The sequence below is a fragment of the Scyliorhinus canicula genome, chromosome 3, assembly GCF_902713615.1.
Source record: "Scyliorhinus canicula chromosome 3, sScyCan1.1, whole genome shotgun sequence".
Classification (NCBI taxonomy): domain Eukaryota; kingdom Metazoa; phylum Chordata; class Chondrichthyes; order Carcharhiniformes; family Scyliorhinidae; genus Scyliorhinus; species Scyliorhinus canicula.
In genome coordinates this window covers 16,993,129-17,137,307 of record NC_052148.1, presented here as the reverse complement: position 1 = coordinate 17,137,307, position 144,179 = coordinate 16,993,129, and positions in this window count along the sequence as shown.

The window sequence follows — 144,179 nt, the reverse complement described above, 5'->3', positions numbered from 1 at the left end:
CTAATTTTATAAAAATTTTTAAAAGACGACGACGGAACAAAGCTCCAGCAAATTTTCTCTTTGAAGAGGGAGAATCCAAGAACATCTCCAATATATTTTTTTCATAAAAAGAGAAGAGCGAAAGTCAAAGACTTCAAAGGTACCAATCTCCAGTTTTTTTTAAAAAGGGAGAAAAGGAGAGAATTCAAGGATGTAAATGGGAGCCACTAAACCTGCGACCACCTCCTACCTATTGCCAACTGGAAGTCGTCGAGGTAGTTTTAAAAGGATGTGAGGCAACCCGCCTCTCCCACCCTCCCAGGCAGTGCATTCCAGACCATCACCACCTTCTGGGTAAATACATTGTGCGTGGGCTTCCTCCAGGTGCTCCAGTTTCCTCCGAAAGTCCAAAGATGTGCAGGTTAGGTGGATTAGACATGTTAAATTGTCCCTTAGTGTCCAAGGATGTGCAGGTTCGAGGGGTTAGGGCAATTGGCTGGGGGAGTGAGCAGAGGTAGGGTGCTCTTTCGGAGTGTCGTTGCGGACCCGATGGGCCAAATGGCCTCCTTCTACACTGTAGGGCTTCTTTGGATTCCTGATTGTCAACCAGTCCCCTTCACCAATAGCTTTAAAACCATTAAAGAAAGCAAATAATTGATTCTTTAATGATTACCCTCCCAAGTGTGCTCAGGGTAGTGTCCTGTATTGAGTAATCAATTTGTGGAAAGCCCAGGACATGCCTGGAGAGTTGGCAACCCCCACCTTTCCACCCCTCTGAGCCTCGCTGCTGCGTTCTAGACATAACTGACTTAAACTGAGAGCCACTCCCTGCGGCTGCCAGGAGATTTGTTTTTTTGCCTGAAGATGCTTTTGTTGTGATGTCTAACATACGGGCGTCAGATTTACGAGCTATCTCATTAATCTAAGCTGCACTGATGAAGCTCTTTACCATGACATTCCAGACAGCAGATCACGGTTCATGTAAACAACTGAAAGAATCTTTGATGACTCAAAGAGGATCCAATGTCACTGACACATTACCTCATGGCCCCTGCACTCTGGGGCATCTGACAATTGCATCCAAATTCCGTTTAAGTGGGAGTTGGGCAACCGATAAATCATTTTGTGCGGATCTTCGGAGGGAGAAGAGGGAGCGTTCTTTTTAATAGTGTCACTGTTTTGCTGTGAATACCAGGAGGTGTGTCTAGGCCTAATCCCCTTTGTCACCTGCGACTTAAAATTGCAACCGGCCAGGTGGAGATGTGAGACAAAGAAAGAAAAACTTATATTTATAAAATCTATAATCTTTATTTGTGTCACTAGTAGGCTGACGTTAGCATTGCAATGAAGCTGCTGGCCTCGCTGTATGCCAAAGCACTTCATAGCCAATGAAATAACTATGGGATGCATTCACGTAGGAATTGCCTCTGCCAATTTGCGCACTCCAAGGTCCCACATATAGCAATGTAACTCTCATCAGATCATTGATGCACCATCAATTGGACTCGAGTCGTGAAGAAGTTCCAAATAACAGGCTTTAATGAACTAATTGTGTGCCCGGCAGTCGACTTACAGAGAAAGGCCGACTGCTGGCTGCTACGGGTTCTTATACCCCGCCTCGTAGGAGGGGCTACCGGTCCCTCGGCCAATCGGCGAGCAGTCACATGACTAGCCTCAGCCAATTGGCAGAGAGACACATGACCTGCCTGAGCCAATGGGCAGCGAGTCCTCTGCATCAATGGCAGCACTACTCTGAGGTACCGTAAACCTCCTAGTCATACCACCACAATAATCTCTTCTCGTGATGGTGATTTTGAGAAAAAAATGTTGACCAGGAAATTGTGGAGATGGGAATTTTTCTTCTTGCGAATAGTGGCCGTGGAATTTTTAAGTTCCACTGAAGAGGATGGCTGGGGGCTCAGTTTAATACCGTGCATAAAGCAGTATTAGAATGCCCCTCTGGATTATGGACTTAAATTACGCAGATTATAAGCGGGATTCTCTGACATCGGCGCGATCGCCCGATGCCGGCGTCAAATTCTGCGTGAACCACTCCGGCGTCGGGCCGTCCGGAAGTGCGGAATCCTCCACCCTGCAAGGGACTAGCACCGGTGTGACGGCAATCGCGATGGCGTGACCCGTCACAGACACGCGTGCCGTCACTGACACCGCGTGGCGTCGCTCCACAAAAGACGCCACCGCCAGAGACTCGGCAAAATTGGCAAAGCGGCGAGGTTCCAGGAGCGGGGACATCGAGGAGCTCCTGGACGCAGTGGAGCAGAGGAGGGGAGGCCCTGTATCCCGGATACGGCCGCAGGGTCGCATCACATTGATGGAACCAGCAATTCAGTGAACATGTGTAGTTGGATCTGAACAGAGGCTATAATACACTTACAACAGAGCCAGCCTATTCGTCGTTGAACTCCAGATGAAATGGCAGGCTGGCTCTAAGGCACTGATCTTTAAACACCGGCCCCAGGGGGAGGGGTCCTGGGCGGAGCCAAGGGAGGAGCCCAGTACAAACTCTCGCGTACTCCCAGAGCGACTCCCCCTGGTGGTCAGATAGTGCAACTGTACTTAAAATGGTGGACAGTGAACATATATACACGGAGTTATATTGGCAACTATATACAGCATTGATCTTACAACGGGTAGATAACGAACATATATACATGGAGTGATATTGGCAACTATATATAGTGTGAATCACATTCACCACATTCATCCCCTGTTAAAAAAATCAAGTCCGGCGGGGGTGATGGCTCAAAGAGACAGTCTGTCCGGTGGACGAATTGTCCATTTTGATTTGCGGAGCACTGGGGTTGCAGCCTCTTGCGGTGGCTGGGCGGGCGTCGAAGTCTGGGGTACGGTTACCGGGTCCGGGGCGAGTCTTGTCCGAGCCTCATACACCTCCTGGTCGAATGGAGACTGGGGGCGCGGGGGGCGGGCTGGTGCTGGCGCTCGGGACTGGTGGGGTGAGCTCGCAGAATCGGGGGCGCAAGGGGGTGGCCGAATAGGGAACGGGGAAAAGAGTTCCACGGTGGGGGTAGATGGGGGGCTGGATCCAGCGGGTGCCAGGTCCCGGAGGGATACTGTGTCCTGGCGACCGTCCGGGAACTCAAGAAATGCGTACTATGGGTTGGAATGAAGCAGGCGCACCTTTTCAACAATGGGGTCGGTCTTGTGCGCCCTGACGTGCTTCCTTAGGAGAACCGGGCCTGGCGTCCTCAGCCACGCCGGAAGTGAGACCCCTATGGTAGTGCCCCTGGAAAAAATGAAGAGCCGCTCGTGGGGGGTTTGGTTGGTAGCTGTACACAGGAGGGATCTAATTGCGTGGAGCGCGTCAGGGAGGACTTCCTGCCAGTGGGAAACTTGGAGCTTTCTGGACCTGAGGGTCAGTAGGACGGTCGTCCAGACCGTCGCGTTCTCCGTCTCCACCTGTCCATTCCCCCTGGGGTTGTAGCTGGTAGTCCTGCTCGAGGCAATGCCCTTGTCGAGCAGGTACTGACGTAGCTCGTCACTCATAAATGACGCACCCCGGTCGCTGTGCATGTAGCTGGGGAAACCGAACAGGGTGAAGACACTATGCAGGGCCCTAATGACTGTGTGGGAGGTCATATCGGGGCATGGGATGGCGAAGGGGAATCGGGAGAACTCATCAATAATGTTAAGGAAGTAAATGTTTTTCTTAGTGGAGGGGAGCGGCCCTTTGAAATCGATCGCAAGGCGTTCAAAGGGCCTAGAAGCCTTGACCAGGTGGGTCCTGTCTGGTCTATAGAAATGCGGTTTGCACTCCGCACAGATCGGGCAGTCCCTGGTGACCGCTTTTACCTCCTCGCTGGAGAAAGGCAGGTTTCGGGCTCTGACGTAGTGGGCGAGCCGGGTGACCCCTGGGTGGCAGAGGTCATCGTGGATGGCTTTTAGGCGGCTGATTTGCTCGCTGGCGCATGTCCGGCGGGATAGGGCATCTGAGGGCTCATTGAGCTTCCCCGGTCGATATTTGATATCGTAATTGTAGGTGGAGAGTTCAATCCTCCACCGAAGAATTTTGTCATTTTTAATTTTGCCCCTTTGCAAGTTGTCGAACATGAAGGCGACCGACCATTGGTCGGTAATGAGGGTGAACCTCCTACCTGCGAGGTAGTGCCTCCAGTGTCGGATAGCCTCCACGATGGCTTGTGCTTCCTTCTCGACTGAGGAGTGTCGGAGTTCTGAAGCGGATAGTGTACGGGAGAAAAATGCAATGGGCCGCCCAGCTTGGTTTAAAGTGGCTGCTAGTTCTACCTCTGAGGCGTCGCTCGCAACCTGAAAGGGAGTTGATTTATCTACCGCCCGCATGGCTGCTTTGGCGATGTCGTCCCTGATGCAGCTGAAGGCTTGGCGCGCCTCAGCAGACAGGGAAAATAGTGTAGACTTAAAGAGTGGGCGGGCTTTGTCCGCATATTGGGGGACCCACTGGGCGTAGTACGAAAAGAGCCCCAAGCACCGTTTGAGGGCCTTGGGGCCATGGGGGAGGGGGAGTTCTAAGAGGGGGCGCATGCGGTCCGGGTCTGGGCCCAGGACTCCGTTCTCCATGACGTAGCCGAGGATGGCCAGTCTGTTTGTGTAGAACACGCATTTCTTCTTGTCATATGTAAGGTTTAATTTTTGGGCTGTCTGGAGAAAACGGTGGAGGTTGGCGTCGTGGTCCTGCTGGTCATGGCCACAGATGGTAACATTATCCAGATACGGAAACGTGGCCCGCAGCCCGTACTGGTCTACCATTTGGTCCATTGCTCGTTGGAACACCGAAACCCCATTAGTGACGCTGAAGGGAACCCGGAGGAAATGGAAGAGGCGGCCATCGGCCTCGAACGCCGTGTAGTGGCGGTCCTCCAGGCGGATTGGGAGCTGGTGGTATGCAGACTTCAGATCCACCGTGGAAAATACCCGATATTGGGCAATCTGGTTTACCATGTCTGCGATTCTGGGGAGGGGATACGCGTCTAGGAGCGTAAAGCGATTGATGGTCTGGCTATAATCGACGACCATGCGGAATTTTCCCCCGGTCTCACCACCTGAGCTCTCCAGGGACTGTTACTGGCCTCTATGGTCCCCTCACTGAGCAGCCTTCGGACCTCTGTTCTGATAAATACCCTATCCTGCAGGCTGTACCGCCTGCTGCAGGTGGCTACCGATTTGCAATCCAGGGTAAGGTTGGCGAAGAGAGGAGGGGGGGCGATGCGCAGCGTGGCGAGGCTGCAGATAGTGAGTGGGGGCAGGGGCCCACCAAAGCTCGACATTACGCCACTGCTGTCTCCTACACCCTCCACCATCGCAGAGACTCTCACTTCGGTTGGTCACTTTAGCGATGAGGCTTCTGGTACACTCACTGGTGCGCATCACATAGCCGTCCCAGTACAGCAGATGGAAGAAGGAGTGGCTGAGGGGCCGGATGGGTGGAGTGTAGCCCGGCCCTAGCAACCAGCTGCCGCCCAGACGGATCCCGGGTTCCTGGAGTTACCACACACACCCATAGACCCGATGCAGTCACGGACCCAGGAATGTTCGAAGGGGGTGACGGCTGGCTTGCAGCACCTGCAGATGCAGTTGGAGGAGTGCGCCCGCGTCCAGGAGCTGGGAATGGTGCCAGTCATACGTGCCACCCAGGCCAAAACCGCACAGGTGGCGTCCGCGGTGGAGGCAATGGGTGCGATGGTGTCAGACATGTCGCAGTATGTAAGGCCTGGGGCTTTCCAAGCAGGCAGCGCCCATGGCCCTGGACATGGCTGCCCTCTCACAGTGAGTCTGGGGAACCACCTAGCCAAAAACTTAGACACTGAGTAAATTGGCACGGTTGCAGGGCACAGATTAGTCACAGGGGCTAGGGCACATGTATGAACTGTTTGTCATTGTCTGTCACATTCACACCTACAGGAACTGCCTTTGTGCTCTGTCCGATGTGTGCGGGGTGTGGTGTGAGGTGAGCGGCAGTGGGTGTGTGAGGGGTGATAGAATGTCGGCCCCAGGTGAGTGTGCCCCCCCCCCTCCAGGTCGCCCTCGCCATCCCCCCGGGCAGACGACGGGACCCTGCGCTGCAGTGTCACGGCCGCATGCAGGGATGGTCCGGGTGGAGGGTGGTACTGTGGCCATGGGTCAGACATTGTCCAGCGATGTAGAGACCATAGCTCATCGCAGAGCGGGTTGTCATCATCCTCCATGGCCTGAAATAGACACGCTTCCACCGGCGACCGTGTGAGCCCGGCCCATTGTGCCACAAGTGGATGTGCAATGGAGGGGCGGTATGCATGTGGGTAATGCGGTGGTGGACGGGGTGAGGGTGGTGGGTGGGGTGTGGGTGGTGGTTGGTGGGTGGGGTGAGGGTGGTGGGTGGTGGGTGGGGTGAGGGTGGTGGGCGGGGTGAGGGTGGTTGATGGTGGGCGGGGTGAAGGTGGTTGGTGGTGGATGGAATGAGAGTGGTGGGTGCGGTGTGGGTGGTGGGTGGTGGGTGGGGTGAGGGTGGTGGGTGGTGGGTGGGGTGAGGGTGGTGGGTGGGGTGAGGGTGGTGGGTGGTGGGCGGGGTGAGGGTGGCTGGTGGAGGGCGGGGTGAGGGTGGTTCATGGTGGGTGGGGTGAGGGTGGTGGGTGGTGGGTGGTGGGTGAGGTGAGGGTGGTGGGTGGTGGGCGGGGTGAGGGTGGTTCATGGTGGGTGGGGTGAGGGTGGTGGGTGGTGGGTGGGGTGAGGGTGGTTGGTGGTGGGCGGGGTGAGGGTGGTTGGTGTTGGGCGGGGTGAGAGTGGTTGGTGGGTGGGGTGAGGGTGGTTGGTGGGCAGGGTGAGGGTGGTTGGTGGTGGGTGGGGTGAGGGTGGTGGGTGGGGTGTGGGTGGTGGGGTGAGGGTGGTGGGTGGTGGGTGCGGTGAGGGTGGTTGGTGGTGGGTGCGGTGAGGGTGGTTGGTGGGTTGAGGGTGGTGGACGGGGTGAGGGTGGTGGGTGGTGGGTGGGGTGAGGGTGGTGGGAGGGTGGTGGGTGGGGTGAGGGTGATGGGTGGTGGGTGGGGTAAAGGTGGTTGGTGGTGGGTCGGATGAGGGTCGTTGATGGGCAGGGTGAGGGTGGTGGGTGGGGTGAGGGTGTTGGGTGGTGGGTGGGGTGAGGGTGGTGGGTGGGGTGAGGGTGGTTGATGGTGGGTGGGGTGAGGGTGGTTGATGGTGGGTGGGGTGAGGGTGGGTGGTGGGTGGGGTGAGGGTGGTGGGTGGTGGGGGGGTGAGGGTGGTGGGTGGGGTGAGGGTGGTGGGTGGTGGGTGCGGTGAGGGCGGTGGGTGCGGTGAGGGTGGTGGGTGGGGTGAGGGTGGTTGGTGGTGGGTGGGGTGAGGGTGGTTGGTGGTGGGTGGGGTAAGGGTGGTGGGTGGGTGGTGGGTGGTGGGTGGTGGGTGGGGTGAGGGTGGTGGGTGGGGTGAGGGTGGTGGGCTGCTGCCGTACTGTGCTGTCCGTGCCCATACTTGGCAATTTCCACCCCCCACCCCCAGTCTGTACTGTGCCATACTGTGCGGCTAACAACCCGTCCCGTGCCCGCTGGCCCAGCCGGTGACAGTGGGCAGCCTCCCGTCCCTGTCCAGCCCGTCTGTCCCGTACATTGCCCCCCATCCTCCTCATCTGGGGAGGCCTGCCCTTCATCTTGCTGCTCCTCCCCTCCCCCCTCCTCTGCCTCCAGCACATCGCCCCTCTGCTAGGCTATATTGTGCAGGAGGCAGCAGACCACAACGATGCGGTCGACCCTCTCCGAAGGGTACTGGAGGACCCCTCCAGAGCGGGCTAGGCACCTAAAGCGCATCTTTAGCAGCTCAAAGTACCTCTCGACCACACCAATAGTCGCTGCTGGGCATCATTGTAGTGGTCAGTCTGTAGCCTCCATATAGGCGTCATTAGCCACGACCACAACGGTTAATCCTTGTCGCCCAGCAACAGCCCCTCAGCCGGGTGGTTCTCTCTCGAACATGGCGGGGATGAACGATTGTGCCAATATGAACGAATCATGTACACTGCCCGGGTACAGGGCGCAGACGTGCAGGATCTTCATGCGGTGGTCACAGACCACCTGAATGTTCATGGAGTGGTACCCTTTGCTGTTCATGAACACGGCCCTGTTATCCGCTGGTAGCCACATGGCGGCGTGCACCCCTTTGATCACCCCCTGTACCATGGGCATCCTGGCCATGGCAGGAAAGCCCGCTTTCTGGGCATCCTGGTGGGGAAGGTCCACAGGGAACGGGATGTAGCGGTCCGCGAGTCGAACAGGGTGTCAGTCTCTGCATGGATGCACCGGTGCACCGATGCCTGGGAGATACCGGACAGGTCCCCACTCGGCGACTGGAACGACCTCTTGACGTACAGGTTCAGGGCCACCATCACCGTTATGGCTACCCGGAGAGTGTGTCGACCCCCCAGTGCCACACGGTGCTAGGTGTGCCATCAGGTGGCAGATATGGGCGACGGTTTCCCGGCTCATCCTGAGTCTCCTCCTGCATGCCCGGTTCGTGGGTCCTGGTACAACGGAGAGCGCCTCCGTCACCGTGGCAGCACCAGCTCCTCCTCCTTGTCCTGTCAGGCGGGCGGCTCACCAGCCTGGGCGGCTGCCACCTGCCCCTCTGCGGCACGCTCCTCTGCGGCAGGCTCTGCCACCTCCCTGGCACGCTCCTGCTCCAGCTCCCAAAGGGTAACATGTAGAAGGGCGACTCCCGCCACGGTGGCCAACATCACTGGGTGATGCCCAAACATAACGGTCTGCAGGGGATGGGGGTAGATGACATGTCATCATTGCCCATACCCCCCTCCACAGCCAGGTGCCAGAGGCTGCATGATCGCAACGGGGATGGTCGTGCCAGGGAGGGGTGGGGTTTGCCTGGCCAGGTGCCAGCTGTCAACAGTCGCGATCATGCAGCCTATGGCACCTGGCCAGGCAAACCCCACCCCTCCATGGCACCCCCATCCCTGACACCCCCATCCCCGGCACTCCCATCACCAGCACCGACCCCAATCACCGGCGCTCCCATCCCTGGCCTTGGGGAGCATCCTCCACCGGCACCCACAACCCCCCCCCCCCCCCCCCCCCCCCCCCAGCTACGGCCGTGCCGTCTCCTCTCCAGCGGCCACTCCACGCCGACCCCTACCTCCTCGCTCACCGCCGTCAGCCAGTCACGACTGGTTGACGGCTTTTTAGACCAACCGGAGATTTGCAGCAGCCCCAAGGACCATCGCGTTGCGCCAATTTTCCAATTTTCGTCATTCTGCGAGGCGCGTGGCGCGATTCCCGTTGGCGGACTTTTTTTCTGGCCGCAGAATACAGCAGCCAGCGCCAGAGCAGTGGGGCGGGATTCGCCCCCCCTCCCCCTGGGGATTCTCCGACCCGGCAGGGGGTTGGAGAATCCCGCCCTATGTGTTTACAGTTTTGAGTCACTGGATCTCCAAGTTACTTGACCAGACTACTCAGTGCATCTTCCCTTTGCATTTCCTATCTTGAGGATTTAAGCAATGGATTTGTGGAGCCGTGTATACCAACCTCACCCACCTACTTCACCCCAAGTACAGCAGGTTCCCAGAGTTGACTTTGGAGATGGTGGTTCTGGGATACTTATTGACAGCAGTGTCGTGATATGCATCACTGTAAATACACAAGGGGTTAATGCACATATACTAGACACTAGAGGGAGCACCAGAGACATCATGACACACAGACATTCAACCAATAGGTCAGTAAGATAGGACACGACCAATGAGCAGTCAAGACATACTCAGAGGTGACACTACCAGAAGGGGGCTACCCATAAATAAGGACACAGCACACATGATCTTCCTCTTTCCAGTGGAGACACTTAGTGAGTACAGATAGGATTGATTGAAACACATCACACCCACCACGTGGATTGTAGCAGACTGGTTCGTCAGTCTGAGTAGCTACAGCAGGATTAACAGGAGAGTCGAATCCAAGTAGGAGAATCGTTAACAGTTTAATAAATGTGTTAAAGCTATCTCCAAGTCTGAACCTTCCTTTGTCAGAGCGCACATCAAGAAAGCAGCTTATGCTATGTCAAGAACATAACAAAACAAGCAGGCCAGAAATAACTGTGCTGATGTCCTTTTGCAGCATGTGGTCTTTTACATCCACCTGCAGGTTTGGTTTAACATTGCATGGCGCTTCGCAGGAGTATTATCAAACTAAATTTGACACTGGGACACATAAAGAGCCATAAAGATAGAATTTAAGGAGCCCCTTAAGGCAGGTAAATGAGGTAGAGAAACGGAGAAATTTAGGGAGGAAAATGAAGAGGGTAGGGTTTTGCAAACTAAAGGCCATCGATGGGCGAAGCGATTAAAGTTAGGAATGTTCAAGAAGTCAGAATTGGTTGGGTACTGACTGTTCAGGAAATGGTAAGGGCAGCACGGTAGCACAGTGGTTAGCACAGTTGCTTCACAGCTCCAGCCGTCCCAGGTTCGATTCCCAGCTTGGGTCATTGTCTGTGCGGAGTCTGCACGTTCTCCCCGTGTCTGCGTGGGTTTCCTCCGGGTGCTCCGGTTTCCTTCCACAGTGTAAAGATGTGCAGATTAGGTGGATTGGCCATGCTAAACTACCCTTCATGTCCAAAAAAGGTTAGTTGGGGTTACGGGGATAGGGTGAAGGTGTGGGTGTAGGGACCAAATATGGACTTAGTTAGACTGCTCTTTCCAAGAGCTGGCGCAGACTCGATGGGTCAAATGGTCTCCTTCTGCACTGTAAATTCTATGATACTATGATAGGCTGGAGGAGATCACAGAGGCAGAGAGTGGTTTTATAAAATGCTGCTTGGCCCTTAGTTTGAACATTAGGGGCTGGTTTAGCACACTGGGCTAAATCGCTGGCTTTTAAAGCAGGCCAGAAGCACAGGTTCAATTCCCGTACCAGCCTGAATGTGGCCACCAGGGGCTTTTCACAGTAACTTCATTGAAGCCTACTCGTGACAATAAGCGATTTTCATTTCATTCTTCATTTCACATTGTGTTGAATTCTGGCATGTCACTACAGAAGGACAGCAAAGCCTCAGGGAGGTTGTAGAGGAGATTTCTTAAAATAGTACAACAGCAAATGTGAAAAGAACAAAGAGGAGATGAGAAACCCTTTTTTCTTATGCAGTGAGGTGTTTGACCTGGCGTACGCCACGTGAAACAGGTGGAAACAGATTTGGATAGTGGGTTGGATTCTCCGGTCCCCAGCCGGGTCCTTCTCGGGGGCGTGCGGTTCGGTGGCGGCTAGATTGTCTACTCCCGCCGCTTGCCAATGGGGTCTCCCGTTGAAGATACCCCACGTCGTGGGAAACCCGTGGGCAGAGGTGCGCTGCCAGAGGGAACAGAGGGCGCGATTCTCCCAGAGTGGGAGAAATCGTAAGGCTGGCGTCAATTCCGGGCGGGTTTGACGCCAGCCTCCCCCTCCCCGACCGGGAACCGATTCTGGTCCCCGGTCGGGGCTAGCATGCCGCCGCCGTAAACTCCGGCATCGCGGGCTTAACGAATTTCGTTAAGCCCGCTTGCCAGAGTTTGCGCCGGCTGACGCGTCATATGACGTCAGCCGCGCATGCGCGGATTGGAAGCCTCCAACCCGCGCATGCGCGGATGACGTCATCGCGCATTTGCGCGAAACCCGCGCATGCGCGGGCCGGGATGCCCCTCAGCCGCCCCGCGAAGTGATACAGCGGGGCGGCGGAAGGACAAAGAGTGCGCAGGCATCGGGCCCGCTGCCCGCGATCGGTGCCCACCGATCGCGGGCCCATGGCACCCTTGGCACGGCCGTGGTACTGCCGTGCCAATCGGTGCCATGGTTTTAAAAATCGGCACTTTACGGCCATTTTTACGAACGGCCAGACCAGGTGTGTTTGCCATTCGTAAAAACAGCCGTAAAGGGCTTGGAACTCGGCCCATCGGCCAGCTGAGAATCGCTGCTGGCCGTAAAAAAATGGCGGCAGCGATTCGTATCGGGAGTCGGGCGTGGGGGGGGGGGGAGAATAGCGGGAGGGCGTCAGACTAGCGTGGCCGTAAAATTTTACGAACCCCGCTATTCTCTGCACCGTCGTGAGTGCGGAGAATTGCGCCCAGAGAATCTCAATGGTCAGAGAATTCCAGCCAGTGCCTTTCACAAGTGGTTTGAATAAATACTTAAAGGGATAATGGCGGGAAAGCAGAAGGACATTGGGACTAATTGAATAGCTCTTTTCAAAAGGTGATATCAAAACAATGGACTCTAAGATCCTCCAATATTGCGGTCTATACTGTCGGGCCCCGTTAGCAGTGGCCCATTTGATGGCTATAAAGCTACGGAATACTCATGGAAGGATTTGTTTGCAGCATGCCAATGAATTTGCAACACTTGCTGTCTTGTTGTGCTCTTGTTGTACAATAAGCGGATTCCTTGATGTGCACTCTGACAAAGGAAGGTTCAGACGTGGAGATAACTTCAACACGTTTATTAAACTATTTACAATTCTCCTACTTGGGTTCGCCACTACTGTCAATCCTTCTATAGCTACTCAGACTGACTAACCAGTCTTCTACAATCCACGTGGTGGGTGTGATATTGAATCAACCCTGTGTCTGTACTCACTGAGTGTCTCCACTGGAAAGAGGATGATCATGTGTGCTGTGTCCTTTATATATGGGTTGGTGTAATTCCCACCTGTGGTAGTGTCACCTCTGTGTGTATCCTGAGTGCCCATTGGTCGTGTCCTATCTAACTGACCTGTTGGTTGAGTGTCTATGTAGCATGTCTCTGGTGCTCCCTCTAGTGTCTAGCTAGTCTACATGTATTTACATTAACCCCTTGTGTATTTACAGTGATGCATATCACCACATCCCCCATTTTCGTGTTACATATGTTCTGTACACTTAAAGAAAATTGAACAAAAACAGGTAGATAAGTGATGGTATGTACAAGTCATGAGATAAGTAATTAAACAATAAGTCCAACTCATATGTATGAGTCCAAAACCCATCAATTATCATGGTTGAATGTCTTTCTTGTTGGGTTGGTGAGTTGGTGATTTTGATGGTGGCATATCCTTGTGAACGCCATCAGTGTCCCTGTGCAGAAGGAACCAAGAAGTGGTCAAATCACTTTGTTGTCTGATTTGGAGTCTTTTCTTCTTCCGATGCTTGTGACAGCGATGTTGGATAGACAGGTTGCCTGTTTGTAGTGCAGCACACGTGAAGTGGGAAGATGCATCTTCCAGCCATGGTATGCCATTGTCCCCTTGTTCAAGAAGGGGAGTAGAGACAACCCTGGTAATTATAGACCTGTGAGCCTTACTTCGGTTGTGGGTAAAATGTTGGAAAAGGTTATAAGAGATAGGGTTTATAATCATCTTGAAAAGAACAAGTTGATTAGCGATAGTCAACACGGTTTTGTGAAGGGTAGGTCATGCCTCACAAACCTTATTGAGTTTTTTGAGAAGGTGACCAAACAGGTGGATCAGGGTAAAGTGGTTGATGTGGTGTATATGGATTTCAGTAAGGCGTTTGATAAGGTTCCCCACGGTAGGCTATTGCAGAAAATAAGGAAGTATGGGATTGAAGGTGATTTAGCGGTTTGGATCAGTAATTGGCTAGCTGAAAGAAGACAGAGGGTGGTGGTTGATGGCAAATGTTCATCCTGGAGTTCAGTTACTAGTGGTGTACCGCAAGGATCTGTTTTGGGGCCACTGCTGTTTGTCATTTTTATAAATGACCTGGAAGAGGGTGTAGAAGGATGGGTTAGTAAATTTGCAGATGACACGAAGGTCGGTGGAGTTGTGGATAGTGCTGAAGGATGTTATAGGATACAGAGGGACATAGATAAGCTGCAGAGCTGGGCTGAGAGGTGGCAGATGGAGTTTAATGCGGAAAAGTGTGAGGTGGTTCACTTTGGAAGGAGTAACAGGAATGCAGAGTACTGGGCTAATGGCAAGATTCTTGGTAGTGTAGATGAACAGAGATCTCGGCATCCAGGTACATAAATCCCTGAAAGTTGCCACCCAGGTTAATAGGGCTGTTAAGAAGGCATATGGTGTGCTAGCCTTTATCAGCAGGGGGATTGAGTTTCGGAGCCACAAGGTCATGCTGCAGCTGTACATAACTCTGGTGCGGCCGCACCTGGAGTACTGCGTGCAGTTCTGGTCACCACATTATAGGAAGGATGTGGAAGCTTTGGAAAGGGTTCAGAGGAGATTTACTAGGATGTTGCCTGGTATGGAGGGAAGGTCTTACGAGGAAAGGCTCAGGGACTTGAGGTTGTTTTCGTTAGAGAGGAGAAGGCTGAGAGGTGACTTAATAGAGACATATAAGATAGTCAGAGGGTTAGATAGGGTGGACAGTGAGAGTCTTTTTCCTCGGATGGTGATGACCAACACGAGGGGACATAGCTTTAAATTGAGGGGTGATAGATATAGGACAGATGTCAGAGGCAGTTTCTTTACTCAGAGAGTAGTAGGGGTGTGGAACGCCCTGCCTGCAACAGTAATAGACTCGCCAACTTTAAGGGCATTTAAGTGGTCACTGGATAGACATATGGATGAAAATGGAATAGTGTAGGTCAGATAGGCTTCAGATGGTTTCACAGGTCGGCGCAACATCGAGGTTCTATGTACTGAGCTGAGCAGTAACAGTGTCCCTCATGGGCAGAGTTGAACCATGTCGTACCAGTCGTAGTTCCAGTGGCTTTGTGTTTGTCATGCTTGTTGTCAACGCTGTTGCCTTTGGTACGCTTCTAGATGTTGCTGTTGTGTTGGTTGGTTGTGTTGTAGTGTTTGCTGCGCTCAAGGACCACACTGTGGATAAAATGAGTCGTTCAAACAGTTACTCGTGTCATCGTGCTTTGTAGCATCTGCTGTCACCTTGAGCGTGCCGTCACTGAGTTTGCGGCGCTCCCCGTCTGGAGTCATGTCCGGCTTACTTGAATCAGCTTTGGGGAGTTTGGTTGCTCCCCATCTGGAGTCTGGTCTGTTTCACCTGAGTCAGTGTTGGTTTGTCGATGCTCCCCATCTGGAGTCTAGTCTGTTTCACCTGAGTCAGTTTTGGTTTTGATGCTCTCTGTCCGGAGTCGGCTGAGATTTCTTGATGCGCCATGTCTGGAGTCAAAACATTCAGGAATGCATTTGCTTGTGGAGAGGCTCGTGCAAATGAGGTTTGAAGTAACGTGGTGTCACCGGAGTCACCAGTGGTCTCACTGTGATCGTTGAGTGTCTCTGTAGACACTGTAAGAAGTCTTACAACACCAGGTTAAAGTCCAACAGGTTTGTTTCAAACACGAGCTTTCGGAGCACGGCTCCTTCTTCAGGTAGCTGAGGTCTGTCACATTGCACATCTTGTATGGGAAGTGGGATGCTGTCGTCACTTGTCTCACATACAGTGGGTAGAGCCTCAGTAGCTTCTTGTTGTTCACTTGGGCTGGGTAGACTGTCAGAGTCTTCTTCTGGTGGCTCAAACAATGTGGGTGGACTGTCATAGTTGCTTTGTTGTTCACTGGAGCTGGGTAGACAGTCATCGTCTTTCTGTTGTTCACTTGAGCGTGGCAGACTTGCATCGTCTGCTGCTGGTTGCTCAGAGGAGGTTGCTAGACCCTCATGGTCTTGTTCATGCAAGGACTGCGCTTTGGAGTCTTGCGTTGCTTCTATCGTGGAGGCTCTCCACGAGCTGAATGTGGAGGCTTGTGTCACTCGAGTCACTTCTTGTTCATGAAAGCACTGCGGTGTGGAGTCTTGCGTTTCTCCTATCATGGAGTCTGTCCACGAGCTCGCGGTGGAGGCTTGTGACACTGGAGTCAGTTCTTGTGTGGAGACGTGCAGTTGTCTCGCTGTTGAGTCTTTCATCGCTTCCTGTGTAGAAGCTGGGACCCTTTGTGGTGCGTGGACCACTCTTGGTGTGGCAGCAGGCCGCTCTCTGTGGGCTTGTACCGCTCTCTGTCTCTTGATGTCAGGCCGCAGCATAATCCTGCACTCATGAGTCGGGATGTCATATATGCTGGGCTGAAGATCCTCAAATTCGAAGAACTCGTCTTTGGAGTCTTGAATGTACAACACATCTAGTTGTGGTTCGGATTTGGTACTGAGGTAGCCTCCCAAGGTGAAAGGTTCGTCTGAGTCGTAGTTTTCTAGGTCCAGATCATCACTATTTGTGACGCATTGTCTGGCATTGGGCTCGTGACGTCCAGAGAAGAAATCAAGGTCGGTGTCGTAATATTCAAGGACTGAATCATCTCTTTGGACGGTGCTATCTGCTTGTTGCAGGGTTCTGCGGAGGAGGTTACTTTCAGCTACTGGTTGAATTTCAGGCATTGTGCTGTCATTCCTGGTGAAAGAATCTTGTTTTACGGCTTTAAGAAATTTTTTTCCCGAGTTTTGGGACATTTCCCCTTTAAGTGGGCGTGGTCTGGTGCCTCTGACGTCACGAAGCGTGTGACTTCAGTCGTAGGAAGCGTTTGCACATGCGCATATCGCTGTTCCTGTACTGGGGGCCGTTTTCGCAATTGCGCATGCGCGGCTTCTCGCTTCAAACGAGCCTTCCCGTTCTGTGCGCTTCTCGCGCAACTGCACATGTGCAGTACCTTTACTAAGATGGTCGCCAAGCAAAATTGTCGTTCTCTGCTCCGGGATCTCGGCCTTGTGGTAAGTACTGGCGCCTCTCTTACTGTTTTCTGTTGGTTGACTGTTTTCCTCGCAGTATTTACTGAATCTCCTGTTGCGCCCTTTGGAGAACTTGAATTTTTAAAATATTTCTTCTGCTCTGGCACCGGCGATGGTGAGCAGAAGCTCTGTCTTTTCAGCATCGGCCACGTCTTTTCGGTCGGCTACCACCAGGAAGATCTCAAACCTTTGCCGGAGAGCCCGCCAGTTTTCGCGGAGATTGCCATGGCACTGGAGCCGCTGCGGAACCGGGATCTTGAACATCTTGCCTGGGTATTGTTGCTGGTTGTCACTGTTTGCTGAGTTGTAGCTATATGGATCGTTACTCACTGGTACAATGTCTTGTTCTGCTCTTGGCGTAGCATAAGCTGCTTCCTTGATGTTCACTCTGACAAAGGAAGGTTCAGACGTGGAGATAACTTCAACACGTTTATTAAACTATTTACAATTCTCCTACTCGGGTTCGCCACTACTGTCAATCCTTCTATAGCTACTCAGACTGACTAACCAGTCTCCTACAATCCACGTGGTGGGTGTGATATTGAATCAACCCTGTGTCTGTACTCACTGAGTGTCTTCACTGGAAAGAGGAAGATTATGTGTGCTGTGTCCTTTATATATGGGTTGGTGTAATTCCCCCCTGTGGTAGTGTCACCTCTGTGTGTATCGTGAGTGCCCATTGGTCGTGTCCTATCTAACTGACCTGTTGGTTGAGTGTCTGTGTGTCATGTCTCTGGTGCTCCCTCTAGTGTCTGGCTAGTCTACTTGTATTTACATTAACCCCTTGTGTATTTACAGTGATGCATATCACCACATTTGCATCTCATTCATTCTTTTTTTTAATACATTTCGATTACCCAATTATTTTTTCCAATTAAGGGGCAATTTAGCGTGGCTAATCCACCTACTCTGCACATTTTTGGGTTGTGGGGAGCGAAATCCACACAGACATGGGGAGAATGTGCAAACTCCACACGGACAGTGACCTAGAGCCGGGATCGAACCTGGGACCTCAGTGCCATGAGGCAGCTGTGCTAACCACTAAGCCACTGTGCTGCCTCGTCTCATTTATTCTTTCTTGCTGGGTCATTCAGGGGCGAGGATGCCGAGATGGTTGAGTGCAAAATATCTCAACGAAGGTGTTGATCCTGCGTGAGCAGGTATACTTTCCTGACTTCAACAACACCTTTGAAGTTGAGGGCTAAATTTGTTTTGGCTGCTAACTCTCGTTTGTCACTGTCAGTCCGCTGAGCAAGCTAGGCATAAAAAAACAACACTTCGCTTTTTTTAAAAAATAACATTAAGACACCAGGTTTCAAGTTTAATTTATGATGCGATTAATCAATCAAATGCAGACGCTGTGACCCCAGAGTGGAGTTAGGGAGAAAGAACTTGCAGTTCTTTTGAAAAAGCTGCGAGGAAAGATTTCTAGTTTTTTATTTCAAATCTTGTTTCACAATCTCAGACTTTCCAAAAGTACTTCACAGTTTATGAAGTTCTTTTGAGCTCCGACGATGTTCGGAAGTGCAGAAACCAATTTCTGCAGAGTAAGATCCCATGTGATGGTGGCCAGATGCATTTCAGGGCTAAATATTGACAAGGACGTGGAGGAGAACTCCCATATCATCTTGGATTAGTAGTGAGATCTCTTATGTATGTTTGAGAGGCTAGATACTTAACATTGCATCCAAAAGACTGTGCCTTCGACAGTTCAGCGCCCCCTCAGTACCGGAGATGGGCGGGTCAGATTAGATTAAGTGCTTGAAAGTGGTTGTTTGTTTTAGTTGGTCATACTTAATTTTTTAATAATCTTTATTGTCACAAGTAGGCTTACATTAACACGGCAATGAAGTTGCTGTGAAAAGTCCCCAGTCGCCACATTCCGGCGCCTGTTCGTGTACACAGGGAGAATTCACAATGTCCAAATTACCTAATAGCGCATCTTTTGGGACTTGTGGGAGGAAACCGGAGCGCCCGGAGGAAACCCACGCAGACACGGGGAGAACGTGCAGACTCCACACAGACAGTGTCCCAAGCTGGGAATCGAACCCGGTCCTGGAGTTGTGAAGCAACAGTGCTAACCACTGTGTGGCCGTGTAATGTAAACCTACTTGTGACAATAAAGATTATTATATCCCAATTCTGCACTGTTCACCTAAGTCCCCTTGAGCTCCTCATTATCCAGGATCTATTCCAAACATCATCAGGGCTCCAACTTTGGAACAAGTTCAACTGATTTGTTTGACCTTAACTAACACTGGAGGCAATCCAGAGAGTGCAGCCTGTCTAATGTGTTTACACTTGATTTTCATGACAGCCTAAAAGGCCTGGCTCCTTCGGTGCCCCGTTCACAAAGAAAGGGGCTGAAATGCGCCCATAGGGGAATCTATGACACAAATCACCCCAGACAATTATCATCAGACACCACCTTTGATCTGTTTGGTTAAGGAACTTCGCCTCCAGCCAAACAGTTTGAGCTCAGTTTAAGTTGGACAGTGGAATCTGTGCAAAATGCTGGAGAGCTGGTTTCTCCAGTGTTGAGTCAGACATGCGGCATTTTTTCATCCATCACAGTCCACTTGATCTTGTCAGCCAACCGAAAAATCCTATAATTAATCACGGGCAACCAATGTTGTGGCATGACATGGTCGTTAAATGTACTAGCCTCCTTGTCACAACATGTTTCATTCAATCAACTCTTTCCCAGAGAGGGGATTCTATTGACTGAATGCATAACACCAAACTAAAGCTTGGGTTATACTCACTCAGAACAGAATTGAGAGCCATTGACCGGTGATAGAGAAGAGCCTGTAGAAAGCATCCTGTCTGGCTGCGTCATGGCCTGGTAGGGCAACTGCCCAGCCCAAGACCGCAAGAAACTTCAGAGTCATGAACACAGCCCAGTCCATCACACGAACCTGCCTCCCATTCATTGACTCCATCTACACCTCCTGCTGCCTGGGGAAAGCGGGCAGCATAATGAAAGACCCCTCCCACCCGGCTTACTCACTCTTCCAACGTCTTCCATCGGGCAGGAGATACAGAAGTCTGAGAACACGCACGAACAGACTCAAAAACAGCTTCTTCCCCGCTGTTACCAGACTCCTAAACGACCCTCTTATGGACTGACCCCCCTGTATGCATCATCCGATGCCGGTGCTTATGTAGTTACATTGTGTACCTTGTGTTGCCCTATTATGTATTTTCTTTTATTTGCATGTACTTAATGATCTGTTAAGCTGCTAGCAGAAAAATACTTTTCACTGTACCTCGGTACAGGTGACAAACAAAATACAAATACAAATACAAATCTGACTTCATCTATAGATTGCTTCTGACTCTCTGAACTCACGCCAAGCTCCATTCTCCCAACTTCCCTGCGTTCACTGACCTACGTTTTCTCACAGTCCAGCAATATCATGAATTTAAAAATTTGCATAATTGTATTCAAATCCCTCCATGGCCTCACCCCTCCCTATCCCTGCAACCTCCTCCAGCCTTTCAACTGACCAAGATCTCCGGATTTCTCCAATTATGAACTTTGCGCGTGCCTGATTTTGATCATGGCTCAACCACTGCCGCCCATGTCTTCAGCTGCCTAGTTGTGAAGATCTGGAATTCCCTCCTTAAACACCTGCACCTTTCTCCCCTCTCTCACTGAAAGACTCTCACTAACAACGACCATTTTGACTAAGCTCAGTTATTCTATCCCAATATCAGGGGGAGGAAACAAGGACAAAAACAAAAGACAGAAAGGGGAATAAGAAAAGTGATAGACAGAGAAACGAGGGCCAGATTCAAACAGGGCCACAGTGAAAACAAGCTGAAATGCTTTGTGCCTTAACACGCGGAGCATTCGCAATAAAGCAGATGAACTCATCCATAAATAGACGTAAACTATTATGATATAATCGGGATTACGGAAACATGGCTGCAGGGTGACCAGGGAAGGGAACTGAACATCCAGGGGTATTCAGTATTTAGGAAGGGCAGACAAAAAGAAAAAGGTGGTGAAGAGGTAGTGCTGGTTCAAGAGGAAATTAATGCAATAGGATATTAGCTCTGACAATGTGGGATTTGTATGGGTGGAGCTGAGAAACACCAAGGGTCAAAGAACATTAGTGGGTGTAATATATATACCCCCAAACTGCAGTGGTGATGTTGGGAATGGCATTAAACAGGAAATTAGAGACGCACGGAATCATTGGTGGTTTAGGGCGAGAGCCCTTGGGGATGAGTGACCATAATATGATAGAATTTTTCATCAAGATGGAGAGTGAAGTAGTCGATTCTGAGGCTAGGATCCTGGATGAATAAAGGAAACTACGATGGTATGAGGCACAAGTTGGCTATGATAGATTGGGCAACATTACTTAAAGGGATGACAGTGGATAGGCAATGACAAACATTCAAGGAGCGCATGGGTGAACTGCAACAATTGTTCATTCCTGTCTGGCACAAAAGTTAAACAGGCAAGGTGGCCAATCCATGGCTTACAAGGGAAATTAGGGATAATATTCAATCCCAGGAAGAAGCGTACAAATTGGCTTTGAAAAATAACAGGTATAAGGATTGGGCCGTAGCTATTTTTCCCCTTGCCTCCCGCAGTAACCTGGGATAGACCCCATCCAGCCCCGAGGACTTGTCTACCTTAATGCAATTTAGGATACTCAACACTTCCACCTTTGACCTCAACATCCGTCATGTCCTTCTTCCTGGTGAATACCAATACAAAGTACTCATTAAGGGTTTCACCCACTTCCTGTGGTTCCACACATATTTTCCCTACATTGCCCTTGAGTGGACCTACTCTTTCTCTTGCTACCCTCTTGCTCCTAATATATGAATAAAAAGCCTTGGGGTGCTCCTTGACCATGTTTGCTAAAGACATTCCATGGCTCCTTTTAGCCCTCCTAATTCCACGTTTAAGTTCCTTCCTATGTCACTGTGCTCCTCGAGGGATTTGTCAGTTTTTAGATGCCAAGACCTATCGTATGCTTCATTTTTACTTTTGACTAAGCTTAAAATTTCCCTTGTCACCATTGTTCCCGAATCTTGCCATTTCTATCCTTAATTTTTGTGAGGACATGCCTGTCCTGCATTTTAAGCTACTGACCTTTAAAAGCCTCCCACATGTCAGACGTCGATCTGCCCTCACAATAGTGGCTCCCAATCCACATTCCCCAGTTCCTGTCTCATTTGGATGTAATAGGCCCTCGCCCAATTAAGCATCCTTACCCATGGGCCACTCTTGTCCTTATCTATGACTACCTGAAATCTTATGGAATTATGGTCGCTAAGCCCGAAATCCTCCCCCATGAAACATCAATCACTTGGCTTGGCTCATTCCTCAATGCCAAGTCTAGTGTGGCTCCCTCCCTGGTTGGATTGTCAACATGTTGTATCAAAAAGCCCTCCTGAGCACATCTAACAAATTGCTCTCCATCCGAGCCGCTGGCTATAAGGGATTTCCAGTCAATATGGGGGCATTAAAGTCATCCATCACAACTGCTTTTTTCACACCTTTCCATTATCTGACTACACAACTGCTCCTCTGTCCACTGCACACTCCAACATTGTGATTTCACCCTTCTTATTCCTGAGCTCCACCCATAATGCCTCACTACAAGATCCCTCCAATGTGTCCTCCCTCAACACAACTGTGATCTGCTCGCTAATCAGTAATGGACCTCCCCACCTCTTTTGTTTCCTCTTCTGTCCCATCTATAAACAACGATATCCCGGAATGTTGAGCTGCCAGTCCTGCCCCTCCTTTAACCATGTCTCCAGAATTGCAATTGCATCATCGTACAATGCAGTAATCCAGGCTCCCAGTCCATTTGTTTCACATGTTATATTTCTTGCAATGAAGCAAACATACTCCAGACCTGCAGTCCCGCTGAGCCCTGTGCAATTCTAGAATCCATATCATAGGAGGGATGTTATTGCAGTTAAAGGGTGCAAAGCAGATTTACCAGGATGTTCCCTGGGTTGGAGAGTTTTAGTTATGAAGAGATTGGATAGACTGGGGTTAATTTCCTTGGAGCATAGGAGACTTCGGGGGACATGACTCAGATGCATAACATTATGAGGGACATATATAGAGTAGACAAGAAGAAACGTTTCCCCTTGGTGGAAGGATCAATGACCAGGGAGCATAGATTTAAGGTAAGGGGCAGTATGTGTAGGGGGATGTGAAGGAAAACATTTTCACCCAGAGGGCATGTGGAACTCACTGCCTGAAAGGGCGGTGAAGGCAGGGACCCTCATAACATTTGAGAAGTGACGGTAGCACAAGTGGATAGCACTGTGGCTTCACAGCAACAGGGTCCCAGGTTCGATTCCCGCTGAGTCACTGTCTGTGAGTCACTGTCTGTGCGGAGTCTGCACATTCTCCCCGTGTGTGCGTGAGTTTCCTCCGGGTGCTCCGGTTTCCTCCCACAGTCCAAAGATGTGCAGGTTAGGTGGATTGGCCATGATAAATTGCCCTTAGTAACCAAAAAAGGTTAGGAGGGGTTATTGGGTTACAGGGATAGGGTAGAAGTGAGGGCTTATGTGGATCGGTGCAGACTCGATGGGCCGAATGGCCTCCCTCTGCACTGTATGTTATATGTCTATGTCTAAGTATGTCAATGTGCATTTGCGATGCCAAGGCACACAAGGCCAAGTGCTGGAAAATGGGATTTGACCGCCACAGATGCGATGGGCCGTAGACCTCTATGACTATGACTCTAGGAAACAAGAAATTGAATGCATAGCATAGATGCATTTAAAGAGATGCAGGATCATGGTGTAAAGGAGAAGGGATTAAGAACATAAGAACATAAGAACTAGGAGCAGGAGTAGGCCATCTGGCCCCTCGAGCCTGCTCTGCCATTCAATGAGATCATGGCTGATCTTTTGTGGACTCCGCTCCACTTTCCGGGTAAAGCCGTGAGAGGAACGATGGGATGAGCCTCGAGTGGAGCGCAAACACTGACATAGACAGGTTAGCCAGAAGGGCCTGCTTCGGTACAGTATACCATAAATTCATAGATGTTTGCAGCACAGAAGAAGGCCTATTGGCCTATTGTGTCCACGCCGGCCAACAAAGATCTGACGACACTACTCCCATTTTCCAGTGCTCAGCACTGGAGTTTACGGCAGCACAAGTGAATATCTAAATACTTCTTAAATGAGTTTCTGAATCAACCACCCTTTCACCAGTGAGTTCCAGGCTCCTACCGTGCTCTGGGTGAAAAGGTTTCTCTTCAACCCCCTGCATAGCCAACTACTTACCTTAAATTTATGCCCCCTGGTTATTGACCCGTCTACAAATAGAAAAAATGCTTTCCTATCCACCTTATACATGGTCCTCATAATCCTATACACATCCTACATAACTGTGTAAGGGCAAATTCCTATCTTATCAGCAAAACCAGGTTTTGCATTCTGTTGCTTGGCCGGAGGAATTATGCACAATAGAACGTCTAGTTCTTAACTAGTTAAGATGTTTTATTATGAAATAAATGCGTGGTTCAGATAACCATGAGAAATATATTACAAACTACTAATTATGATAAATTATCCTCGAGCTACTGCAAGTATGACTATCCACTAACACGACTATCTCCAGACTCCTCGAGGTAGAGTCACATGGTATATTTACACTGCCACCTGCTGGTTGGAGGTCGATTACATCACTATTTAGACGATTGCTTCTGCAATCCCTGTAGCATCACACCAGGGATGGGCAATGTGTGTTGAGGAAACACATTTTGTGAGTGGCACGGTCGTTAGCATTGCTTCCTCACAGCACCAGAAACCCGGGTGCAATTCTTTAAAAAACATTTAGTGAACCCAATTCATCTTTTCCAATTAAGGGGCAATTTAGCCTGGCCAATCCACCTGGTCTGCACATCTTTGGGTTGTGGGGGACAAAACCCATACGAACACGGGAGAATGTGCAAACGCCACACGGACAGTGACCCAGAGCCGGGATCGAACCTAGGACCTCGACGCCGTGAGGCTAACCCACTGCGCCACCGTGCTGCCCCCCGTGTTTGATTCTGACCTTGGGTGACTGCCTGTGTGGAGTTTGCACTCTCTCCCCACGTCTGCGTGGGTTTCCTCCAGTTTGCTCCCACAGTCCAAAGATGTGCAGGTTGTCTCAATTTGCCATGATAACTTGCCCTTTAGTGCCCAAAGGTGCGTAGGTTAGGTGGGGTCTCGGGAATTGTGCCAGGGAATGGGCCCATGTAGGGTGCTCTTTCAGAGGACTGATACCAATTTGATGGGCCGAATAGCCTTCTTCTGTACTGTGAGAATTCTACGGAGAAAGGAAAAAAAAGACTGGTATTTATAGAATGCTTTTCATGATCACCAGACATCTCCATACCAGCCTCCCCGGGCAGGCGCCGGAATGTGGCGACTAGGGGCTTTTCACAGTAACTTCATTGAAGCCTACTTGTGACAATAAAGTGATTTTCATTTTCATTTTCATCTCAGAGCACCTTTCAGCCAATGATGTACTTTTCAAGTGTAAGCACGCTTGTAATTTTGCAAACTCAGCAGCTATTTTATGCACAGCCAGCTCCCACAAACAGCAACGTGTTGTTGATTGAGGGATAACTATTGGCTGGGTCACTGGGGTTAACTTCAGAACGGCCTGGTACGTCCACCTGAGATGGCAAGGAGGGGCCTAGGTTCAATGTTTTACCTGAAATACAGCACCTTCGACAGTGTGGCGGTCCTTCAGTACGGCACTGGAGTGTCAGTCTTGATAACCTGCTCAAGTGCTGAAGGGGGACTTGAACTCAGAACCTTGGCCTCAGATGTGAGAGAGCTACCAACTGAGTCACGGCTGACACTGAATAGAAATATATTTTTTAAAGGGCCTCACATTCAATCCCAACTCTGAATCACCCTTGTTAAATGTATTAGCAAAGAGCTCCAAAATGTTCTATCTTCTCTTCTCCCTACTGATGCCCTTGAGGCTAATATTCATCTTCTTTGCCTCTTCCTGAGCTTTGTGCCTCTGGCTGCTTCAAGCATTAGGAATGCTAAACTTGAGTGCCATGTGAATTCTTAAAGAGGTCAAACCATTCAGGAGACGCATTTCTGTCGGAATATTCTTTGCTTCTCCAAACATTTCCGCTAAAGGCGAATAAATTGTCTGTGGGATTAAAGACCACAAGGGAATATTCTCTCGAAGGGAAATCTCTGCTGAGTTTGAATTCTTTGTTTTCCTTCTCATTCTTGAGAAGATGCATCGCACAGTGTTCCGAATGGTTAAATGTTCGGCTTGACCTGCGACTGTAGTACACGGAACAGCAAATCCCATTCCTGCTGTGTTAATCTCATCTGGGAGATTAAACAGACGGCGACAATTAGCCTCAATGCTTCTCCATTGGGTCGGGGGATGGTGGAGGAGTGTGTTGGGAGTAGAATGAATGAGAATTCCCACTCTTGGTTGTCATCCAGTTGTTGCCATTGAGAAGTGAGATAGTGTGGCTGTCAATTGTGTGACAACAGGAGTACATGTCAGACTACTCTAGGGTGTTGTTTTAGTCTGTTCTTGGGGTGTGACCATCCCGATACCAGCAAGACCAGCATTCATTGCCCTCGAACCTGTGGTGTAGGCACACTCACTCACTCCACGTTTTGTTGACCCAACTGAGTGGCTTGCTGGAGAGCAAGAGTCAACCACATTACTTTTGGTCTGGAGTCATATGTCGGCCAGATCAGGTAAAGATGGCAGATGTCCTTCTTTAAAGGACATGAGTGAACCCGATGAGTTTCGACGAGAATCCAGTAATTTCATGATCAATGTTAATAAGACTAGCATTATATTGCAGATTTATTAATTCAATTTAAATTCCCCCAACTGAGATGATGGAATTTGAACTCAAGTCTTTGGTGCCTTAGCCTGAGTCTCAAGGTTACTCGTCCAGTAATGGTACCACCAGGCCACCCCCTCAATGAACCATCCCCAATGAATTGTAGACACAACTACCCATTTGAAGGAAGATGCTGCTTTCAGAGGCTCAACCCTCACATTCCTGTCTCAGATGATCTTGTGGTAAAATTACCGCCTGGAGGCTTTGAGCCCATAATCTAGGCAGACGCACGCAGTGCAGTACTGATACTGATACTCAGTCAGAGGGGTGCTGGATTTTGCATAAACCATTACATTGATCCTATCCTGTCCAACAAATCTTTTTTGCACTTTTTAAAGAACAGGAAAGTTCTTCCCCAGTGTCCTGGCTGATAGTCAGGATCAATAAAGACAAATTAGCTGATCGTTATCTCTTGGCTGTTTTTGAAATCTTACATGCTAATTAGCTACTGTGTTCCCTTCATTACAATAGTGATAACACTTCAAAACATACTTAATTGGCTGCACTACGCTATGCTGCAATACAGTATATGATATATAAACAATCTGACCATCTTGTAGATTCCAGTCTGCAACTCACCCATGTGTGTCCATTCTTTTATATGTAAACTCCACAAACTCCTTGATTAGAATCAAGCCTGTAAACTCACACCAGGTATGTTCTATATATAAACGACCCAAACCTCTCGATTCAAATCCCGTCTGTAACTCACCCCGAAGTACCTATTATGTATAAAGCACACAAACCCCTCGATTAGATTCCAATATATATCTCACACCCAGGTTTACATTCAATCCCACCCCCTTGTACCCCAATGAGTTTCATGCATACAATTTATGCTGGGCATATGTTATTGCAAATCTAAAGCCTTTGTCCCTTCCTTTAAAGCCTCAACTGCTTTCCAACATGTAACTCACTCATGGCTATTGTCATAATATACACCAGTATATCATGGTGCAGACACACACACTGATGGACACACAGTAAGACCAATCAACACGCACAACACTGCAGCCAATCACGAGTTAGAGCACACTCACTATAAAGACAGAGGGCATCAGTTTTCCCGCTCATTCGGGATGCAGCCTCTCAGAAGGACAGAGCTCACAGCTTACAGCACAGATCTTCACCATGTGCTGAGTGCATAGACTGGCTAGGGTAGGCATAGGTCCTTAGCTTAATCTAACATCGTAACCCACAGTAAAAGTATGTTCAACAGTTTCTAGCTTAATAAAATAGTGTTGTACTATTTTAAGCGTTGGTAGCCTGTATGTGTTCCACGGATCCAGGGCACCCAACACATCAGCTATTTGTTACTTTATAAATATACCCTTCCCCTCCACTTCCAGTGCCTTGATTTGATTCCAGCGTGGGACTCACTATCTATTATTCTTGAACGAAAACACCTGCGGCAGGATTCTTTGATGCCAGCACAGGATTTGTGGACTTCCATGACAGCAAAACTGGTGCCGCACCTGGACTGATTCAGCTACTGTTAAGGAGATAGCACCAGCGACATGTGGAACACAATCGATTCCAATGAAAAACAGTGTGGCATTCGGCAGGTCGGTGATTGACACTCAGGAGGCTGACAAGCTGCAGCCGCAGATACACACTTCACTCCCCCCAAACTCTCTCCCAACTAACAAGATGGCAGCGAGGAAAGCAGCACCCTGTTTCACGGGTGCTTCATGGTGGCGGAGAGGCGGTTAACCCTGTACCCCGGCCCGAGAAGGAGGCTGCCAGCCGCCTCCATCCCCCCGTGCCCGGGCGCAGGTGGCAGAGGCCGTCAGCGCCACCACCAACACCGTCCGGCCCGGCCAGCAGTACCAGAAGAAACTGCATCACCTCATCAGGATGGCCAGGGTGAGTAGGCAACACTGTGCCCCTGACACAAGCCTGTGTCCCACACACCCGTAACCCGACACCCCTCCTACCCAGAGAGTGGCTGGTACCCCACCCTGCACCACATGCCGGCACCCATACCGGCCGCCTTCGCCAGGTGCCCTGGCCACTGAGGCCACCAGCTACTCACCCCCTGGGCTGCACGCATCGTTGGACTATCTAACACTGTCATTTTCTGTATCCCCATATCACAACCGACGCACCCCCCCCCCCCCCCCCCGCCCCCTGCAGGAGAAGGCCGCTCATAACCACCAGAAGCAGGAGAAAACTCGAGGGTGACCCCACTGGACCTGTAGCCCCTCACCGAGCAAAGGGTCCTGGACATGGTCGGTGGCACAGAGGAAAGGGAGGTCGCCGGGGAGGAGATCGGCCACGGGCAAGGAAGTAAGACCCTGCTGAGTTGCGGTTCCCCATGTCACGTGTACCAACCCGCCCCAACACCACCCTCACCCCCACCCCACACTCGCCCTCACCCTCACCCCCACACCACCCTCAGCATCACCCTCACCCACATACCATCCTCACCCCCACCACCCACACTGCACCCCCAGCCTGTAGTCTAATCATGTGTCTTGTCTTGCAGGACCTGTGGGAGATCATAGATCATAGAATTTACAGCGCAGGAGGTGGTCATTCGGCCCATCGAGTCTGCACCGGCTCTTGGAAAGAGCACCCTATCCAAGCCCACACATCCACCCTATCCCCATAACCCAGTAACCACACCCAACACTGAGGGCAATTTTGGACACTAAGGATAATTTAGCATAGCCAATCCACCTACCCTGCACATCTTTGGACTGTGGGAGGAAACCGCAGCACCTGGAGGAAACCCACGCACACACGGGGAGAACGTGCAGACTCCGCACAGACAGTGACCCAAGCCGGGAATCGAACCTGGGACCCTGGAGCTGTGAAGCAATTATGCTAACCACTGTGCTACCATGCTGCCCTATCCGGTGTCCCCCCGCCCCCAGCCAGTACCACAGCTGGAACCTCCCCACCCCCCCACCCACCATGAGCTGAGCAGTGACGAGAAAGCAGTCCACACGGCAGCCCAAGACTCAGCACATCCCGGAGCCCAAATCCAATGTTAACACGGATTGCCCGTCACAGCTGTCTCCAACACCCTCCACCATCCCAGAGACTCTCACCTCAGTTGGGCACTTTAGGGAAGAGGCTCCTGGGACACTATTAGGTGCGTATCACACAGCTGCTCCGGTGCATCTGGAGGTAGGAGAACCTGAGGGGGTGGATGTCACAGGGCAGCCGACCCCAGGGACTAGCTGCCACCCAGATGGGTCTCGGGCTTCTGGAACGGACAGTCCCATCGATTGTGGAGATGCATTTGCAGAGCCAGGGACTACATGAAGGGTTGTCGGTGAGCATCCAGCACCTGTGGAACAGGTGGAGGAGTCCAACTGCGTGTAGGAGCAGGAGGTGGTGCCATCCATAAATGCCACCCAGGCCAATACCGCATGGGTGGCATCCGCGGTGGAGGCATTGGAAGAGAGAGTTTTGGCTATGGAACAGCATGTCCAAGGCTTGGGATATTCTGTGCAGGCACTGGTCAAGGCCCAGGACAGGGTTGTAGCCTCACAGGCAGCCATGTGCCAGAGCCACCTGGAAATTACAGCGGTGCTTCTGAATGTGTCACAGCAGGCCATAGCTGGGAATGTCGGTGGCATTGTCCAGGCGCTGGCCAATGTAACATAGACACAGAGGGAGATGGCCCAGTCCCAGAGACACTGGCTGATATGACACTGGCCCAGAAGGTGGTGGCACAGTCAATGGGAGATGTGGTGCAGTCCCAGATGGAGATAGTTCACCCCCTGTGCTCCATGGCCACAAGCATGCAGACCTTGGTCAAGGCCAGAGCGGGCCTCCAGGACTGGCAGTACCAGGTGGCAGGGGGGCACTGCTCTTGCCAATGGTACACTCCGCGGTCCCTTCCCAGTGCCCTCGTAGGGGCTGCAGTGGGAGCTGCCCTTTATTGGGCCACGCGTTGCCCTGCCTGTGGGTGGCGGCCGGGTGGGGGGTTTGGCGGAGGGTGGGGTGCGATGAGGGCACCAATACAGCCGATGTCCCTCTGCCGAACCAAGGGCCAAAGTGGGTGGTCAGCAGGGTGGGGAGCAAGATGACTGCCTTGCAGGCCGCGGCAATGGCGGTCCATGCTTGGACACCGCCCCAGTCCTGTGGTATAGCCACCCCAGCTCCACGGTCCGTCCCCTGGTCACCTCTCCCCCCCATCCTTAGCAAAGCCCCCTCCATCCCAGCCAGCCCAGCCAGTGTCCAGCCCGGCACCCACGGTCGCGCCTCTCTGTGTCCGACCTCCTCTCTCTCCTTCATCAACGACGATGCCGGTTTCACAGTTTTTAAAAGCACAAGTGGACCGTGCCATCGGTAACTCAGCCCATCGGAGGCTGAGCATCGCAGAGGCCCCAGAGAAAACCGGGTCAGGCCCGCTAATGACAAGCAAACAGTGTTCACTGTACGTGCGTTCCTGACAGCATTGACGCCGCTGACGAGGTGACGGAGAATTGCAATTCGGTGTCAAATCGGCGGCCACCATGATTTTGGCAATGGAACTGATTCCCCGCCCAATCACATTTCCCGATCTCACCATCAGTCAACGTCCTGCCCCTCGTCTGTAATGTTTTGAAAGACAAAGATTCTGACTGAACAACCCCTTTGAAAACTGTTATCCTCAAGTCAGTTTGGATGTCTGTTGATTGAATGGATGATGGATGTTTGCAGTTATATAAAAGCCACCATCAATCTCACCATAGACTGCGTCTATAATAGAGGAACATAAAATAAGCTCTCTGGGGTAAACTGGAGCATATCCTTTATTTTTTATGGTCTGCTTCAAGGGATATTAGATTTCATGTCAGAATTACGCTGAAAACATAGATGTTGTATCACTTGAAATGGAAAGCTTGTGAACATTTCATCTTTTGTGAAGTGCCGTTGTCTGCAGGTGTGAGGTTTGAAATTAAATAAAAATGTTGAAACTGATCCCAATTTTGGGCTAACTCACCATCACCAGAACAGTTTGGGTCTGATGTGGGTTGTTCATTTTGACTTATACTTTATGGATCATTCTTGTCCCATAAATTTCCCCACGGAAAGTGAAAAGTGAAGAGCAAGAACACACGAGGCGGGGGGTCAGAGGGAAGTCGAAACAAATCAAGGAGCAACGGTCAGCTGAAAGGAATTTGGGCCTTTAAAAGGCTGTCGCTTGTCGGATGGCCGAAATACTGGAAGGAAAGTTGGAAGCGTTTGCAGGTTCTGGGATGAATTCTGGACAGCGTTGGGTGGGGGGGGGGGGGGGGGGGATCTGGAGAGAAGGGCACATCACCTTAAACTAAAGGTTTTAACAGATGTTGCAAGAGATTTGCAGTTAGCTGTGGGAGGATGGGATTGGATTGGGTTGGTTTGGAATTGTTTATTGTCACGTGTACCGAGGTACAGTGAAAAGTATTTTTCTGCGAGCAGCTCAACAGATCATTAAGTACATGGGAAGAAAAGGGAATAAAAGAAAATACATAATAGGGCAACACAAGATATACAATGTAAATCTGTTGGGGAGAGAGAGTCGCCATCTTGGAACCTCATCGATGGGTCGAGTCAATGAGAGGATCGTTCACTAATAGCCCATGGGGAATTCAGCACAAGCATCATCATTACGCAGAAAGAAATGAGTGTTAAAATGTGGGACTTGTTATCACAGGGAGTAGTTGAGGTGAATAGCATGGATGAATTGTTTGAGAATTGTTTGATTTGATTTGATTTATTATCGTCACATGTATTAGTGTACAGTGTTTCTTGCATGTTGTACAGACAGTGCATACCGTACATAGAGAAGGAAGGAGAGACTGCAGAATATAATGTTTTATGGAGAGACTACATAAGCACTTGAAAGAGAAAGGGATAGAAGCTTATACAAATCAGGTGAGACGCAGCTGGGTGTGGAGCAGTAACACCAGCAGGAGCGATCTGACTGAATAGTCTGTATCTGCAAGGTCGATTCTGTGTAATTCTATGTTAGAAAAATATAAATCGCATTGTCTTTTGCAACCTCAGGATGCCCCATGGCACCTTACAGCCAATTAAGTACCTTTGAAGTGTAGGGTGTGATTGAACGAAATGGGAACTATGTCCCACAGCGAGCACATTTAGCCACATGTGTCTCGGTGGTTCCAATGCTGAGAAACACCTCACTATCTAACCTGACTCCTGTTAGATACGGGGCCTCAGCGGCCCGATCACTGCCCTGCCAACAATGCCAGCCTGGCACACTGGCAGTACCCCTGTCAGCTGGCAGTGCAACCTGGGAAACTTGGCAGTGACAACCTAGTTGAGCAGAGAAATAAAAATGGAGGCTGTTAATGTCATTGGGCAGAATTCCAGAGTGCTGGGGTTGGGGGGGGGGGGGGGGGGGGGGGGGAAGAGAGAGAGAGAGAGAGAGAGTGGGGGGGAGGTGGAGGGGGTGAAAAAACTGCAAGTTCTGTCGCTAATGGGTGGCAATGGTGGAATGAGGGGGTACAAGGTGGAATATTTTGCACCTTTCATGATTGGATTGGATTGGGTTGGATTGGATTTGTTTATTGTCACGTGTACCGAGGTACAGTGAAAAGTATTTTTCTGCGAGCAGCTCAACAGATCATTCAGTACATGGAAAGAAAAGGGAATAAAAGAAAATATATAATGCGGCAACACAAGGTACACAATGTAACAACATAAGCACCGGTATCGGGTGAAGCAGACAGGGGTGTAGTGTTAATGAGGTCAGTCCATAAAAGGGTCATTTAGGAGTCTGGTGACAGCGGGGAAGAAGCTGTTTTTGAGTCTGTTCGTGCGTGTTCTCAGACTTCTGTATCTCCTGCCCGATGGAAGAAGTTGGAAGAGTGAGTAAGCCGGGTGGGAGGGATCTTTGATTACGCTGCCCACTTTCCCCAGGCAGCGGGAGGTGTAGATGGAGTCATTGGATGGGAGGCAGGTTCGTGTGATGGACTGGTTGATGTTCACGACACTCTGAAGTTCCTTGCGGTCCTGGGCCGAGCAGTTGCCATACCAGGCTGTGATGCAGCCAGATAGGATGCTTTCTATGGTGCATCTGTAAAAGTTGGTAAGGGTTAATGTGGACATGCCAAATTTCCTTAGTTTCCTGAGGAAGTATAGCCGCTGTTGTGCTTTCTTGGTGGTACTGTCAACGTGGGTGGAGCAGGACAGATTATTGGACATGTACACCCCTAGGAATTTGAAACTGCTAACCATCTCCACCTTGGCCCCGTTGTTGCTGACAGGGGTGTGTACAGTACTATGCTTCCTGAAGTCAATGACCAGTTCTTTAGTTTTGCTGGCATTGAGGGAGAGATTGTTGTCGTTACACCACTCCACTAGGTCCTCTATCTCCCTCCTGTATTCGGACTCGTCGTTATTCGAGATCCGGCCCACTATGATTGTACCGTCAGCGAACTTGTAGATGGAGTTGGAACCAAGTTTTGCCACGCAGTCGTGTGTATACAGGGAGTAGAGTAGGGGGCTAAGTATGCAGCCTTGCGGGGCCCCGGTATTGAGGACTATTGTGGAAGAGGTGTTGTTGTTCATTCTTACTGATTGTGGTCTGTTGGTCAGAAAATTGAGGATCCAGTTGCAGAGGGGAGCCAAATTGGAGCTTTGATATGAGCTTGGCTGTGATTATGGTGTTGAAGACGGAGCTGTAGTCAATAAATAGGAGTCTGATGTAGGAGTCCTTGTTTTTGAGATGCTCGAGGGCTGAGTGTAGGGCCAGGGAAATGGTGTCTGCTGTGGACCGGTTGCGACGGTATGCGAATTGCAGTGGGTCAAGGCGTTCTGGGAGTATGGAGGTGATGCGCTTCATGACCAACCTCTCGAAGTACTTCATTATGACTGAAGTCAGGGCCACCGGACGGTAGTCATTGAGGCACGTTGCCTGGTTCTTCTTTGGTACCGGTATGATGGTGGTCTTCTTGAAGCAGGTAGGGACCTCGGAGTCGAGTAGGGACAGGTTAAAGATGTCCGCGAACATATCTGCCAGCTAGTCGGCGCAGGCTCTGAGTGCACAACCAGGGATCCCGTCCGGGCCCGTCGCCTTCCGAGGGTTCACTTTCAGGAAGGCCGATCTGACTTCGGAAGCTGTGATGGTGGGTATGGGTGAATTATGGGCTGCTGGAGCACTCGACAGCGGATTGTTGGTTACCGGCTCGAACCGAGCATAGAATGCATTGAGTTCATTGGGCAGGAGTGCGCTGCTGCCAGAAATACTGCTCGGCAGCTTTGAAGCCCATTATGTTGTTCAGTTCTTGCCACAACCGTCGAAAGTCTGTCTGTGACTCTAGCTTGGTTTGATATTCTCTCTTGGCATCTCGGATGGCTTTGCGGAGGTCGTACCTGGATTTCTTGATGAGGTCAGGGTCGTCTGATTTGAACGCCTCAGATCTGTCCTTCAGTAGGGAGTCAATCTTGTGATTGAGCCATGGTTTCCGGTTGGGGAACGTATGTACTGCTTTCTTTGGCAGTCGTTCACACATTTGCTGATGAAGTCTGTGACGGTGGTGGCACACACTTTTAAGTTGGTCGCTGAGTTCTTAAATATGGACCAGTCCACTGTTTCTAAGCAGTCACGTAAGAGTTCTTGGGTGGGATTCTCCGACCCCCCCCCCCCCCCTACCGCCGGATTGGAGAATCGCGGGCTGCGGCGGGGGGGGGGGGGGGGGGAGGAGGAATTGCGTCGCGCCAGTCTCCCCCTGGCGATTCTGAGGCCCAAGATGGACCAAAGTCCCGCCCATTCTATGCCGGTCCCGCCGGCTTAAATTGGAGTTGGTCCCTTACCAACGGGACCTGGCAGCGCGGGTGGGCTCCGGGGTACTCAGGGGGCCGCGGGGCGATCTGGCCTCGGGGGATTGCCCCCATGGTGGCCTGGCCTGCGGTCGGGGCCCACCGATCCGCGGGCAGGCCTGTGCCATGGGGGCACTCTATTCCTACATGCCGGCCATGTCAGCCTCCGCGATGGGCGGCGCGAAGGTGAACCCTCCTGCGCATGCGCAGGGATGACGTCAGCAGGCGCTGACACTCCCACGCATGCACGGTCCCGCGCCGGCTGGCGGAGTTCCTTCGGCCACGGAAGGGGCAGCACCAAAGGCTCGCCACGCCGGCCGGCGGAGCGCAAACCACTCCTAGCCCCTGAAGGTGTGGAGGATTCCGCACCTTTGGGGTGGCCCAACGCTGGAGTGGTTCCCACCTTTCTACTGCGCCGTTTCTGCCCGCCTCACCAATTTCCGGAGAATCCCGTCCCTTCTGTTTCCTCGGACCAGCACTGCACGACCTTCATAGCTGGATTCTCCCGCTGTAGTTTCTGCTTGTATGCCGGGAGAAGGAGCACCGTCTTATGGGTCTGATTTCCCAAAGTGCAGTCAGGGAATGGAACGGTAGGCGCCCTTGATTTTTGAGTAGCAGTGGTCAAGAGTGTTGTCGCCTCTGGTGGGACAGGAGATGTGCTGGTGGAATTTTGGCAGTACACTCTTGAGGTTGGCTTTGTTGAAGTCTCCGGCCACGATGAACAAGGCCTCCGGGTTTTCTGTTTCGTAGTTGTTTATAACTGTACAGTTCGTCCAGTGCCTTCCTCACTTCTGCCTGGGGTGGGATGTAGGCCGCTGTGATAATGGCTGAAGTGAACTCACGTGGAAGGTAGTATGGGTGGCACTTTACTGTCAGGTATTCCAGGTCCAGGGAGCAGTAGGTCGCCAGGGTCACCACATCCAAGCACCAGGAAGAGTTGATGAGGAGGCAAACCCCTCCACCCTTCGCTTTGCCTGAAGATGCCGTGCGGTCCACCCGGTGATTAGAGAAGCCTTCAGGTTGTATGGCACCCTGGTGAGGCGGGGATGAGCCATATCTCTGTGAAACAGAGCACACAGCAGTCTCTTACTTGCCTCTGAGAGGTAAGTCTAGTGTTAAGTTCATCCTACTTGTTTTCGATCGCTTGGACGTTTGACAGGAGTATGCTGGGGAGTGGGGCCTTGAAACCGCGTTGCTTCAGTCTCACCTGCAGATTGCCGCTTTTCCCTCGCTTCCTCGGTATCGGCTGCGGCTGGATGATCCTGGGATCCGATGGGAGAAGTCTGACCTTGTGGAAGGTAGGTGGTTGCATCTGGCAGGGTCCAGGGTGCTGGCGGGGACCAGGGCGCTGGTTACGTTTCCGAGTTCGCGTCTGGCAGTGTCCTGGGTGCTGGTTGAGGTCGGGGGTTTGCTATGTTTGCGATCCGGATGGGTCCCCGCATTCTGCGAACACGGGATTACCTTGCAGCGTGTTCGGGTCCTCGCACGGAGTCTCCGCCATTTTGGGGGTCCTGGGTCGTGGGCAGGGGCTTCCTGAGGCAGGTTGCTGCGTCCCGTGGTCTGTTCCCTCCATGGGATCTCCTGGGGTCAGGTCTTAAAGTAGGCCCGGTTGGGCCTCTACCTGGACTTTTCTTTCTTCCATCTCCAGGTAGATCGGGTTGCTGGGCGGGCCTCTCCGGGTCGGATCACTGGGCGGGTCTCTCAGGGTCGCGTTGGGCCGGGTCTTGCTGTCGGGGGTCGGGCGATCCGGGGGCTGGCATCGGTAGTTAGGCCGGGTTGGGGCCTCCGAGTTCCGGGTCGGCTCCAAATCAAGGAAGGGTCTTTACTTCCGATTTGGACCCGATCCACTTCCAGGTCATAGAGGTCAGGTCGGGTCAAAAGGTCTCCACAGGCCTCGGAAGATGTTCAAGCCTGCAAGAAAAGATAAAAGAGAGAGATGAGTAATAATGTTAGTCTTAGAATTAAATTTTAAAGGATTAGAACGAGTATAAGTTAAGTAAAAAGTTTTTCTGTGAGTTGCCTCGCTCCGGCCGCCATCTTCTGGATATTGATGGCATGATGTCACGATACACTTCACATTCCATCAGGTATTTCGCAAGTGCAGTCATTGTTGTCAAGAAGGAAATCTTGGCGGCCAATTTGCACACACGAAGCTTGTACAGACAGGAAATATTTCTCTTCACCTCCATCTGAAATAGAAGATCTTTATTTTTAAGTTGCGTCCCCTACTTCCAGACTCTTCCACAAGGGAAGACATCTCCCAGAATCCATCTGTCAAGTCTCTTCAGATTCTTATATGTTTCAGTGAGATCACATCTCATTCTTCAAAACTCCAATGGATAAGGACCCAACGGAAGCAACGTAATAATGACCGGAGGATTTATTCCATGGCTGTTGACGGAGGGAGAAATATTGGCCAGGCCACGGGAGAGAACTCGCTCTCCTTCAAAAACACACCATGGAATTATTCACATCTATGAAACAGGTCCTCGGTTAAAGCCTAATAATAATAATCGCTCATTGTCACGAGTAGGCTTCAATGAAGTTACTGTGAAAAGCCCCTAATCGCCACATTCCGGCGCCTGTTCGGGGAGGCCTGTACGGGAATTAAACCCGCGCTGCTGGTATTGTTCTGCATTACAAGCCAGCTGTTTAGCCCATTGTGCTAAACCAGCCCCTGAAAGTCAGCAGCTTTGACAGTGCAACACTCCTTCAGCCTGCCCTGGGAGTGTCAGCCTCTGTTTTAAATGTGAACGAGGAGGGAGTGAAGCCATGGAGGAATCCGAAAATGAGAATTTTTAAGTTGATGTTTGGAGAGAGGGTCCAGAAACATGAAAAATCATGTGAAGAGACAGTTAGCTGTGTATGTGCATGTATATGGGAACCAAATATCCCTTTGCTGATATAGGTGTGTCTGCCTGAAGAACACCTGCCTTTTATTTACATTACTGCTGCCCCCCTCACCCCCCTCCCTCCCCTCCCCTCCCACCACCACACCCACCACACTGACTTAATAGTTCCCGCATAGCCGACTGATGTGAGTCTTTGGACTGTTCCCAGTTCTCCTAATGTGTCAATATGCAGAAACTAGGAGCGAAAGAGGTTGAGAGCCAGTCGATGATGGATTAAAGGTGAAGTTTTATGTCAAACAAGCAATTGTACTGTAACCTCCTCCATGCCAATGGTTAAGACTATTTTATTTGATGGATGCATTTCATTCAGTCACCTCATCCTTGGCATGAAGTACAGTTCTAAGAATAATATTAATCTTTATTAGTGCCAGAAGTAGGCTTACATTAACACCGCAATTAAGTTACTGGGAAAATCCCCTAGTCACCACACTCCGGCGCCTGTTCAGGTACACTGAGGGAGAATTCATGAACTCAGAACATCTCAATAGGCTTTCAGTGTGGTTTATTGGGGTGCTAATCCACGAAATATAGGAACAGGAGGAGGCCATTCAGCCCCTCCATCCTGTTCTACCAATCAATGGCCGATCATACCATGAATAGCCTAGCCCAGGTTTAAAAACCTAATTGATTCCAAAACATCATGACATTTTCAGAGTTACTGGCTTCCACTCCCAATGTTGGTAGGGGAGGTGGTGAGGGGAGCAAAGCCTAACATAACCCTTACCCATCCCTGGTTCCACTGCCACCCCTCCATTCCCCTGCCCACCTCCATACATGTACAAATGGTCTCCTGCTTTTTTTTAAATTTAGAGTACCCAATTCATTTTTTCCAATTAAGGGGCAATTTTAGTGTGGCCAATCCACCTTTGGGTTGTGGGGGTGAAACCCATTGAAATACTGGGAGAATGTGCAAACTCCACACGGACAGTGACCCAGAGCCAGGATCAAACCAGGGAGCTCGGCGCCGTGAGGCAGCAGTGCTAACCACTGTGCTGCCCTGACGGTCTCCTGCTTTAAGTTGCTCATGTCCCTCGTGAATCCCACCAGCTTTTAGGCAGGCCACTGAGACCTCTTCAAAAATCTTTTTTTTTTTAAATTTTAGATTACCCAATTATTTTTTCCAATTAAGGGGCAATTTAGCATGGCCAATCCACCTACTATGCACATTTTTGGGTTGTGGGGGCGAAACCCACGCAGACACGGGGAGAGTGTGCAAACTCCACACAGACAGTGACCCAGAGCCGGGATCGAACCTGGGACCTCAGCGCCGTGAGGCGGTTGTGCTAACCACTAGGCCACCGTGCTGCCCCTCTTCAAAAATCTAATTGCTTTCGGGCAATAGAGAAGCCTAGTTGGCAGTACGCCTTTCGTTTCCTCAAGACTCATCTCTTCCAATGGGCCCCAGGCTGCCTTCCCACCCTGCACCCTCCATGTTCACTGAAAACCCTGCTGCCTGCAACTTAACCCACACCATATTCCATTTGCCTTTCACCCACATGCTCATCGAGCTACTGTCCAGCAACACTGCGATTAAAACATTTCTCTCCCTGCTTTTCAAATCCCTGCATGGCCTGGCTACGTCTGCAAACTCAACCAGCCTTACAACCCAATATGAGATCTCTGCACCCCTCAAATTCTGGCCTCTTACACTTCCCCTATTTTCAATGTGGTACCTTTGACGGTCATGTCTTCAGCTGCTGAGATGTGAAGCTTTTTCATTTCCATACTCCACCCCCACACTATACCACTCCCCTACCTCTCCACCCCCACAAATATTTCTTTACACCATGAAAGCATAAGACATAGGTCCAATTTCCAGATTGCCTTGATCCATTACAGTTCGCCTACCGCTGCAACAGGTCCATAGCAGACGCCATCTCCTTGGCCCTGCACTCTACCCTGGAACACCTAGATAGCAAAGACACCTATGTCAGACTCCTATTTATCGACTACAGCTCAGCCTTCAACACCATCATTCCTACGAAACTCATCTCCAAACTCCGTGGCCTTGGATTCGGTTCCTCCTTCTGCGACTGGATCCTGAACTTCCTAACCCACAGCCCACAATCAGTAAAGATAGGCAACAACACCTCCTCCACGATCATCCTCAACACCGGTACCCCACAAGGCTGTGTCCTCAACCTCCTACTACTTATACACCTGTGACTGTGTGGCCAAATTCCCCTCCAACTCGATTTTCAAATTTGCTGATGACACCACCGTAGTGGGTCGGATTTCAAACAATGATGAGACAGAGTACAGGAATGAGATAGAGAATCTGGTGAACTGGTGCAATGACATACGAGGTAGGTCCATTCAAAAGTCTGATGGCAGTAGGGAAGAAGCTGTTCTTGAGTTGGTTGGTATGTGACCTCAAACTTTGGTATCTTTTTCCTGACGGAAGAAGGTGGAAGAGAGTATGTCCGGGGTGCATGGGGTCCTTAATTATGCTGGCTGCCTTTCCGAGGCAGTGGGAATTATAGACAGAGTCAATGGATGGGAGGCTGGTTTGTGTGATGGACTGGGCTACATTCACGACCTTTTGTAGTTTCCTGCGGTCTTGGGCAGAGCAGGAACCACACCAAGCTGTGATACAACCAGAAAGAATGCTTTCTATGGTGCATCTGTAGAAGTTGGTGAGGGTCGTAGCTGACATGCCAAATTTCCTTAGTCTTCTGAGAAAGTAGAGTCGTCGGTGGGCTTTCGTAACTATAGTGTTGGCATGGGGGGACGAGGACAGGCTGTTGGTGATCGGGGCACGTAAAACCTTGAAGCTCTCGACCCTTTCTACTTCATTCCCATTGATGTAGACAGGGGCATGTTCTCCACTACACTTCCTGAAGTCGATGACAATCTCCTTCGTTTTGTTGACATTGAGGGAGAGATTATTGTCATCGCACCAGTTCACCAGATTCTCTATCTCATTCCTGTACTCTGTCTCGTCATTGTTTGAAATTCGACCCACTACGGTGGTGTCATCAGCAAATTTGAAAATCGAGTTGGAGGGGAATTTGACCACACAGTCATAGGTATATAAGGTGTATAGTAGGGGGCTGAGGACACAGCCTTGTGGGGCACCGCTGTTGAGGTTGATCCCTACCCTTACTGATTGTGGCCTGTTGTTGCACGTTTTACTTGAGTGTATTACGCGTTTTATTGGAGTGTATTAACACGCCTCAGTTTAAAGGCCGTGTGCTTAACACTACTACAGCTCTGTGTATGTAATTCTGCTCAGAGTCGCCAGGTGCCGTATTTAGACACCTCACAAGTATATCAAGGTCAGGTTCAAAGTAATAAATCTGTACACCGATTAGTAAGTTCAAACGATTGATATTTATTATAACAAATATAATAAATACACATGCATACGCTAAAGAGACTAAGTTACTTCTAAACTAAACGACTAAAATACTCATCTAAACAGGAACAGGCAAGGTCAGGGAGCGAGGCCTTCATCCCGTTCTTGGTCTGCAACTCTCAGATATTAAAGGTCGTCAGGGTCTAGCATATCTGGATCACGTAGCGATCGTCGTGGTGAAACTTACAGTTCGATGGCTGGTGGCTCAACGGCTGGTGATGGAACTGGAGTCAGGATGCGATGTATCAGCAAAGCAATGAAAACAGCAGAGAGCCGGAGCCAAGACAACAGACCGGACCATGTGCGGGGTCTACTTTCATAGGTCCCCCCAAAGTCCGTGCCTCTTCGGGGCGGTCTCTACCTGCTGTATATCGATTGGGTCTTCTCCCAATCGATATTTTCCAAACCCCCCAATCTGAGGGTCGCTTCTCGATGGGTGGGGCGGTTTCTATGGTGCTTTGTGATGGATACTTATGGTGCCGTTTCGTCTGGGCGTCCACTCAAAGTATCCATTCAAACCTAAATGTTTCTATTGTGTGGGCCTAGATCTGGATCACCTCATTACTATGCAAATCGTTGTTGCCATTTACACCTTTAGCTGAGATTCTGCACCTGGCCATAAACTGGTTTCTGTACGAGCAGAATGCTAATTAGCCTTCTGCAAACTGCTTGTCCTTGCTAAGACTGTTTTCTCCCTGCAGCCTTAGCAGTTCTCCATTTTGTAGCCCAGTGTCCATCTTAGGTGGCTACACTGTGGGTTAGGAAGTTCAGGATCCAGTCGCAGAAGGAGGAGCCGAGGCCAAGGCCATGGAGTTTGGAGATGAGTTTCGTTGGAATGATGGTGTTGAAGGCTAAGCTGTAGTCAATAAATAGGAGTCTGACATAGGTGTCTTTGTTATCTAGGTGTTCCAGGGTAGGGTGCAGGGCCATGGAGATGGCGTCTGCTATGGTCCTGTTGCAGCGGTAGGCGAACTGTAATGGATCAAGGCAATCCGGGAGGCTGGAGTTGATTCGTGCCATGAGTAACCTTTCGAAGCACTTCATGATGTGGATGTCAGAGCCTCTGGATGTTAGTCATTAAGGCACGCTGCTCGATGGTCGTCTTCTTGAAGCAGATAGGGAACTCAGATTGTTGTAAAGAGAGGTTGAAGATGTCTGCGAATATCCCCGCCAGCTGATCCACGCAAGACCTGAGTGCTCATCCGGGTACTCCATCCAGGCCAGTGACTTTCAGAGGGTTGACCTTCGAGACGGCTGCTCTGATGTCTGCAGTGATGACCTCAGATACAAGTTTCTCTGTGGCTTCTGGGGTGAAGGGCGTGCTCTCACTGACCTCTTGCTCAAAGCTGGCATAGAATGCGTTGACCTCATCAGGGAGGGGTTCGTTGGAGCCGACGATTTTACATGCCTTCAATTTGTAGCCCGTTATGTCTTGCAGACCTTGCAATAGACGGCGGGGATCCATGTGGCTAGCCTGGGACTCGAGCTTGGTCCAGTACTATCTTTTGGCATCTTTGATGGATTCCTTTAGATCACATCTGGCTTTCTTGTAGAGGTCAGGGTCGCCTGACTTGAAGTTCTAAACTTTTCCCCACGTGCTTTAAACCTATGTCCCCCAGTTCTTCACTCTTCTACTCTAGGAAAGAGCATCTGACTATTCACTCTATCTATGCCACTCATAATTTTGTCTCAGGTTCGATTCCCGGTAGGGTCACTGTCTGTGCGGAGTCTGCATGTTCTCCCTGCCCCGTGTCTGCATGGGTTTCCTCTGGGTGCTCTGGTTTCCTCCCACAGTCCAAAGATGTGCGGGTTAGGTTGATTGGCCATGCTAAATTGCCCTTTTGTCCAAAAAATGTTAAGTGGGGGTTACTGGGTTACGGGGATAGGGTAGGTACGTGGGCTTCAGTAGGGTGCTCTTTGTAAGGGCTGGTGCAGACTCGATGGGCCGAATAGCCTCCTTTTGCTCTGTAAATTCTGTAAACTCCATCTGCCATTTCTTCACCCAAGACTCCAACCAGTTTATATCCTGCTGTCTCATCCGCAACTCCACCAATTTTTGTGTCATTTGCGAACTTACTCATCAGACCTGCTACAGTTTCTTCCAAATCATTTAAATACACTATGTCATTGAAAATATGGAAAGATGTTTCATTTGAAACATGGAAGTCTGGCAATACCTGATTTAGGAAACATGAGAGGATACAGGGAAAGATCCCACGAAGGGTTAATAGCAGCTGCAAAGAGCAGGATTATAAAATGCAGATTCTTTCTCCCAAGCAGACTTAGCAAACACACAGGATTTTTGTATGAAGCTAAAAACAATGGCTCACACCTTCATTGAAATTAACTATCTTAGTAAGCATCTGGAAAAGCATGGATGAGGGTTTCAGTTGAATTAGGTGACGAATGTTTAAAACAGGCAGGTCTTTCAAGTCATAACCAAGTGGATTTTAGCATACAGCTGAAAGCAATGTTTCACATCTTCATTGAAATTAACTATCTTAGTAAGCAGCTGGAAAGGAAAAGATGAGGTTCAGTTGGATTTGGTGACAATTCTAGGTGTGAAGTCTGCCGATATCAGGTAAATTAAAGAAAATTAAAGACTATCAGTCTACGAGAAACATAATTTAAAGCCAAAATCAAAGTCAAAATTGTGAGCTGGGGACACAACTGGAAAATAAAACTATAGAAATGACAGGAACCAAACCAAAATTCACACCTCTCTTGAAACCAAAGCATTTTTGAATATCACAAAAGAACTTTGAACATCACAAAGGAAACAATGTAATCAGAGACCTGAGAGGTGAGTTCATGTCAAAATGAATACTTAGACGTGTTAGAAAAATTCAGTTTAAAGGTACCTTTTACAATCCAAGTGAAATAAAAGTTACTTTACAATAAAGTCTTAAAAACTTGGAACTGTTAGAAAGATACATAAACCCAGAGAAAGGGGACAGGCAATTAGGAAGTCCAGGAGAGAAGGAGAGAAGCAGAGAAGGAACAAGCAGCTCAGAGTCAGTTTACAGTCAGCTCGGTCATGGGAAAGGGACAGAGCCAAGTAGCCAAGCTAAAGCAGCTAATACATCTAAGGAAGACCAGAATTTAAAGAGGAGGCAGAGTCAGCTCAGAGTCAGCTCAGAGACAGCCAGCAGAGCCTGATCTCATAGCTTAGTACATGGGAAAGATAGAACATAGCAACCAAACTAACCAGCGAATACATCTAAAGAAGACCAGACTTTGAAGAAGATTGATTGTCAAGTTGGGCCTGAAGGTCCCTTCAACCAACCAGAAGGATCCAGAAGCAAGATCTTTTTATCTTTATGTAAAGACAGTGATTGCAGCTTTTAAAAGAAAAAATATAATAATAACATAACTTAAAAGTTTTAACCTGAAACAGTGGTTATTCCAAAGTCTACTTCACTTACTTAGCAATACGGGACCCAGGATTGATGCTACTAAGTGGTAAGTAGATAAAATCTTCTGTGAAGGTATAGGTTATACCGGTGGATAACTTGAAAACATTGTTTGACCTAAATAGCACCCACTAAAGCCTGCATAGGAGTCGGGGAGTGAGGATCCCATTTGGAATGTCGGCCCTTTTTGGTATAGGGGACTTCTAAGAATAGTGGTGAGTTTTCAGCAACAGCTACAAACAAAAAAGGTCCCAGTATTGATCCCTGTGGAATGCCGCTAGTCACAGCCTTCCATTCAGAAAAGCACCCTTTTACTGCTACCCTCTGTCTTCTGTGCCCAAGCCAGTTCTGTATTTAACTTGCCAGCTCTCTTCTGATTCCATGTGACTTCACCTTGCCAAAGGCTTTACTGAAATCCATGTGTACAACATCTACAACCTTTCCCTCATCTATCATCTTTGTCACTTCCTCGGAAAGCTCGATCGAATTAGTGAGGCACGATGTCCCCTTCACAAAACCATGATGTCCATCGCCAATCAGTCCATTTTTTTCCAAATGTGAGTAAATCCTATCTCTGAGAATCTTTTCCAATATGTTCCCTACCACTGACGTAAGGCTCACCAGCCTATAATTATCCCTGCTGCCTTTCTTAAACAATGGGACCACATTGGCAACTCTACAGTCCTCTGGAGCTTCACCTGTAGCCAATGAGGATACAAAGATTACGGTCAAGGGCCCAGCAATTTCCTCCCATTGCCTCCCTCATTATTCTGGGGTAGATCCCATCAGGCCCTGGGGACCTATCTACTTTAATGCTTTTTAAAGATGTCCAACACCTCTTTCTTAATATCAACATGACTCAGAATATCTACACAATCTAAACATGGGGCAAACCAAACCATTTTGGGCACCCATTTTTTTCAGTTTGCATATTAGAAGAGCGCAAGAGACAATAGTGAGAGAGAGAGAGAGACAAAGAGAACAGGACAAAAACAGAAAGTGAAAGAAATTGAGTTCCATTTCTCACAATTATCAGATACATTTGTCAATTGTTCAGATCATGTTTGTTGTTTTGACTGGAACTGTGCCATCTGTTACTCCACATGCAGGCAATGTGATACCATCCCTGTTGATTTTACTCAATGTATCAGATTTACTCTGACGAAAGCCAAACCTGTTTCCATTTGTTCTACACTGTAACCTTACTGGGAACAATTTGCTGCTAATTGAACCCTGTACGCTCTGGTTTAGTGCTCTCAGTTCAATCAGCAGACAGCTAACTCATCCAGCCATGGCATCAGCTGACAGGAGGACAGATCGCTCCTCAATCAAGACACAGGGCAAATTGAAATATGAAGCTGAGAGGGTGGGGCTGGATCTAAGCTCAGCAAAATGGAGATGGGCATCTGGAAGGGAGCACGGAGGGGTACAGGTGACAATGAGGGAGGAATCCCAGGTTCAGACTGCATCTGGCAGAGGGGGTGGGGGGACAGTGTGATGGGGTGGGAGGACAGTGTGATGGGGATGGGGGAGTGGGAGTCAGTGTGTGGGGGGAGGGAGGGGGAGTCGGTGTGTGGGGGAGGGGGTCGTGTGTGTGGGGGGAGGGAGGGTCAGTGTGTGGGGGAGGGAGTCAGTGTGGGGGAGGGAGTCAGTGTGTGGGAGAGAGGGGGATTTGGTGTGTGGGGGAGGGAGGGGGAGTCGGTGTGTGGGGGGAGGGAGGGGGAGTCGGTGTGTGGGGGGAGGGAGGGGGAGTCAGTGTGTGGGGGAGGAAGGGGGAGTCAGTGTGTGGGGGGAGGGAGAGGGAGTCAGTGTGTGGGGGAGGGAGGGGGAGTCATTGTGAGGGGGAGGGAGGGACAGTGTGATGGGGGGGGACAGTGTGATGGGGAGGGGGGGACAGTGTGATGGGGAGGGGGAGTCAGTGTGTGGGGGAGGGAGGGGGAGTCAGTGTGTGGGGGGAGGGAGTCAGTGTGCGGGGGAGGAAGGGGGAGTCAGTGTGTGGGGGGAGGGAGAGGGAGTCAGTGTGTGGGGGAGGGAGGGTGAGTCAGTGTGTGGGGGAGGGAGGGGGAGTAAGTGTGAGGGGGAGGGAGGGGGAGTCGGTGTGTGGGGGGGAAGTCGGTGTGTGGGGGGAGGGGGTCGGTGGGGGAGGGAGGGGGAGTCAGTGTGTGTGGGGGGAGGAGGAGTCAGTGTGTGGGGGGAGGGAGTGGGAGTCAGTGTGTGGGGGGGAGGGAGGGGGAGTCAGTGTGTGGGGGGAGGGGGAGTCAGTGTGTGGGGGAGGGAGTGGGAGTCAGTGTGTGGGGGAGGGAGGGGGAGTCAGTGTGTGGGGGAGGGGGAGTCAGTGTGTGGGGGGAGGGAGGGGGAGTCAGTGTGTGGGGGGAGGGAGGGAGAGTCAGTGTGTGGGGGAGGGAGGGGGAGTCAGTGTGTGGGGGAGGGAGGAGTCGGTGTGTGGGGGAGGGAGGGGGAGTCAGTGTGTGGGGGGGGAGGAGGAGTCAGTGTGTGGGGGGGAGGAGGAGTCAGTGTGTGGGGGGAGGGAGGGGGAGTCAGTGTGTGGGGGGGGAGGAGGAGTCAGTGTGTGGGGGGGAGGAGGAGTCAGTGTGTGGGGGGAGGGAGGGGGAGTCAGTGTGTGGGGGAGGGAGGGGGAGTCAGTGTGTGGGGGAGGGAGGGGGAGTCAGTGTGTGGGGGGAAGGGGAGTCAGTCAGTGTGTGGGGGGAGGGAGGGGGAGTCAGTGTGTGGGGGGAGGGAGGGAGAGTCAGTGTGTGGGGGGAGGAGGAGTCAGTGTGTGGGGGGAGGAGGAGTCAGTGTGTGGGGGGAGGGAGGGGGAGTCAGTGTGTGGGGGGAGGGAGGGGGAGTCAGTGTGTGGGGGGAGGGAGGGGGAGTCAGTGTGTGGGGGAGGGAGGGGGAGTCAGTGTGTGGGGGAGGGAGGGGGAGTCAGTGTGTGGGGGGAGGGAGGGGGAGTCAGTGTGTGGGGGGAGGGAGGGAGAGTCAGTGTGTGGGGGAGGGAGGGGGAGTCAGTGTGTGGGGGGAGGAGGAGTCAGTGTGTGGGGGGAGGGAGGGGGAGTCAGTGTGTGGGGGGAGGGAGGGGGGTCAGTGTGTGGGGGAGCGAGGGGGAGTCAGTGTGTGGAAGGAGGGAGGAGAATAAGTGTGTGGAGGGAAGAAGGGTGTAAAGATGCACTTTCACAGACTTCATTAATGTGCACAAGCAGCAAGGTAGCACAGTGGTTAGCACTGTTGCTTCACGATGCCAGGGTCCCAGATTCGATTTTTAGCTTGGGTCACTTGGCGTCCAGAGCAGGTCAAAGGCTCAGAATCTGATGGTGAGTAACTCATCTCCTGACCCCCCAAAGCCTGTCCACAATCTACCAAGCACAAGTCAGGAGTGCAATGGAACACTCTCCACTTGCCTGGGTGAGTGCAGCTCCAACAACACTCAAGAAGCTCAACACCATCCAGGACATGGCAGTCTTCTTGATTACTCCTCTTCCACAAACATTCAATCTCTCCGCCTCCACCGCCAACGAACAGTGGCAGCCGTGTGTACCATCTACAAGATGCACTGCAGTAACTCACCAAGGTTCCTTAGGTTACAGACCCACAACCACTACCGTCTAAAGGACAAGGACAGCAGATACCTGGGAACACCACCATCTGGAGGTTCCTCTCCAAGTCGCCTCACCACCCTGACATGACAAAATATCACCGCTCATTCACTGTCACTGGTTCAAAATCTGGAACTCCATCCCTAACAGCATTGTGGATGTACCTACATCTCCGAGACTGCAGCAGTTCAAGCAGGCAGACCACCAGCACCTTCTCAAGGGCAATTAGGGATGGGCAATAGCCAGCGGCACCCACATCTCATAATTGAATTTTTAAAATCTTGTATAAGGTTCTAGCGTAGAAAGAGTTAATGTGGGGCTGTGAGATGCAAAGGAACACATGACCAGGGTCTCGGGGGCAGTCTTGTGTTGGACAGAGATGTGTGTAGAGGCAAGCATGGAGACAGTTCCAAGCTTAGACCTCATACAGTATATAGGTATATAGTTAGACCCTTACTGTTAAAAGTATGCAAGACTCAGAACCTGTTTGTGAGACCTACTGAACTACACTCAACAGAATGGGTATTGAGTGATTGATTACTTTTCTTAATGTGGATCAGTCGGTGTGGTGAAACATTGTCATTCAGATTTAAGCTGTTCTTGTCACTGGGCATTTGAGTTCAAGGGGCAGTCATACGTTTCCCCACAATAGTCACCCTACAGCCGATCGTGTGAATTCCATTTCTATTCTAAGCTTCCCTACTGCTCACTGTTGCTCCGCTGTTGCAAACTGCGTTCCCTAGCAGAAATGACGCCAAGAAAAACAAACAGTAGATGCCAGTTTCTCAGACAAGCAGAAGGAATGTCAGTTCCTGATTTACGACCTCTTTACCAAGCCCTGGCCTAACCAGCCATCAGCAGAACCCACCCTATAATTACGTGAGATCATTGCTTGCCCTTGCTCTGCTGCTTTGTCACAAACATGACTCCAAGTGAATTCCACTTGTTTCAAACAAACAGCAGGCCATTCAGCCCTCTTTGCCTGTTCAGTTCTTCAGTGGAGCTAGCCAATTGATTTCATTCCCCTCCACCCTGTTCTTCCCCATTGCCCTGTAATTCTTTACCTTTCAAATGTTCATTCAGTTCTCTTGCGATTAAGAACAAAGAACAAAGAAAATTACAGCACAGGAACAGGCCCTTCGGCCTTCCCAGCCTGCGCCGATCCAGATCCTTTATCTAAACCTGTCTCCTATTTTCCAAGGTCTACTTCCCTCTGTTCCCTGCCCGTTCATATACCCGTCTTGATGCTTCTTAAATGATGCTATCGTGCCTGCCTCTACCACCTCCGCTGGTAAAGCGTTCCAGGCACCCACCACCCTCTACGTAAAAAACTTTCCACGCACATCTCCCTTAAACTTTCCCCCTCTCACATTGAAATTGTGACCCCTTGTAACTGACACCCCCACTCTTGGGAAAAGCTTGTTGCTGTCCACCCTGTCCATACCTCTCATAATTTTGTAAACCTCAATCAGGTCCCCCCTCAACCTCCGTCTTTCCAATGAAAACAATCCTAATCTACTCAACCTTTCTTCATAGCTAGCACCCTCCATACCAGGCAACATCCTGGTGAACCTCCTCTGCACCCTCTCCAAGGCATCCACACCCTTCTGGTAATGTGGCGACCAGAGCTGCACGCAGTATTCCAAATGTGGCCCAACCAAAGTCCTATACAACTGTAACATGACCTGCCAACTCTTGTACTCAATACCCCGTCCGATGAAGGCAAGCATGCTGTATGCCTTCTTGACCACTATCAACCTGCGTTGCCACCTTCAGGGTACAATGGACCTGAACTCCCAGATCTCTCTGCACATCAATTTTCCCCAAGACCCTTCCATTGACCATATCGCTCTTGAATTTGATCTTCCAAAATGCATCACCTCGCATTTGCCTGGATTGAACTCCATCTGCCATTTTTCTGCCCAACTCTCCAATCTATCTATATTTTGTTGTATTCTCTGACAGTCCTCCTCGCTATCTGCAACTCCACCAATCTTAGTATCATCTGCAAACTTGCTAATCAGACCACCTATACCTTTCTCCAGGTCATTTATGTAGATCACAAACAACAGTGGTCCGAGCACGGATCCCTGTGGAACACCACTAGTCACCCTTCTCCATTTTGAGACACTCCCTTCCACCACTACTCTCTGTCTCCTGTTGCCCAGCCAGTTCTTTATCCATCTAGCTAGTACACCTGAACCCCATACGACTTCACTTTTTCCATCAACCTGCCATGGGAAACCTTATCAAACGCCTTACTAAAGTCCATGTATACGACATCTACAGCCTTTCCCTCATCAATTAACTTTGTCACTTCCTCAAAGAATTCTATTACGTTTGTAAGACATGACCTTCCCTGCGCAAAACCATGCTGCCTTATCACTGATAAGTCTATTTTCTTCCAGATGTGAATAGATTCTATCCCTCAGTACCTTCTCCAACAATTTGCCTACCACTGACGTCAAGCTCACAGGTCTATAATTCCCTGGATTATCCCTGCTACCCTTCTTAAACAAAGGGACAACATTAGCAATTCTCCAGTCCTCCGGGACCTCACCCATGCTCAAGGATGCTGCAAAGATATCTGTTAAGGCCCCAGCTATTTCGACCCTCGCTTCCCTCAGTAACCTGGGATAGATCCCATCCGGTCCTGGGGACTTGTCCACCTTAATGTCTTTTAGAATACCCAAAACTTCCCCCTTCCGTATGACAACTCGACTGAGAGTATTTAAACATCCATCCCTAGCCTCAACATCCGTCTTGTCCCTCTCCTTTGTGAATACCGATGCAAAGTACTCATTAAGAATCTCACCCATTTCCTCTGAGTCCACGCATAAATTCCCTCTTTTGTCTTTAAGTGGGCCAATCCTTTCTCTAGTTACCCTCTTGCTCCTTACATACGAATAAAATGCTTTGGGATTTTCCTTAACCCTGTTAGCCAAAGATATTTCATGACCCCTTTTAGCCCTCTTTATTGCGCGTTTGAGATTCATCCTACTTTCCCGATATTCCTCCAAAGCTTCATCAGTTTTGAGTTGCCTCGATCCTATGTATGCCTTCTTTTTCATCATAGCTAGTCTCACAATTTCACCCGTCATCCATGGTTCCCTAATTTTGCCATTTCTATCTTTCATTTTCACAGGAACATGTCTGTCCTGCACTCTAATCAACCTTTCCTTAAAAGACTTCCACATTTCAAATGTGGATTTACCCTTAAACATCTGCTCCCAATCCACATTCCCTAGCTCCTGCCGAATTTTGTTATACTCTGCCTTTCCCCAATTTAGCACTCTTCCTTTCGGACCCCTCCTGTCCTTGTCCATGAGTACTCTAAAACTTACGGAATTGTGATCGCTATTCCCAAAGTAATCACCGACTAAAACATCAACCACCTGGCCGGGATCATTCCCCAATACCAGGTCCAGTATGGCCCCTTCCCAAGTTGGACTATTTACACACTGCTCTAAAAAAACTCTCCTGGATGCTCCTTACAAACTCTGCTCCATCTACGCCTCCAACACTACACGAATCCCATTCAATGTTGGGGAAGTTAAAATCTCCCATCACAACCACCCTATTGCTCCGACATTTTTCAATAATCTGTCTGCATATTTGTACCTCTACTTCATGCTCACTTTTGGGAGGCCTGTAGTAAAGTCCCAACAATGTTACTGCACCCTTCCTATTTCTCAGCTCCACCCATATTGCCTCAGTGCTCGAATCCTCCATCATGCCCTCCTTAATCACAGCTGTGATATCATCTCTGATGAGTAATGCAACTCCTCCACCCCTTCTACCTCCCTCTCTATCCCTCCTGAAGCATCTATACCCTGGAATATTCAGTTGCCAGTCCTGCCCTTCCCTCAACCAAGTCTCAGTAATACCAATAGCATCATATTCCCAGTAAGAAGTCTTACAACACCAGGTTAAAGTCCAACAGGTTTGTTTCAAACACGAGCTTTCGGAGCACGGCTCCTTCTTCAGGTGAATGGAAAGGCTTGTTCCAGAAATGTTTATATAGACACAGTCAGAGATGCCCCGGAATGCGAGCACCTGCAGGCAATCAAATCATCAAAGATGCAGAGAGAGAGGTAACTCCAGGTTAAAGAGGTGTGAATTGTCCCAAGCCAGTTCAGTCGGTAGGCCTCTGCAAGTCCAGGCTTGTTGGTGGGGGCCGAATGTAATGCGACATGAATCCCAGATCCCGGTTGAGTCCGCATTCATGCGTGCGGAACTTAGCTATAAGTTTTTGCTCAGCAATTTTGCGTTGTCGCGTCTCCTGAAGGCCTCCTTGTAGAATGCTGACCCGGAGATCAGAGGCTGAATGTCCTTGACTGCTGAAGTGTTCCCCAACTGGAAGGGAACAGTCCTGCCTGTTGATAGTCGCACGATGTCCGTTTATTCGTTGTCGCAGTGTCTGCATGGTCTCGCCAATGTACCACGCTTCGGGACATCCTTTCCTGCAGCGTATGAGGTAGACTACATTGGTCGAGTCGCACGAGTATGCGCCGCGTACCTGGTGGGTGGTGTTTCCACGTGTAATGGTGGTGTCCATGTCGATGATCTGGCATGTCTTGCAGAGATTACCCTGGCAGGGTTTTGTGGTGTTGTGGTTGCTGTTCTGAAGGCTGGGTAATTTGCTGCAAACAATGGTTTGTTTGAGGTTGCGCGGTTGTTTGAAGGCCAGTAGTGGGGGTGTGGGGATGACCTTGGCAAGATGTCCATCCTCGCTGATGATGTGTTGGAGGCTGCGAAGAAGATGTCGTAGTTTCTCCGCCCCAGGAAAGTACTGGACGACGAAGGGTACTCTGTCAGTGGTGTCCCGTGTTTGTCTTCTGAGGAGGTCGGTGCGGTTTTTTGCTGTGGCGCGGTGGAACTGTCGATCAATGAGTCGAGCGCCATATCCCGTTCGTACGAGGGCATCTTTCAGCATCTGTAGGTGTCTGTTGCGCTCCTCCTTGTCTGAGCAGATCCTGTGTATACGGAGGGCTTGTCCATAGGGGATGGCTTCTTTAATGTGTTTCGGGTGAAAGCTGGAGAGGTGGAGCATCGTGAGATTATCTGTGGGCTTGCGGTAAAGCGAGGTGCTGAGGTGACCGTCCTTGATGGAGACGAGTGTGTCCAAGAATGGAACTGAATTTGGAGAATAGTCCATGGTGAGTTTGATGGTGGGATGGAACTTATTGATGTCATCGTGTAGTCGTTTCAGTGATGTCTCGCCGTGGGTCCAAAGGAAAAAAATGTCATCGATGTATCTGGTGTATAGCATCGGTTGAAAGTCCTGTGTGGTGAGGAAGTCCTGTTCAAACTTGTGCATGAAGATGTTGGCATATTGAGGTGCAAATTTGGTCCCCATGGCTGTTCCGTGCGTCTGGATGAAGAATTTGTTGTCGAAGGTGAAGACGTTGTGGTCTAGAATGAAACGGATGAGTTGCAGAATTGCGTCTGGAGATTGGCAGTTGTCGGTGTTGAGGACTGAGGCTGTTGCAGCAATGCCGTCGTCATGGGGGATGCTGGTGTAGAGTCCCGAGACATCCATTGTGACGAGGAATGTTCCTGGTTCAACTGGTCCATGGGTGCTGAGTTTCTGTAGGAAGTCCGTCGTGTCGCGACAGAAGCTGGGTGTACCTTGTACGATGGGTTTCAAGATACCCTCGATGTGGCCAGAGAGGTTCTCACACAGGGTCCCATTGCCTGAAACGATAGGACGGCCTGGTGTGTTGGCCTTGTGTATTTTCGGGAGGCAGTAGAGATCTCCAATGCGGGGATTACGTGGGATGAGAGCACGTAGGGTGTTCTGAAGGTCTGGATCTAAGGTCTTGATCAGTCTGCTGAGTTGGCGGATGTGTTCCTTGGTTGGATCTGCGGGTAACTGCCTGTAGTGTTCCTGGTTGTCGAGTTGTCGGTATACTTCTTTGCAGTAGTCTGTTCTGTTCAGTATGACGGTGGCCCCTCCTTTGTCTGCTGGTTTGATGACGATGTTGCGGTTGGTCTTGAGAGTGCGGATGGCGTTGCGTTGTGCTTGGGTGACGTTTGATTCTAGACCACAACGTCTTCACCTTCGACAACAAATTCTTCATCCAGACGCACGGAACAGCCATGGGGACCAAATTTGCACCTCAATATGCCAACATCTTCATGAACAGGACTTCCTCACCACACAGGACTTTCAACCGATGCTATACACCAGATACATCGATGACATTTTTTTCCTTTGGACCCACGGCGAGACATCACTGAAACGACTACACGATGACATCAATAAGTTCCATCCCACCATCAAACTCACCATGGACTATTCTCCAAATTCAGTTCCATTCTTGGACACACTCGTCTCCATCAAGGACGGTCACCTCAGCACCTCGCTTTACCGCAAGCCCACAGATAATCTCACGATGCTCCACCTCTCCAGCTTTCACCCGAAACACATTAAAGAAGCCATCCCCTATGGACAAGCCCTCCGTATACACAGGATCTGCTCAGACAAGGAGGAGCGCAACAGACACCTACAGATGCTGAAAGATGCCCTCGTACGAACGGGATATGGCGCTCGACTCATTGATCGACAGTTCCACCGCGCCACAGCAAAAAACCGCACCGACCTCCTCAGAAGACAAACACGGGACACCACTGACAGAGTACCCTTCGTCGTCCAGTACTTTCCTGGGGCGGAGAAACTACGACATCTTCTTCGCAGCCTCCAACACATCATCAGCGAGGATGGACATCTTGCCAAGGTCATCCCCACACCCCCACTACTGGCCTTCAAACAACCGCGCAACCTCAAACAAACCATTGTTTGCAGCAAATTACCCAGCCTTCAGAACAGCAACCACAACACCACAAAACCCTGCCAGGGTAATCTCTGCAAGACATGCCAGATCATCGACATGGACACCACCATTACACGTGGAAACACCACCCACCAGGTACGCGGCGCATACTCGTGCGACTCGACCAATGTAGTCTACCTCATACGCTGCAGGAAAGGATGTCCCGAAGCGTGGTACATTGGCGAGACCATGCAGACACTGCGACAACGAATAAACGGGCATCGTGCGACTATCAACAGGCAGGACTGTTCCCTTCCAGTTGGGGAACACTTCAGCAGTCAAGGACATTCAGCCTCTGATCTCCGGGTCAGCATTCTACAAGGAGGCCTTCAGGAGACGCGACAACGCAAAATTGCTGAGCAAAAACTTATAGCTAAGTTCCGCACGCATGAATGCGGACTCAACCGGGATCTGGGATTCATGTCGCATTACATTCGGCCCCCACCAACAAGCCTGGACTTGCAGAGGCCTATCGACTGAACTGGCTTGGGACAATTCACACCTCTTTAACCTGGAGTTACCTCTCTCTCTGCATCTTTGATGATTTGATTGCCTGCAGGTGCTCGCATTCCGGGGCATCTCTGACTGTGTCTATATAAACATTTCTGGAACAAGCCTTTCCATTCACCTGAAGAAGGAGCCGTGCTCCGAAAGCTCGTGTTTGAAACAAACCTGTTGGACTTTAACCTGGTGTTGTAAGACTTCTTACTGTGCTCACCCCAGTCCAACGCCGGCATCTCCACATCATCATATTCCCAGGTACTGATCCAAGCCCTAAATTAATCTGCCTTACCTGCTACACTTCTCTCATTAAAACAAATGCACCTCAGACCACCTTTGCGTCCATCATCTCCTCCCTGTCTACTCTTCCCCTTAGTCACATTGAGTTTATTGTCTCGTACCTTACTGGCTTTAGTTGCTGCTTCTTTACTGACCTCTAACTTCCTAATCTGGTTCCCATCCCCCTGCCACATTAGTTTAAAACCTCCCCAACAGTGTTAGCAAAAGCACCCCCTAGGACATTGGTTCCAGTCCTGCCCAGGTGTAGACCATCCGGTTTGTAATGGTCCCACCGCCCCCAGAACCGGTTCCAATGTCCCAAAAATCTGAACCCCTCCCTCCTGCACCATCTCTCAAGCCACGTATTCATTCTGACTATTCTTGAATTTCTACTCTGACTGTCCCGTGGCACTGGTAGCAATCCTGATTGGCACAATTAATTTGCTAATCAACACAGCAAAATTTCAGATTATCTGCTCTTTGTCATTGCTGTTTGTGGGGGCTTGCTGTGCGCAGACTGGTTGCTGCGTTTCCAACATTACAATGGTCATAGACGTTTACAGCATGGAAACAGGCCGTCCGGGCCAACTTGTCCATGCAACCCAGTTTTTACCACTGAGCTAGTCCCAATTGCCTGCATTTGGCCGATGTCCCTCTATACCCATACAATTGTCTAAATGCTTTATAAATCAAAAAAGTATATCCACCTCTACTACTGCCTCTGGCAGCTCATTCCAGACACTCACCACCCGGTGTGTGAAAAAATTGCCCCTCTGGATCCTTTTGTATCTCTCCCCTCTCACCTTAAACCTATACCCTCTAGTTTTAGACTCTCCGACCTTTGGGAAATGATGTTCACTATCTACCTTATCTATGCCCCTCATTATTTTATAGACCTCTATAAAATCACCCTTAAGTCTCCTACGATCCAGGAAAAAAAGTCTATCCAGCCTCTCCTTATAACTCAAACCATCAAGTCCCGGTAATATCCTAGCAAATCTTTTCTGCACTCTATAATAGGGTGACCAGAACTTAACATGGTATTCCAAATGTGGCCGTACTAATGTCTTGTACAACTTCAGTAAGACAAATTCAATGTTCTGACCAGTGAAACCAAGCATGCCGAATGCCTTCTTCACCACCCTGTCCACCTGTGACTCCACTTTCAAGGAGCTAAGAACCTGCACTCCTAGATCTCTTTGTTCTATACCTCTCCCCAACTCCCTACCATTAACTGAATAGGTTTGAGGGGGTGGCAGTAGATGACAATCAGCGGGAGATATTCTGGTTCATGTTTGATCTGATACCAGAAAACCTCATTGGGTCCAGAGTCAATGTTGAGGGTTCCCAGTGCCACGCCATCCACATTGTATACCACTGTGCCACCACCTCTGGTGGATTGGACACTGCCACTTCGAAGTGCCATGACGATCAGGTAGGCAAGTACAGAATGCATTTGTACACAGAAGGATCCCATCGGGAGTAACTGGAGAAAGGAGGAGATTATCTGTTTCTTAAAATGAGAAAAGCAGTTGACAAAGCCCCTGCTATGATTTAAAATGTGCTGTGGGATCATCATGATCCATTTACACTGAAACTTGGTTTAGCATCGCTGTCGAAAAGACTTCACCTTCTAAGTAAGGTAAAGTCGCCATAGTCCCAGATGGCCATAGGCTGCTTTCCCCTTTGAGGGGGGAGAGCTGACTGGTGGCGATTTAACCTGAGGATCACCACACCTCAGGCGAGGGACGAGGTTGCGAAGGCGGGGCCTTCATGAATAACTTCAGCATGATACGGGAATTAAACCCGTGCTGTTGGCCGTGCTCTGCATCACAAACCAGCTGTGCAGCCAACTGAGCTATAGCGAAGCCTCATATCTCAAATCACTTTTAAAAAATCATTTGTGTGATTTGGGCATCGTTGGCAAGACGAGCGTTTATTGGTCATCCCGAATTACCGCTGAGTATTACAGTCGAGATTATTATTATGTGGGAAAAAGAATCTCTCAATGTTTCATTTGAACGAATCAATACTAATTGTCTCCCTGAGGAGCCGCTTCCATAAATTGGCCACCCCACTCAATAAAACATTGTTCTCACAAAGTGAAGGCAGCACTTCAGGAATGCACGAGAATGCCCACAGTAGAGGAGTTAGGATACAGGCCTAAACATTGATGTGCCATCACAGTTGCCACCTTTTGGATGAAATGTTCAGCCCAAGCCCTGTCTTCCCATTGGTGGTGAGAATATGGAACCTGTTACCACAGGGAGTGGTTGAAGTGAATAAAATAGATGTACTTAAGCGGAAGTCAATAATAATCTTGATTGCCAGAAGTAGGCTTACATTAACACTGCAATGAAATTACTGTGAAAAGCCCCGAATCGCCACATTCCGGCGCCTGTTCGGGTACACTGAAGGAGAATTCAGAATGGCCAGATTACCTAACAGCACATCTTTCGGGACTTGTGGGAGGAAACCGGATCACCCGGAGGAAACCCATGGAGAAGGCAAGTTTATGAGAAACAAGGGAATAGAGGGTTATGATGTGTGGTAGTCACCACTAACTGTATATTATATGTAGTAACTGTATATTAGATGTAGTACGGTAAGGCTCCTGTACTAGAGGTACAGCGGTAAATCCCTGCCTGCTGGCTCCACCCAGTAGACGGTGTATGAATGTGTGTGCACACCAGGGCTGCTCCCATTCTGGTAGCAGCTACAGGAGGCCACACATCTCTGCTCAATAAAGCCTCGATTATTCTCTACTCTAGTCTTTGTAGTAATTGATAGTGCATCATGATGCTAGATCTAGAGGAGAAGAGATGGAAGGAGGCTTGAGTGGGGTACATATCTGTATTTGTCCTATATCTTATAGAACATAGAACAGTACAGCACAGAACAGGCCCTTCGGCCCTCAATGTTGTGCCGAGCCATGATCGCCCTACTCAAACCCACATATCCACCCTATACCCGTAACCCAACAACCCCCCACTTAACCCCACTTTTATTAGGACACTACGGGCAATTTAGCATGGCCAATCCACCTAACCCGCACATCTTTGGACTGTGGGAAGAAACCGGAGCACCCGGAGGAAACCCACGCACACAGGGGGAGGACGTGCAGACTCCACACAGACAGTGACCCAGCCGGGAATCGAACCTGGGACCCTGGAGCTGTGAAGCATTTATGCTAACCACCATGCTACCCTGCTGCCCATTATGTAATAAAAGATTCCATGACATATTGGAAGAAAAGCCAATATCCCAGCCGATAGTCATTTCTCAACCAACTTCAAAAACAGATGGTCGGAGAATTACCCAAGTCCTTTTGGAAAGCCATGACTGACCCTGTCTCCACCACACTCTAAAGCTGTGTTAGGATCGAGAGTGCACTTAATGCGTAGAAAAGCTTTTTCCCATGTCACATGTTTTTTTGTCATCCACCTTAAATCTGTGTCTTCTGGTTTGTGATGGTCTCACCAATGGGAAGATTATCTCCCTTCTATTCTGTCCAGAGCTCATGATTTTGAATATTTTCTCAACCTTCTCTACTCTAAGGGGAAAACCCCATCTCGCCCTCAGTCTTTCTCTATAACGGAGGCCCTCACCACTGGAATTATTATTGTTTCTGCACTCTATCGGTGCCTTCACATCCTTCCCAAAACGGGGTGCCCACAATTGGACACAATACTCCGGTTGAGTGTTCTAAAAGGTTGGCAATAGGTTGCTTTTGTATTCTAACGCTCTCTTTATAACTCCTAAGGTCCCGGATAACTTATTAACCATTTCCTCATCCTGCCTGATACCTTCAACAATTTGTGCACATATACCTCCAGGTCTCTCTGTTCCTGCGCCTTCTTTAAACCTGCACGTTTTGGGTTATATTGTCTCGCCTTGTGCTTCACATTAAAATACATCACTCCACACTTGGTATTAAATTTCATCTGTCACACACCCGCCCATTCCACCAGCCTGTCTATGTCCTTTTGAAGTCCCCACCTCGCTGCTCACAATACTTCCAAGGTTGGTGTTATCGGCAAATGTTGAAATTGTGCCCCGCTCACCCAAATCTAATATAGATTAAGAAAAGTGATTATACTAACACCGGTCCCCTGGGGAACCCCACTGTAAGCCTTCCTCCAGTTCACCACTACTCTGTTGCTCAGCCAACAGTAATGTGATAATCTCCAGATAATGTGTTTTAGTGATGTAGGTTGAGGGATTAAAACCTGCCCCCAAGGCACTGGGGAGACGTCCCTGCTCCTCTTTCAATGTGCCAGGGGATATTCAACATTAGTTTAGACAGCCTTCAGTTTAACATCATGTGTAGCAGCCCTGGCAGTCTCAACTTTGACGTGTCAGCCGGGAGTATGCACTCAAGTTTTCTTGCGTAAATGGCCCTTTGTCTTAAAGACCAGACTTCATGGTGCCATCTTATCTTTGCAGTGCCTCTCTTGAGGATTCAAGCTATGGTTTTCTGCTCTATGCATGCGAGACTTGGACTGTGTACCAGCGTCATGCCAAGCAGCTCAATCACCTGCGTTGCCTTCAGAAGCTCCTCAAGATCAGATGGCAGGACGCGGGGCTGTTAACCCGAGCTACCGTGCCGAGCACCCACACCATATTCAAACAGTCGCAACTGAGTGGGGCTGGTCCCGTAGCCAGAATGCCTGAACTTGCTTACCAAAGCAAATCTTCTATGGTTGAGTCTGGGGCAGGTTCTTGTGGTGGTCAAAGGAGGGGCTACAAGGACATTCACCTTGGAGTTTTGATACTGACTTTGAGACCTGCGAGAAAATTGCCCAGGGCATCTATGCCTGGTGCAATCAAATAAAACATAGCACGTCCTCCTTTGAAAGCACACATCTGATGCAGGGAGAAAACAGAAGGAGAGGAACTCCTGAGGCAGCAAATCATTCAAAACTCAATCGCGTGCGATATCCTGTCCTATTTGCAACAGAACCTTCCAGGTACAGCTCAGTTGTAGCAGTCACTCACGTGTCCATCAGAACAATACCATTAACCCCAGATAATGAACATGGTTATCTTCAACTCAACAGATGAACAAGAAAGATTGCGCGTTGTAAACTAGCTGCGCACCATTACATCGCTCCTCCTGATGGCTAGCTGTCTTAATTGAGTCTATAGAATAAACATTCACAGGCTATTGAACCACAGATAGCATCACAGTTGATCCTGTTCCTATCCAATATAGAGCAATATCACTTTGTCTTTATATATTGCTTTCGCATAATGAAACTCCCCAAATAATTTCACAGGACTGCGGTTGGACAACTTGTTCAGCTTCACTCCAGCTCTGTAAGTAGCTGCTATCTTTTCTCTGATTGATAACACACTCTACTTCTGTCTTGGTTTCTTACCTACAAGTCCTGCTGCCAACCCCTTTGCCAGAGACACTGGCTTAAAATGGGAAAAGGTTTCGCCAAAACAACGATAACAATTTGAATTTGTGTGTGGTACCTTTCATAAATTAAAACGTTTCAAAAGCATTATTATCAAACAAGCTTCATCACTGAGCCACCTGAGGAGATATCAGGACAGAGTGACCAAATGTTTGAACAAAGTGGTGGGTTTTAAGAAGCACCTTCAAGGGGGAGATCATAGAATCATAGAATTTACAGTGCAGAAGGAGGCCATTCGACCCATCGGGCCTGCACCAGCCCTTGGAAAGAGCACCGCATCCAAGCTCACACCTCCACCCTATCCCTGTAACCCAGTAACCCCACCACATCTGCCAATGTGGGAGATATCCCCACATGTGCATGATTCTACCATGTGACTGCACCGTCAAACTCTTTCATGGAAAAGGTGCCGATTAAAAGGGTGGGGTTTTTCCCGTCCCGCATGGGATAAAGACCTTTGGTTTGTCCGTTGAATTCTCCGTCCTGCTCGGGACGATTCCCAAAATGGGCGGGACCAGAGGATTTAGACCAAGGAAACTTGCATTGAGCTCGCACGGACGCAATGGGCCGAATGGTCTCCTGCCGTGCTGCAACCTCTCTGTGACTCGATCAACAATGGAAGACGTTGCCAGCTCTGCTGGATGAGCTCTTGCCTGATGCGTCCCTTGAAAAGAGATACCGAGTTGTCAGAAAGGAATTGATCCTGTCTGCTGAGCACCATGGGGAAAGTTTGATAAGTGAGACCGCGAGTGAGAAAATGGATAAGAGGGAATTAACCAGCTCGCTAAAAGCTGCCTCTGGGAAAGATCTCCAATCTCTCCTTTTCCGTCAACCGGCTTTCCAGTAATGTTATATACAACTGACAGATGCAGCCATTGATTCACGGTTAGTGCCTGAGCTCCCTTATAAATATTCATCCATTAGATGGGCCCAAGGCCTGGGAGGAGGTAGGTAAAGTTCCCAATCAATTCTGCATGCATGTACAGAGCTCAGGATAGTTCTCCTGAGGGGCTACTTGCAGACCCTCCCCATGACTACTCGCTTCCTAAACACACCCCCACCACCGCTCCCCACCCACCCCCTCTACCCCCATTGAGGCAGTTGCTTCCATAACCATGAACACAAACGAAGGAAAGGACCAAAGAAGATGTCATTTCAATTTGCTTTTGTTTTGGGATTTTCTGTCACTTTTAACCTAAAGATTCGCCTGCAGTGTTTTTTTTAAAGAATTTTCTTTACTCTTTGCCACATTTCGAAGAAGTGTGCTGAAATTCTGCTCAGTGCCCTGGCCACAACCCAAACCACGTCACTAAAGCAGCAGCACTGGAAGCATGCCATCTGGTCATTAATTCACTGCTGCCCGTGGGATCTTCCTGAGTACAAATTGGCTGCAGTATTTCCACGTATTATAATAGTGATTCTCCTTCAAAAGTTTAAATTTAGAAACATTGGAACAGGAAGGAGCCATGCACATTTATTCTGCCTGACATGTATGCATCAACTCCATGCCACTGATACCATTACAGCACTTTACAGTCTTTTGGACTTGACATGCGTTCAACAACTTCAAACCATGAACTCCCTCCTCCATTTTTATTTTCTTCCCCAACCCCTTCCCCACAGGGCCATCTGCAACTTGCTTTTTTTTCACAATGTGCTGACCCATGTTCTTCTATTAATTGTTCGGACACCCTGGGTGAGTGCACGGTCAATTCCAGCCCCACATGCCCTAGAGCCACAACATAAGTGAAAGACCCAATAAATGTCATAAAAATACCCAAAGTCTTTCGCCCTTGGCTGCTCGATAATCACAGTCACCAGGTTTGTAATTGTAAACACGATTACTATTTATTTATAATAAGAACTATCACGAAATATACAACAAATATAACTGATTAACAACAAGCTAATCCCTAATGCCCACTTTAATTTTCCCCCACCCTCTACTTACACAGACAAGCAGACAAACACAGAGGGGTGGAAAGGGGTAAAAATCACAAGTGAAGGGATGCAAGAGTCTTTGTTCCAGATGATGGCTTTAGCACACATTCCTTCGCAGCAAGCTTGCAGATTAAAGTCTTTGGTTTGCAGCCTGCAATGATCTTGTTTGCAGATTCATTCATTCAGGTAGTTTAAAAATGCAGTACTCACAGCCTTCATGGAGAAACACGGACGGGGCGGGATTCTCCGACCCCCACCCCCCCCCCCCCCCCCCCCCCCCCCCCACCCCGCCGGTTCGGAGAATCGCTGGGGATCGGCGTGAATCCCACCCCCGCCATCTCCAAATTCTCACGCGCCCCAAAATCTGGCCTGCCGTGAGTCACGCCGCCCGCCTCAGACGATGGCTGGGACCGGTACAACTCAATGGGCCTCGGGCCTCCTCGAATTCTCAGGCCCACGATGGGCTGAAGTCCTGCCCGTTCTTTGCCAGTCCCGGTGGCGTAAATTGGAGTAGGTCCTTTACCGGCGGGACCTGGCAGCGGTGTCCGGGGTTCTTGAGGGGGTGATCTGGCCCCGGGAGGTGCCCCTACGGTGGCTTGGCCCACGATCGGGGCCCACTGATCCGTGGGTGGGCCTGTGCCGTGGGGGCACTCTATCCATCTGCACTGGTACCGGCTGTACCGGTCCGCCATTCCCGGTGCGGAAGTGAATCTCTCTGCGCATGCGGGGGTATGACACCAGTACATGCTGGCGCTCCCGCACATGCACCAACTCGCGCCGGCCAGCGGAGGACCTTCAGCGTCGGTTGGCGTGGCGCCAAGCCCCTTCCAGCCAGTCGGCGGGGCGCAAACTACTCCGGAGCGGGCCAAGCCCCTGAGGGTGCGGAGCATTCCGCAATTTTGGGGCGGCCCAACGCCGGAGTGGTTCACTCCACTCTGTCCCACCGGGACCCCCCGCCCAGCCGGATAGGGGAGAATCCTGCCCATTTCACATCGAACTTTGCTTTCAGTTCATCAGGCCTCTGTAGTCTCAGAGATACAACACCCACCAAAATTTCTGGACAGAGAGTCAATCCCCACTGTGGCCTTCTGAGGAGAGTTAGCTGGATCTTTCTGGGAGAGTTAGCTGGATCGCTTTGGGGAAGAGTTAGCTGGATCCCTTGGCCGTGCTGCCAGAATCAAAACTGAAACCAAACTCGAACCTTGGGACTTAGAAAAACTTTAGAATAGGATCCAATCGCCACTGTTACCAGACAGATCATTGCCTTTTGGGCCAATTCATTGGACTCCAACCCAACTCTTTCTTTGAAGCCGTCAAGTCTGAAGCTGGTGTTTAACCCATCACATCCTTCCGGATTCTTCCTGCTTGAATTGAAGATACAGGCTGCTTGCCTTAAAGTGACATGTCCATTAATCATCCGTGGATCAAAAATGTAACGGCAAAAATAAAGGGGAAATAAACAGTACGGACCCTTAAATAACACATTCTACTACCTCACATTTATGCCATTATTAGCACTGTCTTTAGTTTTTAACACTACTACTAACATTCCCTTTGTCTTGTGGCTAGGACATCTTTGTCAAATCTCACCTGAGCTCTCACCTACCCCTGACCTTCTATTCCGCTCCACCATCACCAATACTCTCTCCAACTATATAATCTATCATATTTCTGCCCATTTCCAGCTCTGACTAAACATTAAAGGGGCTGGTTTAGCACAGTTGGCTAAACAGCTGGCTTGTAATGCAGAACAATGCCAGCAGCGCGGGTTCAATTCCTGTACCGGTCTCCCCGAGCAGGCGCCGGAATGTGGCGACTAGGGGCTTTTCACAGTAACTTCATGAAGCCTACTTGTGACAATAAGCGATTATTATTATAACTCCGTGACCCTCTCCACAGATGTTGCCAGAACATCCGATATTTGCAGCATTTTCTGTTTTTATTTCAGATTTCGGGCATCTGCACTATTTTGCTTTTACATGACCGTTGATATCTTTACCTTCTCTTGGCGGAATCCACTGCCTTTTGGGGAGAGAGTTTTCCGTCTTTCCTTTACTCTTTATGCCTCCCGAGGTCTCCCCTGAAGGACCTGATTCCAAATTTTTTATTTAGAGTACCCAACTTTTATTCAATTAAGGGGAAATTTAGCGTGTCCAATCCACCTACCCTGCACATCTTTGGGTTGTGGGGGCAAAACCCACGCAAACACGGGGATAATGTGCAAACTCCACACAGACAGTGACCCAGAGCCGGGATCGAACCTGGGACCTTGGCGCCATGAGGCAGCAGGGCTAACCCACTGCGCCACTGTGCTGTCCGACCTAGTTCCAATTTTAAGATAATGCTCCTTCGCTCTGATTCCGCCACCATCGGAAACGGTTTCTCTCTGTCCAATGAGTCAACTCACTTGTTTCGAATACCTCAACTGTGTCAAGCCTCAACTTGTTTTTTCATAAATTTAGTGTACTCAATTCATTTGTTTCCAATTAAGGGGCAATTTAGTGTGTTCAATCCACCTACCTTGCACATCTTTGGGTTGTGGGGGCGAAACCCACGCAGACACAGGTCGAATGTGCAAACCACACGGACAGTGACCCAGAGCCGGAATCGAACCTGGGACCTTGGTGCCGTGAGGCAGCAGTGCTACCCACTGCGCCACCGTCCTGCTCCTACTCAACTTTTTAAACTCAATGAAACGTCAGCCAAATCCACAAAACCTTCGACTTAATAATAACTTTCTAACTTCATAACTTAACCATTAAAGCACTGGTCAATGCATTTATATTAACCACCTGCATCACTTTCAAAGCAAATATATCTTTCCTGAGGTGCAATGCTCAGAACTCTGACAGATGCTCATCGCCATTTGCTCAAGGGCAATTAAGGATAGAACACAAAGGCTGCAGATCCCATGAAAAGAATTAGGAAAAAAATGTTGGGATTTTACCAAGGCTCCCTACAACCGAACCATTGCATCTCGAATTCTGAGATGGGGACAAAAGTGCATAAAATTCAGGGGCAGGAATAGGCCCCTCGAGCCTTGATGCACTATCAATTACAACGAGACGAGAGTAGAATGTAATTGAGGCTTTATTACACAGAGATTTATGGCTTCCTACAGCAGCTGATGAAATTGCTGCTGTATGGAGAGCACACACATTTATACTCCGCCTACTGGGCGGAGCCAGCAGGCAGGGATCTACCCCCGTACCTGTAGTACGGGGGCCTTACCATAAAACCTATACAGTATAATATATCAGTGGTGACTACCACAAGCCTGCTCTGCCATTCAGTACGATGGTGGCTGATCTGATTGTGGCCTTAACCCCTTCACTTTCCGGACTGCCCACCAGAACTCTTGCCTGCTTTGTTATCAAAAACATGTCCACCCCAGCCTCCCTGGACAGGCGCCGGAATGTGGTGACTAGGGTCTTTTTACAGTAACTTCATTGAAGCCTACTCGTGACAATAAGCGATTTTCATTTTCAAATGGTTTGTACAGGTCCATAGGTCACTGAAAGGGGCAACACAGGTAGAAAAGGTAGTCAAGAAGGCATACGGCATGCTTGCCTTCATTGGCCGGGGCATTGAGTATAAGAATTGGCAAGTCATGTTGCAGCTGTATAGAACCTTAGTTAGGCCACACTTGGAGTATAGTGTTCAATTCTGGTTGCCACACTACCAGAAGGATGTGGAGGCTTTAGTGAGGGTGCAGAAGAGATTTACCAGGATGTTGCCTGGTATGGAGGGCATTAGCTATGAGGAGAGGTTGAATAAACTTGGTTTGTTCTCACTGGAATGACGGAGGTTGAGGTGCGACCTGATAGAGGTCTACAAGATTATGAGGGGCATAGACAGAGTGGATAGTCAGAGGCTTTTCCCAGGGTAGAGGGGTCAATTACCCGGGGGCATAGGTTTAAGGTGAGAGGGGAAAGGTTTAGAGGAGATGTACGAGGCAAGTTTTTAACACAGAGGGTAGTGGAACTCACTGCCGGAGGAGGTGATGGAAGCAGGGACAATAGTGATGTTTAAGGGGCATCTTAACAAATACATGAATAGGATGGGAATAGAGGGATACAGACCCCGGAAGTGTAGATGATTTTAGTTTAGATGGGCAGCATGGTTAGCGCAGGCTTGGAGGGCCGAAGGGCCTGTTCCTGTGCTGTACTTTGCTTTGTTCTTTATTCTTTGGAGGTCATGAAAGGCGCTATTTAAATGCAAGATTTTTCTCTTCCTTCCTTCCTCTTTAGTGTTTTTCCCTTCCATTCAGGTTCTGACTCCTGCCAGGGTACAATTCCATACACGTTGTCACCTCATCACTATCTCGCTCACGCATGAGATCGCACAGTGAGCATGGTAACTGGCTGGAACTCCAGCTGGAAGCCTCAAGGCTCATCCCCAAATCCTGGAAATCCCAGATTTTGGTATCCGATGTAACAAAAGCAATAGTAAGCAGCATGCCTGAGCTCCACTTGAGATCCTGGGATTCCCTAAAGCTAAGGACCACAGCAGACATCCAGCATTGCAAACCCCTGGGTGCAGCGTTTTACCACTGACATGTATTCGACAGGATGTGTTGCTTCTGCCGGCTCGGGTGGAATGTGAAATTAATTTTGGCAACCTCGAGCCAGTTCCTGGTAGATGCAGCACAGCTTTAGGCAAAACACGGCGCTGAATTGGCAATTTTCCTCTATGGTATCAGAAGGAAGGTAGTCGGAAGGTCTTTTCAGATGCACCTTAAAGGTGCAGCACGATAGCATTGTGGATAGCACAATCGCTTCACAGCTCCAGGGTCCCAGGTTCGATTCCGGCTTGGGTCACTGTCTGTGTGGAGTCTGCACATCCTCCCAGTGTGTGCGTGGGTTTCCTCCGGATGCTCCGGTTTCCTCCCACAGTCCTAAGATGTGCAGGTTAGGTGGATTGACCATGATAAATTGCCCTTAGAGTCCAAAATTGACCTTAGTGTTGGGTGGGGCTGCTGGGTTGTGGGGATAGGGTGGAGGTGTTGACCTTGGGTAGGGTGCTCTTTCCAAGAGCCGGTGCAGACTCGATGGGCTGAATGACCTCCTTCTGCACTGTAAATTCTATGTATCTATGTAAAACTTACACTTTAACCAAGCATATGGTCACTTATCTGACTCAGTGGGTAGCTTGTCTGAAGGTTGTGAGTTTCAGTCCCCCCTTACAATGACAGTAGAATGTATGCTGCTCGATTAGATGTTAAACTGAAGATGCCGCAGGGGAATGTTACAAAACAAAAATTGCATGATGCTATTTTCAACGAGAGCACCAAACTGACCTGGCAATATTCATCACTCAGCCAACATCACTGAAAACTGATCATCTGTTCATTTTCATATTGCCAGCCTTGGGAGCTTACTTACTGTGGACAAATTGACCACCGTGCTTTCTATATTAGCACAGTGGCTACACCTCATTGATTGGAAAGTGCTCCAGAACAGCCCGACATCATGAAAGAGTCAAGTCTGATAACATTCCCGTGCGGTGCCTTGGCATGCTTCACTGCTTTAAAGACGCTACACAAATGCAGGTTGTTGCTGTCAGCCCACACAGTGTCGGGCGACATTCTGATTCCGATTCATTTATGGGGCTGACCAAAGTTACCTTGCAACGGTTGACGATGGAATTTAGACTGAGGGAGCATTACCCTGCACGCAGTCCCGACATGAGAATGCCTCCAGCTAACACCGAGCTTCATTTCCTGCCTCTTTCTATTAATGCTTTGGCCTGCACAAGAATTGGCAACGTTTATTTAAACCCCTGGTTGTTGACCGTTACATCTTGAGTGGACTGTTCAATGGCTGAGGCTCAAATAGAGCATTGACCTGTGCAATGAAACTGAATAGGAACTGTTTTAATAACGTTGCAATATGGACTGCAAGGCATCTGGAGACAGTCAAGCTTCAGTGAAACACTCCAAGCCGTCAACCTTAATGATTTGTCTTAGTTAAATATAAATAGAGTCAAAACGCATTTATATTTTGCCCCACACAGAAACGTCCGAAGTATTTTGCAATTAGTTTCAAACTGAATGATGTTAGTACAGAAGCAAACGTGCCCACTACAAGATCCTGCAAATGACAATGGAATGAAAAGCCAATTCATTACCCTTGACACGTCGGTTGTGAGGTGGCCTGGATACCAATACAAAACTCCTGACACTTTGTCAGATAGTGGTCGAGAACTGTGAACATCTGTCTTAAACACCAGAACAGGTGAAAGCTTGTCCGAAGAACTGCAACTCTGACAATGCTGGATCACATTATGCCAGCTCAGATGATGCATTGATGATCTGGATGGAAATCAAATGCACAGACGTTTGACCCAACGTTGGGAGTAAGAGTAATGGAAACATATCCTGAGGGGCCTCGACAGGGTGGATGTGGAGAGGATGTTTCCTCTTGTGAGAGAATCTGGAACTCGGGGTCATTGTTTGAAAATAAGGAGTCACCCATTTAAGACAGGGATGAGATGAATGTTTTTTTTCTCTCAGCCGGTCATGAATCTTTGAAACTCTCTTGCTCAAAAGCCAGTGGAAGCAGAGTCTTTGAATGCTTTCAGGGCAGAGGTAGATAGATTCTTGATAAACAAGCCGATGAACGTTTATCAGAGGGAAGCAGCAGGTTCCAGTCAGATCAGCCATGATCTTGTTGAATGGCGGCACAGGCTCAAAGGGCCGAGTGGCCTACTCCTCCCAACTCATATCATAGAATTTGCAGTGCAGAAGGAGGCCATTCGGCCCATCGAGTCTGCACCGGCTCTTGGAAAGTGCACCCTACCCAAGGTCAACACCTCCACCTTATCCCCATAACCCAGTAACCCCACCCAACACTAAGGGCAATTTTGGACACTAAGGGCAATTTAGCATGGCCAATCCACCTAACCTGCACATCTTTGGACTGTGGGAGGAAACCGGAGCACCCGGAGGAAACCTGCGCACACATGGGGAGGATGTGCAGACTCCACACAGACAGTGACCCATGCTGGAATCGAACCTGGGACCCTGGAGCTGTGAAGCAATTGTGCTATCCACAATGCTACCGTCATATGTTCGTATGGGCTAACAACTGAATGACAATCTAAGACATTGGGAAATATTTCTGTCAAACATTAATGAGAGGAAGGTCCAAAGTAAGAACATGAAAATTCAAAGCCATTTGGCCCATCGAATGTCAAATTGTAGTATCCAAATTCACCCATAGAAGGCCATCTGCTAACATCCCAAATATTCATCAAACTGCATCACTAAATGTTCTACCATGGTCATTCCCTTAGTTCCCATATTCTTTCATTGAAGTGTGTCGTAAAGGCAATAATTGGCACCCACCAGTTGGCTAACTGATAGCGACAGGTTTATTATCAATACTAGCTACGTAGTGAGTTCTATAATGAATGTCTTCATTCTCAGCATTGCAATCACAAGTAAAACTGCCACGCTCTGCACCCAGATTCCTGTGCTCATTCTCTATTGGAAGTTTGGGTCAGATAACCCATCCAATGCACACTCCCTTAAAGGGGCTAGCTACTACAGAGAGCATTCATCTAATACAGCAAGGAGAGAACAGAGAAAGGTACATTTGCGTAACGCCTTTCATGAACTTCGGACTTTCCAAATTAAATGTTTCAGGTAATTAAGTATCTTTTAGGAGTAGTCGCTGATATAACAAAGTTTATCCTCCCCATTCCCTAATTTAACATTGAGCCCCACCCCCATGTATTCCAATTCACATTAAACCCCATCCCCGTGTACATGAATGCACCATCGAAGCTCTTCTCTCCCGCACCGTAATTTGGTCAGTGAATCCCAGGCGTTTATTACCCGAACTCTCTGCAGGGCATCAATCTCACTTTGAATGTACTTAACTACAAACATTCAGGCTGGTAGATTGTTAAAAAAAAGTACTGTTCAATGAGGAATTGAGCTATAAAGATAAAGAAGGATTAAAGTTCAAATCTACAGCCTGTTCTGATCAATTAATCTCAATCACAGCCCAGTTAGAAACCCCTGGGCAATCAAGGTGCCTGCGACTTGTTTAATGCAAGATTGACTATTATAACAAAGCTCATCAGTGATGGTTTGGAAGGATTGGGTTATGTGAACGTCCTCCGCAGTGATGACTATTAGCATGACTGTTCCAGTGGTAGATGCTGTCTGTAGATTAGTCCTGAGTATATGGATAGGGCATAACAAGACTACCTCATGGCACACAGGCAATGAAGGCGCTGTGCCATAAGAACATGAGAAGTAGGAGCAGGACTAGACCATGAAGCTCGCAAATCAATGTGACCTTGACTGGTCTTCAACCTCAACTCAACTTTTCTGCCGAAGACCAAGGCCTGAATAAAACCCCCAAAGAGTGACAGCCCCCCTTTCTTCCCACCCTTTAACCAGCTGAGTGAGAAAAAAAATTTGGCTTCCTGTTCTCGCCCGGCTGCCCGTGCCAATCATTTTATTGCGTAGGAACTGTATTATCAGGGTCAAGTGGCTTGATAACAAGCCTAAGTAACCCATGATTATTCATTCAAATTTCCCCCTCTTGCATTATTATGGGGGTGAACTCTCTGGGGTAAGTGAAAAGGTGGTGCGGTGGTCGCCCGCCATTTTGTATGTTCCCTCCCCTTGCTGGGGGCACAGCAATTCAACCCCAAATATCTGTCCATCCCAGCCGTAAATATACTCAATGATCCGCAGCCCTCTGGTGTAGAGAATTCCAAAAATTCACGGCTCTTTAAGTTCAGAAATTCCTCCTCATCTCAGTTCAACACCGGCAATGTGCCATATTTTCTAAAATCTCCAGCCGGGGACCAACAACCTGTCAATCCCCTTCAAAATCTTGTATGTTTCAATGAGATCACTTCCCATTCTTCATGGTAGCACAGTGGTTAGCACTATTGCTTCACAGCGCCAGGGTCCTAGGTTCAATTCCCGGCTTGGGTCACTGTCTTTCTGGAGTCTGCACATTCTCCCTCTGTCTGCGTGGGTTTCCTCTGGACTCTGGTTTCCTCCCACAAGTCCCAAAAGACATGATGGGCGTAATTCTCCGCTCCCCACGTGACGTGGGAGAATTGTGGGAGGGCCTCCCGACATTCTTTACGCCCTCCTGGCGATTCTCCCCCCTCCCCCCCTCCCCCCCCCCCCCCCCCCCCCCCCCCCCCCCGCTCTGAACAATCAGCGCTCGCCGTTTTTCACAGCGAACGGCAATTCTCCGAGCCCGATGGGCCTAGCGGCCGGGCCTTCACACCCATTTCAACACGGCAGCAACCACACCTGGTCGCTGCATTCATGAAATGGGCGCCAGATGCCCGTTTGGGGCATCTAGGGGCCCGATGTAGACGGGAGAACCGCGACTGTGCTCGGGAGGGGACAGGCCCGCGATCGGTGCCCACCAATCGTCGGGCCAGCATCCAAACGGACGCACTCTTTCCCCTCCACCGCCCGGCAAGATCAAGCCGCCACGTCTTGCCGGGCGGCAGTGGAGAAATACGGCACTGCGCAAGTGCGGGTTCGTGCCATCTGCGCGCTGATGTCATCCGCGCATGGGCGGGTTGGAACCGGCAACCCGACATCAGAAAAGGGCCGTTTCCGCGTAATTTCCGGCGCGATGAGGTCACGGCCAGGAACGACGGGGGCCCGCTCCTAGCCCCCCGGGTGGGGGTGAATTAGGTGCGGCAAGCGGGCCCCGAGGCCGTCGTGAACCTCGGCCGATTTCACGACGGCCATCCCGATTTTTATTGGGAGCGGAGAATACCGCCCATGCTGTTCGGTAAATTGGACATTCTGAATTCTCCCTCTGTGTACCCGAACAGGCGCTGGACTGTGGCGACTAGGGGCTTTTCACAGGGCAATAAATGTTAGGACCAGCCATTAACACCCTCATCCCATGAATTAATTTTAAAAATTGTAACAAGACCTCCATATTCGTGTATGCCAATCCCTGTGCAATAAAGGCCTACCTGATTGTTGCGTTCCTAATGGTCTGCTGCACTTGCATACTATCTAACCCCCTGACTATATCTGTCCCACAGGTCTTTGGGCACATGGGGCAGGACGTCCCATGAGATAGTGGGATCCGGAAGGTAGGATTTGCTTCCGTTCCTGTTGCCAATCTGCCTCAGAATTCAGGCACTGTGACTCAAAGTGTGATGTAGCTTGATGGACAAGTTGCCGCTATTCCGAATGTTTGGTAGTCACCTCCTCCCAGTCATTTCCAACCCTACACCCTCATTCACTACCTGCTAGATCCCCAAACCTGCCTGGCTCGCAGCCAAAGCCTCCTGTCTCCGACCACGGACCAACTCTAAAGTTCTACTTAATATAAGGGGTGTGACTGCCTCCTGGAACAGTGTCCAGGTAACTCCCCCCTCTGATGCCCTGCAATTTCTGCATCTTTAAGCTGAAGGTGCTGAAGCTACAAACTCTGACAACAGATACAATAATCCAGAAGTTCAACACGTTCAACAGATTATTGCAGTCACGGAATGTGTGGAGTTTGCACATTCTCACCGTGTCTGCATAGTTTTCCTCCGGGTGCACCGGTTTCTGCCCACAGTCCAAAGATGTGCAGGTTAGGTGGATTGGCCATGTTATAATTTCCCCTTCGTGTCCAAAGGTTAGGTGGGGTTATGGGTTTACGGGGATGACTGGGCCTAGGTAGGGTGCTCTTTCAGTGGATCGGTGCAGACTTGATGGGCCGAATGGCCTCCTTCTGCACAGTAGGGTTTCTATGATTTTTGTTTTCTTTTATAAATTTAGTACCCAATTATTTTTTTCCAATTAAGGGGCAATTTATCATGTCCAATCCACCTACCCTGCACATCTTTGGGTTGTGGGGGCGAAAGCCACACAAACATGGGGAGAATATGTGCAAACTCCACATGGACAGTGACCAGAGCCGGGATCGAACCTGGGATCTCGGCGCAGTGAGACTGCAGTGCTAACCGCTGCGCCACTGTGCCGCCCTCGGGATTCTATGATAACATCTGTTTTGCCATCTCTGTCTAAGTTTATTTACTTAGTTGATTAGTTAAATAGTTACTAATTTAGTAAAGTAATAGAAAGTTACAGCCTCCTAGCTTGGAGACAAAGGTAGAATGCTCATCATCTCCCAGATGATAGGCAGTAAAAATCAACACATCCATCTCCCTCTGCTCCAAATCCTCACTTACATCAAACCCCTGACATAGCTCTCAGTTCATGAAGCACACTGTGCCTGGATTGCTCTGTGCGTCTTCACTGTGTGTGCCTACCTCGGAAGAGTCAGTCCTTAAGTTCTTTATGTCACAGAAGGAGGTCATTTGGTGTATTGGGTCCATGCTGGCTCCCCGCAGAACAGTCCAAATCTGGGTCCCATGATGAATCCAAGTGGCCACCATATCTTGCACTCTAATTACACCTGTCTTTGTTCTCTTTACCTAAACACCTCTTACCTCTCCAAATGTTTCAGCACTATGGGGGACCAACTGAATTCACCTGATCTTTGTCGGCCTTTCCATCACTTACAAGACACAAGTCAGGGATGTGGCTGAAAACTCTTCATTTCCTGCTGCAGGAACATGCCAGGAGCTCAAGACCATCGAGGAAAAATTAGTCCACTGGATCAGCACGTCACCCATTAGTGTAAATGCCCATTCCCTCCACCTCCATTGCATAATGATAGCGGAGATGCACTTTAGCAATCACCAAGGGTCCGTTAGCAGGACTTCCATAAAAGAAGAAAGGGCTTTGGAAAACCACATACCATCCTGACTTGGAAGCCGGGAGTGAAAGAGTTGGACGTCAAGCCCCTCTCCACTTGGCCGACTCATCCCGCAGCCATTCTATGGCCGTTGGGCCTTTATTTGGTCAGCCTTTTTCCCCTCATCTGGTAAGAAGCTCTGTTTTCAAGAGTTGCCAGACAATTAAATGGCCAGCAGCTCTCTTTCTCCAACAGTGCTATTCTGAATAGTGACTGTTGCTGGCACTGAAACAGTCCTTGAGGAAGAGACACAGGTGGAGCCCAGAGGGTCTCAAGGGCCAGGCTGGTAGGCCCTGGCGAGGGGTCTGGGGGGGCCGGACTGGATTGGACAAGGGACTAGAGAGGGAACAAGAGGAGTGTAATAACTTGGGGGGAGCACAGGATTGTCCACTGCTTCACTGAAATCCTAGCAATGATGGAAGGTGGACTTTAATCGGCCATTAATTGGGGACTAAAGGGCCACAATTGGACCATAGAGGAGGGGGGGGGGCAATAGATGCCTCCACCCTATGCTGGTAAAACAGCAGCAGGATCAGGTGGGGCTGGGCAGACAGTGACCATGGTGTCACTAGCATGGCACCCAATTCCACACCCATTCCCCCTGACATCCCTCTCAACAGGGCATAAAATGAATCATCCCTAGGTCAGAATCCTGGAAATCTCCCCTGAACAACACTGTGAGAGTCCATTCACCACATGGGCTGCAACAGGCCCCGAAGAAGGTCCAAGGCCATCTTCACAAGGGCAAATAGGGATGAGAAATAAACGATTAAGCCAAACTAGTTCAGTGATGGGACAAGCATTTCCCCTAAAACACCGAAGGAATGTGATGGAGACAGGTTAAAAATTAAGCAGATAACATCACACGGCAACATTTACAGACTCATACCTCACAGTAGCACGTCTTGCATCCTATCACTCACATTCCCTGTTTGTGTCACAATTCGGAGTTGGCAGAAGGAAAGGCGAGGCAGACAGAGGATAATATCAGCAGACAGTGGAAATACCCAGAGGGCCAGATAAACTTGACCTTCCAGCATCAGGGTCACTCTGTGCTGATTGTGATGGTTGCCCTCTGACCTTTGGGTTATCTGACACAGGGGAGGGAATGAAACGGAGCCATCGATCAGGGGGAGAAGCAGCTGCCCAGCTCCCAGTACTGGGCCTGGCTATCGTCATGGACACTGCTGCTATTGAAGGGTATAGATTACAGCACTGCTTCCCGTGCTTGTGTGGGGAGTTGGGACTGAGGGGCAGGCATGGAGACCCAATCCCGATGAGCCCCCCCACCCCATCCCAATGCCTATCGCCTGAGAAACAGTGCCGGTTACTCAAAGGAAACTCTACGACCATATTGTTTACTTCTACACATTAAGAGAAATAAGGCACGAGTGAATCAATAAACAGATTGTGTGCGATGACAGAGGAAACTCTTATCAGGATGGTGACAGATAAAAAAAAGTCCATTCTCCCCACCTCCATTAATCCAGCAACAGCAAGCTACATTTATAGAACACCTTTAACGTAATAATACCTCCCAAGGCGCTTCACATCTTTCTAAAACATAGTATGATAACGAGTCTCATCAGGAGGTATTACGACAGATGACTTACACCTTGATCAAAGTGGAAGGTTTTAAAGTGGGAAGCAAGGTAGAAAGGCAGAGAGATTTAAGAAGGATACTCCGGCTCTTAGAACCTTGGCAATATGCGCGCCAACGCTGAAACACTCCGAAACACGCAGCATCCAATTACGCCTCAAATGATTCCTGGGTTTTTACCTGTGGAAATCTATTCGAAATCCCTTCCCAGTGATGACCACTAGCCCCAACTCCATGAACTCTTATCATTGATCCTGACTCTCTGTTTCCTGTTGGCCAATTATCTATGCTAATATGTTACTCCCAACACCATGCAGTCTTATCACTTAACCTGATTCCCTGCTTCCTGTTCGTCAATCCTCGATCTGTACTAATATAAACACCATGAGCTCTTATCTTGTGTCGAAACCTTTTATGTGGCACTTTATTGAATGACTCCTGGAAATCTGCCGGGTTTTCTTTTATCCACCCCTGCTTGTCACATCCTCAAAGAACTTTAATAAATGTGTCAAACACAATTTCCCTTTCATATTATCGTTGACTCGGCCTGATTGTATATTGGCTTTCTAAAGCTACAGTCGACATAAAACTGGGTTCCCAATGACAGATGTTAGGCTAATTTATCATTAGATTCTTGCTTACTCTCTCCCTCCTTTCTTGAACAGTGGGTACATTTGCAATCTGCCGGAACACACTGATGCCAAAGGCCTGCATGGCACAACTGTCCACAAGTTGGCTGTTGTACCAGGTAGTGAGTGGCTGAGCCAGCAAGCTTTAGCGAAAGCACGGGCGGTCGCTCAGAAAGGAGCCAAGGAAATTGCGAAATATTCTTTGGTGGGCGTGTCCAGGTGGAGTAAGAGGTGGCATTTGAGGTTGCCCAAGGTCTCCTTTCCATTACCGACAACCAAACCCCCTCATCACCACTATGCTCTCCTTGCCAGCCAGTTGGCAGTTGAAGCCAACGCCATTTCCACCTTTCCATTGCTGGACAGCTGCCTTACAATGGCACAGAGCCTCAAGCTGATAGCAATGGGCAGACAGCATGGCCACTCTAGACCATTTCACACGCATGTTAAAGATTGCCACTCAGAGACCAGAAAGCTCACTGTCAAACCTTATGCAGAAAGGTGTGCAGACAAACTTTCTCCAGCCTGCAAAGTAGCAGGGTAGCACAAATGGCCAGCACTGTGGCTTCACAGCGCCAGGGTCCCAGGTTCGATTCCCCACTTGGGTCACTGTCTGTGCAGAGTCTGCACGTTTTCCCCGTGTCTGCGTGGGTTTCCTCCGGGTACTCCGGTTTCCTCTCGCAGTCCAAAGACGTGCAGGTTAGGTGGATTGGCCGTGATAAATTGCTTTTAGTGCCAAAAAGGTTAGGAGGGGTTATTGGGTTATGGGGATAGGGTGGAAGTGAGGGCTTAAGTGGGTCGGTGTAGACTCGATGGGCGAACGGCCTCCTTCTGCACTGTATGTTCTATGTTCTGTGCAAAGGAGATTCCAAGAGGGTACTTAATGCCCAAGCTGACCCACTGATGTGGGAAGGTGTAGGACCTGAACAAATCAATCAGACCAACAGCTAAATGTTGTCAGATGTCAGGTGTAGTGTATTCATAATCTCTATGTTATTGGGCTGAGTTTTACTGGTTTCCCCTTTCCTGAAGTCTATATAAAATAGGATGTGATGATGACAGGTCAGTAATCCAATGCTGTTTCACCAGTTCCTGATAATACCGTGGGTAAGCGGATCCCGAATTCGGAAGTCCGCCCGCCTCCGCGAAAATGTTAATAATAAAGCTGTGAAGCTCGTTAAAAAGCCAACAGGCTGTATTTTTCCATGGCCCACTCCATTTTGGGAGTGCATCATGCAGGAGTAGGATAAGGGCGCATGAACGGGGCTGCATAAAACGGGGCTGGTTTAGCACAGGGCTAAATAGCTGACTTTTAAAGCCGACCAAGGCAGGCCAGCAGTACGGTTCAATTTCCGTACCGGCCTCCCCGAACAGGCGCTGGAATGTGGCGACGAGGGGCTTTTCACAGTCACTTCATTTGAAGCCCACATGTGACAATAAGCGATTTTCATTTTTTCATTTCAAACGGATTCATGGCTGCACGTGTCAGCAGAGTCTGCTGCTGAAGGGGACAGCATTTGGCTGTTGGTGTACTGGATTTGTTCAGCTCCTCCAGGCCAACAGAGCAATCAAGGAGAGAGTGAGGGGACACCATGCGTTTAACTTGGTGGCTGGGCCCAACTACTGGTTCGCAGCCTGACCCCTCTCATAGAACATAGAACATAGAACAGTACAGCACAGAACAGGCCCTTCGGCCCTCGATGTTGTGCCGAGCCATGATCACCCTACTCAAACCCACGTATCCACCCTATACCCGTAACCCAACAACCCCCCACCCCTTAACCTTACTTTTTAGGACACTATGGGCAATTTAGCATGGCCAATCCACCTAACTCACACATCTTTGGACTGTGGGAGGAAACCGGAGCACCCGGAGGAAACCCACGCACACACGGGGAGGACGTGCAGACTCCGCACAGACAGCGACCCTGCCGGGAATCGAACCTGGGACCCTGGATCTGTGAAGCATTTATGCTAACCACCATGCTACCATGCTACCATGCTGCCCACCGGGACATCCCAGCCGAGACACTCAATTTGACACAGAGCCCCCTCCTTTCACTATGATGAAGGAGCTACGCTCCGAAAGCTAGTGATTCCAAATAAACTTGTTGGACTTCAACCTGGTAAGACTTCTTACTGTGCCCAACCCATGCCAATGCTGGCGTTTCCACATTATGTTAATTGATTAACTGAAGCTTGATTCGACATGATGCAACAGTGGGGGCAGGGGCGAGCGATGGGGCAATTCCTCTTCCAGCTCCATTACTCTGCTGTTAAGCACAAAATCCTCTTCATGTGGAGTCAGTCAAACTGATTTAATTACGTGAGTTCAATCATGACAATTGTATAATGGGGCTGGTTTAGCACAGGGCTAAATAGGTGAATGAATGAGAAATGAAAATCTCTTATTGTCACGAGTAGGCTTCAACGAAGTCACTGTGAAAAGCCCCTAGCCGCCACATTCCGGCGCCTGTTCGGGGAGGCTGGTACGGGAATTGAACCATGCTGCTGGCCTGCCTTGGTCTGCTTTCAAAGACAGCAATTTAGCCCTGTGCTAAACAGCCCGGGTGTTTTTTAAAGCAGACCATGGCAGGCCAGCAGCGTGGGTTCAATTCCCCTACCAGCCTCCCCGAACAGGTGCCAGAATGTGGCGACTAGGGGCTTTTCGCAGTAACTTCATTGAAGTCTACTTGTGACAATAAGTAATTTTCATTTTATTTCATATTCCTTCAGTGTGAAATAAAACAGCATATACATTCCTATCAGGCCTTCTCTTGCAATGATTGGGGAGACCCATGAGAAGGCATGGGAAACAAACATAATATGGGGGAGTAATTTAGGGGTACTATTGTTTCCCCTTTGGGTCACACTATTGGATGAGGGGGAAACTGACAGCTATGGTTTATTCTGACACGTGCAAAAACAAACAAGACTTAATTAAATAAAATAGAAACTGAGAAAAAGAAACCCCAAACTGATTAGCTCTAACTTGGGGGACCTTCCTCGACTGCAAACTAACCCAACCAACCCCAACATTCCAACCCTTTCCCTGCTCCAGCTCAGCTCACCTTCCTTCTAAATGAGAAGGGGTGGGGGGGGGGGGGGGGGTGAACAGGAACACCCCCTCCCTCCCCCACAAAGATTATCAGACATTATTAAGGCCCAAAGTGTTTAGGATAAAGACTGTGCACAAATCCCATATTCAACATTCAGCTTAACATGCTATGAACTTGGTACACCAGGATAACCAATGGTGCAGGTTATCATACCCACATTAAATTGACAACATCAAGCAGACAACAACATGATCAACAGGGAGCAAAATTCAGATAACTGAGATGCTGAAATGCAAGGCAGTCCTTGTAATGATATGTATAGTACAAGTGTAGCAAAGGGTTAACAACGGAAACTATGTGTAACTCAACACTAAGTTATTGTGTATAATAATAATCTTATATTGTCACAAGTATGAAGTTGCTATGAAAAGCCCCTAGTCGCCACATTCCAGTGCCTGTTCGGGTAAACTGGTACGGGAATTGAACCCACACTGCTGGTCTTGTTCTGCATTACAAACCAGCTGTCTAGCCCACTGATATAAGGCATCATCTCTCAGAATTCTGTGAGAAAATGATGAGAAGGTGATGAAAGGCTGATGAGAAAGCAGAGGAAGATTGCATTGTCAAAACATAGCACGAGGTTGAGTTGCAGTGTACTTTAATAGTTAGAGAGAAGATTGATTACTGGACTACAGATTCAGTATTATTAGTTTATTATCTGTTGCTTAGTAAAGTGTGCAAACATGATCAAGTTTAGTAGTGTAAAATATATTCGTTTTGATTTAAACTTATTTTTATATTCTTTGTCAACACTGCATATCTGGCTATCTTGGAGAATAAGGCAAGGAATATAACTGTCCTCAGGGTAAAGAGATCTTCACTAGCACACGAAGAAAGCTAAAATCAAGCTTGAGGCAGGATCAGAATCAATGATCAGTCTTCAGGATCTCTCAAAGATTCCAACAATCGAAGCACAAGACACCATTATGTCCACCCTCACCACAATCCAGGCAGTCGGCATACCAGGCTCCGGCAGATGGGGAATGACTCGAACGGCCCGGCCACTTCCAATGCCTGAAGGCTAACATCCTGAACAGGACTATACATGATCAGTTTTCAGAAGGCAAAATAAACCCCAGGCCTCGAAGACAGGATTAGATGTGCTCCATCGAGATTCCCGAAACATGGCACCCAATTCCCGGACTCAGTCGGGTACCTCTCCACTACTTCACCTCAGACACTGGGATCAGCGGCACACCTTTCCCATTCCTACCCCTTTTCTCTCTCTAACAGGCGACAGGCCATGCAGCAGGAGCTCAACCATATGGAGGCGAGCTCCCATCAGGAACAATGCTCTCTCTGTTGCAAGTGCCTGCTCATGCGCCTCCATCGCCTCCATAGAACACCCCACAACTCTGGACCTTGATAACCTGAACTACTGAGCCAAGATCTTCAGCTAGATCAGCATCTTCATTGGCAGTCATCATCCGTCGATGCAGACCGCACCATCAGTATTGGAGCCTGCTCAAAAGCAACTGCGTTACTAAAGGCAGGGCACCACCCTAACTCCTTTCACCTGGCATGAACAAGCGAGGATTTAAACATTCTAAGACCATAATAAGGCCATAAGAAATATGAACAGGAGTAGGCCATTCGGCCCCTCGAGCCTGCTCCACCATTCAATAGGATCATGGCTGATCTGACATTCCTCACGTCCACTTTCCTCCCCTTTCCCCGTAACCCTTGACTTCCTTTCTGATTAATAATCTATCTATTGTTGCATTTTTTACCTGCTATAAATATGGCAATCAATAAGGTTACCCTTCTTTCTTCAGATATCGATATATATTGATCAGAGTCACCAGGTATCAAATGATACCACCACATGGTTCAACCGGATATCGATCAAAGAGCCAAACACCAGTTAGTTAGTTCAAGATCAATGGTACTTTATTTATACACACAATTATCATGCTTAAACATAAACACTACTAGTTAAACTACACCTATCAACTATGACAAGTACTTAACTTCAGGCAACTGGCTTAGGTCAGAGGAACTTTGGCCTTTGGCCTTTGTTCGAATCTGGATATACTGGGTCTGGAGAAGTAACTGCTGACCAGCTGGGCTCATCCGTCTGGTATCGGGCCTTGAACTTCAACTTGTTTCTGGTGGTGCTGCAATTGGAGGTGGACCTTACCGGGGCGCCAGGTCCAAAAGAGATCAAACACATGGTGATTTCTCTCTTTATCCTTGGGGAGTTTCACACTCTTTTGGGCGGTCCTTCGGTTTGGACCCCATTAATTGGGTAGTTCTGATCACTGTATTTGATTTGAGCCAATAAAGGGGTGGGTGCCTTGATGGCCGGGCGTGTCCTAAGCGGTCATTGACCCTGTTGTTGATGATTCCCGAGTACAGGGAGTGGCACCAAAATGTCTGGGATTGTATCGGTTACTCGAGAATCAGTCTTTTGTCTTACGGAGATGGGCCATCAAAATGCTAATCGGTTAGGGGTTTCGATGCTGTCTGGATTCTTCGCTCACAAATATACATTCAGGCTCTGAGCCTGCCTGAACCTTACATTGTCCATTTTTCCCGTTCTGCTTTGCGACCGTCCAAGTTTCTTATTGTAAGTGGCCATCCCAGATGTCTACACTACCTCAGCCTTAAACATAGACAAGGACTCTGCCCCCACAGCTCTCTGTGACAAAGAGTTCCAAAGACTCACAACCTGCTGAGAGAAGAATTTCCTCCTCATCTCGGTCTTGAACTAACACCCCTGTATTCTCAAAATCTGCCCTGTCGTCCTAGATTCTCACACGAGGGGAACATTCTCTCAGCATTTACCCTGTCACGCCCCTTAGAATCCTGTATGTTTCAATGAGATCACCTCTCATTCTTCTAAATTCCAATGAATACAGTCCAAATCTGTGTGACCTTTGCTCATATAACAATCCTATACACACACAGTCCAATCTCACACTATCAACACACAGTCTAATCTCACACTCATTAACACACACTATCCAATCTCACACTATTAACACACAGTCTAATCTCATACTCATTAACACATACTGTCTAATCTGACTCTCATGAACACACTGTCTAATTCAACTCTCATTGACAAAGTGTAATCTCACACTCATTAACACACTATCTAATCTCACTCACATTAACACACTGCCTAATCTCACTCTCATTAACATTGTCTAATCTCACACTCATTAACACACTGTCTAATCTCACACTCATTAACACACTGTCTAATCTCACTCTCATTAACACACTGTCTAATCTCACACTCATTAACACGCTGTCTAATCTCATTTTCATTAACACACTGTCTAAATTCACACTCATTAAAACACTGTCTAATCTCACACTCATTAACAGACTCTCTAATCTCACACTCATTAACACACTGTCCAATATCACACTATTAACACACATTCTCATCTCACACTCATTAACACAAATTGTCAAATCTAAAACTCATTAACACACAATCTAATTTCACACTCAATAACACACAATCTAATCACACACTCATTAACACACACTGACTAATATAAAACTCATTAAAAGACTGTCTAATCTCACACTCATTAACACAATGTCTAATATCACACTATTAACACACAATCTAATCTCGCACTCATTAACACACAATCTAATCTCACACTCATTAACACACACTGACTAATATAAAACTCACTAACAGACAATCTAATCTCACACTTATTAGCACACACTGTCTAATCTGACTGTCATTAACACACTGTTTAATTCAACTCTCATTAACATAGTGTAATCTCACACTCATTAACACACTGACTAATCTTACTCACATTAACATACTGCCTAATATCACTCTCATTAACAATGTCTAATCTCACACTCATTAACACACTGTCTAATCTCAATCTCATTAACACACTATCTAATCTTACTCTCATTAACACACTGTCTAACATCAAACTCATTAACAGACTGTCTAATCTCGCACTCATTAACACACTGTCGAATATCACACTATTAACACACTGTCTAATATCACTCTCATTAACACACACTGTCTAATCTCACACTCATTAACACACTGTCCAATATCACACTATTAACACACAGTCTCATCTCACACTCATTAACACAAATTGTCAAATCTAAAACTCATTAACACACAAACTAATTTCACACTCATGAACACACAATCTAATCTCACACTCATTAACACACACTGACTAATATAAAACTCATTAAAAGACTGTCTAATCTCACACTCATTAACACAATGTCTAATCTCACACTCATTAACACACTGTCTAATCTCAATCTCATTAACACACTATCTAATCTTACTCTCATTAACACACACTGTCTAACATCAAACTCATTAACAGACAGTCTAATCTCATACTCATTAACACACTGTCTAATCTCACCCTCATTAACACACACTGTCTAATATCACACTCATTAACACATACTGTCTAATATCACACTCATTAACACACAGTCTAGTCTCATACTCATTAACACATACTGTCTAATCTCACCCTCATTAACACACAGTCTAATCTCATACTCAATAACACACACTGTCTAATATCACACTCATTAACACACACTGTCTAATATCACACTCATTAACACACTGTCTAATCTCACACTCATTAACACACAGTCTAATCTCATACTCATTAACACACAATGCATAATCTCACACTCATTAACACATTGTTTAATCTCACTCTCATTAACACACAGTCTAATCTCATTCTCATTAACACACTGTCTAATCTCACACTCATTAACACACTGTCTAATCTCACATTCATTAACACACAGTCTAATCTCATACTCATTAACACACAATGCATAATCTCACACTCATTAACACATCGTTTAATCTCACTCTTATTAACATACTGTATAATCTCATACTCATTAACACATTGTTTAATCTCACTCTCATTAACATACTGTATAATCTCACACTAATTAACATTATATCTAATCTCATTCTTGTCAACACACTGTCTAATCTCACTCTCCTTAACACATACAGTCTAATATAACATTCATTAACACTGTCTAATCTCACACTCATTAACACACTGTCTAATCTCATACTCATTAACACACACTGTCTAATCTCACTTTCATTAACACACTGTCTAATCTCACACTCATTAACACACTGTCTAATCTCACTCTCGTTACCACATACTGTCTAGTCTCACACTCATTAACACAATGTCTAATCTCACACACATTAACACACTGTCTAATCTCAATCTCATTAACACACTATCAAATCTTACTCTCATTAACACACACTGTCTAATATCAAACTGATTAACAGACTGCCTAATCTCACACTCATTAACATACTGTCTAATATCACACTCATTAACACACATTGTCTAATATAAAACTCATTATCAGACTGTCTAATCTCACACTCATTAACCTACTGTCTAATCTCACACTCATTAAAACACTGTCTAATCTCACACTCATTAACACACTGTCTAATCTCATACTCATTAACACATACTGTCTAATCTCTCATTAACACAGTGTCTAATCTCACACTCATTAACACACTGTCTAATCTCATACTCATTAACACATACTGTCTAATCTCTCATTAACACACTGTCTAACCTCACTTTCATTAACACACTGTCTAATCTCACTCTCATGAGCACACTGTCTAATCTCACACTCATTAACACACTGTCTAATCTCACTCTCATTAACACACTGTCTAATCTCACTTTCATTAACACACTGCCTAATCTCACACTCATTAACAAACTGTCTAATCTCACTCTCATTAACACACACTGTCTAATCTCACTCTCATTAACACACTGTCTAATCTCATACTCATTAACACACTGTCTAATCTCATACTCATTAACTCACTGTCTAATCTCATACTCATTAACACACTGCCTAATCTCACTTTCATTAACACACACTGTCTAATCTCACTCTCATTAACACACACTGTCTAATCTCACTTTCATTAACACACACTGTCTAATCTCACTCTCATTAACACACTGTCTAATCTCACACTCATTAACAAACTGTCTAATCTCACTCTCATTAACACACACTGTCTAATCTCACTCTCATTAACACACTGTCTAATCTCACTTTCATTAACACACTGCCTAATCTCACACTCATTAACAAACTGTCTAATCTCACTCTCATTAACACACACTGTCTAATCTCACTCTCATTAACACACTGTCTAATCTCACTTTCATTAACACACTGCCTAATCTCACACTCATTAACAAACTGTCTAATCTCACTCTCATTAACACACACTGTCTAATCTCACTCTCATTAACACACTGTCTAATCTCACACTCATTAACACACACTGTCTAATCTCACTCTCATTAACACACTGTCTAATCTCACACTCATTAACACACACTGTCTAATCTCACACTCATTAACACACACTGTCTAATATCACACTCATTAACACAGATTTTCTAATATAAAACTCATTAACACAGAATCTAAGGGCAGCACGGTGGCCTAGTGGTTAGCACAACCGCCTCACGGCGGTCCCAGGTTCGATCCCGGCTCTGGGTCACTGTCCGTGTGGAGTTTGCACATTCTCCCAGTGTCTGCGTGGGTTTCACCCCCACAACCCAAAAATGTGCAGAGTAGGTGGATTGGCCACGCTAAATTGCCCCTTAATTGGAAAAAATAATTGGGTAATCTAAATTTAAAAAAAAACACAGAATCTAATCTCACACTCATTAACACACAATCTAATGTCACACTCATTAACACACTGTCTAATATCACACCATTAACACACAATCTAATCTCACACTCATTAGCACACACTGTCTAATGTGACTCTCATTAACACACTGTCTAATTCAACTCTCATTAACATAGTGTAATCTCATACTAATTAAAACACTGAGTAATCTCACTAACTTTAACACACTGCCTAATCTCACTCTCATTAAAATTGTCTAATCTAACACTCATTAACACACTGTCTAATCTCACACTCATTAACACACTGTCTGATCTATCACTAACACACTGTTTAAACTCACTCCCATTAACACACACTGTCTAATAGCAAACTCATTAACAGACTGTCTAAACTCACACTCATTAACACACTGTCTGATCTATCACTAACACACTGTTTAAACTCACTCCCATTAACACACACTGTCTAATAGCAAACTCATTAACAGACTGTCTAATCTCACACTCATTAACACACTGTCCAATATCACACTCATTAACACACTGTCTAATCTGACACTCATTAACACACTGTCCAGTATCACACACTATTAACACACAGTCTAATTTCATACTCATTAACACACTGTCTAATATCACACACATTAACACACATTTTCTGAGATGAAACGCATTAACACAATCTAATCTCACTCTCATTAACACATACTGTCTAATCTCACACTCATTTACACAGTATGATCTCACTTTCATTAACACCCTGTCTAATCTCACACTCATTAACACACTGTTTTATCTCACACTCATTAACACACTGTCTAATCTCACTCTCATTAACACACACTGTCTAATCTCACTCTCATTAACACACTGTCTAATCTCACTTTCATTAACACACTGCCTAATCTCACACTCATTAACAAACTGTCTAATCTCACTCTCATTAACACACACTGTCTAATCTCACTCTCATTAACACACTGTCTAATCTCACACTCATTAACACACACTGTCTAATCTCACTCTCATTAACACACTGTCTAATCTCACACTCATTAACACACACTGTCTAATCTCACACTCATTAACACACACTGTCTAATATCACACTCATTAACACAGATTTTCTAATATAAAACTCATTAACACAGAATCTAAGGGCAGCACGGTGGCCTAGTGGTTAGCACAACCGCCTCACGGCGGTCCCAGGTTCGATCCCGGCTCTGGGTCACTGTCCGTGTGGAGTTTGCACATTCTCCCAGTGTCTGCGTGGGTTTCACCCCCACAACCCAAAAATGTGCAGAGTAGGTGGATTGGCCACGCTAAATTGCCCCTTAATTGGAAAAAATAATTGGGTAATCTAAATTTTAAAAAAACACAGAATCTAATCTCACACTCATTAACACACAATCTAATGTCACACTCATTAACACACTGTCTAATATCACACCATTAACACACAATCTAATCTCACACTCATTAGCACACACTGTCTAATGTGACTCTCATTAACACACTGTCTAATTCAACTCTCATTAACATAGTGTAATCTCATACTAATTAAAACACTGAGTAATCTCACTAACTTTAACACACTGCCTAATCTCACTCTCATTAAAATTGTCTAATCTAACACTCATTAACACACTGTCTAATCTCACACTCATTAACACACTGTCTGATCTATCACTAACACACTGTTTAAACTCACTCCCATTAACACACACTGTCTAATAGCAAACTCATTAACAGACTGTCTAAACTCACACTCATTAACACACTGTCTGATCTATCACTAACACACTGTTTAAACTCACTCCCATTAACACACACTGTCTAATAGCAAACTCATTAACAGACTGTCTAATCTCACACTCATTAACACACTGTCCAATATCACACTCATTAACACACTGTCTAATCTGACACTCATTAACACACTGTCCAGTATCACACACTATTAACACACAGTCTAATTTCATACTCATTAACACACACTGTCTAATATCACACACATTAACACACATTTTCTGAGATGAAACGCATTAACACAATCTAATCTCACTCTCATTAACACATACTGTCTAATCTCACACTCATTTACACAGTATGATCTCACTTTCATTAACACCCTGTCTAATCTCACACTCATTAACACACTGTTTTATCTCACACTCATTAACACACTGTCTAATCTCACACTCATTAACACACTGTCTAATCTCACACTCATTAACATACTTTCTAATCTCGGCAGCACGGTAGCATTGTGGATAGCACAATCGCTTCACAGCTCCAGGGTCCCAGGTTCGATTCCGGTTTGGGTCACTGTCTGTACGGAGTCTGCACATCCTCCCCGTGTGTGCGTGGGTTTCCTCCGGGTGCTCCGGTTTCCTCCCACAGTCCAAAGATGTGCAGGTTAGGTGGATTGGCCACGCTAAATTGCCCTTAGTGTCCAAAATTGCCCTTAGTGTTGGGTGGGGTTACTGGATTATGGGGATAGGGTGGAGGTATTGACCTTGGGTGGGGTGCTCTTTCTAAGAGCCAGTGCAGACTCAATGGGCCGAATGGCCTCCTTCTGCACTGTAAATTCTATGTAAATTCTATGTAATCTCATTCTTGTCAACACTGTCAAATCTCACACTCATTACCACACTGTCTAATCTCATTCTTGTCAACACACTTTCAAATCTCACACTCATTAACACACTGTCTAATATCACGTGTTTTGAATCCAATTGATGGTACATCAATTTAATCAGCTAGAATTTTGGAATGGAGCTACGCATCAAGCCTGACTGCCTCCGTACCAGCCCGCATGCTTCAAATACGTCTGCAACCTTTAAACACTGGCAGGCGTGTTTTAATAGTTACCTGACGACTGCAGCCGGCAAGCCCACCAAGGAGCAGATACTCCACATCCTCCACTCATGCGTGGGCACAGTGATCTACTCTATGATTGAGGACGAAAGCGATTATGATGCGGCCATGGAGATTCTCAAAGGACACTTTCTCCGGCCGGTCAACGAAGTATACGCACGGCATCTCCTGACGACTAGACAACAGTTCCCTGGTGAGTCACTCGATGAGTTTTACCAGGCCCTCGCAGATCTAGGGAGAACGTGCACATGTCTCCAAGTTTCGGCGACTGAGCACATGGAACTTTTAATCAGAGACGCTAACGTTGCTGGCATGCAGTCCCCTTCTATCTGCCAACGATTGCTGGAAAAGAACACCCTCAGCCTAGCTGAGGCATGGACTCTTGCAACCACCCTGGAGGTTGCTGACCTGAACGCCCGCGCATACATCCCCGGCCGCACAGCAACCCCCTGGACTTCATGGCACACACCACCCCCGTCCTCCATGGACCCAACCCCCCCCCCCCCCCCCCAAGCCTGCGCTTCGGGTCGCTCCGACAAACTAGCGGGGCCCCGTTGCTATTTTTGTGGTCTCTCCAAGCACCCACGCCCACGCTGCCCGGCCCGCTCCGCTCTGTGCAAGAGCTGCGGGAAGAATGGCCACTACTACTACGCGGTGGTCTGCTAGACCAAGTCGGTCGCTGCACGGATGCCCCCCCCCCCCCCCCCCCCCCGGGGCCCCACGCCATGCACCAACCTCTCCGGCCCGCCTCCCAGCCCCCGCAACGGCCCCACGGTCCTCCCGACCCTCGCTCCCAGCCGCCCCGACCGGCCCGCAGACGCCGCTGACACTGCCCCCAGCCACCACGCGGTTCCCATGGGCACCGCCATCTTGACCCGGACGCCATGTGTGGGCCATGGGTGCCGCCACCTTGGGGCCCCGGCTCCACGTGCGGGTCCTGGGCGCCGCCATCTTGGGACCACGACTCCACGTGCGGGTCCTGGAAGCTGCCATCTTGGGCTAACACGGAAGGCCCTGCAAGCGATTACTCTGCCACTGAGGATGATCTGGAACTCTCACCACGACTGGCTTCCATCAAACTCGACCAGTCGCGGCCACGCTCGCTTGCCAAGACTACGACAACGGTTCAGCTCAACGGACACAAAACGAGGTGCCAGCTGGACTCCGGGAAGTTTTGTCCACACCGACACGGTAAGACGCTGCGCGCTCCCCATCCACCCAGTTAAGGATAAGATTGACCTCGGGTTCGCACTCTGTCCAAATCACTGGGTGCTGCATAGCGGACCTCACGGTCCAGGGGAGGGTCTTCAAAAACTTCAAACTCCTCATCCTCCCCCGTCTATGCGCTCTGGCACTCTTGGGCCTGGATTTACAGTGCAACCTGCAGAGCTTGTCCTTTCAATTTGGCAGCCCTATTCCTCCTCTTACTGTTTGCAGCCTCGCGTCCTTCAAAGTGGATCCCCCTTCCTTGTTTGCTAATCTCACCCCAGATTGTAAACCTGTCGCCACGAGGAGCAGACGATACAGTGCCCAGGACTGGACCTTCATCGGGTCCGAGGTCCAGAGGCTCCTTAAGGAAGGAGTTATCGAGGCCAGCAACAGTCCCTGGCGAGCCCAAGTGCTGGTAGTTCGGACTGGGGAGAAAAACCGGATGGTCATCGATTACAGTCAGACCATCAACAGGTTTACGCAGCTGGACGCGTATCCTCTCCCCCGTATTTCCGACCTGGTTAACCGGATTGCGAAGTACAAAGTCTTCTCCACGGTGGACCTTAAGTCTGCCTACCACCAGCTCCCCATCCGCGCGAGTGACCGAAAGTACACCGCGTTTGAGGCAGATGGGCCTCTACCACTTCCTCAGGGTTCCATTCGGTGTCACAAATGGAATCTCGGTCTTCCAACGGGAGATGGACCGAATGGTCGACAAGCACGGTTTACGGGCCACCTTCCCGTATCTCGATAACGTCACCACCACGACCAGCAGGACCATGACATCAACCTCCAAAAATTCCTCCGAACCGCAAAACTCCTTAATTTAACTTACAATAAGGATAAGTGAGTGTCTAGCACCGACCGTCTAGCCATCTTTGGCTACGTAGTGCGTAACGGAGTGATAGGCCCCGATCCCGAACGTATGCGCCCCCTGATGGAGCTCCCCCTCCCCAACTCCCTCAAATCCCTCAAACGCTGCCTGGGCTTCTCATATTATGCCCAGTGGGTCCCCAACTACGCCGACAAAGCCCGCCCTCTCATCCAGTCCACCTCCTTTCCCCTGTCGATGGAGGCCCACCAGGCCTTTAGCCGCATCAAAGCGGATATCGCAAAGGCCACGATGCATGCTATCGACGAGTCCCTCCCATTCCAGGTCGAGAACGACGCATCTGACGTAGCTCTGGCGGCCACCCTGAACCAAGCGGGCAGACCCATGGCTTTCTTTTCACGAACCCTCCACGCTTCCGAAATCCGCCATTCCTCGGTGGAAAAGGAGGCACAGGCCATAGTTGAAGCTGTGCGACATTGGAGGCACTATCTGGCCGGCAGGAGGTTTACCCTCCTCACAGACCAACGGTCAGTAGCCTTCATGTTCGACAATGCACAGAGGGGCAAGATCAAGAACGACAAGATCTTGCGGTGGCGGATCGAGTTGTCCACGTACAACTACGATATCTTGTATCGTCCTGGGAAGCTCAACGAGCCTTCCGATGCCCTATCCCGCGGTACCTGCGCCAGCGCGCAGATTGACCGCCTCCGCTCCCTCCACACGGGCCTCTGCCATCCAGGGGTCACCCGTTTCTACCATTTCATTAAGACCCGCAACCTGCCCTACTCCGTTGAGGAAGTCAGGACAGTCACCAGGGACTGCCACGTCTGCGCCGAGTGCAAACCGCATTTCTACCGCCCCGAACGAGCGCATCTGATCAAGGCATCCCACCCCTTTGAACGTCTCAGTATAGACTTCAAGGGTCCCCTCCCCTCCAACAACCGTAACACATATTTCTTGAGTGTTATCGACGAATACTCCCGCTTCCCTTTCGCCATTCCCTGTCCCGACATGACCACAACAACCGTCATAAAGGCCCTCCTATCCATCTTCTCCCTGTTCGGTTACCCCGTGTACATCCGCAGCGACCGGGGGTCCTCCTTTACGAGTGACGAACTGCGTCAATTCCTGCTCAGCAGGGGCATAGCCTCTAACAGGACAACCAGTTATAACCCCCGGGGCAACGGTCAGGTCGAGCGGGAGAATGGCACCATTTGGAAGACCATCCTGCTGGCCCTACGGTCCAGATATTTCCCTATTCCCCATTGGCAAGAAGTCATTCACGACGTCCTGCATTCAATCCGGTCTCTCCTCTGTACTACCACTAATCAAACACCTCATGAACGTCTTCTTGTTTTCCCCAGGAAGTCGTCCTCAGGATCCCCTCTCCCGACGTGGCTGGCCCCCCCGGACCCATCTTGCTCCGGAAGCATATGCAGGTGCACAAGTCCGACCCGTTGGTTGAGCGAGTCCAGTTACTCCACGCCAACCCGCAATATGCGTACGTGGAGTATCCCGGCAGTCGGCAGGATACGGTCTCGCTTCGGGACCTGGCACCCGCCGGCGTGCGGCCTTCTCCCCCTACATCAACACCTCCCCCACCAACCCCAATTCCCCCCCAGCGCTCCCTGCGCCCCCACGACCCAGCGCACATGCCCCCACTCCCCCGATTATAGCGTCTCCACAACCAGCCCGGGGTACGGAGACACATCTACGACTGACGCTCCCGGAGGCAAGGACGACCATTGGCCCGACGTCACCGGCTCCACTGCAACGGTCCTCCAGAACACCACGGTCACCCGACAGGCTGATCGTGTCCATCTGATGCAGCCATGGGACATTTTGGACTTTGTTGTTATTCCGTTGCACATTTTGGACTTTGTTGTTATTCCGTTGCACCTTAAGTAGTAGTAGTATTGGTTTTTTTCACCACGAGCCAGTGGGCAGCCCACCTTTCTCGATTTTCGTTGCTCACACCACCAGTCCTCCGACACCCTCAACCCCACTCTCACTTCCACTTACACCCACAAGGGGTGAATGTGGTAGTATGAATGTGAGCACTGCCATTGGTGCAGAGCATGGGTTTCCCATTGGCTCTGGCTGGTCATGTGCCTCTCGTCCGATTGGCTCGGACTAGTCATGTGACTGCTCACCAATTGGTCGACAGGCATGTAGACCCCGCCTCCGAGGCAGGGTATAAGTACCCAGAGTTCCCGGCGGTCGGCCTTACTCTGTAGTCGACCACCGGGCTAACAACTAGCTGATTAAAGCCATAGTTTGGAGCCTAATTGTGTCTTGAATCCAATTGATGGTACATAACACACACTGTCTAATCTCACTCTCATTAACACACAGTCTAATCTCACTCTCATTAACACACACTGTCTAATCTCACACTCATTAACACACTGTCTAATCTCACACTCATTAACACACTGTCTAATCTCACACTCATTAACACACTGTCTAATCTCACTTTCATTAACACACATTGCTGAATCTCACACTCATTAACACACTGTCTAATCTCACTCTCATTAACACACTGTCTAATCTCACACTCATTAACACACTGTCTAAACTCACACTCATTAACACACTGTCTAATTTCACTCTCATTAACACACACTGTCTAATCTCACACTCATTAACACACTGTCTAATCTCACACTCATTAACACACTGTCTAATCTCACACTGATTAACACACTGTCTAACCTCACACTCATTAACACACTGTCTAATCTCACTTTCATTAACACACTGTCTAATCTCACTCTAATTAACACATACTGTCTAATCTCACACTCATTAACACACTGTCTAATCTCACTCTCATTAACACATACTGTCTAATCTCACTCTCATTAACACACTGTCTAATCTCACTCTCATTAACACATACTGTCTAATCTCACACTCATTAACACACTGTCTAATCTCACTCTCATTAACACATACTGTCTAATCTCACACTCATTAACACACTGTCCAATATCACACTCATTAACACACTGTCCCATATCACACTATTAACACACAGTCTAATCTCGTACTCATTAACACACACTGTCTAATCTCACACTATTAACACACAGTCTAATCTCATACTTATTAACACACGCTGTCTAATATCACACTCATTAACACACTGTCCCATATCACACTATTAACACACAGTCTAATCTCATACACATTAACACACACTGTCTAATCTCACACTCATTAACACACTGTCTAATATCACACTATTAACACAGTCTAATCTCATACGCATTAACACACACTGTCAAATATCACACCCATTAACACATTTTCTAATATAAAACTCATTAACACACAATCTAATCTCACGCTCATTAACACACAATCTAATCTCACGCTCATTAACACACTGCCTAATCTCACACTCATTAGCACACATTGTCTAATCTGACTATCATTAACACACTGTCTAATTCAACTATCATTAACATAGTGTAATCTCACACTCATTAACACACTGACTAATCTACTCACATTAACACACTGCCTAATCTCACACTCATTAATATTGTCTAATCTCACACTCATTACCACACTGTCTAAACTCACACTCATTAACACACTGTCTAATCTCAAAACACACTCTGTCTAATCTCACACTCATTAACACACTGTCTAAACTCACACTCATAACACACTGTCTAATCTCACTGTCATTAACACACACTGTCTAATCTCACACTCATAACACACTATCTAATCTCACTCTCATTAACACACACTGTCTAATCTCACACTCATTAACACACACTGTCTAATCTCACACATAACACACTATCTAATCTCACTCTCATTAACACACACTGTCTAATCTCACTCTCATTAACGCTCAATCAAATCTCTCATTAACACACGGTTTAATCTCACACTTATTAACGCACTGTCTAAACTCACACTCATTAACACACACTGTCTAATCTCACACTCATTAACACACTGCCTAATCTCACACTCATTAACACACACTGTCTAATCTCACACTCATTAACACACTGCCTAATCTCACACTCATTAACACACTGCCTAATCTCACACTCATTAACACACTGTTTAATCCCACTCTCATTAACATACTGTCTAATCTCATTCTCGTCACCACACTGCCTAATCTCACAGTCATTAACACACTCATCTCACACTCATTAACACACACTGCCTAATCTCACAGTCATTAAAACACTCATCTCACACTCATTAACACACTGTTTAATCTCACTCTCATTAACATACTGTCTAATCTCATTCTCGTCACCACACTGCCTAATCTCACAGTCATTAACACACTCATCTCACACTCATTAACACACACTGCCTAATCTCACAGTCATTAAAACACTCATCTCACACTCATTAACACACTGTTTAATCTCACTCTCATTAACACACACTGTCCAATCTCACAGTCATTAACACACTGACTAATCTCACAGTCATTAACACACACTGCCTAATCTCACACTCATTAACACACTCATCTCACATTCATTAACACACTGTTTAATCTCACTCTCATTAACACACACTGCCTAATCTCACAGTCATTAACACATTGTCTAATATCACAGTCATTAACACAGTGTCTAATCTCGCACTCATTAACACACTGTCCATTCTCACTCTCATTAACGCACAATCAAATCTCATTAACACACAGTTCAAGCGAACACTCATTAACATTGTCTAATCTCACACTCATTGACACACTGTCTAGCCTCACATTCATTAACACATTGTCTGATCTCACTCTAATTAACACACTGTCTAACCTCACACTCATTGACACACTGTCTAACCTCACACTCATTGACACACTGTCTAACCTCACATTCATTGACACACTGTCTAACCTCACATTCATTACCACACTGTCTAATCTCACTCTCATTAACACACTGTCTAATCTCACTCTCATTAACACACTGTCTAACCTCACATTCATTGACACACTGTCTAACCTCACATTCATTGACACATTGTCTAATCTCACTCTCATTAACACATTGTCTAATCTCACTCTCATTAACACACACTGCCTAATCTCACACTCATTAACAAACTGTCTAATCTCACTCTCATTAACACACACTGTCTAATCTCACTCTCATTAACACACTGTCTAATCTCATACTCATTAACACACACTGTCCAATCTCACAGTCATTAACACACTGTCTAATTTCACTCTCATTAACACACTGTTTAATCTCACTCTCATTAACACACTGTCTAATTTCACTCTCATTAACACACTGTTTAATCTCACTCTCATTAACACACTGTCTAATCTCATTCTCATTAACACATTTTCTAATCTCATACTCATTAACACACACTGTCCAATCTCACAGTCATTAACACACTGTCTAATTTCACTCTCATTAACACACTGTCTAATTTCACTCTCATTAACACACTGTTTAATCTCACTCTCATTAACACACTGTTTAATCTCACACTCATTGACACACTGTCTAACCTCACACTGATTCACACACTGTCTAATCTCACTCTCATTAACACACTGTCTAATCTCACATTCATTAACACACTGTCTAATCTCACTCTCATTAACACACTGTCTAATCTCACTCTCATTAACACACTGTCTAACCTCACATTCATTGACACACTGTCTAACCTCACATTCATTGACACACTGTCTAACCTCACATTCATTAACACACTGTCTAACCTCACATTCATTGACACACTGTCTAACCTCACATTCATTAACACATACTGTCTAATCTCACTCTCATTAACACACTGTCTTACAATTCTACCACTGGGCAGCAACAGCCGAGCGAGTAAGGGGATGGATCCAGGAGCCAGAGGCTGAGTGGGTGCGTGCGGAGGAGGCCTCCTGCATGGGAACCTCCCTCCGGGCCCTCGCCACGGCAGCACTCCCATCCCCACCCAAAAAACACTCCAGCAGCCCAGTGGTGACAGCCACCCTCCAATCCTGGAACCAACTGCGGCAGCAACTTGGCCTGACCAAAATGTCGAACAGGGCTCCCATCTGCAACAACCATAGGTTCACACCAGCACTGACTGACGCCACCTTCAAAAGGTGGAGGCAGGACGGGGGGACACTGACAGTCAGGGACCTATACACGGACGACAGGATCGCAACACTGGACGAACTGACAGAGAAGTTTCAGCTAGCTGGGGGGAACGAGCTACGGTACCTGCAGCTCAAAAACTTCCTACGAAAGGAGACAAGGACGTACCCACAACCGCCACGACAGACACTACTGGAAGACCTACTGGACGCAAGTATCCTAGAGAAAGGGAACTGTAGTGACATGTATGACCGACTGGTAGATAGGGACGACACCGTACTGGACGCAACAAGAAGGAAATGGGAGGACGACCTGGGGATGGAGATAGGGTGGGGACTCTGGAGCGAAGCACTGCATAGGGTCAACTCCACCTCCACGTGCGCAAGGCTCAGCCTGACGCAACTAAAAGTGGTACATAGAGCCCACTTAACAAGAACCCGTATGAGTAGGTTCTTCCCGGAGGTGGAAGACAGATGTGAACGGTGCCAAAGAGGCCCGGCCAACCACGCCCACATGTTCTGGTCTTGCCCCAGACTCGTGGAGTACTGGACAGCCTTCTTCGAGGTTATGTCCAAAGTGGTGGGAGTGAGGGTGGAGCCATGCCCGATAGTGGCGGTCTTCGGGGTTTCAGAACAGCCAGATCTATTCCTGGGGAGGAGGGCGGACGCCCTTGCCTTTGCCTCCCTGATCGCCCGCCGTAGAATCCTGTTTGGCTGGCGGTCAGCAGCACCGCCCAGAGCTGCGGACTGGCTGTCCGACCTCTCGGAATCTCTCCAAATGGAGAAAATCAAATTTGCCATCCGAGGGTCGGACGACGGCTTCCACAGAACGTGGGAGCCATTCATGCAACTGTTCCGGGACCTATTTGTGGCCAATGTACAAGAGGAAGAATAGTCGGGGGAAGGTAGCGGGAGGGGCTACAGGTTCGGTACGGGGGTTCGATGGCTAGCTAAGGCCCAAAACCAAACTAAATAAACATGTTGGGGGGGGGGGGGGGGGGGGCGGGCGCAGTTACTACTACGAAGATGCTTACCTGTAAATATGTATGTTAATTTTTGCGTGTTTGTTTGTTGTTTTTTTTTTGTTCTTTTTCTCTCCTAACAATTTGTAATTTGTTCAATATAAAATATGAAAACTGAATAAAAAACATTTATAAAAAAATTAACACACTGTCTAATCTCACTCTCATTAACACACACTGCCTAATCTCACACTCATTAACAAACTGCCTAATCTCACACTCATTAACAAACTGTCTAATCTCACTCTCATTAACACACTGTTTAATCTCACTCTCATTAACACACACTGCCTAATCTCACTTTCATGAACACACTGCCTAATCTCACACTCATTAACAAACTGCCTAATCTCACACTCATTAACAAACTGTCTAATCTCACTCTCATTAACACACTGTTTAATCTCACTCTCATTAACATACTGTCTAATCTCATTCTCGTCAACACACTATCTAATATCACAGTCATTAACACAGTGTCTAATCTCGCACTCATTAACACACTGTCCATTCTCACTCTCATTAACGCACAATCAAATCTCATTAACACACAGTTCAATCGAACACTCATTAACATTGTCTAATCTCACACTCATTGACACACTGTCTAGCCTCACATTCATTAACACATTGTCTGATCTCACTCTCATTAACACACTGTCTAACCTCACACTCATTGACACACTGTCTAACCTCACACTCATTGACACACTGTCTAACCTCACATTCATTGACACACTGTCTAACCTCACATTCATTAACACACTGTCTAATCTCACTCTCATTAACACACTGTCTAATCTCACTCTCATTAACACACTGTCTAATCTCACTCTCATTAACACACTGTCTAATCTCACATTCATTAACACACTGTCTAATCTCACTCTCATTAACACACTGTCTAATCTCACTCTCATTAACACACTGTCTAACCTCACATTCATTGACACACTGTCTAACCTCACATTCATTGACACACTGTCTAACCTCACATTCATTAACACACTGTCTAACCTCACATTCATTGACACACTGTCTAACCTCACATTCATTAACACATACTGTCTAATCTCACTCTCATTAACACACTGTCTAATCTCACTCTCATTAACACACACTGCCTAATCTCACACTCATTAACAAACTGCCTAATCTCACACTCATTAACAAACTGTCTGATCTCACTCTCATTAACACACTGTTTAATCTCACTCTCATTAACACACACTGCCTAATCTCACTCTCATGAACACACTGCCTAATCTCACACTCATTAACAAACTGCCTAATCTCACACTCATTAACAAACTGTCTAATCTCACTCTCATTAACACACTGTTTAATCTCACTCTCATTAACATACTGTCTAATCTCATTCTCGTAAACACACTGTCTAATATCACAGTCATTAACACAGTGTCTAATCTCGCACTCGTTAACACACTGTCCATTCTCACTCTCATTAACGCACAATCAAATCTCATTAACACACAGTTCAATCGAACACTCATTAACATTGTCTAATCTCACACTCATTGACACACTGTCTAGCCTCACATTCATTAACACATTGTCTGATCTCACTCTCATTAACACACTGTCTAACCTCACACTCATTGACACACTGTCTAACCTCACACTCATGGACACACTGTCTAACCTCACATTCATTGACACACTGTCTAACCTCACATTCATTAACACACTGTCTAATCTCACTCTCATTAACACATTGTCTAATCTCACTCTCATTAACACACTGTCTAATCTCACACACATTAACACACTGCCTAATCTCACTCTCATGAACACACTGCCTAATCTCACACTCATTAACAAACTGTCTAATCTCACTCTCATTAACACACACTGTCTAATCTCACTCTCATTAACACACTGTCTAATCTCATACTCATTAACACACACTGTCCAATCTCACAGTCATTAACACACTGTCTAATTTCACTCTCATTAACACACTGTTTAATCTCACTCTCAATAAAACACACTGTATAATCTCATTCTCATTAACACATTTTCTAATCTCACACTCATTAACACACTGCCTAATCTCACACTCATTAACACACTGTCTAATTTCACTCTCATTAGCACACACTGTCTAATCTCACTTTCATTAACACACTGCCTAATCTCACACGCATTAACACACTGTCTAATCTCATTCTCATTAACACATTTTCTAATCTCACACTCATTAACACACTGTCTAATCTCACACTCATTAACACACTGTCTAATCTCACTCTCATAAACACACTGTCTAATCTCACACTCATTAACACAGTGTCTAATCGTTCACTCATTAACACACTGTCTGATCTCACACTCATTAACACAATGTCTAATCTCACTTTCATTAGCACACTGTCTAATCTCACACTCATTACCACACACTGTCTAATCTCACTTTCATTAACACACTGCCTAATCTCACACTCATTAACACACTGTCTAATCTCATTCTCATTAACACATTTTCTAATCTCACACTCATTAACACACTGTCTAATCTCACACTCATTAACACACTGTCTAATCTCACTCTCATAAACACACTGTCTAATCTCACACTCATTAACACAGTGTCTAATCGTTCACTCATTAACACACTGTCTGATCTCACACTCATTAACACACTGTCTAATCTCACTCTCATAAACACACTGTCTAATCTCACACTCATCAACACAGTGTCTAATCGTTCACTCATTAACACACTGTCTGATCTCACACTCATTAACACAATGTCTAATCTCACTTTCATTAGCACACTGTCTAATCTCACACTCATTACCACACACTGTCTAATCTCACTCACATTAACACACTCTCTAATCTCGCTCTCATTAACACACTGTCACTGTCTAATCTCACTGTCATTGACATACTGTCTAATCTCAGACGGATTAACACACTGTTGAACCTCACACTCATTAAAACTCAGCCGAATTTGACACTCACGAAAACAGTCACAAACCTGATTCTGTCATTAACACACTCCAATACCACATTCACTAATGCACACTCCAACATCACAATCGTTAACCCACATACTCTGAAACATGCTTTGATACTTTCTGTTGCACAAATGCCATACAACTACTGTTTGTTTAACACAGAAACATAATTGCCCTGATCTACAATTTAAAATGTTTCATTGTGGTGTCATTCATTTATGAATGAACTCTCTATGTTACTGGAAAATACCATTGTATTTATTCAAATGAAAGTTGCTGCGCTGAGGTAGGAATGGGTGATTAATGACACAAAGGCTTTAAAAGACACTCTTTAACAATGAGTATCTTTCTTTCAATAATTTATGTCAATGTATTTGTTTAAGTAACATCAATAATTCATATATTAATTTGCTAAATATTTAGGTGTGTTTTTTTTGTGAAGTGGTTATTAAATTCAGAAATAAACTGAACATGAAGCAGATGCCCTTATGTTTAATTAAGCACTGTGACCCTGAGGCTAGAGTGGTCTTTTACCAGTCGTTTTAACAACAGCAGTTTACATCTCTCTCTCTAAATTCTCTTTGTTCTTTCAGAAGAAGATATGTGCTGATAGATAGCTGTCAATGCTGACAGCGACTTGCAGTCACCTAGCACATCAACTGTGGGCAATCTCCCATGGTGCTTACAGAGGGTGCAGGCGGTGGGCGGAACAAAACCAACATGAAGGTGGATTGAGGCGAGATTGGGAAAGGTGGCTACGGTGGAGCTGACATTGTCAAAGTGTGGGGTGAGAAGAAGGTGGGGAGCACTTTTGGGAAGGTGGCTGGCATAGAACTGGGATGCCAACTCTTCAGAATTGTCAAAGATTAAAGATTGATCTGGGCATATTGTGAGCAACATGGGTGAAAGTTCATTGGGATATTATGGCACAGTCCATCACACAAACTGCCTCCCATCCATTGACTCCATCTACACCTCCTTGGGAAACCAGGCAGCATAATCAAGGATCCCTCCCACTCGGCTTACTCACTCTTTCAACTTCTTCCATCGGGCAGGCGATACAGAAGTCTGAGAACACGCACGAACAGACTCAAAAAGAACTTCTTCCCCGCTCAGACTCCTAAATGACCCTCTAAACACTAACCTCATTAACACTACACCCTGTATGCTTCATCCGATGCCGGTGCTTATGTAGTTACAATGTGTACCTTCTGTTGCCCTATTATGTATTTTCTTTTATTTCCTTTTTTTTCACGTACTTAATGATCTGTTGAGCTGCTCACAGGAAAATACTTTTCACTGTACCTCGGTACATGTGACAATAAACAAATTCAATCCAATAAGGATTTTAAAAATGTTTTTCCATTTATTTTGCACTCTTTTTTTTATTAATCATTCAAGGATAGGAGATATAATTTAAGGCTGCTTGTCTGGGGGTTAGGAGCAGAGGAACATGGACTACATGTGCTGTTAGGATCCTAGATGAGAAACCCAACTATCCAAGGATGTGCAGGCTGGTGAATTGGCCATGCTAAATTACCCCTTAGTGCCCCAAACTGTTCAGGTTAGGTGGGGTTACGAGCATAGGGCTGGGGAATGGGTGCTCTTTTGGAGGTTCAGTGCAAACCCGATGGGCCAAATGGCCTCCTTCTGAATTGTAGACGTTCTATGGAGGAAAGGATGTTTCACCCCAGGAGTGATAACACTAACCAATCAGTATCATTTATGTTAAAACAAACTATAATTTAACACAGACTCAATCACATTAGCAACAAAGTAACAGCTTTACAGTTAACAGTTCAAGTATTTCTTAAATAAAAGGAAAAACTTTAACTTACTCCTTACACCTGCAACTATACATACATTCCAACTGAACAAATCAATATAGTTCAAAAAACACTTATAAATAAAGTTAACAATCAGGTTTGCTTCCTTTTTTTGTGCTAATTCTTTGGACAGAAGCACCCATGAGCCAACTGAAGCCCTGTCTTGTCAGACTAAAATTCTATGACAGACTACAAAACTACAGACAGACCTGGCTCCACTCCTTAACTACATCTTAAGGTATTCTATGGTCTCCTCCCACTAATACATCCCAAGACCTGCTATTCCAGAACTAAGCACCATCCCTCATAAATTATGTACAACCCAGGCATCCTCCAACACAAAACAATGTCCCATTAGCCATCTGTAAAAAAATCAAATGATCAAAACCAATGGTGACAACACTTTTACAACCCCTTAATCACAGCTTTAGTTGACATACTGCCTGTATGTATCTTAAACCAGGGTTTTTAATAACATTACTGTAGCAAATATAAAATATAATATATAACAATTTCTTCCATTCATTACAGTACAGAATGTAGTAGGGAGGCTGAGAACGTGGTTAATAAGGCAGGCATCCTGGACTTCATAGGTTGGGGCATTAAGTACAAAAGCAAGTATTACAATCTCGGTTGGTGTCATAACTGGGTGGGAAGATCCTACAATGGAACTCTAGTTCATAAAACGTTGACTTTTTTTCCAAACTTGGAGGAACAGAACTAGAGGACTGCTAATTATCTCAAACAATAACAAAAATTATTAAACATGAAAAGTTGGATTATGCTACAATACTCCCTTACTCCCCTCTTAGTGTAACCCATATATACCCAAGGGACATAAATTGAGGTGAATGGTGGAAGATATAGGGGGGATGTCAGAGGTAGGTTCTTTACCCAGAGAGTAGTGGGGGCATGGAATGCACTGCCTGTGGAAGTAGTTGAGTCGGAAACATTAGGGACCTTCAAGCGGCTATTGGATAGGTACATGGATTACGGTAGAATGATGGAGTGTAGATTAATTTGTTCTTAAGGTCAGCATGGTAGCATTGTGGATAGCACAATTGCTTCACAGCTCCCGGGACCCAGTTCGATTCGGCTTGGGTCACTGTCTGTGCGGAGTCTGCACATCCTCCGCGTGTTGGTTTCCTCCAGGTGCTCCGATTTCCTCCCACAGTCCAAAGATGTGCAGGTTAGGTGGATTGGCCATGATAAATTGCCCTTAGTGTCCAAAATGTCCCTTAGTGTTGAGTGAGGTTTCTGGGTTATGGGGATAGAGTGGAGGTGTTGACCTTGGGTAGGGTGCTCTTTCCAAGAGCCGGTGCAGACCTGATGGGCCGAATGGCCTCCTTCTGCACTGTAAATTCAATGATAATCTATAATTAATTTAGGACAAAGGTTCGGCACAACATCGTGGGCCAAAGGGCCTGTTCTGTGCTGTATTTTTCTATGTTCTATACAGGTTAACGTGGAGTCCAAAGCACATCAAAAGCTCCAATGGTCTCAGCAACACAAAGTTCCTTTAAACATACAAGTTGACTGTTGTAAAATACACTCTCCATACTAACCCAAATGAATGTCCATGGGGTTCTCCTCAAAATGCTTCAGATGATTGTCACATGAGAGTTTCCAAACTCCCAAAAAACATGCTTTAAAATCTTCTTTCACAAAAATCCTTTCCATCAGCAGTTTGCATTCCAAAATCCAGTCCATGTTTTCCAAATGACTCTTTTAAACAAAGCTACTACTCCACTTTTAAAAAGATGTTTTTTCTTGATTTTTCATTTTCATACATAGCAAGATGGTATAATGACACATATATTACATAGGGATAAATCAATCCTAGTCGACTGCATGCATTTAAATATTTTCTATCTGGGGGGATAGTGCACCCCCGTCCCTGTACCGGGTGTGGTCGGTATACACGTCTCCTTCTTTCGTCCCCTCTCCCCTCCTTCTTCCCTTTCGTTGGTGTTCATAGTCCTTCTGTGCCCCCCCCCCCCCCTCCTCCCCTCTGATCTATTGACTGTTCGCTGAAAAAAAGGTCCAGGAACAGTTTTGTGAATGGCTTCCACGTCTTGGAGAAGCCCTCTTCCGAACAGCGGATGATGAGGTTAGCCAACCAGTCTGCAGCTTTGGGTGGTACCGTTGATCGCCAGCCAAGCAGGGTTTTTTGGCGGGCGATTAGGGAGGCATCGCCTCCCCCCCTTACCCGTAAAGAGTTCTTGCTGGTCTGATACGCGGAAGACCGCTACTTTGAGGCACGTCTCCACCCTCACCCCATACAACCTTGGACATTGCCTCGAAGAAAGGCTTTCCTGAACCGGACCAGTCGAGGGCATGACCAGAACTTATGGGTGTGGTTGGCCGGGCCCCTCTGACAGTGTTCACATTTGACCTCCACCTCCGAGAAAAACCTGCTCAGTCGGGTTCTGGTTAGGTGCGCACTGTGTACCGCCTTTAGCTGCGTGAGGCTTAGTCTTGCTCATGTGGAGGTGGAGTTGACCTGGTTCAGTGCTTCGCTCCAGAGTCCCCACTCTGGCTCGTCCTCTCATTTTTCCCTTGGCTAGTCCAGTGGGTCTCCGCAGTTTCCCCCCCTAAGTTGCCCTCGTCAAACAGTTCTTCTAATAATGAGTGTCCCAGTATCAGTGGGTATGTCAACATTTGCCTATGGAGGAAGCTTTTTGATTTGCATGTGTCCTAAATCGTTTCCCCTGGTCAGTTGAAGCCTCTCCATCAGTTCCTTTAGCATTACCAGTCTATTGTCCGTGTAGTGTCCCCCAGTCAGGTTCCATCTTTTAAATGTGGCATCCACTTTGGCTGGTGCGAACCTGTGACTTTTGCAGATGGGGGCATTTCGGTCAGAGCGATGTGTTGCCTTAACTGGTTCCATGCCCGGAGCATGGCTAATACCACTGGGCTTGTTGAGTGCTTGTGTGGCGGGGATGGGATTGCTGCTGTGGCCAGGGCCTGGAGGGATGCCCCTATGCTGGAATTCTCCATTCTTGCCAATTCTCTTTCTGGTTCCCTTACCCACCTCCTCACTCTTTCTGCAGCGGCTGCCCATTGATAATATTGCAGGTTTGGGAGGGCCAGGCCCTGGTTTCTCCAGGCTCCTGGTGCCTCTCGTTTCCTTGTGACACCTGGTGCAGCTGTTGCTCAGCATTTCAGTTTTATATTTCATTTGTAGGTCGGAGAGGAAGATGAGGGAATAGTTTTTTTCTTGGTTTTCGAGACTTTTTTCAGTTAAAAATTCCTAAATTTGATTTCTTCGAAGGAGAGCCACCTTCCGTCCATCTGCTCAGCACATCCCCATCACCAGATATCCACTTCGGCTCCACTTTTAATAATGACTCCTTTATCCAGGATTTTAAACTCCCTTTTTAGATTTCTTTGTCTTAACTACTGTACAAACTGTCCATAATTGCTTTAGCTCTTGATTCCCAGACTCTATTTTAACGGCATTAAACTTTTGATTTACCTCTGAAGTCTGCTTTCCTACTTTAGCTCTGGTTATGCAGCTGTCTCTTTCAGTCACAATGCTTTGTCTGCTTGTCCCTTTGAATTCAGCTCTGAACAACAGCTTGGCCTCTGTTCTCTTCACTTCAGTCTTCTAAAGACATTCTTTCTTTCCCAATTCCCTCGTTATCTGAACTGCACAGGTTCTTTGGGAAGTCCACCTCTTTGCCGCTCCCTTGTGCTGTCCAGCTTTTCCTGGCAGAGTTGACAGTTGAGACCTTGTTGTCTTTCTTCAACAGCTAAAAACTAAACACAAAACCCTTTCTACCTTAAAAGGTCCTCAGTTGTGTATCAACCACTGTTACTTCAGCCAGCCTCTATTTACTCTTCATGCCATAACCCTCTCTAAGCACAATAGAAGCTCAGATTGAATTGAACCAATCCCCATACATGCAAATACCTTTGTCCTGCATGAATCTAACTATAGGTTTTACCTTTCCTTCCACAGAAATATTAAATTAAACCCAATTAAAACTACATTCAGTTTCTAATATTTACCAATCCAACTATAAATCCCTTAAAATTACTTTTGCTTTCCTAACACAAGATATAATAAACATGTCTGCTGGTTTGAAAACAACTGGAATATTGTGTCCAGTTTCACACTTTAGGAAGGATGTGAAGAAATGAGAGAGACGGTAGGAAAGATTTACCAGAATGGTTCCAAGAATGAGGGACTTCAGGTAATAATGATAATCTTTATTAGTGTCACAAGTAGGCTTACATTAACACTGCAATGAAGTTGCTGTGAAAATCTCCTCGTCGCCACATTCCGGCACCTGTTCGGGTACACAGAGGGAGAGTTCAGCACGTCTTTTGGAACTTGTGGGAGGAAAGCGGAGCACCCGGAGGAAACCCACGCAGACACGGGGAGAACGTGCAGGTTCCTCACAGACAGTGAGCCAAGCCGGGAATCGAACCCGGGTCCTTGGAGCTGTGAAGCAACAATGCTAACCACTGTGCTACCATGGATAGGTTGGAGAGGTTGGGGCTGTTCTCCTTGGAGAAGAGAAGATTAAGAGAAGGTTTGTTAGAGGTGTTGAAAAGCACTGGGGTCTGGATAGAGTCGATAGATTGTAACAAAACTGTTCCCATTGGTGGAAGTGTCAAGAAATGGAGGACACCAGTTTCAGGTGATTGGCAAATTAACCAATGGCGATTTGCGGAAAAGCTTTTTTACACAAGATTCGGATCAGACATGCACTGTTTGAGAGTGTGCGGAGGCAGATTCAAACATAACTTTCATGGGGGAGTTGAAGAATATCTGAAAAGTGGATATCTGCAAAGTTACGGGGAAAAGGTGGCGAAATGGAGCTAGCATGGACATGACAGACTGAATGGCCTTTTTTCCCATTGTCACCATCTCATCTGCATAATTGATGGTCCTTAGCAACATTGTAAACTTCAAATATATCATTGTAAAACTATCCTTAGTGGTCCTCTCAATCTGAGAGTGGTTTGGAGAGAGATTATGGTAAAGTGAACTGTCTCTTTCCTCTATTCCTTGATGCAACCCCTTTTATTAACCTCCCAATCTTTTGCTCCGACCTGTATCAACAGAGCCTGCCCTTGTCAACACAAGGAAGAGAGAGCTCTTTCATCAACACGGCAATATCTGACAGCAGACTGACAGCCTGCATATACAGCCTCCAGTTCCTCTGCAGCCGACGGTGAGCAGCTCCTCCCCACCACTAAGTGTGGTTTCATCTGCCGCCAGAATCCTCCCCTTTCCCCTACTCCTAGCCCCCACAGCACCCTGCCGAATACTCCTTTGAAAAAGCTGTCAGTGATGGCAGTGAACTTAAACGAAACATGAAGCTGAATCAGGTTACTTAGTAAAACAGTCTTAGTCACTCCAGAGAAGCCAAATAAACAGCTCAAATAACCTTCACCTTTCAATTCAATGCCACTTAAAAACGCATCTTCACTCTTATTTTTAAACAGCCCACTTGTATCTATTAGAGTCATGGCAATTTCACTGCACAGGGTGAAATATGGCAGAAGGATCAGTAACTGGAGTTAAAACGATGGGCAAAAGGGCCTAAGGGGACACAAGGAAACCTTTACACAATTAGTTAATTTGCCCTGGATTTTGAGATAGATGTAACGGTGAGCCTAACAGCTCTTACTATGTAAAATGATGAGGACAGCAGCATCTGGCATCCACATGTGTGCCTTTAAATTCAGAAATCCTGACTTGCTCTGACCCTCCATGAGCTACACCACATCAACACCTTGCTGATGGTCTGAGCACTGAAATCAATAGCTTCCCGCTAGTTAACCACGAAAGGCAACAGGAAAGAGCTAGTGCATTCAGATTTATGTGATTTTATTAACAGCATGCTATGCATTAATTACTGCCATCCAATGTCCCTGAAACGTTAATTTTACAATTGTGGAGTCTCACTCCCAAAGAATGTAATTCTTGTTCGATGTAAGAAACAAAGTTTAAAATTGAAACAATTGTTTTATTTTATCTTTCTGTCTCTTTTATCTCTCTTTCTTCATCCCATTTTTTTCCACTCTTTATTTTTATTTTAATGGTTTTACATTGAATGAATGAATATTCTTTTCTTATACTTAGATTTTGCTTACCTCACTCAGGTTTCTCCAATCTGATTGGCTGAAGAGCCACACTGCGGTTTTCCCTGCTCACTCATTCGTCTCTTCCCTACACATCCCTGCTCACTTATCCCCCTCATTCCCTACGCTTCCTCTACTATAGACCCCCCCCCCCTCCCCCAAACAGACTGAGGGGGAAGCCTCAGTGAGACAGGCAGTCTAAACCAGGAAGTCAAAAAATAGAATATTGATTCTTTGAATGGAAAATGACGAATGGAAATCAAAATAAAAAGCAGAAAAGATAACAAGCGGATTAAGAAAGAGAGGTAAATGAGACAAAAAGTTACATTAAAACAATTATTTTAGTTTTTAACTTTTTTATAATCTTCAGCAATAATTGTACTTTTAAGAAGCATTATGAGTAGAGCAATTGTCCCTCTTTGTTCATTAGTTCAACCCATGTAGCCTTATTTGGAAATCCGTCTCATACATCATCCCTTCTTATAGCTGAATTGCTTCTTTAATCAAGATTGGCACTCCACCTCATTTTGCACCCACATCTCTATCTTGTTACCAGGAACATTAAACTACCAACACTGAAGTCATGTTTCAGCAATGGCTAAAAAGCACACACCCACTTCCACATATCAATTTTTGTCCGTGGCTCATTTGCCTTTTGTCTGCTTTGCCAACTTTTGTTTGCTTTGCCTTTGAAATTCTCTTGCTAATTTTCCTCCTCCCATTTCCACCTCTGCTCTTCTCCCTTCTTAAATTAAATTTAAATTAATACTCTTTATTGTCACAAATAGGCTTACATTAACACTGCAATGAAGTTACTGTGAAAATCCCTTGGTCGCCACATTCCGGCGCCTGTTCGGGTACACGAAGGGAGAATTCAGAATGTCCAATTCACCTAACAAGCACGTCTTTCGGGACTTGCGGAAGGACACTGGACCCCAGAGGAAACCAACGCAGACAACGTGCAGACTCCGCACAGACAGTGACCCAAGCTGGGAATCAAACCTGGAACCCTGGTGCTGTGAACCAACAGTGTTGACCACTGTGCTAACTTGCCGCCCTAATTTATGCTCTTAAACATCCATGGCTTTATTACAAAGGAGAACAAGGGAGTTCTCCCTGGCATCCTAGCCAGTGTTTATTCCTCAATCAGCATCACGAAAACAGATTATCTGGACATTTCGTTGATTGTGGGCCTTAGCTGGGAGAAAACCGGTGGCCATTTTTCTTACATTCCAGCAGGTACTACGCTTCAAAAATGCTGCAACGCACTCTGGGATACTGACTCTGAGAGCCTCTAGACCTGATCATTGCAACATGCTCCTGACTGGTCTCCCCATACCCTTCCTAAACTGTGCTGCCCATGTCTTAACTCGCACCAAGTCCTGTTCCCTAACACCACTCCATCTTCCTCCATCTTGACTCCCAGTCAAGCAACATCTTCATTTTAAAAACCTCACCCTTGTTTAGAATAGATTTAGATTTATTGTCATGTGTACCGAGGAACAGTGAAAGGTATTGTTCTGAGTACAGTCCAGGCAGATCGTTCCATGCATGAACAAATATAGGACCTATGATAAATACACAATGCAAACACATGGACATAGACATCGGGTGAAGCATACGCAGTATAGTGCTAACAACAGTAGAGAGGATGCCTTGAGAGATCAGTTCAGTCCAAAAGAGGGTCATTCTGGAGTCCGGTGACAGCGGAGAAGAAGTTAGTTTTTGACCATTATTGCGAGTTCTCAGACTTTTGTATCTCTTTCCCAAAGGAAGAGGTTGGAAGAGAGAATAACCCGGGTGGGAGGGGTTGTTGATTATGCTTCCCGCTTTCCCAAGGCAGCGGGAGGTGCAGAAAGAGTCAATTGATGGGAGGCAGGTTTGTGTGATGGACTGGGCTGTGTTCACGACACTCTGAAGTTTCTTGTGGTCTTGGGTCAAGCAGTTGCCATACCAGGCTGTGATGGAGCCAGATAGGATGCTTCCAATGGTGCATCTGTAAAAGTTGGTAAGAGTCAATGTGGACATTGAAGTCTTGGTTCTATTGGCATTTCTTGGTCGTAGCGTCGGTGTGGGTGGACCAGCCAGATTGTTGGTGATGTGCACACTGAGGAATTTGAAGCTGTTAACCATCTCCACCTCGGCACCATTGATGCAGACAGGGGTGTGTACAGTACTTTGCTTTCTGAAGTCAATGACCAGCTCTTTCATGTGTTGGGTATACTGGGTCTGTGAGGACTGCGTTTAACATAGCAGTGAGAGAGACAGGCTTCCAACACTTGTAGAAGTACAACTCTATTTTATTGAACTATGAGCTGTTAAGCATACTTGCACTGTGACAGGTCTCAACTATGTTGAGTTGACTGGAGACCTGAGGTTAACCTGACCAGACTATCCTGCTACCACATGGTGGATGTTCTAGTTGTTGCTCACGGGCTCTGGCTGTCTCAGAGGCTGCATCCCAAGAGAGCGGGAAAACTAGTGCCCTCTGGCTTTATAGTGGCCGTGTCCTGTCTGGTGAATGGCTGCTGTGTTCTGTGTGTTGATTGGTCATTGAGTGTGTCAGTCAGTGTCTGTCTATGCACCATCATATACTTGTGTGTATACTATGACACTCTTTAGTTTTGCTGACATTGAGGGAGAGACTGTTGTTGTTGCACCACACCATTAGGTTCTCTATCTCCTTCCTGTACTCTGAATCATCGTTTAGGACAAGCGTCTGGTCAACTGACCTACTGGGTGGGATTTTACTCCCATCTCCGAGGCATGGCTTACCAAATGCCGGCAGTGAGGTATTCTGGTGCCACCGTTGTCAATGGGGTTTCCTGGTGAACCCATTGCCGCCGCGAAACCTGCGGTGGGGGTGCGCCATCGGCGAGACCTTAAGATCCCGTCAGCATGAACGGCCAGAAAATCCCACCCACTATCTTCTAGTGTGGCTCGGTGTCATACTTTGTGGTGCTCCTGCGAAGCCTGTTTCAGTGTATTAAAGGTGCTATACAAATATAAGTTGTTACTGAGTCATGTGAGGTGCTTTAGAAATGCAAGTTTTGATCTTTGCAGCATAAGCTTTTTTTGAGTCAAGCTTGTTGCCTTAAACAAGCAAGGCTCAGTGACAATAGCCCGAAGCCCATTGACAGACATCACCTTGCCTTGCATTGGTTAGTTTAACAAGACAGAACAGAGCTAGTACACCATTGCACCACCCAGTCTGTTGCAGTTTGTCACTTTAATAGATCTGAACCCTTCCAGTAACCTGATTCCATGAGTAGCCGTGGAATTTAGACATTTTCAGCCTCGCAGACGAGAGCCTTACCTTGAAAATGACTGGAACCTTTTCATCAGAGATCGTCACGTCCGTTATTCCCTGGTGAACAAGGTTCTTTCGCTCCCATCCTTCCCCGGGTGGCCCCCCAGCCAAACTTACAAACTATTTGTTTACGTTCGTGTTTGCTTTAAAGCCTAATTAAGCTGACCTGTGACCTTGTCCGGTGTTGGGTATCTCAGGTTACACAGCAGTTTAGCCCGTGACTTTCTTTTCTCAACTGTGAAGTTAGAGGTGGTGGTGATTTAATTGAGGTTTTCAATCTGGCAGATGCAAAGAAATTTGCGCATTTTGCGCTGAATGAATCTACAGCAGATTTATATCAAGTCTGGATAACATGAATCATAGGCAAGTGAATGGAGTTGAGGTATAAATTTATTTCTTTATTCTTTCATAGGATGTGAGGATCGCTGGCAAGGCCAGTATTTATTGCACATTCCTAATTACCCTTGAAATATGTGGTTTGCTGGGTCATTTCAGAAAGCAGTTAAAAGCCACACGCAGGCCAGACCTGGTATAGGACAGCAGATTTCCTTCCCTAAAGGACATTAGTGAACCAGGTGGGTTTTTACAAGTCAATTCATGGTCATTTTTAAACTTTTAATTCTAGATTTTTTTCTAATTTAATTCAAATTTCACCATCTGCAGTGGCGGGATTTGAACCTGGGATCTCAGAGGATTACTCTGGGTATCTGGTTTACTAGTCCAGTGACAATACCACTACGCCACCGCCTCCCCTTTGCTATATAATGTGGGTTGTTGTTGTGCTGTTGCATGGTCACTTTAAGAATCTAGTCACGTTATAGTCCGCGGTGCCATAGTCTATTTCACGGGCTTTCCCTCAGTCTAGACTAAACCTTTGTACCGTTCACAGCTGACGAATAAACCCCTGTTGATTATTGCGTTCAACCCCATGTGCTTCCGCATTCCATTCTTTTATCCTGGAAGTACATTGCGCGACAGGATAACTAGAAAACTGCCGATGAGGAACGGATCAGATAAAAATTATTTTCCGAAGAGAAAATGAAAATCAATTCTTTCGACGCTTGCCGTTGAGGCAGATCAACAGTAGGTCAGAGGTCACACCTGGCATCGGACCGGCAAGGTTGTTGGGCATGAATTAAAAAGGAAAGGTCCACACCTTAAATTTAAACCGACATCCTGGGGAGTTCAGGCTGCAAAGCTCACCACGTACAGTAGAGGAAGACACAGAGGGAGAGTGGGACAGAGGAAATATATTCTTGTATCGCAAGTTGCTGCAATTGGCTTATTCAACATTATTAACTGGACCATTTGTAGAAGGGAAGTTGTGAGCATATTCTGATATCAGAAAAATGGCGGGAAAATTTGGCACCGTGGGCCCATTTGAAGAGGCATCTGAAAATTGGAAATCATATGCAGAAAGATTTCACTACTATACCTATCTAACAAGATTTCAGAGGATATTATGGCCCCTACTTTCCTTAGTGCCACTGGCAGTTAAACTTTTAATTAACTCTGAAGTTTGGTCCAACTCGAGAACCCCGGTGACAAAACTTATCAAGAATTGGTTCAGTTATTGGAGGGCCATTATTCACTTAAACCAATGTTTCTCAAACTTTCTTTCCCAGGATCCACTTTTAACAAGCGGGCGACATTCGGGACCCACGCCAGCCAACCTTCAGGACCCACATCGGTTGACCTTCGCGATTCTCGCCGCCTGACCTTCGTGACCCTCCATTTTCACTTACCTTTAATGCGACAGGTGACCCTCCTTGGGCCTCACGGTTTCACTTGCTTTGTCATTCAATGTTACAATTCTGCTAAGGATTTCAGCTGATGATTTAAGCTCTCGCTGCATCCTTTGAAAAATAATCAAGAGGTTTTTCCTCGAACTCGCCGTGCTTAGTCTTCAAATGTCACGGCAATTGCTCAGTAAGTTTAAACTTCCATTGGGCAATTAATTACCCTGTACTTGGAACAATCTGATCACAGAATTGTTACGGCACAACAGTAGTCCATTTGTCCCAGCATGTCTGCTCTGGCTAAGGGGCTGTTTAGCTCACAGGGCTAATCGCTGGCTTTGAAAGCAGACCAAGGCAAGCCAGCAGCATGGTTCGATTCCCATAACAGCCTCCCTGAACAGGTGCCAGAATGTGGCGACTAGGGGCTTTTCACAGTAACTTCATTTGAAGCCTACTTGTGGCAATAAGTGATTTTCATGTCTGCTCTGGCTGTCAAAATGAGCATTATGATTTGGTGCCATTCTCCTGCCTTTTCCCAATACCCAGATCTTTGTTTCTATTCAAATAGAACACCCAAGAGAGACTTGGGTGTGCTAGTGCATGAGTCACAGAAGGTTGGTTTTCAAGTGCAACAGGTGATTAAGAAGGCAAATGGAATTTTGTCCTTCATTGCTAGAGGGATGGAGTTTAAGACTAGGGAGGTTATGTTGCAACTGTACAAGGTGTTTGTGAGGCCACACCTGGAGTATTGTGTTCAGTTTTGGTCTCCTTACTTGAAAAAGGACGTACTGGCGCTGGAAGGTGTGCAGAGGAGATTCATTAGGTTAATCCCAGAGCTGAAGGAGTTGGATTATGAGGAGAGGTTGAGTAGTACTCATTGGAATTTAGAAAGATGAGGGGGGATCTTATAGAAACATTTAAAATTATGAAGGGAATAGATAGGATAGATGCGGGCAGGTTGTTTCCACAGGTGACAGCAGAACTAGGGGACATAGCCTCAAAATAAGGGGAAGTAAGGGGAAATAAGGGGAAGGGGAAGACTGAGTTTAGGATGAACTTCTTCACCCAAAGGGTTGTGAGTCTATGGAATTCCTTGGCCAGTGAAGCAGTTGAGGCTCCTTCATTACATGTTTTTAAGGTAAAGATAGATAGTTTTTTGAAGAATAAAGGGATTAAGGGTTATGGTGTTCGGGCCGGAAAGTGGAGCTGAGTCCACAAAAGATCAGCCATGATCTAATTGAATGGCGGAGCAGGCTCGAGGGGCCAGATGGCCTACTCCTGCTCCTAGTTCTTATGTTCTTATGTTCTTATAATCATCTACTGCCCTCTTGAATTCCTCGATTGAACCTTCTTCTGCCACACTTCAAGATCGTGCATTCCAGACCTGAAATACTCTTTTTTGATATTAATTTATGGGATGTGGGCGTGGCTGGTTAGGCCAGCATTTATTGCCCATCTCCATTCCCACAACTGACCACCCAACACCCACCACTAATCACCCAAACCACACACTGACCACCCAAAACCCCTCTCCATCATTGGTCACTCCCCCAACTAATCCCCCCGCCCCAATAACCAGACAACCCTCTCCTCGCAACTAACCAACTGCCCCACTGAACTGCTGACCTGCCACTGCACTCCCACCACTGACCAGCCAATGGCCCCACTCCACTGTCCACATCTCCCTGCACTGACCGCCTAACTTCCTCTAACCTACCCAACACCACCATATCCCCTCCCCATCCTGCCCATTTAGCTGACACTCCTCCCGAGATTCTCAAAGTGGATGATGGACCTGAAAATCTAGTGCGGTTAAAAAGTGGGCATGCCCTCCTTCCCCTTGAGTCTCCTGTATTTGACAGAAAGCCTCGGGATCCACAGCACCCACCCATACGCCAAAATACGCCGGTCGGTCTGCGCATGCGTGGAACCATGCCGGCGGTTCCGCGCATGCGCGATATCACGCCGGCCCTTCAGCACATGCGCGAACTTGCACCATCCCTTCGCCGCTGGGAGGAGCGGCGCCGGACCCTCCGGCATCCACCTAGCCCCCATCGACGCCGGACTCGTTGGCGCCGGTTTTCCCGCTGGCGTGGGGACTTAGTCCCCGGAAGGGACAATCGAGTCTTGTGTTCCTCAGTCATTTTCTTTTTACTTCATTAGGGTCCGATAAAGACAGCATCACATCTCAGAACATCAGTGGCTGTGTCTGCATCCGTTAATGTGGGCAGGCCGGTTTCTATTAACCCAAGTAACAAAAACAGAAGGCCAGAAGAATGAACCATTCAGAATAGATAGACAGATGAGAATGATTCATCGAATTCACAATGCAGAAGGAGGATATTCGGCCCATCGAGTCTGCACCGGCTCTTGGAAAGAGCACCCGACCCAAGGTCCACACCTCCACCCTACCCCCATAACCCAGTAACCCCACCCAACACTAAGGGCAATTTTGGACACTAAGGGCAATTTAGCATGTCCAATCCACCTAACCTGCACATCTTTGGACTGTGGGAGGAAACCGGAGCACCCAGAAGAAACACACGCAGACACGGGGAGAACGTGCAGACTCCGCACAGACAGTGACCCAAGCCAGGAATCGAACCCGGGACCCTGGAGCTGTGAAGCAATTGTGCTAATAACTATGCTACCGAGCTGCCCCTAATTGGATTCCAGTTTGTGCAGCTCTCGTACGGGTTGAGTCACAGAGTCAGAGAGCCACGCACTACAGAAGAGGCTCTTCAGCCCATCGAGTCTGCACCGACAAAACTAAACTGAATCTACACTAACCCCACTTTCCAGTCCGTAGCCTTGAATGTGATGACATTTCAAGTGTTCATCGATGTACTCTTCAAACGTTGATTGCTGATTTGGGAAATTGGTGACTTGCATTTATGTCGCACCGCCCACAGTGTCAATGTAGAATATTGTGGGTTCCTTAAATCACCGACACCAAGGGCTTCCAACAAAAATAGTTTATAGCTGAATGCAGCAGGTAAATACACTTGTGTTCTGCCCGCGCTCCTGGGGATAACCCCTGTGCTCCCACCTCATGACTTCCTTTGTAGCTGCAATCACCATATTGGCAAAAGACCACTCGGCCTACATCTTCCCTGTTTAGTTGAGACACCCGATGGAATGAGATGTAACAGTGTTCGCAAGGGGAAACTATGTACAGATGGTTATGCACCATACAAATAAAAAAACAGACATACATAACTATTTACATATGTATAATGAAGTATGGATTAGGGTGTAGCAACTGGCGCCTGGCCCATCATGCCTCCTTCTCCCCCCACCCCACTTTTCTGTTGGAAAGAAAACTGAAATTCAAAAGTCAGTTCCAGGATAAGTGGTAATAAAGTCCGGAATCGTGTGATCGGCCGGTTCAGGTGCCCTGAGCGCGTGATTACACTGGTTGGTGATGTTGTCGTCTTTCTTTGGTCAGTGTCTCTCTGTTAATAACACAGGACGTTTCATCTGCGTATTCACCGGGTGTAGGATTCGCTGCATTGGCCCCTGTAGGAGTCTGCATGTCTGCTGGTGCAGAGGGCTGCTGCCATAGGCTGGTGATTGGAGTGCTGTGTTATCTGTTGGTGCTGCTTCTACTACTTGCAGAAGGTGCTGGCGGTTGCGTACGTAGTGGGGCACTGCCTGAGGCAACCATGTGACTGTTCGGTTGCTCAGCATTATTGTGTATCACCGCAAACTGGTCAGGGCCAGTCTGAATCCTGGCTGTTTGACCTGCTGTTAGAGGACCAGGTCTGTGGGCATCTCGATCATGGTGCGTTTTGCTTTTCAATCTGCAATGCAGGAAGGCGTCATTCACGCTGGTTTCAGGTTCAGGCTGCAGCAGAACCTTAGCAGTAAGAATCATGGTCCTGCTGCACCTGTTGTGTTGCTGAGGGCAGTCCATGATGTGGTAGATTCCGCAGGCTAAAGAGTGCAGCATAGTCTGTGCGATGCCGTGCACATTTCTCTAGAAGCTGCTTGGCTGAGCGATCCTCCCATTCTGCCAAACAATTTGACTGAGGATAAAGTGATCATGATATGATCAAATTCTCATGTGCGTGCAAAGTTGCGAAGTTCAGTGGAGACGAATTGGCACTGATAGTGATAGAGAGACTCAAGTATACTCAAGTGTTTGCATTGTAATAAAGCTGATCGTGTAAAGTCGCAGGCTTACGAAAAGGGCTGGGAAGACAGATTTGGTAAAACAGGATAGCAAGTAGGGTTTATTAAAGTAAGAGAAACAAAATCACTGTCCCAGTGGAAGAGATGCCACAGAGTGTACAAACTGTTCAGAGGTTGGCGGATAAGCAGATATCAGAACTTTTTAAGGATTTTAATTGTGAGGGTAAAGTATACTTGTGTACAATGTGGAATAGATAAGGAGATCAAGAATTTACGGGATACAGGAGCAAGTCATAGAATTTACAGCGCAGAAGGAGGCCATTCGGCCCATCGAGTCTGCACCGGCCCTTGGAAAGAGCACCCCACTCAAGCACACACCTCCTCCACCCCATCCCCTTAACCCAGTAACCCCAATTAACCTTTTGGACACTATGGGCAATTTAGCATGACCAATCCACCTAACCTGCGCACCTTTGGACTGTGGGAGGAAACCGGAGCACCCGGAGGAAACCCACACACACACTGGGAGAATGTGCAGACGCCGCACAGACAGTGACCCAAGCCGGGAATTGAACCTGGGACCCTAGAGCTGTGAAGCAACTGTGCTAACCACATTGCTACTGTGTTGCCCCAATCCTTAATGGTGAGAGCTAAGGAGATATGTGGTTTGGAAGGCACATTTTCAGAAAAGGTGGTGAGAGCAGTAATGTAAGGTAAGGTTAGAGAGTCTATTGTGAAGTGGTAACAGGAAAAATAGAATGAATACCATTGCCAGAGATACAATTTATCCTGCATCATGATCTAGCTGGATCACACATGGGAGGGCAGAATACTGTGGTTAAAAGCCAGTGGAAATTCAAACAATTGAGATGTTGTAAGAAGCATATCCAGGAATATTTCTTGATTGTGTGGCAATCCAAGCACAAAGACATAGGCTGAGACAGGAGGAAGAGAACTTGAGGAGTACCATCTGTGTGGAGTCTGCACATTCTCCCCATGTGTGTGGGTTTCCTCCGGGTGCTCCGGTTTCCTCCCACAGTCCAAAGATGTGTGGGTTAGGTGGATTGGCCATGATAAATTGCCCTTAGTGTCCAAAATTGCCCTTAGTGTTGGGTGGGGTACTGGGTTATGGGGATAGGGTGGAGGTGTTGACCTTGGGTAGGGTGCTCTTTCCAGGAGCCGGTGCAGACTTGATGGGCTGAATGGCCTCCTTCTGCACTGTAAATTCTATGTTAATCTATGATAGGGCGGACGAAATTTAATTGTCAGAAACCACATGTGATCAGATGGTTAGTCAAGAGGAAGAGCCGGTGGTGGATGAATTGTCAGGAACCATGTTTGGTCAGATGGGTACATAGAACAGTACAGCACAGAACAGGCCCTTCGGCCCTCGATGTTGTGCCGAGCAGTAGTAAAGAAGCAGACATGTAGTGGATGAAGCGTATGTCTTTAATTCAAGCAACTTCGTTGAATTACAACAAAAAAACAAAACAATCCACGGATGAAGATGTTACACCAGAAAGCATATGTGTATACCGGATTGTAATTAAACTAGAAATAAGATATTGATGAGAAAATGGAGACCTTTACATATTCAAGCAGATGAGAAATGGACAGAAGTTAATCAAGTGGTAATTACCGGTGGATTATAGAAAGGAGGTTTTGCAGGTAGCACATGAGGCTCTAGTAGGAGGTAATTTAGGGGTGAGGAAGAATCAAGCAAAAAGTGCAAAGAAATTTATATTGGCCTGGACTACATAAGGATGTAATTGAATTTTGACGTACATGTCAACATAATCCAGGACAAAGCAGCCTGCTTGATTGGCCACCCCTTCCACAAACATTCACTCCCTGATGCACAATGGCAACCGTGTGTACCATCTACAAGATGCACTGCATTAACTCACCAAGACTCCTTAGGCAGCACCTTCCAAACCACGACCACTACCATCTAGAAGGGCAAGAGCAGCAGACACATGGGATCATCACCACCTGCAAGTTCCCCTCCAAGTCACTCACCATCCTGACTTGGAAATATATCGCCGTTCCTTCAATGTCGCTGGTCAAAATCATGGAATTCCCTCCATAACACCACAATGGGTGTCCGACACCTCAGAGACTGCAGCCATTCATGAGGGCAGTTCACCACTACCGTACAGGGCAATTAGGGATGGGCAACAAATGCTGGCCTCACCAGAGACACCCAGATCCCATGAATAATTTTGAAAGTTGGTCCCATCATGCAAATAATTAATATGGTTCGTAAATACTTGGAGCCTCAGTAATTTTTTTTTAATTTTTAAAAATAAATTTAGATTACCCAATTATTTTTCCCAATTAAGGGGCAATTTAGCGTGGCCAATCCACCTACTCTGCACATTTTTGGGTTGTGGGGGCGAAACCCACGCAGACACGGGGAGAATGTGCAAACTCCACCCGGACAGTGACCCAGAGCCGGGATCGAACCTGTGACCTCAGCGCCGTGAGGCGGTTGTGAAAACCACGAGGCCACCGTGCTGCCCTGGAGCCTCAGTAATGACCCCCTGGCACCCAACTAGTTATATTTTTCTAACCTGAAAGTGATCCATTCATTCCCATTCTCTATATCCTGCTAGTTAGCAAGTTAGTTAGTTGGTTTGCTAGTTACTAGAATAACACAAGTGCTGAGTGACTTCTTGGCGAGGTTAGAGAGGTTGGTATTATTCTTTTTACAGCAGAGAAGGTTAAGGAGAGACTTCAGTGAGGGTGGCAAAACCCGGCTCAATATTAACTTCCGAAAAGGTATTGGACAAATATTTGAAAATAAATAAATTGCAGGACCAAGAGGAAAGAGCAGGGCATTGAAGCTAATTGGATTGCGGTCTCAAAGGGCTGGCACAGGAACAAAAGGCCGAATGGCTCAATACTGTGCTGTATGATTGTCGAAATGCTCTCTCCACCAAAGAAACTAAGCCAAAATATTCACTTCGCCCCCTCCTCTTGCCCTTATATCTGTGACCTCTGATTACCCCTGGTCCCCCCCTACCCAACCCCAACCCCGCTCTATTATAAGCTGGGTAATCGGGGAAATCTCCACACTGACTGATAAGTATCAACTGTACTGCACTGGGATAGCTTGGCTAAATGCGGGCAGCTAGCTGTGCCGCCAAGATCTTCGGCACCCTTGCTGGCACGTCACCGGGGCTCTTAGCCGATGTTGTGCATGATACACCCAGTTGCTCCTTACTGTCGCAGGGGGTGAGCTGGAATGATGGAGCATCAGCGCCAATGAAGATTACCTGTGACCTGAGAAGTTGTGATCTGACAGCCTCGGTGACCTTTCCCCTTCCTAGACAATCTGAATAGAAGGAGGCCATTCAGCCCCTCCAGCCTATTCTGTCATCCAGTCAGGTCATGGCTGATCTGTGCCTTAAAACTATTCGCCTGCCCTGGCTCAAACAAAACCCAATTGATTTCAGACTTAAATGCACAAATTAAGTATGTGTCTACTTCTATTCCACCCTGACTGTTCGGAACCCCACTGATGTTAAATGTAAGTGTATCCAAAATACCCAGAAGGGTAACTTGGAACACTGGTTCCTAGTGGTGTATATTTTAAATTTGGTTTACCGTGAGAAAAGATATGCAAACCAGGGAGGAATAATCCAGCAGTTTTGTGATCAATTAATCAAGAATATCTTTTAACATAAAAGAAAAACACAGTACAAGGGATATAATACACTGCGACAGTACAATTAACTACACTGAAGGCTTTACATATGGTATTGCATGAAGTTACATTACTTCCCAACTACCTACATTTCCTGGACTTTGAGACGCCCATGTTCCCAAACAGCATTCAATATCAGGGCAGTACGGTGGCGCAGTGGGTTAGCTCTGCTGCCTCACGGCGCCGAGGTCTCAGGTTCGATCCTGTCTCTGGGTCACTGTCCGTGTGGAGTTTGCACATTCGCCCCGTGTTTGTGTGGGTTTCGCCCCCACAACACAAAGATGTGCAAGATGGGTGGATTGGTCATGCTAAATTGCCCCTTAATTGGAAAAAAGTAATTGGGTACTCTAAATCTATTTTTAAAAAAACAGCATTCAATATTATATAACTCTGAGCTAAATACAGCAGATCATTACCACACACAGGCTATTTATCCACATTTGGGAAAACCTGCAGTGGTCGCGCCATACAACATGGCGCTGGTTGTGTGCGGACCCAACCCGCCATCCGCGACCCCACACCCCACCCACTGGCCTCCCCCACCAGTCCCCCCAGCCCTCACAGAAGCCCCCCCGGCCAGCGGCACAGATCCCAGCCAAGTGTGGCAGCGCTGGACACTGTGAAATGAAATGAAATGAAAATCGCTTATTGTCACAAGTAGGCTTCAAATGAAGTTACTGTGAAAAGCCCCGAGTCGCCACATTCTGGCGCCTGTTCGGGGAGGCTGGTACGGGAATCGAACCGTGCTGCTGGCCTGCCTTGGTTTGCATTCAAAGCCGGCGATTTAGCCCTGTGCTAAACAGCCCCTGCAAATTATGAAAATCACTTATTGTCACAAGTAGGCTACAAATGAAGTTTCTGTGAAAAGCCCCTAGTCGCCACATTCCGCCTGTTCGGGGAGGCTGGTGGGCGGAGCATGGCCGTTAAATCAGCGCGGCCCTGATTTCGCCGTCGGAGTCCATTCTCCAACCAATTGCCGAACACGGGGCGAGATTCTCCCATATGGGGAGAAATCGTAAGGCTGGCGTCAAATCCGGGCGGGTTTGACGCCAGCCCCCCCCTTCCCGACCGGGAACCGATTCTGGTCCCCGGTCGGGGCTAGCAGCCCGACGCCGTAAGCTCCGGCATCACGGGCTTAACGAATTTCGTTAAGCCCGCTTGCCCGAGTTAGCGCCGGCTGACGCGTCATATGACGTCAGCCGCGCATGCGCGGATTGGAAGACTCCAACCCGCGCATGCGCGGATGACGTCATCGCGTATTTGCGCGAAACCCGCGCATGCGCGGGCCGGGATGCCCCTCAGCCGCCCCGCGAATGGATACTGCGGGGCGGCGGAAGGACAAATAGTGCGCGGGCATCGGGCCCGCTGCCCGCGATCGGTGCCCACTGATCGCGGGCCCATGGCACCCTTGGCACGGCCGTGGTACTGCCGTGCCAATCGGTGCCATGGTTATAAAATGCGAGTGTTTACGGCCGTTTTTACGAACGGCCAGACCAGGTGTGTTTGCCATTCGTAAAGACAGCCGTAAAGGGCTGGGAACTCGGCCCATCTATCAGCTGTGAATCGCTGCCGGCCGTAAAAAAACGGCGGCAGCGATTCGTGTCGGGAGTTGGGCGTGGGGGGGGGGAGAATAGCGGGAGGGCGTCGGAACAGCGTGGCCGTAAAATTTTACGAGCCACGCTATTCTCCGCACCGTCGGGAGTGCGGAGAATCTCGCCCACGATTTTGACGCCAGACAATGGAGAATCCCGCCCCTTATCTCTCTATTTTGAAGTCACCTCTTCTGCCCCCCATTGTTTCCCCCCAGTCATATTGGTAAACACTTGCTTTGCTCACTGAAATGCTCATTCGCATATCAAAACACCCCTTCAGAGAACTGCCCTGATCAGCCCCCTTTTTTATTGTATTTTATTCCAATTTCATTTTTTAATCTTAATCTTCCACATTTCTCAACACGATGAAGAAATGTTTCTAAACTTCTGAATAGCCTGGTCCTGATCATAAATCTATTTAACTCTGTGCTGGTCTCCACCAATTACAGAAGAGGTTCTCTTTTCCTACCCAATTAAATTGATTCTACCCAATCAATTTATTTCAAAATGCAAAATCAATTGAATAAACCCTGAACCCTCCGAATGGTAGGGAATACAAATCTCGTTCATGTAATCTCTCCTCAGACACTAACCTTGGTCCACTGCTGACATAATCAGCGCTGCGGTCCTCACATCGCCAAATGTCCTTTCTGAAGCCTGATGCCAGAACTGCCCACTGAAGTTCTTCACTGATGAGGTTTGCAGTTTCGGTGCGTCTACCTCAGGGTCATCAATAAAAAATTAGCAGATGATTATTGGTGAATTCTGTGGCCTTCCAATATTAGATGGAGGCATACTTAATAAGACGAGGCACTCAGTGGGCCATGCCATATGCTCATTCGTATGGTCCCAGCCACTTAAGTGGATCAGATTGTAAAATTATTTTAGCAATTCGCAATGATGCATTGAGTTCCTTAACTCATTATGTCCATCTTTTATTGATGTTGATTGAATGCTAATTGCCCACCCCCCCCCCCCCCCCCCACCCCGTACCACCACCACCCATCTTGGTGAGTGTAGGAATGGGAATGTGATACTGGTGGCCTTTAGGATTCTTGTATTTCATTTCCCTGTGTGCCCCTCCCTCCCAACTCCCCCCCCTCCCTCCCTCCCAACTCCCCCCCTCCCTCCCTCCCAACTCCCCCTCCCCCTCCCTCCCTCTCCCCCTCCCCCTCCCTCCCCCTCCCTAACTCCCCCCCTCCCTCCCAACTCCCCCCCTCCCAACTCCCCCCTCCCAACTCCCCCCTCCCTCCCAACTCACCCCCAACTCCCCCCCTCCCTCTCCCCCTCTCTCCCTCCCCCCCTCTCCCCCTCCCTCCCTCTCCCCCCCTCTCCCCCCTCCCTCCCTCCCCCCTCCCTCCCTCCCTCCCAACTCCCTCACTCCCTCCCAACTCCCTCACTCCCTCCCAACTCCCTCACTCCCTCCCAACTCCCCCCTCCCCCTCCCTCCCTCCCCCCCTCCCCCCTCCCTCCCTCTCCACCCCTCTCCCCCCTCCCTCCCACTCCCCCCCTCCCTCCCTCCCAACCCCCATCCCTCCCCCTCCCACCCTCCCTCCCAACCAACCCCTCCCTCCCCCCCTCCAAATTCCCCCCACTCCCTCCGTCCCTCCCCCTCCCTCCCCCCTACCCCACCCTCCCTTCCCCCTCCCTCCCTCATCCCCCTCCCTCCCTCCCTCCCTCCCCCTCCACCCCTCCCCTCCTCCCCTCCTCCCCCTCCCCTCCTCCCCCTCCCCTCCTCCCCCCTCCCCTCCCCCCCCTCCTCCCCCCCTCCCCTCCTCCCCCCCCTCCCCCTCCCCTCCTCCCCCTCCCCTCCTCCCCCCCTCCCCTCCTCCCCCCCAACTCCCCCCTCCCTCCATCCCCCCTCCCTCCCTCCCCCTCCCCATCCCTCTCAACTCTCCCCCCTCCCCCCTCCCCCCCTCCCAACTCCCCCCTCCCTCCCAACTCCCCCTCCCCTCCCCCCTCTCCCCTCCTCCCCCTCCCTCCCCCTCCCGCCCTCCCCCTCTCCCCTCCCCTCCCTCCCCCTCCCCCCTCCCCTCTCCCTCCCCCTCCCCCATCCCTCCCTCCCCCACCTCCCCCCTCCCCCCTCCCATCCCCCCTCCACCTCCCTCCCAACTCCCCCCTCCCTCCCTCCCAAACCCCCGTCCCTCCCCTCCCACCCTCCCTCCCCTCCTCCCCCCTCCCCCCTCCCCCCTCCCCTCCCCCCTCCTCCCCTCCCCCCTCCCTCCCCCTCCCTCCCCCTCCGAACCCCCTCCTCCCTCCCCCTCCCCCCTCCACCCCCTCCCTCCCCCCTCCCTCCCTCCCCCTCCGCCCCCTCCCCCCCTCCCCGCCCCCTCCCCCTCCTCCCCCTCCCCCCCTCCGCCCCCCCCCTTCTCCACTCCCCCTCTCCCTCCCCCTCCCAACTCACCCCTCCCCCCCACCCCCTCCCCCCACCGCCTCCCCCCTCTCCCTCCCCCTCCCAACTCCCCCCAACTCCCCCCCTCCTTCCTCCCCCCCCCTCCCAACTCCCCCCTCCCTCCCCCTCTCCCCTCCCTCCCAACTCCCCCCTCCCAACTCCCCCCTCCCTCCCCCCCTCCCCCCTCCCTCCCCCCTCCCTCCGCCCCCTCCCCCCTCCCTCACCCTCCCCCCTCCCCCTCCCCTCCCAACCCCCCCTCCCCCCCAACTCCCCCCTCCTTCCTCCCCCCTCCCCCTCCCAACTCGCCCCTCCCTCCCTCCCCCCTCCCAACTCCCCCCTCCCAACTCCCCCCTCCCTCCCCCTCCCAACTCCCCCCTCCCTCCCCCACTCCCAACTCCCCCTCCCTCCCCCTCCCTCCCCCCTCCCCCTCCCTCCCTCCCCCCCTCCCCCCTCTCCCCTCCCTCCCAACTCCCCCCTCCCTCCCAACTCCCCCCTCCCTCCCCCACTCCCAACTCCCCCTCCCTCCCCCCTCCCTCCCCCCCCTCTCCCCCCTCCCCCCCTCCCTCCCTCCCTCCTCCCCCTCCCCTCCCTCCTCCCTCCCTCCCCCCCCCTCACGATTTTGTGTTGTCGCGCGTCCTGAAGGCCGCCTTGGAGAACGCTTACCCGGGGATCAGAGGCTGAATGCCTTTGACTGCTGAAGTATTCCCCGACTGGAAGGGAACATTCCTGCCTGGCTATTGTCGCACGATGTCCGTTCATCCGTTGTCGCAGCGTCTGCACTGTCCTGGCTTGAGACAATTCACACCTCTTTAACCCGGGGTTACCCCTATCTCTGATCTGTAAGGACTTAATTGCCTGCAAATTATCGCATTCAAAGCCTTGTCTTGCATCTTTGACTTTGTCTATATAAATGTTTCTGGAACATACCTCTTCATTCACCTGAGGTAGGAGCAGTGCTCCGAAAGCTAGTGATTTGAAACAAACCTGTTGGACTTTAACCTGGTGTTGTAAGACTTCTTACTGTGCTCACCCCAGTCCAACGCCGGCATCTCCACATCAAGTCTGCAAAGGGATATAGGTAGATAAAGTGAGTAGGTGAAAACGTGGCAGATGGAGTACAATGTGAGAAAATGTGAGGTTGTCTATTTTGGGAAGAAGAACAGAAAAGTAGAATATTATTTAAATGGAGAGAGATTGCAGGACTCTGAGGTACAGAGGGATCTGGGTGTCCTAGTACATGAATCCCAAAAAGATAGCATGCAGGTACAACAAGTGACCAGGAAAGCAAATGGAATGTTGACCTTTCCCTAAACCTGAAGGAGCCATATGTGACTAATTTTCACACCTTTATTTTAAGACTCATTGTTCTTGATTTTTTTTTGTATGGGGATGAAATGTAAAAATAGGGGAGTCTTGCTGCCACTGTAGAGGGCATTGGTGAGACTCCACCTGGAGTACTGTGTACACAGCTCTGGTCTCCTTATTACTTACACTGGAAGCAATTCAGAGAAGAATCATTAGTCTGATTCCTGGAATGAAGGGGTTGTCTTATGAGGAAAGGTTGGGTAGTTTGGGGCTAATGCTCTTTGGAGTTGAGAAGAATGAGAGATGCTCTTATTGAAATACGGGATTCTGAGGGGGTTTGACAGGGTAGACGCTGCAAGGATGTTTCCTCTCATCAATCTAAAACTTGGGGGACACATTTTAAAAATAAAGGGTCTCCCATTTAAGACAGGGATGAGGAGGAATTGATTTTCTCAGAGCGTCATTGCCTGTTGCATTTTCTTCTTCAGTGAGGAGTCATTGAATATAAGGGTCATTGAATATATTCACGGTTGAGTTAGACAGAGTTTTGATTGGGATGGGGGTCACAGATTACGTAGGGGGAGTGCAGAAAGTAAAATAATCAGATCAGCCATGATCGTATTGAATGGCGGCACATCGGGTTCGATATTCTGAATGGCCTTTGAATCATAGAATCCCGACAGTGCAGAAGGAGGCCACTCAGCCCATCGAGTGTGCACTGACCCTCCGAAAGAGCACCCTACCTAGGCCCACATCCCCACCTCATCCCCGTAACCCAGTAACCCCACTTTAACCCCACCTAACGTTTTGGACACGACGGGGCAATTTAGCATAGCCAATCCACCTAACCTATGGACTGTGGGAGGAAACCGGAGCACCAGGAGGAAACCCGCGCAGACACAGGGAGAATGTGCCGACTCCACACAGTCACCCAAGACCAGAATCGAACCTGGATCCTTGGCGCTGTCAGGAAGCACTGCGGCACATTGCCACCCATGCTGCATTTTCCTGCTGCTATTCCTTATGATCTTAAGTCTCCTCTGCATCCTCCCAAAGGCCTCCATGATTGAAGCAATCTGCCTGCACTGCCAGCTACATGGACAAGGGGCATCTGAGCAAGAAGCCAGGACGGACACAGAATGGACACACAACCATCTAGAATGAGCTAGAACCTACTGTAGGGATAAGAAGACAAGTTGACAAGACTGTAAAAAAACATACGGGGGGGTGGGGGGGGGGGGGGGGGGGGGGAAGGGGGATCCTTGGCTTAGTAAATAGAGACATGGAGCACAAATGCAAATATGTTATGCTAAGCATTTATAAAACACTAATTGGGCCTGAACTAGAGTATTGTGCTCAATTCTCGACACCAAACATTTAGGAAGAATATCAAGGCCCTGGAGATGTTGTAGAAGAGATTTACGGGAACGGGACCAAGGATAAGGGGCTTTAGAGTTCTGGAGAGACTAAAGAAGCTGTTGCTATTCTGCCGAGAGCAGAGAAAGTGAAGGAGAGATTTATTGCGGAATCCATAATTGGACAATGTTTTGGCAGAGAAATTACACGAGGAGAAAGTTTTAACATTGGCATAATCGAAGGACATAGATTTTTAACAATTGGCTAAACTGCCAGGGGGGAAATGAGAAGATTAAAAACAGAAAGTGCTGGAAAAGCTCAGTAGGCCTGGCAACATCTGTGGGGGGAGAAAATAATGTGAGCGTTTCGAGCCTGTGTGCCTCTCCTTCTGGGCAGAGATGAGGAGAGTTTGTTTCCCGCATCGAGTTCTGATTTTTTGTTTTCACAGGATGTGGCCGTCACTGGCTAGGCCAGCAATTGTTGTCCATCCCTAGTTGCCCTGAGAAGGTGGTGGTGAGCCGCTTTCTAGAACCGTTGCAATCCATGTGGTACAGGTACACCCACAGTGCTGTCAGTGAGGGAGTTCCAAGAGTTTGACCCAGCGACAGTGAAGGAACCGCGATGTATTCCCAAGTCAAGGTGGTGCGTGGCTTGGAGGGGAACTTGTCAGTGGCTGCGTTCGCATGTATCTGCTGCTTGTGTCCTTCTAAGCGGTGGAGGCCGGGGCTTTGAGAGGTGATCTGGAATACATTCCCTGAACGAGCAGTGGAAGCCGATTCTACCATAACTTTCAGAAGGGAATCGGGTAAACGCTTGAAAAGGGAACAATTCTCAGAGCTACAGAGAAGTAGCCAGGGGGTGGGACTAATTGAATAGCTCTTTCAAAAGAGGCGCAGTGTGCCAAATGGCCTCTTTCTGTGTTTTATGACTCGATGATACAGTTGAAAATGACATTTGAATATCATTGAATTTAATGTTGAATCTCTACTGCCTACTTCTCAATGACACGTTAATCCCAAGTTGTTCATTTTGAGCAGCCTAGTTTATCTATCACACCTCGCCTCTGACAAATGTGGTTGTGGTGTTATTGTATTTCCTTGACTTTAACGTGTCATGAAAGTTTATTGCACTCCTGTCCCTCATTATATTAAAAGTGTCGGAACTGCCACCTCCAAGGTTTCATTTTGTGTGCGAATATAAATTGAAGCATTATGTCAGGGACCTCTAGGGTAAAGATGTGTTTACAAAGATGAAAGAGGTTGCACATAAACACAGAGCTACAAGCAAATATTGCTGCATAGTTAAAAGGCTCATGTAACTTTTTCCTTTGTTTTTCAATCTTCTGATCTGAAAGTGTTAGTTTTGCCTCTTACCTCTGGCTTCGAACGCTGTGGGTTCAAATCACGCTTATCAGAAATAAGAGCAGGAGTGTGGCCATTTTGACTATTGAGCCTGTTCCTCCACCATGACCATTGGCCATCTTCTACCTCGACTATACCACCACACAGAATCCCTCTGTACCCACAAATACCCCCCCCCCCCCCCCCCCCCCCCCCCCCAGCATCAACCCTGTCAATCCTCTCGAACATTTTATGTTGTGTTTTTTTAAACTCTGGTGGATAGAGGCTCAGTTTACTCAACCTTCCCTCATGGTACAATCCTCTCATTGCAGGAACTGTCTACTGAACCCTCTAGGGCAGGTATGCTCTTCCTTATAGATAATGTGATCCAAACTATTCACACTGCTTTAGGTATGGTCTCACCAAGGCCTGATATAATTGCACTAAATCTTTATTCTTGTACACCAATCTATTTATAACAAAGCCTTGCATATAGTTTGCTTTCCTTCTTTTAAAATTATTTTTTTTCCAATTATTTTCCAATCTTTTCCAATTATTTTTTTTTCCAATTAAGGGGCAATTTAGCGTGGCCAACCCACCTAACCAGCATATCTTTGGGTTTTGGGGGTGAAACCCACACAGACACGGGGAGAATGTGCAAACTCCACATGGACAGTGACCCAGGGCCGGGATTTGAACCCGGGTCCTCAGCGCCGCTGTCCGTCCCAGTACTAACCACTGCGCCACATGCCACCCCCATCGTTTGCTTTCCTAATTGCTTGCTGCACCTGTATGTTGACCTTCTGTTGCATATACAAGGCATGGTAGCACAGTGGCTAGCACTGTTGCTTCACAGCGCCAGGGTCCTCTACTCAATTCCTGGCATGGGTCACTGTCTGTGCGGAGTCTGCACGTTCTCAACCGTGATTGCGTGGGTTTCCTCCGGGTGCTCCGGTTTCCTCCCACAAGTCCCGAAAGACGTGCTTGTTAGGTGAATTGGACATTCTGAATTCTCCCTCTGTGTACCCGAACAGGCACCGGAATGTGGCTACTGGGGATTTTCACAGTAACTTAATTACAATGTTAATGTAAACCTACTTGCGACAATAAGAAAGATTATTATCATGTATTATACAGGTCCATCAGAACACCAACGTTTCCCAGTTTCTCAGCGTTGCCAGGACATTCCACTTCTCTAGTTTTCCCACTAACTTGGATAACTTGTGAAACCTGAACATGCAATCTAGACTGACACGCCAGTATGTAAGCGAAGGAGCCTGCAATGTCAACGGCGTTGTCTTTTGGGTGAGACACTGCACTATGGTCCAGTCTGCCTTCTCTGGAGGACACAAAAGGCCCCAGAGCAATATTAGTAAGAGCGGGTCAGTTCTGATCTCTACCCATCATTATGTAACTCTTAGCCAGATTCTGGAAACATGTTAGCTGCTCATTACCACATTGTAGTTTGAGAGAGTTCGCTCTTGCGGTTAATGGGCTGGTCTGTTTCTTACACTACAACAATTTCGGGGGGTCCCGAGGGAATGAAAGATAAATACAAGTTATCTCTTTCATTTAGAACAAATCACAATATAAATGCTCTCCAATGAAAGGAAGGATCTGCCAGAATTAACAATAAGCCTCACTTTTGAAGAATAAAGGGATTAAGGGTTATGGTGTTCGAGCCGGAAAGTGGAGCTGAGTCCACAAAAGATCAGCCATGATCTCATTGAATGGCGGAGCAGGCTCGAGGGGCCAGATGGCCTACTCCTGCTCCTAGTTCTTATGTTCTTATGTTCTCAGCCTTTACCAAAGAGTGACTCTGCGCGTGCAATGAGAGCCCCCTGCCATTTATAAGTGATACGGACAATTAGTCACCTCAAAACTACACTGCGCAGCATGAAGCTGTGGGAAGAATTTTCTCAAGAGGCTTACCAGGTGCAGACAGGAGAGAGAAATGCCAAGTTCATTGTGTGAATGCGCATTCAGTGTTGGCATTACATACAGAATATTCTGGCATGGGGAAAGCAATTCAGCATAGCTGTCTCGCCTCTGAGTGAGCTGGAGAAAACAGGGTGACACCGTGTTCTAAAGTCATAGTTTTACAGCACAAAAAGAGGTGCTTCAGCCCATTGTAATGCCACGGCCAACAAACACCTATCTATTCTAATCCCATTTTCCAGCACTTGGTATGCTGCAGCGTTTCAAGTTCATCTAATTACTTCTTAAATGGTGTCAAGGCTCCTGCTCCTACCATTCTTTCAGACAGCGAGTTCCAGATTCCCACCACCCTCTGGGTGAAAAATCCTCTCGAAACTTTCTGCTCCTTACTTTAAATTAAGCCTCCCCGGTTATTGACCCCCTCTACTAAGGGGAAAGGTCCCCCCGCAACCATCTCTACTCAAAGGAAAAGAACACCAGCCTCTCTACATACTTGAAACGCTCCAGCCCAGGAAACATTCTGGTCAATCTCCTCTGCACGCTCTCTCGTGCAATCACATCCTTATGGTGGCGAACAGAACGGCACACAGTATTCCAGCTGTGGCTTGACAAGCATTTTATACAGTTCCTTCCTGCTTTTATATTCCATGCCCCAACTAATAAAGGTGAGTATCCCATGTGTTTTCACAAAGGAAGACATGAATAATGTACCGGAAGTTCTGAGAAACACAAGTTTCAGTGAGGTACTGAAGGAAATTAGCATTAGTAAAGAAATAGCTTTGGGGAAATTAATGGGATTGAAGGTGGATAAATCTCCATGGCCTGATAATCTTCTACCCAGAATACTTGAGGAAGTGGCCCTATAAATAGTAGATCCATTGGTGGCCATTTTCCAAAATTCTTTGGACTCTGGAATGGTTGCTACAAATTGGAGGGTAGCTAATATAACCCTGCTGGTCAAAAAGAGAGGGGGGAGGGGGGGAGAAAACAGGAAACTATAGACCAGTGAGCCTAACGTCGGTTGTAGGGAAGTTGCTGGAGTCCATCATCAAGGATTTCACAGCACAGCATTTGGAAAGCAGTGGTATAATCAGACAAAGTCAGCATGGGTTTACGAAAGGAAATCATGCTTGACAAATCTACATCATTCTTTGATGATGTAACTCGTAGAGTTGACCAGGGAGAACTGGTGGATGTGGTTTACTTAGACTTTGAGAAGACTTTCACCAAGGTCTCACATAGCAGTTTAATATGTAAAGTTAAAGCACATGGGATTGCAGGTAGTGTCTTGAGATGGATAGAAAGCTGGTTAGCAGACATGAAACAAAAGATTGACAGGCAGTGACTAGTGGGGTGCTGCAGGGGCCCCAACTGTTCACATTATATATTAATGACTTGGACAAGGGAACTAAATGTATTATCTCAAAATTTGCAGATGATACAAAGTTGGGTGGGAGGGTAAGCTATGAGTAGGATGCAAAGATGCTTCAGCAGGATTTGGACAGGCTGAGTGAGTGGACATGGCAGATGCAGTATAATGTGGATGAATGTGAGGTTATCCACTTGGGTAGCAAGAATAGGAAGGCAGACTATTATTTGAATGGGTGTAGATTGAGAGAGGTGGATACTCAGCGAGACCTTGGTGTCCTCATGCATCAGTCACTGGTACAGCAGGCAAATGGTATGTTGACCTTCATAGTGAGAGGATTAGAGACGAGGAATAGAGATGTTTCACTGCAATTGTACAGGGCATTGGTGAGGCCACACATGGAGTATTGTGTGCAGTTTTGGTGTCCTTATCTGAGGAAGAATGTTCTTGCTATGGAGGGAGTACAGCAAAGTTTTACCAGGCTGATTCCTGGGATGGCGGGACTGTCGTATGAGGACAGACTAAGTCGGTTAGAATTATATTCATTGGAGTTTAGAAGAGTGAGAGGGGATCTCATAGAAACTTACAAAATTTGAGTAGGATTAGACAGGGTAAATTCAGGCAGAATGTTCCACATGGTGGGGATTCCAGAACTAGGGGTCATAGTTTGAGGATAAGGAGTAAACGTTTTAGGACTGGAAGATCCAGCAACAGTGAAGGAACGGCGATATATTCCCCAAGTTAGGATTGTGAGTGACTTGAAGGGGAACTTGCAGATGGTGGGATTCCCATGTATCAGCTGCCATTGTCCTTCGACGTGGTAGTGATCATGGGTTTGGAAGGTGCTGCCAAAGGAACCTTGGAGAGTTGCTGAAGTGCATCTGTTTTGTTCTGGATGATGTGGAGCTTCTTGAATGTTGTTGGAGCTGCATTCATCCAGGCAAGTGGAGAGTATTCCATCACATTCCTGGTAGAGCCTTGTAGATTGTAGATAGGCTTTGGGGAGTCAGGAAGTGAGTTACTCTCCGCAGGATTCCTGTAGCCACAGTATTAATATGGCTAGTCCAGCTCAGGGGCTGGTTTAGCACAGTGGGCTAAACAGCTGGCTTGTAATTCAAAACAAGGCAGCAGCGCGGGTTCAATTCCCATACCGGCCTCCCCGAACAGGTGCTGGAATGTGGCGACTAGGGGCTTTTCACAGTAACTTCATTGAAGCCTACTTGTGACAATAAATGATTATTATTATCATTTTCTGGTCAATGGTAACCCCCAGGATGTTGATAGTAGGCGATTCGATGATGGTAATGCTATTGCATGGCAAGGGGCGATGGTTACATTCTCCCTTGTTGTAGATGGTCTTTCCCTGGCACTTGTGTGATGCAAATAATAATAATCTTTATTATTATCACAAGTAGGCTGACATTAACACCACAATGTCACTGTGAAAATCCCCTAGTCGCCACATTCCGGTGCCTGTTCGGGTACACAGAGAGAGAATTCCGAATTTCCGATTCACTTAAGCACGTCTTTCTGGTGGGAGGGAACTAGAGCACCTGGAGGAAGCCCACACAGACATGGGGAGAACGTGCAGACTCCGCACAGACAGTGACCCAAGCTGGGAGGCGAACCTGGGACCCTGGCGCTGTGAGGCAACAGTGCTAGCCACTGTGTTGCCGTGCCGCCCAGAACAATGAATCCTGAAAACTCAAGGAGAAGAAAAGATCTCCAACAAATGTTACAGCTGTCGGTTTTTTGGGACCCGAATGATACTTAGGCAGCATGGTGGCACAGTGGTTAGCACTGTTGCTTCATAGTGCCAGAGACAAAGGTTCGATTCCCACCTCTGGGGATTGTATGTGTGGAGTTTGCACATTTTCCCCATGTCTGCGTGGGTTTCCTCCGGGTGCTCCGGTTTCTTCCCACAATCCAAAGGTGTGCAAGTTATGCAGAGTGGATACGCTAAATTAACCTTCGGTGCGGTTACGGGGATAGGGTGTGGATTGGGCCGAGGTAAGGTGCTCTTTGAGAGGGTCGGTGAAAGCTTGATGGGCCAAATGGCCTCCTCCTGCACTGTTGGGATTCTATGAGAAATATGTAAGCCCAAGTCTGGATGTTGTCCACATTTTGCTGCATTTGGATATGGTCTGCTTCCGTATCTGAGGAGTTGTGAATGGTGCTCAGCATTCTGTAGTCATCAGCATATCCCCACATCTGACCTTATGATGGAAGGAAGGTCATTGATGAAGCAACTGAAGGTGGGTCTAGGACACCACCCTGAGGAACTTCTGCAGTGATGATCTGGAACTGAGGTGATTGACCTCCAACCACCACAACCATCTTCCTTTGTGCCAGGTATGACTCCAAACAGCAGAAAACGTTTCTCCTGATTCCCATTGACTCCGATTTTGGGAGGGCTCCTTAGTGCCGCACTCGATTAGATGCTGCCTTGATGTCCAGGGCAGTCAGCCTCATTTTAAATCTTGAATTCAGCTCTTTTATCCACGTTAGCCAAGGCTGCAATGAAGTCAGGAGCTGAGTGACCCCGGCGGAACCAAAACTGAGCATCAGTGAACAGGTTATTGCTAAGCAACTGCCGCGTGTAAGCAGTGTTGATGGCCTGGTTTGATTTGTCCTGCTTTTTGTGTACAGGACATACCTGGGCAATTTTCCACATTGCCGGGTAGATGCCAGTACTGTAGCTGTACTGGAACAGCTTGACTAGGGGTGCGGCAAGTTCTGGAACACAAGTCTTCAGCACTGCTGCCAGAATAATATCAGGGCCTTTGCAATATCCAGTGTCTTTAACCGTTTCTTGATATCACATGGAGTGAATCGAATTGGCTGACGACTGGCGTCTGGGGACCTCTGAAGGAGGCTGAGATTAATCATCCACTTGGCACTTCTGGCTGGAGTTTGTAGAATATCACAGAATCACACAGAGCAGGAGAGGCCCTTTGGCCCATTGAGTCTGCACCAAACATGAAAAACACCTGACCTGCCGACCTAATCCCCTATCTCAGCACTTGGCCCATCGCCTTGAATATTATGATGTGCCAAGTGCTCATCCAGGTACATTTTTATTGGATGTGAGGCAACCCGCCTCTACCACCCTCCCAGGCCAATGCAATCCAGACCGTCACAACCCTCTGGGTAAAACGTTTTTCCTCACATACCCCAAGCCTCCTACCCCTTACCTTGATCCCTCATGACTGACCATTCAGCTAAGGGGAACAGCTGCTCTCTATCCATGCCCCCATCCATGCCACTCATAATCGATCAGGTCCCCCTCAATCTCCTCTGCTCCAACGAAAACATCCCGAGTGACTCTCTCTGCTTTCACTCAGGTCTGGCTTTTTAGCTGCACCGTGGATAGTTCTTTATTCAGCCTTTTATGGAGAATAAAGAAATGGCAGAGAAACTAAAATATTTAAGAAGGAAGGAAGAGAGAAAATAGAGAACTATTCTAACCTGACATCAGAATCAGGAAATGCTAGAATCCATGACAAAGGGTCTGATAACTGGGAGATTTTTTTTCTATTCTTTGACGGGGTGTGGACATCGCTGGTTAGGCCAGCAATTTTTACCCATCGTAATTGCCCTTAGGAGGTGGCGATCCGCCATCTTGAACTGCTGCAGTCCAAGTGGTGCACCCACAATACTGATCAGAAGGGAGGCCCAGCATTTTGACCCAGTGGCAGTGAAGGAATGGTGGTATATTGCCAAGTCAGGATGGGGTGTGATGTGAGTTGGAGGGGGACTTTGCAGGTAGTAGTGCTCTCGTACATCGCAAAGCTTTTCCTTTCAGATGGCAGGGGTTTCAGGTTTGGAAGGTGCTGTCAAAGGAGCCAAAGTGAGTTGCTGCAGTGCATGTTGTGGATGGTACACACAGCTGCTAGTGTGTGTCAGTGGTGGAGGGAGTGAATGTTTAAGGTGGTGGATAGGATGCCAGTCAAGCAGGTTCTGATTGGTTAAGTCTACATTGCCCTGTGGAAAGACCAGCAATGGTTATCACTTAATTTGTTTAGCTGAAACAGGCGCAATGTGTGTACATGTTCCTTCTGGCTGCAAAGAACAGGGCTTTGTGCATCAAATGTGCCTCACTATGGGCCCAACTGACAATTTTTAATTGATTGCCAGCGTAACTTTTTGCATACGAAGGATTATTTAGCAAATGATGTCCAATCGCGGAATCACATTGTGTTTTGCAGTTTGCAAGTGCAGGCTGATTGGGTAAAAGCTGTACTTTGCTTGTAAGCGATAGCCATTCAGCGGTTCATTCCCCAGGGCAATGTCTTAAACAATCAGGATCAAACTACCTGTTTTAAAATTCAAACAATGCTTGGCAGTTAACTGTCAGACACAATCAACTGATACATTCTCCATGGCAAAGCTTCTACCGATCAGAGTCCACTTGCCAACTAATCAGCACCCCCTTCAGTGTACAAGGCATTGGTAAAACCGCACCCAGAGTACTGTATAAAGTTTTGGTCCCCTTATTTGAGGAGGGATGTAGTTGTATCAGAGGCAGCTCTGGGGAGGTTCACTAGATTGATCCCAGATAGAACATAGAACATAGAAAAATACAGCACAGAACAGGCCCTTCGGCCCACGATGTTGTGCCGAACTTTTGTCCCAGATTAAGAACAAATTTATCTACACCCCATCATTCTACCCCAATCCATGTACCTATCCAATAGCCACTTGAAGGTCCCTCCTGTTTCCGACTCAACTACTTCCACAGGCAGTGCATTCCATGCCCCCACTGCTCTCATGGTAAAGAACCTACCTCTGACATCCACCCTATCTCTTCCACCATTCACCTTAAATTTATGTCCCCTTGTAATGGTTTGTTCCACCCGAGGAAAAAGTCTCTAACTGTCGACTCTATCTATTCCCCTGATCATCTTATAAATCTCTATCAAGTCTCCCCTCATCCTTCTCTGTTCTAATGAGAAAAGGCCTAGCATCCTCAACCTTTCCTCCTAGGACCTACTCTCCATTCCAGGCAACATCCTGGTAAATCTCCTTTGCACCTTTTCCAAAGCTTCCACATCCTTCCTAAAATGAGGCGACCAGAACTGCACACAGTAGTCCAAATGTGGCCTTACCAAGTTTTTGTACAGCTGCATGATCACCTCACAGCTCTTAAGTTCAATCCCTCTGCTAATGAACGCTAGCACACCATAGGCCTTCTTCACAGCTCTATTCCCTTGAGTGGCAACTTTCAAAGATCTATGAACATAGACCCCAAGATCTCTCTGCTCCTCCACATTGCCAAGAACCCTACCGTTAACCCTATATTCCGCATTCATATTTGTCCTTCCAAAATGGACAACCTAAGATTTGTCAGGATTAAACTCCATCTGCCACTTCTCAGCCCAGCACTGCATCCTATCTATGTCTCTTTGCAGTCGACAATAGCCCTCCTCACTATCCACAACTCCACCAAGCTTCATATCATCTGCAAATTTACTGACCCACCCTTCAACTCCCTCTTCCAAGTCATTAATGAAAATCACAAACAGCAGAGGGCCCAGAACTGATCCCTGCGGTACGCCACTGGTAACTGGTCTTCAGGCTGAATATTTGCCATCCATCACCACTCTCTGACTTCTATCGGTTAGCCAGTTCGTTATCCAACTGGCCAAATTTCCCACTATCCCATGCCTCCTTACTTTCTGCATAAGCCTACCATGGGGAACCTTATCAAATGCCTTACTAAAATCCATGTACACTCCATCCACTGCCTTACCTTCATCCAGACGATTTGATCTAAAGAGTTTCCACTCAATATTTGGGAAGATGAAGTCACCCCTGACTACTACCCTGTGACTTCTGCACCTTTCCAAAATCTGTTCCCAATCTGTTCCTCCATATCTGCTGCTATTGGGGGGCATATAGAAAACTCCCAACAAGGTGACTGCTCCTTTCCTATTTCTGACTTCAACCCATACTACCTCAGGAGGCAGATCCTCCTCGAACTGCTTTTCTGCAGCTGTTATACTATCTCTAATTAACAATGCACCCCCCCCCCCCCCCCCACCTCTTTTACCGCCCTCCCTAATCTTATTGAAATATATATAACCAGGAACCTCCAACAACCATTTCTGCCCCTCTTCTATCCAAGTTTCCGTGATGGCCACCACATCATAGTCCCAAGTACCGATCCATGTCTTAGGTTCACCCACCTTATTCCTGATGCATCTTGCGTTGAAGTATACACACTTCAACCCATATCCTTGCCTGCAAGTACTCTCCTTTGTCAGTGTTACCTTTCCCACTGCCTCACCAATCGCTTTGACGTCCTGAACATCGGCTACCTTAGTTGCTGGACTACAAATCCGGTTCCCATTCCCCAGCCAAATTAGTTTAAACCCTCTCAAAGAGTAGTAGAAAACCTCCCTCCCAGGATATTGGTGCCCCTCTGGTTCAGATGCAACCTGTCCTGCTTGTACAGGTCCCACCTTCCCCAAAATGCGCTCCAATTATCGAAATACCTGAAGCCCTCCCTCCTACACCATTCCTGCAGCCACGTGTTCAACTGCGCTCTCTCCCTATTCCTAGCCTCGCTATCACGTGGCACCGGCAACAAACCAGAGATGACAACTTTGTCTGTCCTGGCTTTTAACTTCCAGCCGAACTCCGTAAACTCGTTTATTACCTCCACACCCCTTTTCCTACCTCCGTCGTTGGTACCAATGTGCACCACGACTTCTGGCTGCTCACCAGATGTGAGGTATTTTTCTTAATGAAGAGAGATTGAGCAGTTTAGGCATATACCGTCTCGAATTTAGAAGACCAATAAAAAAAGTTCTTGAAAAACATGAGGTAGAATTTTAAGGCCTTTCTTGCCAGAAAGGTTTTCAAGTCCCACTGAAGTGAATGGACTTTAGAACAGCTCGACACATTTTACAGCCCCCCCCCCGCCCCCAACCACAACAGGGCCATAAAACATCATACATGGAGCACAAGTCAATTCTTCTCATAACAGTTGCTGGCACGGTGACATGAATAAGATTATTGCATGTTAATTGAGGCTGAAGATTAATTTAGAAACCACAAATCATCGCTATCAAGCTATAATTAGCTTGGGCCCAACACAGCCATTGTCAATCGAATTTGGCATCCAGCTTTGCTTTGTCATTGTAAGATCTCCCGACGTACCAGCAGCGACTATATTGCAAAAGTATTTAATTGGCAGTCAACCACTTTGGAACATTGGAATGGCAACAGGCCATTCAGCCCCTCAGGCCTGTTCCTTTTCTCAAATGCAACCCGGCACCGGAAATAATCGGAGCTCTTGCGAGCAACGGGCTGGTCCCAAGAATGAGTAATGCATGCGCGTTGAAATACGCCTGCTACTCATGGTGATGCTGGATGATAAAGAAAGAAAATGAGGAATTTACATTTATGTACCGGCTTTCACAAGCTCAGGAGATCCCAAGGTGTTGTACTTTGAGAAGGGATTTGGATAAGCTTCTGAACAATCTGCCAGGTCACCCGAAAAAGAGAGTGGAGTGGGATTATCTGAGCAGTTCTTACAAAGAGTTGACACAAACACAACAGGCTGAATAGCCTTCTTCTGTGCTGTAACTGTTCCATGATTCAATGTGCTTTTTAGTAACTGGTGTAATGTTTGGAGCCAATTTGTGCACAGCAAGCTCTCACAAGCAGCAATGTGATAATAATCAAATCATTTGTTGATTGAGGAATAAATATCGTCCTGGACCGCGAGACGAATTTCTTCTTTTAATAGTCTTCGAAGAAGTCTGCCTTTACAAAATTGACTACACTTCAGAAAAAAAGACGGCATCAGCTGGGGACCTCCTGAGCACTGAAAGGCACAATATAAATGCAAGCCTTTCTCCACCGATTCCACCGGTCAAGCTAAGAGTTAAGCTCCACCGCACCCCCCATGTGCCCCCCCCCCTGCCCACCCCCGCATCTCCCCCCACCCCAGTTACATTGCCACCTCATGAACTGAACTCTCACCTTCCTCCAGTCAGACAGACAGACAGACTCGTATTCCACTGTTCAAAAGAAAACACTGTTGGGGTCATGACCAGCATGAATCCCCCCAACCAATACGAGACGAATCCGATCGCCCCGACTGTGGCTCCTTGTGGGATCTTCCTGTGCATACGTCGGCTGCTGGATTTCCCTCCCCTGCAATTCGAAGTGATTCACTGACTACGAACCTCAGCCTCTTCCGCGTGGCGGCGCATCCCACGTTCTAGGTGAAGCCCCTCTCTAAATGAAGAAGCTTCTCCTGAATTTGTTTGTGTATTTCTCAGTAACTAATAATAATCTTTATTGTCACAGGTAGGCTTACATTAACACTACAATAAAGTTACTGTGAAAAGCCCCAAGTCCCCACACTCCGGCACATGTTAGGGTAAACTGAAGAAGAATTCAGAATGCCCAATTCACCTGAGCACATCTTTCGGGACTTGTGGGAGGAAATTGGAGCTCCCGGAGGAAACCCACGCAGACATGGGGAGACGTGCAGACTCCGCACAGATAGTGACCCAGTGGGAATCGAACCTGGGACTCTGGAGCTGTGATGCAACAGTGCTAACCACTGTACTACCATACCACCCTTCTCCATTTATGTTAATTCTGCTGCATCCCACCTGCAAAACATCCTGATGTTGATCCTATCAAAACCCATCTTAAAGATTTCTGTCGGATAGCGCCCCAGCCCTCTCTTTTCTAGAGAAAAGAACACCAGCCTTTCAGACGTGACTGAAATCCCACTTATTTCTGATATCATCCTCAGAAATCTTTTCTCACACCTTCTCCGGTGCTTTTGAACCGTTACAGGGACCCGCAAAAACTTGTACCTTCTATTGTGCCGATGTACAAATAAGTGTGGGTCTGCATATTCATGTTTGCATATTTAATACACATCTGGCTAGATCACCAAGTCCAGCTTCAGATGCACAGTGGGCGGTACAGCTACACAGTGGTTAGCACTGTTGCTTCACAGTGCCAGGGAGCCAGATTCGATTCCCGGCTCGGGTCACAGTCTGTGCGGAGTCTGCACGTTCTCCCCGTGTCTGCGTGGGTTTCCTCCGGGTGCTCCGGTTTCCTTCCACCAGTCTCAAAATACGAGCTCCTATGTGAATTGGACATTCTGAATTCTTCCTCTGTGTACCCGAACAGGTGCCGGAGTGTGGCGACTAGCGGCTTTTCACAGCAACTGCATTGCAGTGTTAATGTAAGCCTACCTGTGATACTAATAAAGATTATGGGCAGAATTCTCCGACCCCACGGGGGTTCGGAGAATTGCCCGTGGCCGGCGTCAACCCGCTCCCACGATGTCCCGAATTCTCCGCCCCCGAGATTCGGCGGGGCGGGAATTGCGCCGCGCTGGTCGGCGGGCCACCCGCGGCGATTCTCCGGCCCGCGATGGGCCGAAGCCCCGCCACTAACAGGCCTTTCCCACCGGCGTAGTTTAAACCACCTCTCTTACCGGCAGGATTGGCGGCGCGGGTGGGCTCCGGGGTCCTGGGGAGGGTGGCGTGGGGGTGATCTGACCCCGGGGGGTGCCTCCACAGTGGCCTGGCCCGCGATCGGGGCCTACCGATCCACAGCGGACCTGTGCCATGGGGGCACTCTTTTTCTTCCGCCCCCGCCATTTCCTTCACCATGGAGGAGGCTGAATAGACCCCCTCCCCTGCGCATGCGCAGGTA